The sequence below is a fragment of the Magnolia sinica genome, chromosome 4, assembly GCF_029962835.1.
Source record: "Magnolia sinica isolate HGM2019 chromosome 4, MsV1, whole genome shotgun sequence".
Classification (NCBI taxonomy): domain Eukaryota; kingdom Viridiplantae; phylum Streptophyta; class Magnoliopsida; order Magnoliales; family Magnoliaceae; genus Magnolia; species Magnolia sinica.
This window is the reverse complement of record NC_080576.1, coordinates 89,383,688-89,527,866: the sequence shown is the minus strand read 5'-3', so window position 1 is coordinate 89,527,866 and position 144,179 is coordinate 89,383,688. Positions and strand designations below refer to the sequence as shown.

General features: G+C 39.4%; 2 protein-coding genes across 11 annotated transcripts; both read left to right on the top strand.

Moving 5' to 3' along the window:
* The first annotated feature begins 11,431 nt into the window (after positions 1-11,431).
* LOC131244208 (uncharacterized) lies at positions 11,432-12,375 on the top strand. Its single transcript, XM_058243852.1, has 2 exons — positions 11,432-11,658; positions 11,781-12,375. The coding sequence occupies exons 1-2, from the start codon at positions 11,432-11,434 to the stop codon at positions 12,373-12,375; spliced, it is 822 nt and encodes a 273-aa protein (XP_058099835.1).
* A 10,857-nt stretch (positions 12,376-23,232) lies between these two features.
* On the top strand, positions 23,233-142,321 carry LOC131243355 (E3 SUMO-protein ligase SIZ1-like). 10 transcript variants are annotated; one of them, XM_058242656.1, is made up of 18 exons: positions 23,233-23,497; positions 24,753-24,833; positions 28,320-28,362; positions 36,096-36,174; positions 59,159-59,321; positions 78,950-79,083; positions 80,710-80,778; positions 96,296-96,383; positions 108,453-108,528; positions 125,049-125,122; positions 125,373-125,480; positions 131,406-131,567; positions 138,984-139,088; positions 139,173-139,253; positions 139,356-140,532; positions 140,658-140,711; positions 141,309-141,773; positions 141,890-142,321. In XM_058242656.1, exons 1-17 carry the CDS (start codon positions 23,474-23,476, stop codon positions 141,467-141,469), a joined length of 2,679 nt encoding a protein of 892 aa, XP_058098639.1. In that variant the 5' UTR covers positions 23,233-23,473; the 3' UTR covers positions 141,470-141,773; positions 141,890-142,321. The 10 variants fall into 10 exon arrangements, with proteins under 10 accessions (XP_058098639.1, XP_058098640.1, XP_058098642.1 ...); XM_058242657.1 differs by having other exon boundaries at positions 141,887-142,321; XM_058242660.1 differs by lacking the exon at positions 23,233-23,497 and adding an exon at positions 29,269-29,329.
* The last annotated feature ends 1,858 nt before the right edge of the window (positions 142,322-144,179 follow it).

Here is a 144,179-nt window from a genome sequence, read left to right as displayed (position 1 = left end):
ACGGGTTGTCACGCCCCAAACTCAGAAACCGGGGTCACAAAATTTTCGATCGCCGAATCCGGCGCCGAAGCCTCCGTAAAACCCTACTCTCGGCTCCCAGCGCCCATTCCCCAGGTTCCGATCATAGGATGCTACGAGGAGGATTTTCAACACCAGTTTGATTCATAATAAGCATAACTAAAGGCATAACCCACAAACAACAACTAAAAACTCTATCACATTTCCACTATGATAAAAAACTTTACAAGTACAATGAGCATAAAAGGGAATACAATGATGATGAACAAAAACTCCAAAATGATCTGCTAAGAGCTCCTACCTCAGTGCTGCTGCGAGCCAACGCCACCTGCACGCAACGGTCGTGCATAAGCTTATGAAAAACTTAGAGGGTGGTGTAAGTGTGTGCGTAAGGTAATAATACAATTATGCAATATCAGAGCAATGTGGAATATGCTGATGAATCCATAAATGTTATTAGCCGTACCAAGGCTATGCGATGCGAGGCATGGATGATGTCGGCCATACCCAGGCCATGCGGTGCGAAATGCAACTCAAGTATGCGAATTCTCTTCTAAGTCCACATATCAATACAGCTCAACTCTGGAATATCATCGGGGTCTAGTACACTTTAAGCCAGATTGCCGCCTCATCGCGCGCAATAAGGTGAGTGGAAAAGACTTCACTATCCGCCTGCCAATATCAGGCTCGGCTCGTCAATAGCGGACCCATTCCTCGAGCTGGTCAAACTCGGCCTAGCTTTGCCCCCTCCTCTCGGGCGGGTAAGGCCGCACCCCCTTCCAACCGACCACGACACAGTGGAAAGCGCGACCGTCTAGTAATTGGCACTCGGCGCTCATGCACCCACTTGGTCTAGACGTTGGAACAACCTCTTGGTACCATAAGGGTTTAGGGACTTTCACCCAGGGATATTTATAGCACCCCATGTAGAAAAAAAATTTCGGTATCTAATTCTGCCAACCACGATACGCCTGTGGAGGCTATGGCCCTGATGTCGCTAGGGCGTACAGTAGCATATCACACAATGCGAATGCATGAATCACACTATCCAGTCATGCAGCAATCCTGGGCGTATCGTGCGCTCATGTAGGGCAATACCGCCCATTCGGGAGCCCTAAATAATCTGCCAGAAGGCATATGCTATGATCAGTCACTTCTCATATCAAGCATACATATGATGCGTATGATCATGAATCATGGAACTAAACATGTTATATGGTGATGGATTCTGTTCATAACGAAGATGGGCCTAGACGGCCTACAAGTATGGCCTAACAGTGGGCCCTACGGAGAATTATAATGCGGGCATTTAACCAACATTATTCTTACAATGTGGACGTTAAACCAACATTGCTCCCAAGGCACGGCCGCCAAAAACATCATCATGGTGGAATCTTAATCAGATGTGTCGAATCAATTTAGGCCGAGTCGCATGGGCCGAGTCCAATGGGCCGAATCAAATGGGCCCGGTCGCATGGGCCGAGTCAAGATGGGCCGATCAAATGGGCTTCATGTATATCCAATAGGCTGCACCGATGGGCCTTATGTATCTGAACTCGGCCGCACTGATGGGCCTCAGGTATAACAATCGGGCCCACCCTTTTGTGTTTTGTGGTCCGACCTATTCATGAGTTGACATAGAGATAGATGAAATAAAAACAAATATCAGACTAATTGGAAACTACCGTGGCCCTTAGGATTTTGAATGGTGGATGTCACGGTTCACTATTTAAATGGTGGGGTCCACTTGAACTCTAGATCTGACCCATTCTTTTACTCATTCCATAAAATGATATCTCACATGGTTGAACGGTTTATATACAACAAATGCATCATGTGGACCCCACTGTCCAAACAGTGAACGGTGTAGATAAAGCACATACATTACTGGGGCCCACACCACTGAGATGGATCACATACATCTGGAGTGGGTCCCACCGTTAGAACAGTGTGAAGGTGTACGTACATCACGTGGAACCCGCAGAACATGCTACCGTTCATGAGAAAGGGCAGCCGCATACCTGCGGTAAGCATTGCTGCCTATTTAAGGAAATCGAAGGTGGGTTCCATGTAGGGCCCACCACACCATTTTCTATTACATAATATAATATTATTATATTGCATACTACATGCCGCTGTTGCTGCCTTTAAGGAAGAGTAGAGGTGGGTCTCACGTAGGACCAACCCTTATATATATATATATATATAGATATATATATATATATATATATATATATATATATATATCAGGTACGCTGCTGCTAATGCAGCTTTATGCATTTAAAATGGAGAGGTGGGTCCCACGTAGGGCCCACCAGCATATATATATATATTAAAAGTAGAGGTGGGTCCCACGTAGGCCCATCAGTACATATATATATATATATATATATATATATATATATATATATATAGAGGTGGACCTTACCGTCCCACGTAGGGCCCATGCCAGGTGGCGTCAAAACGGGACACCGGTCGTTCACCTTGAGGCCCTACCGTGCACACACACACATATATATACGCGCGATCGGCCCAAGTCATGCAAGTTAACCACCAGCTATATATATCCCCTCCACCTCTCTCTCCCTTAATCGGTACCACCAGCCGCGGCCGCCTCGACCTCTCTCTCCCTCGTTCCCCTCAGATTGAGCCTTACAGGTAAGGCCTCTGTTTTTGGTATTTTTTTCTTCTTCTTCTTCTTTTTTTTTTTGAAAAAGATAACGTCCAGGCCATGGACGGCCTGGACGAGTGTATACTTCATCAACCGGCTGCTGAGGCTTACCCAAGCCTGATCCATGTTCTAGATACCCAATCCCAGGCCTGTTCCACTAGATAAGCATCTAGGTACAAGCCCCTCAATATGAATGATAAATTGAAATCAAATTTTAGATTTAGTGCACACACGTGTTTGCAATGACAATACACATGGTGTGCAATAATGCCCACTCCAAGGGATGTTCCATTAACATCAACAAGTATGACTGCATGTTTTCTCATAACCATCAATTTGATGGAATTTGCAATCATGAAGAATGTATATATATAAATTTTTAATTTTACAAAAACATCATAAATCGGACCCTCATCCGTTGGTACACACCTCACTTGGTTAGTACTTATTCGGTTATTTGATGATCCACAATCCACTCGACAACGAACTGACACTGGGACTACCACATGTACAGAGCATCTGCATATCAAGATAACGCCATTGGATCAAATGACACTACCTTCTTTCTCTCTCTCTGTTTTTTTTTTTTAAATGCTCATGTGGAATCTATTTGGGTGACCATAGTTCCCAAGGGTGATGAGATGTGCTACAAAAGCAGTTCTCATCGACTTGTGATCTGGAAGAATTAAAAAAATGTGAAGAAGTGCCCATTTAATGGGTGGACAATTTGGGTCATACCCTAGCCCCACACAACCTTTGGCATTTGGGTTGGTGCTTGAGGTATGACGTGGCCCCACCGTCCAGGGCCGTGGACGGTGTGGAATAAAACTGATTCAAGGGTTACTTCATCATTATGTTTCTACAATACATCATGGTGTGGCCAATATGATTCACTAGATTAAGCTAAGGGTTGTTATTGCTTTTTTTTTTAATATATTTTTTCTTCTTCATTTATAAATAGTAATTTTTGTGCTCTCATATTTATTTCGTAGCTTTTGATTAACCGAATTTATGTTTACTTTGAACTTGTAGTTGGGGAAATGGAGTCACAACCTAATGCAGGTGTAGAGAGTCATAATGGACACTAGACAAATCATAATGAACACCAGACAAATTCGTGGCCCCAAGGACCCACCGTACCAGGGAATCATATATATATATATATATATATATATATATATATATATATATATATATATATATATATATATATATATATATATATATATATATATATATAAAGTAACCATAATGTATCACAAACTAAGGCATCATAACATATATTTATTATAAAAGAATTTGAGTATAGTATCAATCCCAAGACCCCAGTGTTGAAAGGAGGTATCTTTCACTGGGTCTGCCACTTTAGCTAGGGTCTGGGCCCCAGGTTGAAAGGAAGTATCTTTCACTCAGCCTACCACGTGGGCTAGGGAGTACACCCCACTACCAGTTTACACTTCCCTGTCAGCCACCTCAAAGTGGGCCCCCTATGGACGGTTGGGATGGCATATAAACATCATGGTATGTCCCACATGGATGGGGTCTACCGGTGATGGCATGGATGATATACACTCATTATAGGTGGGCCATGATCACAGAAAGAGAGAGAGAGAGAGAGAGAGAGAGAGAGACATTGACAATATCGGAGGGGCCCCGCCACTATGGGCCCCTCTTGAACATAAGCATACATCAAGGTGGGTCCCACATATGTGGACCATTAAAATAAATAAATAAAATAAAAAGATAAAAGACAAACATCCTTAGCTTTGATTCCAACAGAGGAGATGAGGTTTGGATGGTTGAGATGGGAGATGAAAGGGTAGGAAAGGTGAGCCACATTTGTTACTTGGGAGAGCTTGGAAAGGCTTGGACGTATGGAATTCTTGGGTTGCTTGGAAAGTGTGTTTGAGAATGGGAGAAAAAGGGTTGTAAAGGGAGAGAGATGGGTGATGGATGTGGTGGTGATGGATGTGTAAGAGACTTTTTGACTTTTGTGGTAAATTGTGTAAGAGAAGTATGGGTGTGTAAGAACCTTTTTGACTTTGGGGGTTGCTTGAGGAAGGGTAAGAGGTGATGTGTACTTGACATAATGGGATTGATTGATTTATTGATTGAGGTGACATCTCGTAGAAATTCTCTCGGAATTCGCACGCGCGGTGTTTTTCTCGCACCGAACGTTGGCTCGCATCTCCTGGCCAGAGTATCGGATCGGCGTGCGAGACGCGGCATCGAAACCGCGGCGACGACGCGGTAGTAAGGGTACAAGTCTCATTTTGAGTCGATTCAGGTTGACGGCATGTAACACATGGTCGTGCGCAAATACCGATTAAGGGTCGAAGGTTGCCGAAATTCGACCGGAAAGACCGCAGAAGTCTACGGAACGGTACGGTCTAGGATACGGGGCTTATACGGGTCCCCCTCATTTGTAATGAGGGCATATACAATATTAGAGTCATCCATGTATCTTGCTGGTAACCTGCGATCACATGGTGAGTTTCTTCTCACAGGTGGCTGCTCCACCTTCTCTTATTCCTCTGTCTGCGCATATGTCTCTGCCTAAGTATCATATGTGTCAATCTGGACGTCTACAATTAACCTTTCTGGTTCCTCTTACTCCTTTTGATCATTCTTATGAAATAGGGAGCTTTCATCAAATCTAACGTCACGTCTAGTGATAACCTTGCGTGTGACCTTGTCGAATAACATGTAACCTTTCACACCAATACCATAGCCAACAAAGATGTACTTTTTGACTATTTAGTCTAAGTTATCTCTCAACTAACAGTACATGAAAGTAAGCCTCACGACCAAATATACACAAATTTGAGTAATCCATCTTATGACCACTCCATACTTCCTCTGCGATTTTACATTTGATTTTCGTAGAAGGATACCGGTTCACCAAATAATAAGCCGTGTTAATGGCCTCTGTTCATAGGTCTTTGCCCAATATAGCATTACTTAACATGCATCGGGCCCTCTCTAAGAGAGTTCGATTCACTCGCTCAGTCACACCGTTTTGTTTGGGTGTGTGGCACACTGTGTTGTGCCTAATGATCCATTCATCCTTGCAATATTCATTAAACTTAATGGAAGTAAATTTTCCACCATTGTCGGTCCTTAAAACTTTTATTTTTCACCCTAACTGTTTTTTCATCATTGCCTTCCATTGTTTGAATATGGTGAAAATTTCGGATTTACGTTTCATAAAGTAAACTCAAACTTTCCAGGAGTAGTCATTAATAAATGATACAAACCAGGACGACCCCCCAACAGAATCCTCTGGCGATGTCCCCCATACGTCAAAGTGCACACAATCAAGCACTTCCTTACATATATGTTTTCCAGATTTAAAAAATAATCTAAATTGTTTATCATATATACAATGCTCGCATATATCTAAATCAGAATTCTTAAAAACTAGAATCAAACAATGATCAGATAGTACCTTCATACTCCCGCTCACTCATGTGGCCCAAACGAGCATGTCACATACGTACAGACGTAGAATCTACAACAACCGCTGTCGTTCCACCTGCGAAGTGCTCTTGATCAACCTTCAAAAGTTTCAGTGCTTTTGCACTCTCATAACCACAAGTGCCCCTTTTGAAACTTTAAGGACATCATTAAGACTAGTGAACTTGCACCCTATAACCTCGAGTGCACTGAGAGAAAGCAGACTCTTCTTCATATCAAGAACGTGTCTGACATCAGTCAAGGTACGCTCCATCCCATCAAACATCTTGATGCTTACCGTACCAATAGCCACAACATTACAGGCATTGTCATTGCCCATAAAGATCTGTCCACAATCATATTCTTTGTAACTGGCGAACCAACTCTGATGAGGAGTCATGTGATATGACACTCCTGTGTCAAGGATCCGCTCATCTTTATGATTATCGTGCAAGTGTTCGATCATGGACATAGATAGAACATCTCCACTTGTCTCTTCATCAGATATGACAACATTGGCCTCTTTGAAAGAAGATTTTGAGTTTTCTTTCTTTGCTTTAAGATTTGTATAATCCTTCTTCATGTGTCGAATCATCCTACAGTTATAGCACTTCAATTTCCTTTGCCCTTGCCCTTGGATTTGGATATAGGTCTTGAAGATCTTGTACCTCGATCAGTATTTCTACCTCTTGTAAACAGTATATCAGAAGATGTCCATACGCCACTGTTTATCTTTCTCATGGCCTTCCCTTGAAAGGCTGAGATAACAGTTCATGTATTGGGAAGCTAGGTGGGGTCCACCATAATGTCTGTGACTAATCCACCCAGTCCATCCATTGTGTAAACTCATTTTAAGACATGACAAAAAATGAGCCACATTCAAGATTCAAGTGGGCCATAGGGAAAACTGGGAAAAGAAATGCCTACCTTTGAAACCTTCCTAGGCTTCACCTTGATGTTTATATGCCATCCAAACTGTTTATAAGGTCATTATCATTGAGATTAATTGAAAACGCAAAAAACCAAGCTTGATACAAAACTTTTGTGCCCGTACATATATTTCAATGGTATTCATTTAATCCCCATGGTTTCCTCCCATGTAGCCTACTTTACTCCGGCTCATTTTTCGTCTCGTGTCCTGAATTGAACTCACGGAGCAGATGAACATAGTAAATTTCTCACAAACATCACTGTGGGCCCGCATAACCTCCCTGCCTTGAAACTTTTTAGGAAAGCCTTTTGCAGGAATTGTGCTGGGAGCGGATTATGTGAGACCCCATATCCACCAAGGTGGGTGGGACCCTGACTGTGGGGCCCACTGTGATGATGTATATGACTACATCCAAGCCGTACATCCGTATTGAAAGCTCCTATTATGCCATGATCCAAAAAACAAGCAGTTTCAAATCCCAGATGGATAATAGTACAGGAAACAGTGGTGATTGACCATTAAAAACTTTTTTGTGGGCCACGAAAGCTTTGGATCAAGATGATATTTGTGTGGTCTTTGAGTTAGATGGAAGATAAACACTTGGGTGGAATCTATGAATTTTTTAATGATGGAAATTCAATCACAGCTGTTTCCATGGTGTGGTCCACCTAAGATTTGATTCAGCTTCATTTGTGCGATCATGCCTGAAATGAGCTTTCAAAATGGTTGGACGGTGTGGATTTAAGTCACATGCATCACTGTGAGCCCCAGAGTCAGGGTCCCACCCACCTCGGTGGATCCAGGTCTCGCCAAATCTGCTCCCGAAAACTACGTTCGTCTGTTCCGGTTTTTGGCGAGTGATACTTCCAGTAACCCGGTAGCTATTGGTCAGTGCTACGTGGGCCCCATTATGATGTGTGTTATATCCATGCCATCCATCCATTTTTACATATAATTTTAGGCTTCAACCCAAAGCTGAGGTAGATCTAAATCTCATATGGACCACACCACATAAAACAGTAGTGATTGAATGTCCACCGTTAAAAACCTCCCAGGCCCACTGTAATGTTTATTTGACATCAAACCTGTTGATTAGGTCATACAAACAGGGATGAAGGGAAAAAAAATATCAGCTTGATCCAATACTGTTGTAGCCCTCAAGAAGTTTTTAATGGTGGCCGTTTAATCAACACTATTTCCTATAATATGGTTTACTTGAGATTTCGATCTACCTCATTTATTTATCTCATGCTATAAAATTATATGAAAAAATGGATGAACGGCGTGGATGAAACATACACATCGTGGTGAGGCCCACAGAGCACCGACCAGCAACCACCTGCTACTGATAACGTCAGTAGCCAAACCAGGTCCTCGGGAGCCGATTAGATGAGTCGCCGGCTCAAGACTGTGCGGCCCTTAGGCCCACCTTGACGTATGTATTATGTATCCACGTTGTCCATCCATTTTTGGAGATTATTTTAGTGCTTTATCCCAAAAATCGAAATAGGATTGCGTACTGTGTTACTCAGTAGGCTTTTATCTTACTGAGTAAACTCAGCTGGGCCTACTATGAATGTATGTGGGTTATCCAGGCTGTCCATCCGTTTTTCGAGATAATTTTAGTCGTTGAGTATAAAATAAAAGTATTTCCAAAGCTCAAGTGGACCACACTATAAGAAACAATGAGAATAATGACTTCCACCGTTGAAACCTTGCTAAGGCCCACAGTGATTTTTATTTGTCATCCAACCTGTTCAGAGATGGATGAAGGTAAAAAAAACAAATATCAGCTTGATCCAAAACTTCTGTGAAGAGGTTTTCAACAGTAGAATTTCAATTAACACTATTTCCCATGGTGGTCCACTAGAGATTTGGATATATCTAATTTTTGGGATAAAGCTATAGAATTATCTGTTAAAATGGATGGACCGAGTAGATAAAAAATGCAAATCAAGGTAGACCCACAGAGTTTACTCAGCATGCTTAGCGCACTGAGTTACTCAGTAGCAATCCGCTACCCCAAAAATCAAGCAGAGCCAATTATTAGGTGGACCATACCATAGGAAACAGTGTAATTGACTTCCTTACCATTAAAAACTTCTTATGGTGTACCTTAAATATTTTATAGTTTTTATTCGCCATTCAATATGTTGATAAGGTCATGTAAGATTGGATGAAGGGAAAAAACAAATATCAGCTTGATCCAAAACTTTTGTGGCCCATTAATGATCAGTCACCGCTGTTTCTTATGTTATGGTCCCTTGAATGTCCTAAAATGATTTGACAAAATAGAAGAACTGTTTGGATACAAAATACGTATGTCAAGGTGGGCCTCATTGGTAAGGGTCACACCGTTGGTGAGTGAGGGTTTCACCTAATCTGCTCCGTGGTTCCGGGTTGCAGCCGACTGGGATTCCTCCAGCATCACCTTCTTGTTAAACTTTCAAAAGTTGTGGGTCCAATCATAATGTATGTGATACACCAACTTTGTTCATCCATTTAGGTCCAAATATGAGACGGATCCAAGTCTCAGGTGGACCACACCATAGGAAATGGTAGGGATTGAATGCCTACCCTTGATAACTTATAGGGGCCAAACATTTTGGATGACAAAAAGGAATTGTTAGGTCTAAGTTACCTAATTAACAGATTGGATGGCATAAAAAGAATTACTATGGGCCCTAGCATTTTTTATGGTAAGATTTTATTATCATTATAAACTCTGTGTGGAGTCCACATGAGATTTGCATCTTTTTCATTTATAGGTCCATGCCCTGAAATTATAATCCATGAAGGATGGACGATGTGGATTAAACAAACGTGTTGTGGGGAAATCCAACTCGACGAGTCAAGCCGGCTATAGACCTCAGAGCTTGGAAGGGAGACCTCGGGAATGTATGAAGGATAAGTAGGGCCGAGTCGTCTCTCGGCACATCTCGGCTCCAAGACGCTATCTTCGTTTAAAAACTCGACAAAAATCTCAATCTACGTACTAGTCTTGGTCCGAGGCTTGGAACTGAGGCCATCTTAGTCCGAGGTCCAGAGCCGAAGCAAAGGGGATTCGACCAATCCCGACTAATAACACTCGGCCTCGGGCCGGGTAAGGCTGAGGTTGAGGCCGATGTGGATATTCCGAGTGTCGAACCAGGAAACTACCCAATGCGGACGTGACCGAATATCTCACCCGCGGATACGCTCTCTTAAAACACGATACGCTATGTAATCCATGGATTACAAACGATATCTCCACGATCGCAATATCCCACAAATCGAGCGAATCGTGCCGAGATTAACAGACGCAGATCATCCAACCCACAGGTATAAATACTAGGAGACCCCATTGCTATAGGTACGCAATATCTCGCACCCTCTCTTTACATTCAACTTAGACCCAGATTCCCTGTCCTAACTTAGGCATCGGAGGGTCCCCCGGCTTAGCCAGGGTCTCCTTTATTCACCCTTTCGTGCAGGGCTAAGGTCCGTCGAAGGTTCACCGCATTGAGTGGAGGGTGGTCCAAATTTTGACATCAACATTTTTTTACGCCATCTGTGGAAAACACAAAAAAAACTAGTAGGTTTTACCGAAAATGGCGAGAGGAAAGAAAAAGGCGATAGTGGTGGAGCTTGAACTTAGCGGGCAACACCAATCTTCTTCGCTACTGCACACCGAGTTGGCTCCGATAAGACCGTCCCAACAGGCTCGGAACCGATGAGGAAAAGACAAGGCATTACAAAACGAATTCCAAATACTGAAAGACGAGATTAGCAGAATGAAGGCGCGGTAAAACCAGCAACCACTGTTGAACCTGGTGGAAGCCACTCCAGCGCCCGAAGAGCGACCGCAGCCAATCGGTTCTCAGACCAAAGGTTCCCAAGCACAGTCCGCACGTGCTCCCGACCCTGCGCACAACACAGTGCCTCAGGAGCGATCCACCCGAATTTCAGGACCCGCTCAGGACGCCGAGCAGTCTTACGTGTCTGTCACTTCGGCTCTGGCCCCTACTAACCTCCGCTATTAGCTGGAGAGAAGTAGGGGGGGCAGAACATCCGAAGTGGCGGATGCCCTCCAAGAGACAGTGGCTGAGAATCAAAACCCTCTGGAAGCACAGTTCAAGGAACTCCAAGACCAGTTTAAGGCATTCCAGAAGAAACGGCAATCTATGTCCGTCCCAACTGCAGTTCAGACAATGATGGAAGAGATCGAGCCTCCCTTCACCTTAGAAATCATGGACAAGGTGATGCTGTTGAGGTTCAGGATGTCTCCTGTCATCCAATTCTCCGGATCCGGAGACCCCTTGGAACATATCGAGTCATACTGTTCGTAGATGCAGATCCAGTCGGCCACGGATGCCATGATGTGCCGAGCATTTTCAATAATTCTCCCCGGGTCAGCTCGGAATTGGTACCGACAACTTAAACCAAAGTCGATCAGCTCCTTCTCAGAGCTCAGCAGAATGTTCCTTACCCAGATCGTCTCTAGTAAGAAGAGTCAGAAGCCGACTATGCATCTGTTCACCCTCAAGCAAGGGAACAAAGAGCCGCTGAAGGATTACATTGCCTGCTTCAATGTGGCGACATTGTTAGTGGAAGATTATGATGTCAAAATGACACTCTCAACTATGTTCAGCGGACTCAAATAAGGAAAGTCACTTTCTCAATCGGGAAAAATCCACCAACTACCTTGACTAAGCTCATCAGCAGGGCTCAGAAGTACACCAATGCGGAGGAATTCTTCAACTCCCACAAGAACATTCAAGCAACCGAAACATCGTCAAAGGAAAAAAGACCAAGGAACGAAGAGCCTCAATCATCCAATAAAAAACCTGATGACCGAGCCCCTCGTGATCGTCAGCCGAGCCGAAGGCCCGAGGACGAATTCTATTCTTACACTCTTCTCAACACTTCTACGGAGCAGATTATGTTAGATATTAGAGGCCAGAGACTCCTGAATTGGCCTATCTGCATGAAGACCGACATGGAGAACCAAGACAAGCGCAAGTACTGCAGATTCCATCGTGACCACGGCCACAACACTAGCAACTGTGTTGATCTCAAGGATGAGATCGAGACCCTTATCCACAAGGGTCGTTTGCGCCGGTACACCAAGGAGGAGAGGTTGGCTCAGAAAGAAGAACGGCCGAGCGAAACAGTGGAAGAGCCTGCGGAAATTCGAACTATTTATGGTGGCTCATCTAATGGAGGCGACTCGAACAAGGCTCATAAAGCCCACTCAAGCAATATGTCAATTTGGCCGAAAGATCGAAAAAAGAGCTTCTTGTCAACCCCTGCCGCTTGACTTTCATAAAGGATGACGCACGCAGAATCCAGCATCCATACGATGATGCCCTCATAGTGGTTATGACTATAGCTAACCGCAAAGTCTTCCGCATCCTGGTTGACACAGGGAACTCAGCCGACATCATTTACTCTGAGGCACTTGAGAGAATGGGTATCGATAGGTCGCACCTCAGACCCGTGAAGACTCCTCTATACGGCTTTACTGGGGATAAGGTAATCTTCGAGGGAGCCATCTCCCTCCCAATAACAGCAGGAGAAGGATAGCACCAGGTCACGCTTCTAGTGGACTTTTTGGTCATCAATATGCCATCAGTGCATAATGTCATTCTGGGCCGACCTTCCCTTAATGTAATGAGGGTCGTTGTGTCCACGTACCACCCGATGATGAAGTTCCCCACCGAAGGTGGGGTCGGATACCTCCAAGGAGACCAACGTGAAGCTCGGAGATGTTATGTAATAGCTGTAAGAAAAGGATCAATGAAACAAGCCATCACCATCAACGTCCTCAACATCACGGAAGATCCCCCCGAGGACTTAGAGATCGTCCCGCTCGAGGAAGCCGACCCGAGCAAAACTGTTCAACTCGGGACATCATTGAATTCCGAGCAGAGATCTCAGATGTTAACTTTCCTATGACAGCACAGAGACGTATTCACGTGGTCACACGAAGATATGCTGGGAATCTCTCCTGACGTTATGGTCCACAGGCTGAATGTGGATCCGGATCATAAACCAGTGAAGTAAAAAAAGAAGAGTGTTCGATGCTGAGAGGTATGCAGCCATAGCCGATGAAGTTTCTAAACTCCTCAGTGTCGGTTTCATTGAAGAAGTCCATTATCCAGATTGGATCACTAATGTGGTCCTAGTGAAGAAAGCAAGCGGGAAATGGCGAGTCTGTATCAACTACTCGGACCTGAACAAGGCATGTCCAAAGGATAATTTCCTATTACCTCAAATCGATCAACTGGTCAACAGTACGGCTGGTCACGAATACCTCTCCTTCCTGGATGCTTATTCTAGGTACAATCAGATCCCGATGCATCCCTCAGACAGGTAGAAGACTACTTTTATCACTGACAAATGGCTCTATTGTTACCGGGCCATGCCTTTTGGCCTGAAAAACGCTGGGGTAACATACCAGAGATTGGTGAATCAAATGTTTGCCAAGCAAATCGGACAAACAATGGAAGTTTATATTGATGACATGCTCGTCAAGAGTGTCAAAGCATCTGACCACCTCGCAGACCTTGGAGTAACGTTTTCGATCCTTCGGGAGTATCGCATGAAACTGAACCCTGTCAAATGCATCTTTGGAGTGGGCTATGGTAAGTTCCTTGGGTTTCAAGTCAGCTAAAGAGGTATCGAGGCGAATCCGGAGAAGATAAAAGCACTACTCGACATGAGCTCCCCGCGAACAACGAAGGAAATCCAATGCCTAACTGGCCGAGTAACAGCGCTCGGCCGATTTATCTCCAGAGTTACCGATAGGTGTCTCCCCTTCTTCCAGCAGTTAAAAGGTCACAAGAAGGCTAAGTGGACCTTTGAATGCAAGTAGGCATTCTAGGAGCTGAAGCAATACCTGGGTTCGCCTCCCTTATTGTCGAAACGAAAAGGGTGAGCCCCTACTCTTATACTTGGCAGTCTCGGCTTCGGGCATCAGCTCTATCCTCATCAGGGAGGTAAGAAATAAACAGTATCCCATTTACTACACGAGCAAAGCAATGGTGCCCACCGAGACCAGATACCCGAGCATTGAAAAGTTGGCGCTCAGCTTGATTTTTTCGACACGGAGGCTTCATCTGTACTTCCAAGCACACACCACCGACATCATTGGACCTCTGCCTACAGGGAAAGGACAGGTGAAGTTTGTTATTTTCGTAGTTGACTACTTTACTAAATGGGCCGAGGATGAGACCGTAGCCAAGATCACCGAACAGAAAGTGCTTGACTTCGTCTGAAAGAATATCATTTGTCAATTCAGAATCCCACGCACCATCGCTTCTGACAACGGCAAGCAGTTCGACAATTATAAATTCAAAGGCATGTGCAGGGGGCTCAGCATCTCGAACGCTTATTCCTCGCCTCGGCATCCGCAGTCTAACGGATAGGTGGAGGCCGTGAACAAAGTCACCAAGCACCATCTTAAGACAAAGTCAGAAAAAGCAAGATGTAACTGGCTAGAAGTGTGAGACCGCGATCCTCCCGATCGAATTTCGATGACCCGCGATCTATTATCGGTGTTTACATCCGATCCTGAGTCGTGTCCCGTATATCAGAGTCGGCTCGACCCGAGACTTAAACCCTTGCGACTGCGCAGTCGCCGCGGTTCCGACGCCTCATCTCGCACGCCGATATAATACCCGGACCAAGAGATGTGGGTCCGCGTTCAGTTCGAGAAAAACATCGTGCGTTGCGAATACCAATGGAATCTCTACAACACATCACATTAATCCATCAATCAATGTCAAGTACACAACCTTACCTAGCCCATCCCTCTCCCATTCCCCAAGTCAACTCTCTCTTACACAACCCATACCCATCCCATTCACTTCTTACCACAAGTCAACAAGCACCATGCCCTCTCATCCTATCACTCCATCTCACCACTCCTCTCTCTCTCTCTCTCATTTTCTCACTCCATTCCATGCTACCAAAGAGAGGAATCGTCCAAGCTAGCTCCATGAGAGAGCATTGTGTGGCCCACTTTCTATCTCCAAATCCCACCATCCTAAGTCCATCTCAACCGTTAAAATTGTTTATTTGGAGCTTTAGCATGCATTGGCGGAAGAAGGAAGAAGGAAGAAGAGATCTTGAAGTGGGTGTTTTTTTAGGGTTTGATTTGTGTGATTTTGATGGTTAGAAGGGCTTACTTGTGGTGGGACCCATCTTGATGTGTGCATTATATAGAGGGGCCATAGTGGCAGGGTCCCTCCGCTACCCAATCTCCCTTTCTCTCCTTCTCTCCTCTCTCTCTTTTAATATGTGTGGCCCACCCTCATGCACCCCACCATGAAGTATGTATTATATCCATGCCATCCTTATGTTGGGCCCACCTTGGACCGTCCAGCAGCAAGCCCGCTGGCCTATCCCAGGTGAAGGAAAAACACAAATAACAGCTTAATCCAAGTCTTACGGCCCACTGCGATGTTTCTATACATCAAAACATATCCAATATTAGGCTTGTTAGACCCGTCACGAGCCCTGGAACCCAGCCGACGAACTGGATCCTCTTGATGTGGACCCCACCTATGAAAATCTTTAGATAATATATATATATACAAAACAGCAGACGTTGTTGCTGTCAGTGTCCGCTGCTTGGTTAGCGCAGGGTCAGTGGGCCCCACCATGATGTGAGTTGAACATCAACACCGTGCATTTGATGGGTCTCCTTTAATTAGTGGGTCACCCCAAAAATCAATTGTACAATGAACTCAGGTAGCCCACACTACAAGGAGTAGCTGGGTATTATCGTTTACCATTGAAACCCTTTTTGCATCCCAAAGATTTTGGATAAATATGAGATTTATTTTTCTTCTTAATTCAGGTCTCTGTGACCTTATGAACATATTGAACGAAAAATAAGCGTTATGGTGGGCCCCACGTGGGACCCACCTTTGTGGAAACGGACTAGCTAGTGTACCTTACACTAGCTATATAGCTCCTGTACTGGCACAGCAAGTTCTGTGGGTTTGACCAAGCTGTCTGTCCTTCTTGTTTGGGACGTGTGGACCCCACACATGATATATGTGTCTTATATAACCCGTCCGCTCATTTGGACGTGTGGAGCCCGCTGATGTATGTGTTTCAACTCCACCGTCCAGATGGAACGGTGGCCCACCATGATATGCGACCCCACCGTGATATATGTGTTTCATCAACGTCATCCATCTGTTTTATATCAACGCCGTCCATATGTTTTATATCCACGTTGTCCATCTTACATAAGGCCCATATAATGCGGCCAATTTAATGTATGTAGGCCCATTAGTGCGGCCCGTTGATGCGGCCCACTTAGCGTATATGAGGCCCATATGATGAGGCTCGACTTGATGAACACGAGGCCCATTATGATGTGTATTAGGCCCTTATCGTGCGGCCCATTGTGGCGTGTATTAGGCCCATGACGCGTGGCCCATTTAATGTATTTGAGACCTAGATACGTGGCCCATTTGATGCATACGAGACCCATGTATAGGGCCCACATGTTATATATTTGAGGCCCATGAGCAGGGCCCACTTGTTATGTATATGAGGTCCATTGGTGCAGCTCATTGATGAGGCCAGCTTGTTGTATTTGAGGCTCATGGGTTGCGGCCCATCATGATGCGTATTAGGCCCATGTGATGTGGCCCACCGTGACGTGTATTAAGACCATGTGATGCGGCCCATAGTGATGTGTATATAGCCCTTGTATGAGGCCCATTATGATATATATTAGGTCTTTGTGTGAGGCCATGGGCCCACTTTATGTTTGGCTCTATGTGGGCCACTGCTTGGGAGTAATGTTGGTTAAATGTCCATATTGATGGGCAATGATGGTTACATGTCCACATTGTGACCTTCCCTTAGGCCCCTTATTAGGTCGATGTTGATTATCGAGGCCGATTGTTGATACTGATTATGAGTATATGACAGTATAACATTATGATATATGCACATACGCATCATCTGCATGTTGTTATGAGATGTGGTTTACCATTGCATATGTCATTTGGCAGGTTGTTATGAGACTCCCTGATAGGCGGAGGTTATCTCACATGAGATAAGGTATGCGCAGAATTGATGTATGACTGGATTGTATGACTCATGCATCTTGCATTATGTGTTATGATTACTATACGCCCTAGCGTTATCAGGGTCGTAGCCTCCACAAGCATATCGTGGATGGCCAAATGGGATACTGAAAAATATGTTAGTAGCATCGAGTTGTCATAGATGACCCTGGGTGAAAATTTCTAAACCCTCTAAGTACCAGAGGACGCCCCAACATCGAGACCAAGTGGATATATATGAGCGCATGAGGGCCGTATATCAGTAGGTTGCGTCTTCCACTGTGTTGTGGTCGGTTGGCATGGGGTGTGACGTTACCCGCCTGAGTGAGGGGGTAATATCTAGGTTGAGTTTGACCAGCTTGAGGAATGTATCCACTATCAACGAGTCGGGCCCAATATTAGCAGGCGGATAGTGAGGTCTCTTTCACTCACCCAGTTGTACGCTCGGATAGGGGCGGCAAGCTGACGTAGAGTGTAATAGACCCCAGTGATGATCCTAGAGGTGTACGGTACTGATATGTGGACTTATTGAGCATGAGTTGTATGTTCACTCATTCATTCACTATCTACTTGAGCTGGTAGTACGTAACTATTTATTACGTGTACCTTCGTAATGGCCAGGATTTCGGTTGGTTCACGCGACTAACCTAAGATCAGGAGTTTACCACATTAAGTCTGACTATCCAAATTTAGGTATGAGACTGGTTAGGATAGAAGTCTCTTGTGGTGAACCTTGTAGCCCGCCATATTACGTATTATCATCCCGACTTCACACTCCAGCTTGGTCATTTCATTCGCATCGCATATTGCATTATATCCGTGACTTATGACATTTTTGGGTTGTTATATTTCTGCATTTTATGGCCTATATGGACTTAACAGGATTTACATATTGCATTGTATCATCGGCATCCGCAGTATTTAATATTTGGCTCTCTATGATTTCGCATTTGTATAGCCAATCCACATTGCGTATTCTAATATTGAATGATTTATAGACTTACCTGTATGTTTTCGCTTACTCTGATATCGAATGATTCATGATCTTGCCAATATTTTCGATATTGTATGATTATGGTATTGTATTTGTATGCTTGACACTTATCTTGTACACACACTTTCACCACCTTCTAAGCTTTTTATAAGCTTATGCACGATAGATGCGTGCAAGTGACGTTAGGTTGCAGCAACGTTAAGTATGGAGCGCACAGCGGTCTTTTAGAGTTTTAATTTTCGATATATGTATTTCCTTTTCAGCATTGTGTTCAACTGTTCATATTAGTGGATATGTGATGATGATGTTGCCTTTGTGATTTGGGTATACTTGTGGTTATGCTTCTTACGAGATAAATGTATGTGGAAAAATTCTCATTGTAGGATCCCAGGATCGGAATTTAATTTATGGGCGTTGGGAGCCGAGAATGGGGCATTACAGAGGCTGTTGGCACCAAATTCGGTAATCAAAATTTTTGTGAGCTCGATTTCCAGGTTTGGGGCGTGACAAGAAGAGCTCCCATTTGTCCTTTGGGCCTATAGGACTACAGCCCAACCGTCTACTGGGAAGACCCCTTTTTTGCTATTTTATGGCTCGGAGGCGATGGTCTCAGTTGAGATCGGCCTCCCAACGGCTAGAGTTAGAAACTACCGGGAGGATTAGAACATAAAGTAGATTACATCAAGCCTCGACTTGCTCGAGGAAGCCAGAGATATTACCCGACTCCGAGTCACTGCTAGGCATCATTAAGTAGCACGATTCTACAACTCAAGGGTCAAGACAAGGCGGTTTCGACTAGGGGACTTGGTCCTCCATCGCGTATTCCAAAAAACAGCTGAGCCGAGGGCCGGGACGCTCAGGCCCAACTGGGAAGGGCCTTACCATGTGGTCAGATCAACCTAATTAGGCTCCTATCACTTGGAATACCTCGAGGGACAACAACTCTCCCCCCTAGAATGCCGAGGATTTGAAGATCTACTATCCATGAGAAACCACTGGCCATCGAAGGTCCTTAATAAAGGTATTGCTTGAAGCTATTAGCCTCTTAAGGACCCTAATAAAAGTTCTTCCATTTCTACATTATCTACTTGTGCAATCTACAAACAGAAAAAGTTACCTCTCACAAGCAGAAGTTAACTTAACGGACCGATCCCTTCAAGAAGGGGTCGAGACGTTAAACCCACGAAAATCTATATAGGGATCCCCTCACATGCAGGGGAAAAGTCCAAAGACGACCCGATTCCCTGCAAAAGGAGTCGGCTCGTCACTCAACGACTAATCTACGAAAACGACTAAGCATGCCATTCGGGGGAGGGTTGGCCCCTGAAGGGGTCGGTCCTTAAACATTAACATCTAAGAACGACAATCAACACATGCGAACAAGCCATTGGCCAGTAATCATCATTGCAAGTGACCGTTCCAGAAGCCGATACGGCTCGACATTGACACCAAGGGACACGTGGAAGAGTGCAATACGTCTAAACCCGTTATTCGAGGTCAGAATCTTCTCAGCATTTAATGTCATTAAAGACGCAGGCGCCTCCTCGCTCCTCTGACACACGTGGCGCCGTTTCCTTCGTCCCGCTGTCTGTAAATCGTAACCGTCACCATGTGCCCTTTACCAAGGGGACAAAAACTGAAGGAATGCGGCTGTTGCGCTGCATACGGGATCGGAGATGTGCGAATTGCATTAATTGCGCCCCAATTATACCAATCGACATTATGAGCAAAGATATGAAGGCGTCATCTCATTTCCCTAGGCATTTACTCTTTAAGTCCGAGCTCAGACTAAAAGAGTAGGGGGCTTCTATTGTGGGGAAATCCAGCTCGACGAGTCAAGCCAGCCACGGACCTCAGAGCTCGGAGGGGAGACCTCGGGAATGTATGAAGGATAAGCAGGGCCGAGTCCTCTCTCGACACATCTCGGCTCCGAGCCGCTATCCTCGTTTAAAAACTCGACAAAAAGGTCAATCTACGTACTAGTCTTGGTCCAAGGCTTAGAATCGAGGCCATCTTAGTCCGAGGTCTAGAGTCGAAGCAAAGGGGATTCGACCAGTCCCGACTGATAACACTTGGCCTCGGGTCGGGTAAGGCCGAGGCTAAGGCCAGATGTGGATATTCCGAGTGTCGAACCAAGAAACTACCCAACGCGGATGTGACTGAATATCTCGCTCGCGGATACGCTCTCTTAAGACACGATACGCTACACAATCCATGGATTACAAACGATATCTCCATGATCGCAATATCCCATTGATTGAGCGAATCGTGCCGAGATTAATGGACACAAATCATCCAACCCACATGTATAAATACCAGGGGACCCCATTGCTATAGGTATGCAATGTCTCGCACCCTCTCTCTACATTCAACTTAGACCCAGATTCCCTAGCTTAACTTAGGCATCGGAGGGTCCTTCGACTTAGTCAGGGTCTCCTTTGCTCACCCTTTTGTGCAGGGGCAGGGTCTGTCGAAGGTTCACCGCATTGAGTGGAGGGGGGTTTAGATTTTGACATCAACAAAACGCATCATTGTTGGGGCTCATGGTGTAGTTGACAATTAGAGTGAATTCGACCACTTATGCAAGAAACAAAATGTGAAAGGGGGATAATAGATGGAATTCTATGACCACTGTTAGTGAAACTCAAAATAAGTGGTTTTTTTTATCATTTTTAAAAACCTTAAGCGGGTTATAGGAAAAAAGTTTAAAAACAACCTTTTTTTTATTTTTAGAATTCAACTAAAATATAGGTGTCTGTATTACATTGTCTCTTTAATTTGTTTAATTGTTTGATACTTTGTCGATTGTAACGAATCATACCTTTAAATATTAATAAAATTGACATCGTTTAGCCTTTTTTATTTATCCATTTTATTTGTACTCACTTGAGAAATATCAAGTCAAATTATCATTTAAAGAATAAGTTATTGAGTCCTTGAAAGGTCTAACCTCTATCATTTCATAAATCCCTTGATTGTTGATCATAACTAGTGGTTGAGAGGATAGCTGGATCATTGTGTCTAGTATCTAATCAGTATAACTCAACGTAGGGGGCACAATAGCTCAATCAAATAGTTGGTCCGGAATTCAGCCACGTGGTACGTATGTGTGATTTGCGGGTGTATTGGAACAGATTGGGTCTGATTCAAACCAAAGCCACCGATCTTTGGTGTCGAGATATAGCGGTGCTTGATCGGATGTACAACCAACCATCTATTCAACTAACCGTCGAGTGCTGTATTAACAGATTCATGGAGATTGGGGGATATTCATATAATAAATTATTTTTTGCATTGAAAACTAAGGACTTTTGAATGTGCAACAATTAAACGATTGAGCTAAAATAAGTCGAAGATGAACATAGAAAAACAAAACTTTACCACTAAAGCGGGATTACCAACATAGCTAAGAACAGCGGAGTGCTTCATTGAGCAACACACTGATGAGCAAAGACCGAGACATGTCGAGATTACAACCTCCTATTAACTCAGTGTATGAACGTAGGTGGATGATTCCTAAAGCCAAAGTCTTTCTCTAAATCCGGCATGCAGGCGTAAATGGAAGAGAATTACATCTATTGGCTATTACTAAGTTGGTCCGAGCTAATCCTAGAGACTAAGGGTTCTACGGTTGCTGAGCGGTGGATAAAGCTACGTTAAATGCTCGGAGGACTGGATAAGCAATGTTATGCTAGATTGATTGTTGTTTATATTGGGTCTGGTTGATTGATCGTGGATTATTCTCCTCGCGCTCTTTTTTACTATTTATAGACTTTTTAATAAAGTCGTGAGAATAACCATTGCCTACTTGGCGATCTTGTATATTGTCAACTGCAAAGTAACGATTATCTTTACTTGATCATGCTTGTCCTTTTGGCGAATGCTTTCTTACCTCTTTGATAGCCTTCCGCATATTCTTTAATGTTGACACAACCTTAAAGGTTACAAGCTCTTATATCCAAATCATGTGCACGCACACCCCTTCAAAAATTTACGCATTGATGATTAGTCTTCTATATATTTAGCACATACCATGAATATATCATACTTACCACATGGCTACATCTATGTACAAATTGAATCGAATATATTATGCCCATGCATCATACATATATGCATAATATGAATATAGGTCTTCGATCACACATATGGCCTTGTTTATGAATATAGGTCTTCGATCACACATATGGCCTTGTGTTTGATGGAACTGACACAACACTTCGTAGCCCACATTTGCCATCCAACTTGTTGATTAGGTCACATTGGCCTGAATGAAGGGAAAACACAAGTATCAGCTTGATCCAAAACTTTTATAGCCCCGTCAAGCTTTTAATGGTGAGCGTTCAATCTCCTTTATCCTGTGCACTTGGTTTACCTAAAATTAGGCTCATGCCCTAAAATGAACCGGAAAAATGGACAGACCTGAATAAAAAAACATACATTATAGTTTGGCTCACGGGGCTTTTCCAAGTAACATACAATACCGCTGTCATTGCTGTGTGCTACCAGTGCGCAACCTGAATCCCCGATTACTTGGAAATGAATTGGGTCGTGACACAACACCACCCAGATAGGTGTGGTGGGGCTGTGGATTCCACCGTAATGTGTGTGTTTTATCCGAGCCGTCCATCCATTTCACCAACTCATTTTAAGGCATGAGCCTAGAAGTGAAGCAGATCAAAAGATTAAGTGGACCACACCACAACAACAGTGGTGGTTGAATACGCACCATTAAAAACTTCTTGAGGCCCACAAAAGTTTTGGATGAAGTTTATGTTTGTGTTTCCCTTCATCCAGGTCTATGTGATCTGATCAACAGGTTAGATTGGATGGGAAAAAAACATTAAGGTGGGCCCTAGAAATGTTTCAACTGTGGGTGTCATAGTTCTCACTGTTTCCTCTGGTGTGGATCACATTATCTTTTGATCTACTTAATTTTTGGGTTTACAGACTAAAATGATATTGCAAAACGGATGGACGGATTCGATATAAAATATATACATCAGAGTGGTCCCACATCGCCACACTACTGCGGAGGTTGGTATGGGCAACACCATCTGATCTACTCCGCGTCCCACTGAGAGAGAATTAAAAAGGAAAATAAGACGCGGAAGAAATTCCTCTTCCTGCGTCTTCCTAGATACGAATCCGATTCATTCATTCGTCTTCTTGGGTTTGATTTCGAAATCTCAAATGACCTGAAACAAAACAGCATCCAATGAGATGATGATTACAGCGAGCTGCTGCTCCTGCTGCTTCGATGGTGGACCCCATTTGGACAGTTGTTTGTGTAGATTGCTTGCTGCTACCAGTTAATTGTAATTGCAGACATGGATTTGGCGTCGAGTTGCAAGGTAACATTTCTTCTACATTCGAGCAAACGGTCATGAGATGACTGTATACAGTTGTGCAAAGTGTGAAATGAAGTAGCAAATAATTTAGGTTTGAGAGCGGGGAAGCGCTTGTTTCAAAATGCTGGTAAGTATAAGGGGTCGTTTGGCACCTTGGATTGGAGGGGATTGGAGAGGATCAGAGGGGGTTTCAAATCCCCATGGTTGTTTGGCAGCATAAAGCAACTGGGGATTGCCAATCCAGGGGGTTTCCAATCCCCTCTTTGAGGGGGTTTGTAATCCAAGGTGAGAGCTTGGATTACACCTAAAATCATTTGAATAGTTGCATGTATAAATGTATGTCATTGTACACTATCATTCTACTGGGCACATGGCCCACTAACGATGATCAGCACCGTCCAAACATTGTTCATGTAGATCAACACCGTCCAAATATTGTCCAGCACCGTCCAAACATTGTCCATATCAATCAACGATTAAAAATCGTTGGTTAGTCACTCAAACATAATCTTGTGCTTGCGGTCTATCTGAGACTTGGAATTTCATCACTTTTAGGCAAAACATATATTTTAGCGGGCTTATCACAACCATAGTGTCAAAAATTATATATCTCACTAATTGAGGATATTAAAGTTGATTTAGTAATTAAATTCAAACCCCCGTGATTATACCATGTATAGGTATTTTTGAATTAAAGTTGATTCACACTCAAGGGTACCAAACACACCGAGAGGATTGCCAATCCAGGGGGTTTCCAATCTTGGGGGTTGCGAATCCAGGGGGTTCCAAATCCACGCTCCCAAACAGGCCCTAAGCAACAATAGGGTGTGGGTCAGTCTGAAATGTGATCTGAAACAGGAGCGCACCTCAGTAAAATTTTCATGCAACTAAAATTGGGCGATGTTTTAGATACATAGAGCAACAAAAACAGGAATTCTTGAGTAGAGAAATTTTTTTGTTAGAAGTGAAAGTTTCATCGGAATCGAAGCCCTTAATTTAAATAAATCCTTTCGCCCCCAGAATCGCTTAAACTTGTCTCTTAATATTTGGAACCCACTTGTTCTTGAAGAAATTTTTCTACAGGTGAGGTCACTACATTGATTGCAATATTTCTCAGTTCCTTCATTAACAATTATTTCTCAGTTCCTTCCCTTTTGAGGGAGATTGATGGCATCCAATGTGCTTGTGTTTACTAAAGTATGCAAGTTGTAGATCTTTGGGTTTATATATTATAACGATTTGCTTGCTTCTGTCTCAGAACAAGTTGGCATTTTTCCGAATAAGAGAGCTGAAGGACGTCCTCACGCAGCTTGGTCTAGCTAAGCGAGGGAAAAAGCAGGTTTGTTGTCAAAAGTAATGTTGCATGCTGTGTTTAGGGATCTGTTGCCATTATTTTGAAGCATTTATTATGATGTCTCGCCTCTTCCATTCATGATATTGGATGCTAGTTGATTGACTCACTTGCAAAACTGTTAGGAGTAAACCCATAATTATGGTTTGCTGCTGCTTAATGATTCTGCCTGGGAGGTCACTTTATGCTTATGATGGTTTGCACATAGGCACGGCTAGGTAGGTAGCTGGTGGGATATTTTCTTCTTTTGGGTCATAGAAATATGCCAGCTTCCTATGCTTGTAGCCCACCGTGGAGTTCATTGCTCCTTTGGTGCTACCTATTCTCATCAGTCATTTTGTTAACATTGTGCTTGTAGAAGACTGATATAATGGTGATAGTTTATTGAAATTGCAAACTTGCAATATGTATAATATGTATTCTTTCTCCTTCTCCTTGTCTTGCTCTCTTCTCCCACAAGCTTGTGTGCAAATGGGCACGTGTGTGTGCGTGTGCATGCATGTGCTTAAACTCTTGAGTGGGTGTGCATGTGAGAATTTTTTATTTTTATTTTTTTTAATGTACAATTTCAAGGTTTAAGATATTGTTTAATGTATCGTATCACCATATGTACTTATCGCTATATATTCACGATATTATAGGATAGGATCTGAGATTGTTGATCTTGGTACAATATTTAGTTTCATTAAGATCATTGGGGGAGGAATTTGTCGATAAGTAAAGATATGCATTTCTATCAGTTTGTAGTGATGATTGAAGCCTATTTGCCTAATGTTTTGAGGTGGTTTTGGGGTCGCGGGCAAATCTTTCTAAAATCAAGGTTTTGGGGCTAGTAATGATTTTCGCATTCATTGTGGGCTATAGATCAGTGAGCTTGCTGATCAAAGGATACCTGAGTTGCGAATCGCTCTAGTACATGGTAAGGGAGTGGGTATGTGGCTTGCTAGTTCCTCCAATATGTGTTATGCTATGGTTAGGACTAGGTGGGTTACCCAATACATACATTAGGTATATGCAATATAGTTTTATTTATGAATTAGTATTGTGATTTGTATATGAAATAATGATCATCATTATCATGTAGGCCTGATCACATTTAATTGGGTTGGCTGCATGAATCTCGTTTCGCCCTTCCACTTGATTCAAGGGTTGTATCTTTATCTTCGATTAAATGATAGGTTGTGAAATCTTTTCTTACTATCTCTACCTATGTCTTTTTGGGCCTTCCCCATGCCCTTTTAGAGCCTTCAAGTTAAATGAAGTCACTTCTAACTGGTGCAATTCTTGTCTCTATTACTCATGGCCAAACCATCTAAGTCTATATAGGCATGCATGCGCGCATTTTTATTTATTTTAAGAATGACAAAATTTATTAAAGCCCCTGCAGGGAAAGCCTTAGGCAGGGAAAGAATACGAAGAAGGAAAATAAAAAATACAATCCTTAAGAGCTTCCAAGGAGGAAGCCCACTCAAGAACAAACAATTTGACTCTCAAAACCGCACTCTCAATTGGAGTGCACTTGTTACGTAAGTACCGATTGTTATGCTCTCCCCAAACCACCTAAAGTCTCACCATAACAACTAGCTGCCAAAGCGATATCCCCTCCTTCCCAATCCTTTCTCCATGGCAAGCTAAGAGGAAGTCTTCTATATAGTTCGACAACACCATGCTGTACCAAAAAGGGACACGGCTGAAACCCAAACAGGTCGGGCAAATGGACAATGAATAAAGAGGTGGTCCACCGACTTCAGATCTCCCATGCACATCAAACAAACGTTGGGATGATCACAGACCGCTTCTGCAGATTATCAATTGTGAGGATCCTCTTCTTGTCGACCAACCAAATGAGAGTCGCTACCCTAGGAGGCATGCCGTATCTCTAAGAACAATAAGGATTGATCTTCAACCTTGTCTATAACTTCCAAATATGACCATAGAAAAGAGTGAACTGAAAATTGACTGGATTTGTGACTCATGTAATTTCATCCGGCCTCCCAACAATAGGATGGTGGTCTTTGAGGATGCTCAATAACCGCAACAAGTCATGCACTTCCTCTTCCCGAAGATCCCTTATGCAAAGTGGAGCCCAAACCACTTGACTCCCACACATTGAATAGCACTGTGCAACTGTAATATCGTTCAACAAGATAGGCGCTAATCTGGGGAACTCCACCATAAGAGGCCTATCTCCACTGTAGGCGTCCCCCCAAAACTAAATGCGCATCCCCTCTCCCAAGACAAAAGACCCCTTCCCTAAATTTGGGGAGACCCCCCCCCCCAAAAAAAAATAAAAATAAAAATAAAATAAAAAATAAAAAATAAAATAATAATACTTGCTAGCTAGCTACAGCCTCCCTCCAAAGCCTTCTGTCCTCAATCCCAAACCTCCACCGCCATTTCCCAATTAAGGCCTGATTCACAGCTTCCAAATGTTTTGATTTCGGCACCCCCATCCTCCAAAGGCTAACATAACGGACTTCATCCCACCTCAGAAGATGAAATTTCTGCTTTGCCTCTGCCCCTCGCCACAAAAAGTCCTGCTGAAGTTTCTCCAACCTCTCCAAAACAAGTTTTGGGCATTTAGATAGAGACATGAAATAAATGGGCAAGTCTAAGAGGGCTGCCTTTATGAGTGTGAGGCGACCTCCCAATGAGAGATTCTGAGTTTCGCAAGTTGCTAGTTTCCTCTACACTCTTTTAATGACTGTCCCAAAGATGTTTGGCTGGTTTCTTAATGCATAGAGGAAGCCCGAGATAGGTAGAAGGAAAGGTACCAACATCACACCCAAATATAGAGGCCAATCTTGCAACCTCCTGAAAAGGAATATTTCCAACCACTCACTTTTCACAAAATTAATCTTCAAACCCGAGACTGCCTCAAAGCACCACACTATTTTCCTCGTTTTCCACATGCACGCATTTGTGTCTATGTATATATATCTATGTATGTAATATGCATGTATATATGAGTTCTATTGCCCAACCTGTTGTTTGATAAGTTATCGTCCAACCAACAGATAAGTTCCAAATGTGTGTGCAAAATCCAACTTGTCCAATAGGATGGCCCTGCCACGAGGATCACCTTCCACAAAAATGAGCCTGATGGCCCTGATCCAATTATCAGGAGAGCCACACCATTCAAAACAATGGATAGTCACTGATTAACAGCAGTATACAGGTTCTTACCTGAGTAGTGAATCACCTTGTCCAGGTAGTTGTTGCATGGTCTGTTGGTCCTCATTTTGTTGTCTGTTTGTCCTGTCTTCAGACTTGTATCTTATAGTCATTCACTTTAGCAGTTGTGTAATCTGTGGTGTTTGTACTTGTTGCTTAACTTGTTACGCAGAAATATCATTATCTGGAACAGAATGCTGCCTTTCCCTTCCTTTTCACTTTGGATGATGTCATCACCTTCTGGGCTATCTTACTTGTGCTTACTCTGAAACTTATTTTGGTTTCTTCTATGCCATACAGGACCTTGTGGACAGAATTTTAACTTTGTTCTCTGATGAACAAGGTGACGATTTGACCCCCTCTTCCATGCCAACTTTGAAAAAGAGAAAAACTAATTTGGTTTTTAATGCTTTATAATTTCGTTGTGCCATTTTTTAGGAGGCAGAGTTCTCATGTGCAGAAACATGGATGTTTCGTGTTGTGTACGGAATCCATACGAATTGGGCACTGGGTTTGGTTATTGGGGCCAATGATACAATAGGACCTGCTGAGGGTACCTATGGCCATCCAATGGGATAACTTGTCAGCCTTTGATGGCAGCATGCAAATAGACAATTACAGGTAAAATCAAGCAACACTATTCAATAGATGAAAGAGCGCAGAGATTGGATGGCAAGGGTCTCCAAACTAGGAGATTTTGGGAGTATGCTCCATCCAATTGTGTAATGTATAAGATCGATAGCCACGATAGCCGAACCATGGATCCCATTTTATGGATGCTATGCACAAATTGCACATTTCTGATTCTGTACGACAGAGAGCTTGGCTTCATCACTTGGTATATGCATTCATTCTATTTACATATCTTGTGGAAGATGTTGTTGTGCTCGTAGTATTGATTGAGTCACTCTCTGATATGGCGTCTACATGGTAAATACTATCATATTTCCATTGTGTTGAGTTCTTAAAATTTCAAAAAAGAACTCGATTACGTTCTCTGAGAAAGGGATTTGATGTATATACCCATCCTCACTGAGTTGTTTACACTAATTCTTTGGAATTGAAGCAGTACACTTTGGTACCTTTTCTTTTGAAAATGGTGTGGGTGTGAGCAAATTGATCAGGATGGGTGCATTTATCTTCCAAAATGGAAAGCATGGCTGTAAATAGTGACTCTGTTTGGGAAATTCAAATGATTTCAGACAAGTTTCTTTGCCTACTTTTTAATCTGAGAAACTTGTGCTTACAGGGTTCTTCACTATCAGCTGATTTGGGCTGTTTTTATCAAGTGACACATAATTTGGATGAAAGTGAATAATTTATGGTGATTATTCTATTTTGATCTTTCCCCAAGTATCTAAGACAATGCCATGATCGTGATCTTGATGATATTTCTCAATGTTGTCAAAATTTATTATCATATCGTAAATCTCTTGAGGTGTTAAATTGTAAGATTATATTTAAATTATTAAAAATATTGAAAAAGTCTAAAAGATCTATAATGTGAGATATTGATTAATCATTCATTTCCTCTCTTCATTCATCTTAGACATAAAATGTGGCATGAATACTGGTATACCGTTGATATGCATTTCTAATTTAAGTTAGAAATGCATACGTACGTACGTATGTATGTATGTTCAATCAAGTGTACATCAAGCGTACTTGCGAAAAAACAAAACAAACTAGTTCATAAACAACAGTTAAAGATTTTCTTTGTCATAAGCATCATTCATGTTATCATTGTAGGTGTTGATATCTTCCTTGACATAAAAGTTTCCCTCTTCTTCCTCAGATTCAGATTAAGATGAAACAGATTCTGCATCCTCCTATTTATTCTTCTCTTTCCTTCTTATCGTGAGTTTTCTTAGTCCTATGAAAAATGTTAGAATGGTTGGTTATTTATTATTTAATGGTTAGACTAATATTAGCAATTCGGTACCATATTCGAGTAGCCATCCCCAATTAGTTGGTATAAGGCTTAGATGATGATGATAATTAACTAACCAGTTTCTGACATACTGATGCAGAACAATTAACCACTTGCTCTAAAAGTTCGAATTGTTAGAGTATGGCGAATTAATCCCTTTATCCCATAGCCCAGGCCCCATATCTCATGGGTTAGGACCTCGGCCGAACCCCTTTCGTGGGCCCCAAATCACATGGGCTGCCCACCCCGAGTGTGTCCCCGCATCCCACAGGCTACTCCACTCGAGCCCGGTGTGAAATGCACATTACTCACCCCCAGTAAAGAGTCTTGAACACGAGACGTCCCCCGTGGACCCCAAATCGCATGGGTCACCCACCCCGAGTGTGCCCCTTCATCCAACAGGCGACCCTACTCGAGCCCAGTGTGAAAATGCCCCTGTATTAATCACTCCCGGTGAGGAGTCTCGAACACGAGACCTCCCGCTCTGATACCAATTTGATGCAGGACAATTAACCACTTGCTCTAAAAGCTCGAACTGTTAGAGTATGGCGAATTAATCCCTTTATCCCATAGCCCAGGCCCCCATATCTCATGGGTTAGGACCTCGGCCGAACCCCCCTCGTGGGCCCCAAATCACATGGGCCGCTCACCCCGAGTGTGTCCCCGCATCCCACGGGCTACTCCACTTGAGCCCAGTGTGAAATGCACATTACTCACCCCTGGTAAGGAGTCTCGAACACGAGACCTCCCCCGTGGACCCCAAATCGCATGGGTCACCCATCCCGAGTGTGCCCCTGCATCCAACAGGCTACCCCACTCGAGCCCAGTGTGAAAATGCCCCTGCATTACATACCTTTTCGTCGATCACTAGATTCGACACCTGCTTTATTTTCTTTTCTATAAAATATTCTGCCACATAAGTCCACATGGTATCCTTGAAACCGTAGGGTTTTTCTTTTGGTCAAGTCATTTCTCTACCCTTTTGCAGGAGGAAGTTGGACATTATCTTTGATCTAGATGAGGGCATTCAATCACTTTTCAAGTCTGTTCCTCTTTGAATGCACGTACATCTACAACAAGCTTTATCTGATTTCATACACTAATACAAAAGTCATTTGAAAATGAATTTGAAGATATGATTAGTCTCCAACTTTGAAGGATTTACTTGCTCAAATGTTCTCTAATTGTGCTCACAAATGTTAGCATTACAAGTGAGTATCAAAATATACATACCTGAATTTTACAATTCAAGACTACTATCTCCAACGGACTCCCATCATAGACCTCAGAAATAATGCAATGTGGAATGATATAAAAAATGCAAGTATATAACATAACATTTAATTGCCACTTGCTGCAACTCGGTTATTGAGTCAATGAGATCTCGACTCTCGAATCGCAAAGAAATGGTCATGAGTGCGCACACAAGAAATTTGAGTAGACGGAGAAATACTTTATTGATATCAAATTTCTTCTTTCAATGCTTAAGAAAACTCACACTTAGAAAAACTTAGAATGAATACTTCCTACACCACCCTTCCTTTTTATATAGACTCTAAGGCCCCGTTTGTTAAATCTGAAGTCTAAAGACCGAATCTGAAATCTGAAGCTTGAATCTGAAATCTAAAGCCTGAATCTGAAATCTGAAGTAAAAAAACTTGTTTGATAATTATGGCTGAAGTCTAAAAATTAAGTAATGAATATGAAACAAACTGTTTGTTAACAGACATCTTAAATGTCTGAAATATGTTAATTTGACACATTTGCCCGTATCTCTCGTTTGGAAATGTTTTACATTATAAAGAAATTATTTTTTATTAAATGAAAATAAAATCATTATATTTAATTCAAATAAACTAAAATACTTAATAAAAAACTAAAATATCATCATAAGGCCCTCAATTCCTCTTAGCGGGAAGATTGTCACTATGTGTTGTATAGAATTGAACACCAATAGCAACAAAACCTTCAAATAAGGCCCACCTTATATTTATATGCTATCCAAACCGTTTATAAGGTCATTCCTAATTGGATGAAGTGAAAACATATCCAAAACTTCCCCGGCCTATTTAAGTTTATTTTCCATCCAATATGTTCATAAGGTCACAAATACCTGTATGAAGAGGAAAAAATAATCATATTGATCCAAAACTTCTGTGACCCCAAAAAGGGTTTCAATGGTAGATGTTCAATCCCCTGGTGCTTTTTTCAGCTTTTTTTTTTTTCGCTTCAAGCTTTAATACGAGCTCGCCAAATGGATGGATGGTTTGGATATAACACATACCTCATGATGGGACCCATAGAACTTGCTGACGTCAATATAACAGCTATATAGCTAGTGTGAGGTACACCAACCAATCCGCATCCTACTTGGACGTGGATTAGCTACTGACAGGTTGAATAGCGAGATTCGCTACCGAAGTGACGTCATCAAGTTCCATGGGCCCACTATGATGTATGTGGGCCCACTATGATGTATGTGCTTTATCTACACCGTCCATCCATTTGGAGATTTAATTTTAGGGCATGAGTTAAAGAATGAGGCAGATCCAAACATGTAGTTGACCCCACCACAAAAAACAGTGGCGCGATTGATGCCTACCGTTGAAACCTTCCTAAGGCTCACCGTGATTTTTATTTGAAATCCAACTTGTTCACAAGTTAACACAGACATGAAAGAAGGGAAAAAACAAATATCAGCTTGATCAAAAACTTTTGTGGCCTATTTAAGTTTTTAATGGTGGGCGTTGCTCTCCCCACTATTTTCTGTGGTGAGTTTGACTGGAGCTTTGGATTTGACTCATTCTTTGGGTCTTTACCTAAAATTATATTTCCAAATGGATGGACAATGTGGATACAAAACATACATCATGATGGGGCCCACATAACTTGGTGATGTAACTTTAGTAGCAAGGCTCGCTACTCAACTTGTTAGTATCCAATCCGCATCCGTGGAAACAGATTGGCTACTCCCCTGCCACCAGGCAATGGTTGATGGTCGGTGCTATGTGGGCCCCACCATGATGTATGTGTTTCATCCATGCCGTCCATCTATGTTTCTAGATCATTTTATGGTATGAGACCAAAAATGAGGTATATCCCAATCTTAAGTGGACCACATTACAGGAAAACAGTGTTGAATGGACGTCGACCATTAAAAACTTTTTGGGGGCCATAAAAGTTTTAGATCAAGCTGATCTTTGTTTTTTCCATTCATCTAGGTCTATATGACCTAATCAACAGATTGGATGTCAAATAAGTAGTACATTGGGCCTTAAGAGAATTTTAATGGTGGATATCCAATCATTATTGTTTTCCTGTGGTATGGTCCACCTGAGATATATATTCCTCTCATTTTTGGTATCAAGCCCTAAAATGATCTTTAAAAATGGATGAATGGAATGGATGAAACACATACATCATGGTGGGGCATAAAGAAGTTTCACAGGTTAAAAGTTATTTTGCATTGCGCAAACAATTTAAAGAGAAAAAATTGCCGCAGTAACTTGAAAAGGGGTAATTTTGGAAGCAAAAATTTTTGTTTAATGAAAAATTCACTGAGCGCATTCCGCATTCACCATTAAGCTAGACTCCTATCTCGAAAAGAATTCAGTGAAAAACCACTTAGCGCTTTCCTTCTTCCTCGTTAATGACACATTAACAAACACCACTAAACACAGAACATTTTCTCAATTCCGCGTTAAGTGCAAAAATTCAGCGTTAACAAACAGGCCCTAAGTGAATCCTTAATAAGAATCCTCCAACTAAGCGATTAATTTCAAATCAAACATAGTTGACTTCAAATCAATCTAATCTGCCTAAGATGGTAAAAGTCTAATAATAGTAAAAATAAATGTAGAGAATCCTAAATACATGTTTGAATCAGCTCAATATCTTTAATCACGTCAATTACATCTCGTATCCTCATTCACATCTCCCTAATATCTTCGACCATATCTTTAAATAACTCCCTTATCTCCTGAAAATAGTAAATTATAAATATTTGATTTAGGCCCCTAAATCTATAAATATTCAATCCAAAAATCAGCACTTGTTGGGCCCCGCAGTGAGCTGTGGGCCTATGCCATTGTTGGGCCCTATAGTGGGCCTAGGTGGGCCGTTGGCCTGCATCCATTTTCTCCTGATTTGAAAGAACTCGTCTTTGAGATGGAAATCAATCTCAACCTTGGAGTTGCACTACCTCTACAACGAATCTTTTTCGTCTTTGGTGGAAGCTGGTGGTGCAAGTGCAACCCTCCGCATTGGCTCGACAATACCTTTGTTGGATTTCATTGTAGATGATCTCTCTTTCACTTACGCATTTGTGGGTGCCAACTTGTTCGTTGTAACTCTAAAGTTATTTAATTTGAATATAATTGCATTAGTTTAGTCAGACAATGCATAGCTTAGGACCCTATACAAAGGAAACTTCTTTTTTGAGATATTATTATTTATAAGTGTGTATTATGGTCTTTTTTAACAATCCCTGAAGTTTCATTGAAAAATTCAACCATTTTGCTAATGTTTCCCCATGTTTCCTAAAAAGTGCGATAAATTACCCAATACAAGCTATATATCCCGTGCGATAACCAATACATATTTGTATCCCAAGAATCCGATTCGTAACACAGTACCGATATTTTGAACACTGTTTGTTATATTATATTGTCCATTACTTTCTCTAGCTCATTTTAGGGCGTGAGACCAAATATGGGACAATATCGCAACTCAAGTGGACCTCATGACATGAATCAGTGGGGATTGAACACTCACATTTAAAAATTCATGGGCCACCCAGAGGTTTTGGATGAAGCTAATATTTTTGTTTTCCCTTCATCCAAGTTTGACCAACCCTATGACCGAGTTGGATGGAAAATAAACATCATGGTGGGCCCCTTGAAGGATTCAACAATGGGCTTCATGGGCCCACTGCATCCTTTCGTGTGGTCCACCTAAGCTTTGGATCAATGTCATTTTTTGGCTTATGCCATAAAATTTGCTGCCGAAATGGATGGACCCGGATAAAAATTACCTGACAGTGGGATCCACAGATCTTTTGTTGCTTATAACCTTTGCAACCGTTTTGCAGCAAATACCTTCAATTGTAAATCCTTCCCTTGAAATACCCTTGATTTGGAATCGCGGCCTTTGACTATGTTTTCAAAACCAAGGGGAAGAGCAATTTGGATTACACTTGATTCCATAACTCCACAAATCCACACTGCCAACTGCACTGTGAACTGCAAATAAACTCCATTATTCCTGAATCCACTCTGCTAAATGCGCTGTTAGGTGATTTCGAGCACTCTTGATTTTTATTGAATCAAAGTTTGGATTTGGGGAGAAATCTCGACCCAAATTTTAGCATGGATTGCAATGGAAATCCATATCTATGCATGATTCTCATGCATTGGCATGGATTTGTGGCAATTTTTTTTTAAAAACATTTTAACTGCAAAAATGGGGGAAATTGGTGAAATCCTTTTTTTTTTTTCATTTTTATATTGAAAAATGTATTTTTATGGTTTATAAATGTGGAAATTTTGTATATTAACGAGTGTTGGGCAGTCTATTGATTGGCTACAAATGTCATATATTTATTTTAGATTAATTTTTTCGACGACACATGGTTAGGCCGCTTATAAAATGGAAAATTATTATGTATAGTTTTTTTTTTTTTTTTTTTTTGCAATATTTTGATTCCTATAGGAGTAAGCATGTGTCTTTTAACATCTCCTGAAGTTTCACTGAAAAATTCCATCATTTCCCAACGTTTCCCCAACGTTTCCTTCATACTACGAAAATTTGGTGATAAAAGCGGCGATTCTGGTACATGTTTCCATATCCCTGGTCATTGATATGTGTAACGATACCAATACTCTGGACATTGTTTCTGGGAATGTGCTTTATTGTCTTTGTTTGTTTCAAGTGACATTGTTTCTGTAACTTCTATGATTTCTTTGAATGTAGTATACGCCAGCCTCAGTAACTTCTGGCATCAGTTGCATGGTAAATGGAAAATATTTCTACGTTGTTTTTGTGTAGCAGAATTTGTTCAAATCCTTCAATTAGCATGAATTAGGAACTGTTTGACTTTCACGCCAGTACTACATCTGTTTCATATGCATTTTTGTATTTCCTGGCAGGTTCTAGGTCACATGGTTGGGCAAAAAAAAGCTCTATTGGGAAGGAAGGAGTAGCACAACTAATCGATGATACTTACAGGTGATTGTCAACTCTATCTCTATCGTAAATATGATTCTAGCAGTCAGGGAAGCATCACATGAATCTTGTACTTAACAGTTGTAGGCTGGAAGAACCCTCATTACCTTCGTTTTCTGAATATATTCAAGCATGTTCAACAACTTTTTCCATTTTCTTTTCTTTTTAATGTGACTGAAATTTATTAAAAGAGGACAAAGAGAACGGGCAAAGGAGTATGAGGGAGGGGTTTTTAAGGATAACTTATGACACTCATGTAAATAGAATGAGTGGCTTTATGCGTGTGCGTGCTTATATATATCCACATCTGGCCAACCTAATGGTGGCCTGTTTATTTATTATTATTATTATTATTATTATTATTTTGGGGGCTTGGTGATCTTCATGATGGTGACAACTTTTCGGATGGGTTTGATATCAGACACACACGACACTTCACTAACTGTGTTCTAGTTGGACGATTAGTTTATTGTCCAACTTGTTGCATGTGAGACAACCTCTTGATCAGTCATCAGGTTTCTAGAATCCTCTGAGGTCTTGTAGAATCTTCTGGTATATGACGCTAGAGGCCTTAAATGGCAAATATTTAGTCTGTCTCTGTTATTTTACATTGTAGAGTGGGTATCTAAGTAAAGACAGTGGCATGTTTTGCTTTTTCCTCATCAAGGTGTCACGGTCCAAGTGCTTTTCTCAAGTATAGACCATGCCGCACTTGATTCACAACCTCTTTGTGAATGAGTAAGCCAACTAACCAAGTGCTAGCCAAGCTAATTGAAGAGGAGAGAGCAAAGGAGAGTCTTGAAGGCAAGAGAACTTGTATGGAGTACAAGAGAACTTACAAGTTTCTCGGATGCAACCCTCGTTATATAGGCACGTGACCCTTCTATAATCCCTCCATGAATGTCTAGGATGATGCCATATGGTGATCATCCAATGGCTAGGAATGCAGTGGGAACTTTTCTAGTTTCCTCTAAGCTACTCTCGGTACGAGTAGTGTTTGGAGTATCGGTATTGTTACATGTATCTCTGGCTGGTGATATTGAAACATGTATTGATATCGCTGATCTTATTGCTAATACCCCGAAATTTATCACTGATTGAGGGAAACATGAGGAAATGGTGGAATTTATCAATAAAACTGTAGGAGAGGAGATGCTAAAATATTCATATTTGCATATTTAGTAATCAAATAATTGCAAAAAATACGCATACATAATAATTTTCTCTTTAATGGGGGTCTAGAAGCAATAAGCATGTAACACTAACTCAAGAAAACATTAGAGAAACTTGGGGAAAATGGTGGAATGGAAGTTTTCAATGATACTTCAAGAGATGCTAAAAGACGCATATTTGCATATTTAAGAATCAAATAATGGCGAAAAAGATGAATATTTGCATATTTAGGAATCAAATAATAAGTTTCCCTTTAATGGGGGTGTAAAAGGATGTATCGTTGACTTGGGGAAACACGGGGAAAATAGTGGATCCGTCCATGCATGCGCATACATACATACAAACACACATGCATGATCCATCCATCCATCCATGCATGCATGCATGCATACACGCACACATCCATCCATCCAATCAACCGACCAACCAACCATTCATCCATCCATGCATACATACATGCATCTATCCATGATCTATCCATGCATGTATACATATACACATATACAAATAGGCATTTCATCATACAACCATGCGCCCATGAAAAAAAATTTAAAATGGAAAATTTTCATACAATCATGCACCCATAAAACAATCTGGAATGGAAAATTTTTAATAAACAATTTTTTTGGCAATATCGATACACTGGCGACACATTGGCGATATTATCGAAATATCGCCGGCACATCGGCGATATTATCGAAATATCGCTGACACATTGGCAATATAGTGATACCTGGAATTTACATGGTAAAAAATATTGGCGATACATTGGCAATGTCGATACATTGGTGATACAAGCGACACTTGGAATTTACACAATTGAATATATTGGCGATACTTTGGTGACACTTAGCGAGATATCGTTGATACTTAGAATTTCTGATAATACTAGTGTTATCAGTATTGTCGAGGTGGAAATACTTATAATACTGGGGATACTTCGAACAATGGGCCTGCAAGAAGGCACTAGAAAACTCTAGAATGTTTTATAGATTTTGATGCATGAATGGATGATCTAACCTAATATGATGCGTTGAAACTAGATAGCGGATTAACTAGAGCAATCAAAAGACAAAATAAGGCTAAATTACCACAAGTTAACGAAACTCAGATTTGTAACATGTTAAGGTTCAAAACACCTAACAGTCCCGCAATTTGATTCTTATAAAGTATCAAGTAATTAGGATCGTGTAGAAGATAGGACTCCCACTTAGTATAGGTATTAAATTTGAACATTCACGTAATCACTTGAGTTCTAGGGTTTTGCATGTTTATGGCTGTTTTAAGGGTTAGGGAATGTAGGGAATAAGTTTAGAGTATTTAGCAAACTAGGAATTTAGAGTTTCAATATAGGGATTTGAGTGTTTAGAATTTTGGGGATAGGGATTTGAGGGTTTAAGGTTGATTTGTTTGGAAAAGTTGGGGAAATTAGGTTTAGGATTATAGGATTTTGGGGGAATTCAGATTAAGGTTCAGATTTGGGGATTAGGGTTTGGAAAGATTGGGGATTTTGGGATTTAGGAATCATAGAGTTAAGGTTTGGGGTTTTGTAAAGGGTATGAAAGGGAAGAGAGAATTCGAAGATTTGAAGCAAGGGGGCCACTGATTGGGGTTGTTCGTACGGACATTGTTCCCGCGGTATTGTTCACGGATAGAGCTTGGGTTCAGTTGGGCATAGGTTAGGTCTAGGTTGGTTTAGACTAGAGCTGGGTAGAATCCGACCCGATCGGATCCGAACTGAAGGCTAGGATCGGGTCGGATCGAGTAGGCCCACTCAGATCCGACCGTACATCGAGTCGAGTTTGGATCAGTGGCCAATCCGAATCGATCCGATCCGATCCGCACAATGTTCACTCAACACTGTTTCCTGTAATGTTGTCCACTTGAGATTGGGATATACCTCATTTTTGGTTTAATACCATAAAATGATCTAGAAAAAATAGATGGACGACATGGATGAAATAAATACATCATGGTGGGGTCCACAGAGCATCGACCACCAGCCATTGGCTGGTGGTAGGGGGAGTAGCCAATCAATCCGTCCTCTTAACTCGTGGCTCAAGGTGCATCGAGCACCGAGCTCTGACAAGAAAAGAAAGAAGATAAAGGAAGCGGATGATGGATTCCCAGTGAAAGCCTTTCGCAGGAACTACCTGCGACGGGAAGTTAGGTGGGATCCACTGTGATGTTTATGGGAAATCCACCACGTCCATCAGTTTTGCAATATCATTTTAGATGATGGGCCCAAAAATGATCTAAATTCAAGACTCAAGTAAGCCGTACATCAGGTAAACGTGTGTAGGTAAATTCCTACCGTTGAAACCTTCCTGGGTTCCACTGTTGTTTATATACCATCCATACCATTCATAAAGTAATTCCTACTTGGATAAACTGAAAACATAAAAATTATCCTGATTCAGATCTTCTGTATCCCCACGCCTGTTTCAACGGTGGACATTCAATCCTCTATTGTGTGACCCATATGAGATTTGGATTTCCGTCAGTTATGGGTCCATGTCCTAACATGATCTTGCAAAACAGATGGACGTGTTGGATTTCCCATAAACATCATAGTGGGCCTCACCTAACTTCTCGTCGCCAGAAGTGCCTGCAAAAGCCTTCCGTAGGAAATCTGCGTCCAAAGGAAGCAGATTGGCAGGTGTACCACGCACCAGGCCAGCTGGTGTATTGACGTCAACATGTTCTGTGGGTCCCATCATGAGGTATGTGTTATATCCAAACCGTCCATCCATTTGGCGGGCTTGTCTTAAGGCTTGAGCTGAAAAATAAGACAGATCTAAAGATCAAGTGGACCACACTACAAAAAGCAGTGGGGGGTTGAACGTCTACCATTGAAACTCTTTTAGGGGTCACAAAAGTTTCGAACCAATATGAAATTTGTTTTTCCTCTTCATCCATGTAGTTGTGACCTTATTAACAGATTGGATGGAAAATAAACGTTATGGTGGGCCCTACGAATTTTTTAACGGTGAAAATCGTATTTTTTTATATTTCTTTTTAAATTTTCAAAAAAATAAAAAAAATAAAATAGAAGATTCGATCCGAACCGCACCCAACCCGATCCGACTTGGTTTCCCTAACCAAGTCGGACTCGATTCAAGTCAGGCCAACAATGCAACGGATCGGATTGAGTCAGAGGACCCGAACTCGGTCCCGGATCGGATCGAGTTTGGTTCAGTGCAATGAAAATTTCGGACCGAGTCGAGTTGGACCCAATCCGGTCCGACTCGACTCGATGCCCACCTCTATTTTAGACACAAAAAAAAGGAAGAAAGAGAAAAAAGGATGAAGAAGGAAATGAGAAGAGAAGTAGTATCTTGAGAGAGAGAACAAGAGGATAACTAGCGGAATCACTCCCCAAAAGGCTTCACACCATCAATCCCATCGCATGATGAATTGCTAAATCACATAGCAAAGGAGAGGAAACTCTTTTCATTCATGGTTCATAATAATCCAACCCTAAAGGGGGTCTAAACCTTTTATAGTATCAGAAAGAGACTTTTACGAAAAACGTCTCTTAGGAAAGAATTCTCATAAAAAAGCCCTTATCTCAAGTAAAACATAAAATAATTTAAAAATAATAAAATAAATGACAAACTACTTAAAACAAATAAATCTAGACTATCTTAAACTATTCATGGCCAATGGGGTGGTCCACGATCCAGATGGGTCACGATTAAGAATGGTCCAAAGGTCCATCGTGTGCGATCGATGCACCCATGCAATCTAACGGTCCAAATAATTCATAATAATCCAACCCTAAAGGGGGTCTAAACCTTTTAGTCTCAAAAAGAGATTTTTACAAAAAAACGTCTCTCAGGAAAGAATTCTCATAAAAAAACCCTTATCTCAAGTAAAACATAAAATAATCGAAAAATTATAGAATAAATGACAAAAACTACTCAAAACAAATAAATCTAAACTGTCCTAAACTATTCGTGGCCAATGGGGTGGTCCGCGATCAAGATGGGTCACGATCAAGAATGGTCCAAAGGTCATCGCGCACTATCCAACAGGCCGAACGATGCGCCCATGCAATCTAACAGTCCAAACGCTCCAAACAACCCACGCGCATCTACCCATGGACCCCATGTGAGGATCGTCTAGTCATAAGTACTTGGATGTCCTCATCAATTCCCCTCGGCTGAGGAGATATCGCATTTGGCAAAATAAAGCGACGGTGATGCTTGAGGATATTTGGGTCTTGTCGTTGAAGCTGTCTTCGTAATCCATATGCTGTCTGAATCTGGCCTGCCCTTCCACTTGACGAGGTATTCTTGATAACCTCCATGTCGTGTGGAAACCACTTGCTCATCTCAGATATCCTCTATCGTTTCTCTCTTGGTAGGTGTGTATGAAAAAAGAGGTAGATGCTGTGAAGAATAGACGGGTATAGGCCAAGGGTCATGGGACAGGTTGGGAGGGCTATCATCGGGATCAAGGTGATGGTCTGAATAAAGGCTAATAGGTGTAGGTACCGGACCCTCAAAAGATAAAAGATCTTCCGCTTTGAATATATATCTAAAACCCATGATGGGTGGAATATTCACAATGGTGTAGGACGGTTGAAGCTAACCTAGGATGCAAGATGTGAGATCAATTATGCATTAATTTCAGCATTCAACATTTAGAACCAGATATATCCACATAATAGATTCAGAAAATTTAGATTTGTAACACAAAGGTACTAGGCTATCACACACGCGATGCATGAAAATATAAAATATTATGAGAGGTCCACTTGGAAGTAGGGACTTCCAATCTAGCATGGGTAGTGCAACAATCACTTGAAAAGACAATGACGCCAATAAAATCAGGTTTGGGAAAGGGATTTATAGAAAAAATCAGATTTTCGTTAGGGTTTTGGGATTTAGGGATTGAGATTTGGGTTTTTTTTTTTTGGGAATTAGGGATCTAGGGATTATATAGGGTTTGGGAGGAGAATCAAGGAGGGAAAAGTACCACAAGGGGACCACACGTGGCAGCCCGTACAGGTGCACTTGCATGCGTGCGGGTCCACACGTGGATGGGTAGGGGAAAAGAGAAGAGAGGTGAATTGGGTTGGATTTTGATGGGTTTAGAAGAGTTGTAAGGAATGAAAAGAAGAAAAAAAGAGAAGGGGAGTACTTTGTTGGAGAAGAGAAAGAGGAAGAAAGCACCTTGGAGGAATCCACCACCAAGCAAGCCTCTACCCTTTCACAATTCAATTGGAAGGGAGGGTTCCTCACAAAACCTAAAAATAAAGAGGAAAATACCCTTTCAACACAAGGACCTTTTTTTTTTCCTTTTCTTTTCTCAAGCTCCCATTAGGGTTGGACCTCCATCCCCCCTTTGCTTTTATATTAGAACTCCAAAAAAATTACAATGCCACTCACTTAAGTGACATGGCTCATCATCCAAAAAAAGCAAACTAAAACACTTACTATCAATCTTAACAGGCAAATAAATCCTAAAAATAATAAAAAACATAAATGAAACAAGATTAGGGTCTAAGGGGCCCAGATCTAATAGTTCTGGTGGCATGATGGCTTGATCGATAAGATCCAACGGTTGGATCGACACGAAATAAAAATTCCATGACTAAAACTGTCTACTAAGTAGCTCATATGTTCAAAATGGCCTGGCGGGCCCTATTTGGAACTTGTCTCCCATCCACAGAGAGCTGCGCTGATGTGGGTGGTCACCTCCATCTCTGGTACACTCAAGTAGGTCCTCTGATGTCCCCATAACACAACATATGCATTATGTCCTAATTTACTCAGTATCTTATAAGGTCATGCACTATGGGCTTGTAGTTTTCTTGATGGCCCTTTGCGGAAACCGTTTGGGCCTCATACGAATCATCACATAGTCACATATCTGAAACTCTTTGAACCTATGATGAGAGTCAACAAATATCTTGTGCGTTACATTGTTCATGCTAATCCGTTTTCTAATTTCAACCTGTGAATCATGGATATGACATGAAATGGATTTGCGAACTCTGACGGCCTATGGGATACTGACATAAGAATTGACTCTATTATACCATCCTTAGCCTCTCTATCAAATTCTTTCATATTTATGAGAGACTTAGGTTTCGACTCTTCGCTACTCTCACCCCTCTTCGTGATTTTCTCATTTTCTATGGTGACTGTGGGAGGGGGATCCAAGACACACCTAACAAATGCAGGGGGTGCGGTCTCAATAGGCTCAGCCTCTTCATCGCTAGTACCGGTGACATTGGGCGGATAAACTTCTTCTTCGTACTCGCCCTAATTAGCCGCATCTTTACCCAACTCGCCAATGACGAGGGCCTTATTTCGCTCTTTTGTAGGACATTGATGTGCAAAATGCTCATATCCTCAGCAGTTGTAACATTGCGTGGACTCATCGGCCCGCGCACTAGTACCAACCAACTGTTTTTCCTTTTTGTCTTTGTAGGTGGGTCTCGAACTAGTAGGACCCTTGGGTTGAGTTCCAACGTTTGGGTCTGGCTCCTTGCGGAGTGGGCTCGATGTTATAATCTCTTGGATCAACCTGCCTCACGAATGGCGGTTTTAGATACCGCTCCAACTCTTGCACCACCTAATAGGCGTGCTCTAGAGTGCTTACATCGTGATGAATGAGCTAATGTTGGATCTCTGGGCGGCATTCTAAAAACGGGACAGTGTGACTAGTGGGTCCTCTTGAACATTACATCGTATCATGTATTCATCAACGCGGGCGATGTAATTAGTTACAGACATGGATCCTTGCCTAAGGGATTGTCATTGATCTAGGAGCCTCTGTTGATAGGAAAGGGGAAGATATTTCTCTCTTAATATCTCTTTCATCTCAACCCAAAGAGAGGCTGGATCCTCTCCGGATCTTTCCACCTTTCTCTCCACATTCATCTAAAACAGTTTAGCTTGGCCCACCAGCTTCATCTTGGCAAACCTCACATGACGAGCATCAGATATGTCATACCACTCAAAGTAGTGGTCCATGTCTGCCATCCAGTCGAAGAATGCCTTGTGGTCCAGCAACCATCAAAACTAAGGGCCTTAACTTTAACACTCTTCATGACATGCGCATCTGGGTCATGGTGGTCATGACGCTCATGATGTGGTTGCGCGTGCATGTCACCACGACCAACACCTTGGCAACGCCTACGTCCACGACCTTCAACTTGACCCCAGGCTTGAGAGTGGACATCTTCCCCAGTATTGGGGTTCACTTGAAGGGAGGCTTCTAGTTGATTGACGCACGCGTTGGTCGCGGTCAATTGAGTAGCGGTGGTTCTATTGTGAGCCTCAATGGCCATTAGATGGTTATTGATAGCGTTAAGGGTCTCATCCATCTGTTCTAGGTTCATGGTAGTAGGGTGAAGACCAAAACCACGCCCAGATCGCATAGGCATGCCTTGAAAACCAAAGGTGAAGACTCGACTAGACCCTAGATGAGCCTAAACAACTCTAGATGACTCTATATGACTCTATATGCACTGGATGCGCTAACAACCGTAAATGTAATGAATATGATAACCTATGCTAAACCTATGGGCTCCGATACAAACATCAGATTTGGGGATTAAGGTTTGGAAAGATGGAGGATTTTGGTACTTGGGAATCTTAGGGTTAAGGTTTGGGGTTTATGTTTAGGGGTTTTGTAAAGGGGATCAAAGGGAAGAGGGAAGTCAAAGATTTGAAGCAAGGGGGCCACGGATTGGGGCTGTCCGTACGGACATTGTTCACGCGGTCTTGTTTCCGTGGTACGGTTCATGGCTAGAGCTTGGGTTTAGTAGGGTGTAGGTTAGGTCTAGGTTGGTTTAGAATCATAAGAAAAAAAGAAGAAAGAGAAGAAGAAGATAAATAAACAGAGATGAGAGAGAGAGAGAGAGAGAGAGAGAGAGAGAGAGAGAGAGAGAGAGAGAGGATAATTAGGGGAATTGCTCCCCAAAATGGCTTCACACCAACGATCCTATCGCATGATGAAATGCTAAATCACATAGCAAAGGAGAGGAAACTCTTTTCATTCATGGTTCATAATAATCCAACCCTAAAGGGGGTCCAAACCAGTGTTCGAAATATCGGTATCGCACAATGTATCGCACCCTTGAGATACAGATACGTATCGGTTATCGCATGGGATATATCGTTTGTATCGCATAGTTTATCGCACTTTTTGGGAAACATGGGGAAACATTGGGAAAATGGTTGAATTTTTTAATGAAACTTTGGGGATTGTTAAAAAACCCCTTAATACACACTTTTAAATCATTACATCTCAAAAAAAATATACACATAATAAGTTTCCTTTGTATAGGGTCCTAAGTTATGCAATGTTTAACTGAACTAATGCAACTATATTTAAATTGGATGCATGATATTTATAAATATATCGTAGTCATGTATTAAAACACAACCAATTTATTGAAAAGATAAAGAATAACTGAAGAAGTAAATTTTGAGAAATATACTTATGATTAATGGGGACATGAAGTGACATCACTAAGTTCTGAAGGGCCCACCATGATGTATATGTGTTGTATCCACACCGTCCATCCATTTGAAGATATCATTTTAGGCTATGAGAAAAAGAATGAGTCAGATCCAAAGCTCGAGTGGACCCCACCACAGAAAACAGTAGAGAGAGTGACACCCACCATTAAAAATTTCTAGGGGCCACAAAAGTCTTTGATCAAGCTGAAAGTTGTTTTTTCCCTTTTTTCATGTTTGTCTTAACTTATAAATAGGTTGGATCTCAGATAAACATCACAGTGGACCCATGATCAGGGTTTCAACGGTGGGCGTCCCTCTCTCCACTGTTTTCTATGGTGGGATCCACTCCAAATTTGGATCTGACCCATTCTTTATCTCATGCTGCAAAATGATTTGGCCAAAGGGATGGACGGTGTAGATGCAACACATACATCATGGTGGGCCCCACAGAACTTGGTGACGTTACTTTAGTAGCCGGTCTGGCTACGCGTCCTGAGAATCCAAGGACGCGGATTTCCTGCGCAAGCCATTTACAGGAAGTTCCGGCACTGAAAACTTAAGTGGGGCCCAACGTGATGTTTGTGAGTAATCCACTCCGTTCATCCATTTTTTGAGATCATTTTAGAACAAAGAGCCAAAAATGAACAGGATCCAATTTTCAAATGGGCTGAAAACGTAAGGATTGAACATCCACAGTAGAAATATTCGTGTGCCCATAAAAGTTTTGAATCAGGTTAATATTTGTGATTTCAGTTCATCTCAGCTCCGTGGGCCCCACCGTAATGTATTTGTTTCATCCATTCCGTTCATCCATTTTTACGGATCATTTTAGTGCTTGATACAAAAAATTATAGGGATATGATCTCATGTGGACCACACCACAGGAAAACAATAATGATTGGATATCCACCATTAAAATCCTCCTAAGGCCCACTGTACTGTTTATTTGACATCCAATCTGTTGATTGGGTCATAAAGACCCAGATGAAGGGAAAAAATAAATATCTGGTTGGATGACAAACAAACATCACTGTGGGCCTTAAAAAGGTTTCAACGGTAGAAACTAACAGTTCCACTATTTCCTGTGGTATGGTCCACTTGAGTTGTGGATATGGTTCAATTTTGGACTGAACACCTAAAATGATCAGTAAAAATGGATGGACGGCATGGATAAACTACATGCAATCACGGTGGCCCAATAGAGTTTCTCGGGACGAGCGTACCATGTCGCCTGTCATTTACGGAAACGGATTGGCTACTCCACCAGCCAATGGCTGATGGTCAGTGCTCTGTGGGCCCACCATGATGTATGTGTTTCATCCATTCTGTCCATCTATTTTTATATATCATTTTATGATATTAAACAAAAAATTAGATATATTCCAATATCAACTGGGCGACATTACAGTTAACAGTGTGGAATGAACGTTGACCATTAAAAACTTTTTGGGGTCCATAAAAGTATTGGATCTAGCTGATATTTGTTTTTTCCCTTCATCTGGGTCTTTATGACCTAATCAACAGATTTGATGTCAAATAAACAGTACAGTGGGCCTTAGGAACATTTAAATGATGGATATCCAATCACTATTGTTTTCCTTTGGTGTGGTCCACTTGAGATTTATATCTCTCTAGTTTTTGGGATAAAGCCATAAAATAATCCTTAAAAATGTATGAACGGAATGGATGAAATACATACATTATTGTGGGGCCCACAGAGCACCGACCATCATCCGCGGGCTGGTGTCAGGGGAGTATCCAATCTGTTTCCATAATTGACGGCCCCAATGCCACGTGACCAACTTACGTGGGTCCCACTAAGACGTATTTTTTGTATCCACACCGTCTATACATTTGAAGAGATCATTTTATGGCATGAGCCAAAAAATGGGTCAGATCCAGAGCTCGAGTGGACCCCACCATAGAAAACAGTGGAAAGACCGACTCCTTTAAGGTGGGCCCTTAAAATTCTTAAATTTAGATATCAACCCCTTAAATTAGAAAGGAAACCGGATGGACGGCGTGGATAGACTACATACGTTAAAGGTTGGCCCAACTGAGTTTACTGAGTACGATAAGAGCGCACTCCGTAACCCACTGCATGATCGAAACCCCTTTTCACCCCATGCCGCGCCCTTCTTCTTTGTTTTCCCTCTCCTTCACGCACGCAGAGATTCCGACGATCGCGGTGGCGACGATTCTCGTTCCGGAGGAAGGGGTTCCTCAATATGGCCCGATTTTTCGCCGAAATCTCTGAGAAATCTCCACAGATATATTGTAATGGACCACCTCCGATCACCAATCTTCGCTGGTACTTTCCGATTTCTCTCTCTTTTTTTAAAATCTAATTCAAAATTTTTTTGTTCTCCACCTATGCGCATGGCGATATCGCACGATATATCGTGCGATATTTGAATTTTTGCATTTTTGGTATCTTCCAGGCGTTATCGCCCGGGTATCGTCTCGTTGGGGGCCGATAACGATAATATCGGCTGATAGTATCGATATTTCGAACACTAGTTCAAACCTTTTATAGCATCAGAAGAGACTTTTACAAAAAAACATCTCTCAGGGAAGAATTCTCATAAAAAAGCCCTTATCTCAAATAAAACATAAAATAATCCAAAAATAATAAAATAAATGACAACAACTACTCAAAACAAATAAATCTAAACTATCCTAAACTATTCGTGGCCAATGGGATGGTCCACGATCAAGATGGGTCACAATCAAGAATGGTCCAAAGGTCCATCGTGCGTGATCCAACGGGCCGATTGATGCGCCCATGCAAACCAATAGTTCAAACACTCCAAACAATTCATAATAATCCAACCCTAAAGGGGGGCAAACCTTTTATAGTCTTAGAAAGAGACTTTTATAAAAAACATCTCTTAGGAAAGAATTCGTATAAAAAAAACCCTTATCTCAAGTAAAACATAAAATAATAAAATAATAAAATAAATGGCAAAAACTACTCAAACAAATAAATCATGATCAAGAATGGTCCAAAGGTCTATCGTGCGCGATGCAACATGCCGATCGATGTGATCATGCAATCCAATGGTCCAAACGCTCCAATTAAGCAACCCACGCACATCTACCCAGTGTAAAGTCTTCAACGATTGCTAGGAATGCGACTTGGACCCCGTGGCCCCCGTGTGATGATCGTCTATCCATAAGTACTCAGATGTCCTCATCGATTCCCCTTAGCTGAGGAGATATCGCCTGTCGCAAAATAAAGCGATGGTGATGGTCGAGGAGATCTGGGTCTCATTGTTAAGGCTTTGTCTCCGTGATCCATATGCTGTCTGAACCAGGCCTGCCCTTCCTCTTGACGAGGTAGTCTTGATAACCTCCATTTCGTAACTTTTGTTATTGCCTCACTCGTTGTTATGTATCTTTTTTGGTGAGTTTAATGACATAATAATCTTCTTAAAAAAAGAAGAGAGAAGACCTTTGATCAACACTTGCTCTGGCAGTGACCCCATCCACCCCCATAATACATTGCAGTATTGGACACATCTTTGTCATGAAGATTGGTCCTTGCAAACTTAGGTCCCTAGGACCACCTTGCCAAGCCACATTTTACCACTATGGTAATACATATTCACGTCAACACCTCCTTCCAAATTGCCACCCTCTTCGATTGTGCTTAGGATCTAGCCTCGAGGTTTCTTCATCGCAATTAGATGATTGCCATTGGTTTTTGGAGCCTCTCTGCAACTCTGTCTAGAAAGAAACATGGTTTGGTTGCACCGTTCACATGGGATGAAAAATGAAGATCGTAGAAGTTTTTTGTTTTTGTTTTTTTTTTGTTTTTTGTTTTGTTTGTGTTCTAGCATCCCTATCACCAGCATTGGAGTCAACTTAGCAACCTTTTGTGATCCGTGAACCATGACCTTAGCTAATGCACCTCTGCTTGTCAATTCATTGACCTAGCATACTCTAGAATATCTCTTCAGCAATCACACAAAGCTTGACTGATCGTAACCTTTGATGATAAGTGGATTGAAATTGACGAATTGATGGAATGATTGGCCTGGAGAGACTGTGCTTTGATAATGATATAACGTAGTAGTAGTTGATACCAGTGTTTTAAATATCGACGATATTGGCCGATATATCCCACGATATATCTTGTCTCCCACTTGTGCGATACAAAACGCAGAAGTAGTGGGACATATCCCACATGTTTGATCTGGTGAGCTTTTTTTTTTTTTTTTCATATTTTCGTTCTTTTTTTTTTTTCCCTGTAAATTATGTTAAATCAGTGTGAAATTGTTACAAATCAATGATTTTTCATGAAAATCATGTTTTTCATGAAAAATCATGGATTGGGAGCTTCGATTTTGAGATTTGGAGGAAAATGACCAAGTTGTGGAAAATTGAAAAAAATAAAAAATTTTCCAATTTCTCGCAAATCAGTAGCAATCTGTATGTCCAAACATAAAATCAAACATGTACGTAACCTGATCTAGTGATTCTTCTTTTGCTTTTTAATGTATTGCTTGTGTTTCCACATGTCTACTTACATTTATGAATTATATGAGTAAATTTTGATTATATTTGCATCAATTTAGTTAGACAACGCATAGATTAGGACCCCATACAAAGAAAACCTATTACGTGCACTTGTTTTTTTTTTTTTTGTAATGTTTTGATTTGTAAGTGTGGTGTATTGATGTCTTTTTTAACAATCCCTGAAATTTCATTGAAAAATTCCAAAATTTCCAATGTTTCCCCTTGTTTCCAACAACAATGATACATTATACGATACAACTGATATATCCCATGCGTTAACCGATACGTATCTGTATCTCAAGGGTGCGATATGTAACACGATACCGATATTTCGAACACTGGTTGATACCAATGTTGTCATAATCGTTATCGTATCATAAATCATACAAGGGTCTGAATCGTATCGTAAATTGTAAGGTTTTTTTTTTCTTCATATTTTCATAAAACATGTCATAACAAAATATAAAAATTGTTTATAAATAAAATTAAAATAAAAAACCACATCAATCATCCATTTTGTCATGAATATGCAAAAAACAAAAAAATGTATCATGTATATATCATCATGTCATAATCAAGTTCAAACAATAATCCCTTTTCTCATACCATGTACATGTAAGTTTTCTATATAATTCAAAAAAATAACATTTTCCCCATCTCCATTTACTCGTATAATGCACCATTCACTTGTTTCTATAATTCAAAAAGCAAATAAAAAGTCCAAACAAAATCTATTCTTCCTCGGCTGCGCCCTCATCATCATCCTCATTACCAATGAGGTCAATATTATCAACATCAGCTTCACCTTCAAAATTTGATATCAAAATAAACTCATCTTCCTCCTCTACTTCTACCACTTTCACTTCTGCTTTTCCCATTGCCTTGCTTCGAAGAACAAGTTTTTTAAGACTTACAAAATAGTGGTTGTAAAATTCATTATAATAGAAGCTATTAAATTATTAATTAATAATTATAAGACTACACTACAGGATTAAACAATAAGAATACGAGTCATACCACGCCGCCCATCCGGTTTTGATGTGGATTTGCCTACACCTTGCACATCCTCCAAGCCTTCATCAAAGCATTCATGTTTGTCCATCCAGGTGTTATCTATAGGAAGTGCGAGATCCTCTTTCTACGTGATCTATTCATCATCAGATTCCATATCTGATAAACATATAGGATTAAGCCCTTGGTCCTCTCTCTTTGCATGATAGACTTCGAGTTGGAGATTATATTTTACAAAGATGAGCGCATTCAATCTTTGTTGCTCAACTCTATTCCTCTTCTTTGAATGTATTCGCAAGTCCATGAATGTAACAGTATAAGGCTAGTGGTCACTAGTGAATTCATAAGTTGATTAATTAATTCAATAATGTCTCATCTACTCAAAAGTGCCCCAATTGCCCTCACAACTAGTTGCACTACATGTCAAAGTCAACATACGAATAGCCAAGCTTTTGCAATTTTGGACACTTGTCTCCATAACTCTCCCACCATAGACCTAAAACACAACCATATATAATTTATATAAGTAATAGCCACACAAACAAACTCAAAGAAGCAAAATTATTGTCAGTAAAATTACCTGGTTGCTTTATTGTTCAGGTTAAATTTTCTGCCTCTCTTCCAAATAAACCATAGTTCTTTTTGATCTTGTCAATTTGCTCATCAATGATGACCCTTTGCCTTGAATCAGGGACCATTCTTTCAACACAGTCATATAGGCCGGTTTTAATTTTTAAATCCAGCTGAAAATTGTTATCATATTGAAATCTTGGATTTAAGAAATAAGCTGCCGCATGCAAGGGCCTATCCAATTGAAGATTCCACTGTTGGTATATTATTTCCCATATAGCCGAATATCATTTCTTCGCATCTCCCATGTTTTTTGCTATGGCCTCTTTCGCCCGATCCATCGCTTCATAAATATATCGCATGGCCGGCCTTTCATCTGAATCAACTAGCTGTAGCACCTTGACAAATGGGAGAGTGGTCTTTAGGCAAAACTTAATAGATGACAACAAATCTACATCGGCCAAAACTATGTCTTGAACATGCTTTCCCTTTGTGGTCTTGGAGAAGCTGATACCTTCCCATTCTTTGGAGGTAAACATCGACCTCAGGCCAATTCTATTCTCATGAATGCTTTTTAAAGGTAACACGTAGTAAACTGTGTTACGACCGGTTGAGTCAACTCCCCTTTTGCGTGCTTCCTCATCAAATTCAATACCCAACAATGTTTGTAAATATAGACCGTTATGGCACTTGCTTTTGCCACGGTCTCTGAATGAACTTGCAGCTTTCCAATGTTTGCAAGCATTAGGTCTATGCAATGGGTCACACATGGAGACCAAAACAATGTCTTCCTCTTCTCCATTAACAATTGTCCCGCCTTCACATAGGCGGATGCACTATCTATAAATACTTGCACAACATTCTCTTCACCCACTTCATCAATCACCGACTCAAGTAACCCTAACAAATTGTCCGCATTTTTTGAAATATCAGACGTATCAACAGATCTTAAAAATACCGTACCACTTGGACTATTAACCAAAAAATTTGTAATCGACGATTCACTCCATTGGTCCACCCATCCGACATCATTGTGCATCCGGTCTTCCCTTATTCCTTCTTATACGCATCAATAGATTTCTCTATTGACTCAACCTCCTTCTTCAATAATTCATTCCTCACTTCACGATACGACGAAAGCTTCAATCTTGGCCCAAATGCAGGAATCGCTTCCATCATTGGTGTGAAGAACGGGCTCTTAATGCAGTAACCACTTCCATCGTTGTTTTTTTTTTTTTTTTTTGTCAACTCTTTCCCATAAAATCATCCATTGTTCTCTTTCTGTTTCCACCACTCATTTCATCGACATCATCAATTGTAAGAACCTTTCCAACATCATATGCCATCTTTTCTTATTGCTTCTTCTCGCTAACATTATCATCTAATAACTTCTTGAATTTTTTTGCTACCTCATCACCTACTTGAGGACATGCCGCAACATTTTTCTTTGTTCGGGCTAGGTGATGTTTCATTCGAAACACACCTCTCCAATATGCCTTCCCAAAAAAATTGCATCTTAGGTGGAGATTATTGTTCTCATCCATCTTTGAACAATACTTCCACATAAGATCATTGTCCTTCGTCTTCGATGTCTTTCCCATCTTCAATGCTCAAAACGAACCAACATGGCAAGTTGGCAACACACAAGTGAGAAGTCAAGCCTATATACATATTAAGAAAAAAAAACTATTTAGGCAGCCCTACACAAACATTAAGATTACAAATTGATTAAAAATGTGAGAAAACTAGTTTACATTTAAAATAAATAAGAAAACTCTTGAAAATAAAAAACTATTTAGGCCCACATAAACTCAAAATCTCACTCTCTCTCCAAAGAAAGAAAAGAAGTGATATTATAATGTATGTGGGGGCATAAATTGCTTTTAAACAAAAAAAGCCCTAAAAAAGAATTACGAAAAACCGTGAAAAAAGAAAAAATCGAAATATTTTATTTTTTGAAAAACCCATATTTTTACCAATATATGAAAGAAATAAAATAGAAGGTAATAACTGAATATTTTACATGTATTCTTACCTATTTCAACGTAGAAATTGAATGCAATAAGCGGCGTTCAATTCCGTTGAGCGACGAAAGAGATATCTTGATTTCTTTCTCTAGGTTTCCTATGGCCTGCAGGCTCCAAAAGTCCCCAAAATCTCTCTAAAGTTGCAAAATATATGTTTTTTTTTAATTTTAAAAAAATTTATTTTATATATATATATATATATATATATATATATATATATATATATATATATATATATATATATATATAAGGTTAACTAAGGGACCTACACAGATTTTTTTGACCGGGCACTACTGGTTTCGAATTGTACGATTCGATATGAATCGTAATCGTACGATTCAGATAGGAATCGTACGATTCATCTGGAATTGCAATTCGTATGTATGATTCATATTGTACGACTATACAATACGAATCATATCGCAAATCGTGTGATAATGACAACATTGGTTGATACTACTATTTAATTCAATCTATATTGAATGTCCCCTTGGAAGTTAGAATTATACTAAAAGCTTTTGAATAAACTTAACTATACTATTCAGCAACTGAACTTAAGAGACTTCTACGGTTCAATGAATAGTTTCATCGATATGACTCTTGTAAAAGGGGTTTATGAAATACAACCAGTATAGTCTATTTCAATTCGTCTTCATCAATCCCTCTTGAAGATTCCAAATTATTGGATACAAAACTGAAACTAATAACAAATTCCTCAAGTCCTTTGTAATGGTTCCCTCCATTTGATCAATAGTGAGAGCCAATACCTCCACGTGCCTCTATTGTTCATCCTAGAGCGTCAACGAAGAACTTCCTATTGATGCATCAATTGATCCTTGAATGACAGAGACATGGCTAGGGAAGTTAGGGGATGGTCACTTGGCGAACCAGAACAAATGCACCCATCCCTGCTCATCAACCTCTAGCTGCCGGGCTCTTCTCGGCCTTGACGGATGCATGGAACTGGAACTCCTAACAATCTCGACTGCTGTTTTTAACTTCACTCGCTAGAGACCAAGAACCTTAGATCTATTGGTTTTAAGTTTTGCTTCTATGTAGGATGGTATTCCCTTGTCCTGGGTTGATTTTGTAGTACTTTTTCACTAGACACTTGAGTCAATCATTCCTTTCTCTGCTGATCATTCACCTCTTTGGAAACAATTGTTTGTTCTTCTCCTACCTTTCCATGGAAACCAATAGGATTCTTCCTCCATCCCTTTTCTGGTGGAACCGTTTCACCATCTTATCAACTTCATCTTTTTAATAAAGCTTCATGAAGGCAAAATTTTGCGATCTCCCAATATGCCATTTGGTATATCAACATCTGTCACCTTCACATCTTTCCCAAACATCATCAATAACCAGTTGGGATCCAACCCACTGTTAAGGTTCATCGCTTACAGGGAATTTTTTTTTGGCAGATTATACTTGCATTCTAGAAGCCTTTCTAGATTTCTCTATCTTTAATTAATGTCCTTCTTCTTTATCACCATCAATCTTCTTTGCAGAATCAAGCATTTATATTGTCGTCTTTTTTCATTGATGATTTGGAAAACATATTTCAATCTCTTCTACATTTCTGAAATCCTTTATCATGCTTCTTTCCTCTCATTAACTTTCCAAATTTCCTCCCGCTTTACTTGTAAGGGACTATTTGGGATCTAGAAAAATAGAAGTAAAGAAAGTTACTTTTTTCTTGGAAACTTTTTTCCCCTCTTTCCCCTTTTAAATGTTTGGGAGTTATTTTCTTGGAATCTACGTTTACCAATGAATGATGAACCATGCAAACTGTTCGTAAATGACCATTTGTATCGGATGGCCAGGATGGTACTAATCCACCATTCCCCTTGCCAAGTGGGCCCCGCCATGTAAGCTTTAGGAAGGGATGGTTTATATTTGTTATATTAGAAAAGGTTTGATCATTGATCTGGACTGTCCGAAAGTGAGACTAGCCTTTGATGGCCCATCCTTATAAAAAAATTACTTAAATGGAATGGTCCTAACCATTTGACTAATGGCCTGAAGAATAGGCATATTGATTATACTATAAAAGCACAAACAATTGATCTGGACCATCCATCACTTGTTGTTCACTTTTGATGGCCATCTCTCTCAAAAGTTACTTTGATCCGATGATCCTAATCATTTGATCAATGGCTTGGAGAATTGACAATCCATCTTGCTTATGCTAAATGTGCAGTCATTAATCAGGACTGTCCATCTTGTGACGCCCATCTGTGACAGCACATCACTTCAAAAATCACTTTGATTGAATGAGGCTAGCCATATGATCAAATTCATTGGAGAATTGACAACTCATATTGATTATACTAGAAAAGGTTTGATTATTGGTCTGGATCATGCATCATATGCAGCTTATCTTTAATGGTCTGTCCCTTTAAGAAACCACTTCGATCAGATTTTCCTAACCAGTTATTCAAAGGTTTAGAGAATCGATGATTCATATTTATCATACCAGAAAGGTCTAGAGCATTGATCTAGATTGTTAATCATGTGCAGTCTACATTTGATGGCCCTTTATAAAATCACTTTGATTGAATGATCCTAACATCTGATTATTTGGAGAACGGATGGTCCATATTGATTATACTAGATAAGGTTTAATCATTGATGTGGCCCATCCATAACGAGGATCCACCTTCGATGGTCCAATCCTCTCAAAAATCACGTTGACCAGATTATCTTAACCATACGATCAATGGCTTGGAGAATGGACAATTCATATTGATTATGCTAGAAAAGGTCTGACCCTCGATTTGGACCATCTATTCGATGTGGTCACCTTTGATGGCCCATCCCTCTCAAAAATCATTTTGATTGGATGATCATGACTATACGATCAATGGCTTAGAGAATAGATGGTTCATATTGATTAATATAAAGAGTACCATCATTGTTCTAGATCGCCCATCATGTGCAACACACCTTTGATGGCCCATCCCTTTCAGAAATCACTTTGATGGATTGATCCTTACCATTTGATCAATGCCTAGGTGAACGGATGGTCCATATTAATTGCATTAGAGGGGGAGAGGAAAAAGATGTAGATGAAAGTTTTCTTAGAAAGTAAAAAATCAGCGAGAGAGGGGGGAGGTGAGAAAATTTTGGAGGGGATTATCAATGAACCTGTTTGATTTATGGGAAGGAAGGAAACATTTTCCCATGATAGAATGAAAATGGGTTTCTCATTAGTCAAAACCACAGTTGCCGCCCTCTATCTTCAATCCCCTCACAGGTGCCACCCTCTATCTTCAATCCCCTCACATTTGCCACACGAGCCACTATCTTTGCTTGCAACCCATGTTTGCCAGCCACGTCTTACATTTTTTTTTTTTTTTTTGCAATATCAATAGTATCAACCAACAATATCGAGGTGGATTGACACAAAACAGCCCAGAAATCACAAGATTCCCTGGCAATGCATGATGTTTCACATTATATTCATCGTATTTGTGAAATATCGATACAATGCGATATATTGAAAATATTGCCATTACATTTTTCCTTGTCTCGACAATAACAGTTGATAGTATTGTTTGTACATTCTAACCGACACCCCCTTATGTACTTTTGGAAAAGAAATCCTAGAAAACCCTTTAAAATAGCATTTTCTCTCAAATCATTTGCTTCTAATCCATTCAGATGCTATTTCTACCAATGCTCTTCAATTTGTTTGATAAACAAGTGGGTATGGGTGTGGAAATCGAGAACAGAGGTGTTTGGGCTGGAATTGCAACAGTGAGCATTTTCGATTGTAGTCAAATTTTTTTTTTTTTTTTTTGTAAATCTGTTGGAATTAGTACAATAAAGATGAAATCCATGATTTTGCATGTTTTGCATGCTCAGTTATGGATTTCAACTTTTGATTTGCAAGTTTGGGGAAAATTGGAGAAAATCCAAAATTTCCTCAATTTTACCCATTTAACTTGCAATTAGTGTGGAAAAATTATATTAGAGTGGTTGGAGGCTGATCTACGATTGACGGAAGTTTTTGGAATTTTGATAAAGAAAGATTTTTAATTAAAGATATTAAAAAATAAAAAAATGTTATTATTATTTTTTAAATTCCAGATTGATCATCAGTTATTTAGCCTTAATATTCAAGAATTTTCTTGTGTTTTCATACATTTCTCCTTAGATTCGTAAGTGATATGAATTGATTTGAATATAGTTGCATCACTTCTGCAGACAACGCATAGTTTAGGATCCTATATGAAGGAAACTTATTATGTGCATTTATTTTTTGTGATCTTTTGATTTCTAAGTGTGTAATGATGTCTTTTTTTAACATCCCTTGAAGTTTCATTAAAAAATTTGAGCAATTTCCCTGTGTTTCCAAAAAACAGAAATACATATTCCCATGTGATACTTGATATGTTTTTGTATCCCACGGGTGCGATACATCCATCGAATACCGAAACTAAAAACGTTAGTGCCACTTGCCCCACCACCATCTTTGCCTATGCTCCACATGTGCAAAGCATCTCACATGTGACAATGTGCCATCTTCCATCTTTCAATCTCTCCATGTGGCAAGTGTCATTGTTAGCCTTATGTTCCCCATGTGTGCTGCATGTGCGACCATCCGGCTTCAAGTGCCCCACATTTGCCACATATGCCATTGTTCATCTTCAAGCGTCCTACATGTGCTATGTGTCAATCTAGCTCATTAGTAAGGCAGTAACTACAAGGAAAAATTTCCGAAGAAAATTTGTTTTGCCAAACAACAAATTTGAAAACAGCCCGCAAAATTTCAGGAAAATCTTGTTGAAAAACAAGCAGGGAAACAATGGTTCCTTCCCATAGTTTCCTAGAAATAGGGTTTCCTGAGAAACGCTATTTCCTTTCCCATGCTTTCCTCAAATCCATAATAATTTTCTTTGATTTTACTTTCCACCCCAAAATGAACTGACAAACGGGAAAAGTGTAATTTTCTTGGAAAAAAATTCCTTCCAAATATTTTCCAAGCTCTCAAACAAGCCCTCAGGAAACCTGACTTTCATCACCATTTATATCAAATTATATGAATATTGATGATTTTTTTACTCTTCCTTTCAACAATCGTTCCTCGTTTTTTATTCTTTTCTCAAAGTTTAATTTTGCAGTTTTCATCTTCAAGTGCGTGCGACATTTATTATCCTTTGCCTTTAGTGAACTGCTACTTCTCAATGTTCCTAGCAGAAAATTGCAGGCTCAAGGAGCTACTGATTTAGCATCGACGGGTCAGAATGGCTCAGGTTTGAGTGGTGCCAAGCCCAAAGAAGAAGTTGATGATTCTTTTGAATTGGATATGAAGATTTGCTGCCCATGTGGAAGTTCTTTGCATACCGATACAATGATTAAGGTAATGACATGAATCTTCTCTGGGTTTTTCATGGGTACTTAGTTTAATGTTTCATCATATGCTTATTGATTCACTAACCATCAAGAGCTTGATGTATCATGAAAGAACTTATAAACACGATGTTTTCCCCTATAAATCACGTTGGAAGATTTTATTTTATTTTTCATTCATAAAAGAACGGTTTTTACCTTATGAATGTTTTAGTTTCTCTTAACCTGGCTTGCAAACTTATCTATTGTTGCACTCTAACAGGTAAATTACTTTACTGTGGATTGATGACCCAACCCATGCATCTTGCATGGTTTACTTTCAGGGCTGTCTCAGCAAGGTTATAGCCATGCATAAAGAAACTTGAGCCAGCCCATCTTTGTCAAGCCTGAAACTAGGATGTAGTATGGTGCTTAAGAAACCGTGGTTCCATGCATAGGTTATTATGGACCCACTTATGCAATTAAGACTGAAAGGGTTATAAACGTGTTAGCAGGCTTTAGTTTAAAAGAGTCTTCAAGCAATATGTGAGATGGATTTTGAGGATGATGCCATTATGTGGAACGAACCTTCCTGATCATTATGTGTATCAGGTAGAGAAAGAACCATTTTACCAAAAAAGAAGTATAAGGAGCGTAAAGAGTTTCGTACATGAATTGTGGGTTGGTTTTAACAAGTCAACAGTATAAGCTGGTCTTACAAGTATCATGATATGGTTTTATGTCCACAAAGGGTGATTCAATTATATGATAGACTATGCATTTAAAAATAATGAGTTAGAGGTTATTCTTTGGTCAGTTGTTGAATCACATCCGTCCTCCTAAAGCTGTGGATTCCATTGTTTGGAACCCGGAAAAAAAAAATTGTGGCTTTTGCTTGGATCCTGGCCAGAGTTCATACTCTTACTATTGACAACTTGCAAAGACGAGGCATGCTTCTGCCTGCCTGCTTTGTATGAAGAATGCAAAATCTATCGATCATGTATTTATTCACTGCCCATTCGCTTCTAATATTTGGTTGGCCACTTTTGACTGGTTTGAATACTTCTTGGGTTATGCCTTCTTCAGTCATTAGCCTCCTCTTCACTTGGCATGGTGGTAGGGGAGGTGCTGCCGCGAGATCTTGCTGGCGCCTTTTCATCCTTGCAATCTTTTGGGCAGGGTGTCCTGTATCCGTTACAATATAGCCGTATTGGCCGATACGTATCGGTAACGGCAGTGGCCGTTACGCGATACGGGGCTGTAACGGGTCTCCCCCCGATTCTGTAGCCGTAACGGCTGTTATTGGCCCGTAACGGTCAGGGCGGAACGGTAAAAAAACGGCCATTTAAAAAAAAAAAAAAGCTTTTTAAGGTCTGTTTTTTCACTTTTTTAAAAACTTCTTTCTTCCAAACTCTTCTTAAATTATTTTATTGCTATTTTCAACCACTCTTAGCTTGATATTACAGATAAAAACAACTTATATTAAGGATTTTCTTGATTCGAAGCTCCGTGGGCCATTTTCCAGAAAATTTTCAAAAATAGGTATTTATATTTTTTATTCAATGTTTTGTCGTTTGAATTGTAGAATATGATCTGTTAATCATAATAGAAGATATTAATGTCCATTATACAGATTGTTGTTGTCATTTTATATTTTTTTATAAATTTTTTTTATTTACGCACTATTTTTGGCCTTTTTTTTTTTTAAAATTCGAAAAATCATTTTTTATTGAATGTTTTGCTGTTTTAATGGTAGAATATGATGTGTTAATCATAGTGGAACATGTTAATATCCATTTTACAGATTGTTGTTGTCATTTTATATTTTTTTATAATTTTTTTCTATTTACGCACTATTTTCGGCTTTTTTTTTTTAAATTCAAATATATTACACATGTAAGATATTTTCATATTACATTCATTTTAATATATCTATCATTGATAGTAGATAGTTAGAAAATTAAATATATGAGTTTTGCAATCAAATCCAGGTTGTCTGGTTCATAAATTCATCAGACAATCCGATACAACTTCTCACCAAAGAGTGGACCGTTACACCACCATAAACATGTTCCAATTTATAAATGAATGCATATTTGGAATGCTTAGAATATTCTGGATTTAATTCATATTTTTTCATATTTTTTTGGCAAAAAAATAAAATTGCACCATTACGGGCTGTTATACCCCCGTTTCACCGTTACACCCCCGTATTCGTATCGGTATCAGAGAGCACCATTATGCCAACCAATACCGATACAGGATAACGCCATCTAGAGGGAGTGTAACTTGTGCACGTTTTAGGACTCATTCTTCTCTGAATCGAGTCTTATCTCAGATGTTGCAAGACGTCAATGAGTGGGCTTCTAGCATCTCGCCCTTAGATCTGCATGTTCTTAGTCCTTGGTGCTTTTGTTGGGGCTTGGCCCCTATCTCGAGTTGTATAGTCCCTTAGGGTTTTCTGTTTTCCTTGCTTTCTTTCTTTTGTTTTCTTTGTTTTGTTTTTGTTTTTTTTTTGTTTTTTTTTTGTTTTTTTTTTTTTTCCCCTTTTGGCTTATATTAATATTTGCAATCTTAAACAAAAAAGGTTGCAGCCAAAATTTAACATCGTCTGCCAACCCGTGCAGCCTTCCTTTATCTGGGCTTGGGACTGGCATGGAGAGCGCAAAACTCCCACTTGATTTAGTTGTTGAATAGTATTAGGAAACTGGTGTGTTAGGAGAACATAATTAGTTTTGGAAATACTAATAGCAAAATAGTAGTTGAAGAGGAGGTTTTAGGCTTCTATGCAACTTTTATCACATGAATTTTGGGTTGGTTGGAGTAGGCAGCTTATGTGGGTTCTACAGGTTTTGTGTGATAGACTGAATCCCATAATAGGCTTAGCGATGTCTAGTGCATAATAGGCTATGAACAGGACTTCAGAAAAATTTGGGAAGTTCTATATAAGTTCAAGTTAATGGTAGTCTTTCAAATATGGGTTTCTAAATTAGAATGTTTCTTGATTATCTATTAAGCATTCTTTTGGAGTTTTATGTGATCTTTCACTCCAACTGAAAGAAATTTTATAGGATAGCTAGAAGACCTGCCGTGCTTTATGGGACAAAATGTTGGGCAGTTAAGGAACAACATGTTCATAGGATGAGTGTAGCTGAAATTAGGCTGTTGATATGGATGAGCGGCAAGATGAGGAAAGATCGAATTGTAACTGAATGCATTCGAGGGAAACTGGGAATAGCACCAATAGGTACTAAGATGAGGGAAAGTAGACTTAGATAGTTTGGTCATGTGCAACGGAGACCAAGAATTGAGCTCAGTTAGGAGTGAGTTGGTACATGTTGAAGGCTCTAAAAGGGGGAGGGAATAAGAAGAGATTGATGAACTATGGTCTAACTCGGTTATGGCCCTTGATACAATCGAATGGCAGAACATGATTCATGTAGCCTAGCCCAATTAGTTGGGACAAAGCTCAGATGATGATAATGATTACTTTTGGGAAAAAGAAAATAGGAAAGAAGTGGTTGAGCGGGAGTCTTTAGGTGTATTGAAGGTCTTTCATCTTAATTTATTTTATTATTATTATTATTTTTTTCCATCTTTAGATGTAAAAAATAAAAAGGCATTCTATAAGCATTTGCAAGACATTGCCAGTGAATTTCTTTTATTCTGAATTGTTTACACCATTAACTTTAGGTAGAATACTTTAGGTAGAATTACACTTTTCTTGCACTCTGCATTAAAACAGATGAAACACAAAAAATAAAAATAAAAAATGCATTGTTTGGAGCTTAGTGGTAGACACTGGTAACCTTCTAACCAAGTGCTGCTCTCACTTCAGGTCACGTTTCCTGCTCCTGCTTTCTAGCCATTTTTCACTTGCTAAGGATTTGTGACTGACACTTAAAATTGCTCCGCACATTAGGCTGTTGCCTTTTCCTTTCATGTTTCATGCATGTATATCTCTGAAAGAAAAAAACTATACTTTATAGGTGGGTTTATATATGGATTCTCTCTACTTGTACTTTTCCATCTATAGCTCCATTTATCAAGCTTATTCATTGAATCGTGATGTACCACTAGAATGTCTATTCTGTTGAGCTATTGGATCTATTGAGTTTTAACATTCTTTCTTCAGTTAGTCTCCCTGATCATGATAGATCTTATCTCTAAACAAATCCTAAGTCAGTATCCTCTCCTATCTCACAACTATCATGAGTAGGAGAGCTCTAGACTCAAGATTCCAATGGAGCTGTTTAAGCTGGATCATGTTCATATTAACAAGTGAGAATTATCTGGGAAAAGTGGAAGATGAATAAAGGTGTTAGGAATAGGAGAAACTATGAACCAAAGCTAGCCTTTTCTGAATAACAATGATTACTTCTCCCCAATGTTTTAAATAGCGAAAAGCGCGTAGCATAGTGTTCACCCCTCTGAAGTGTGAGGCATAAGCTACATAGCGTGTAGCATAAGCTACACGCTACTTCTAGATTTTTAACCAAGCTCATGATATTCACCAAATTAGACTGATTAATAATAAGTTTAACAAAATTTCATGATATATGATGCAACCAAACACAACCTAAAGTAATAGGAAAGAGTAATCATTAAGTATAGGGGTAAAGAAAGAGTAACAAAACTGATTTATACTATTACTAATGTCATTTTTACTGAAAGCATTGAAAAGATTGACTAATTCTGGTTGAAAAAAATGTAACAATCATTGAAAACATTAATTGATTTTAATGTTGTAGTGAAAATAACTTGCATTGTAAGCTACGTAGCATGTAGCGTAGTCCATGTAGTGCGTAGCGAATGGAAATTATCATGTAGCCTAGGCTACTCGTGACTTGAGCTATTTTCATGAGCTACATAGCGTTAAGGCTAAGCTATGCTACGTAGCGTAAGACACACACTACATAGCGTTAAGGCTAAGCAACACGCTATGTAGCGTAGCTACGCGCTGCTCGTGATGTGGATGCTTTATGATGTGGGAAGCGCTCCATTTGTTTAAACCATCGTTGACTCCTATGAGGAAATAATTTTGAGGTATAACTTTAGTTTAGGTGTCACAACATGAAGAAGGCATGAGAGAGTTGCTAAGTTAAGAATGTTCTATAAACTATGATACTACGCCCAAGGCGAGTAGCAGAAAACGGGCGAGGTCGGGCAAAGGTGGTGACCAATGATAGTGTTTTCATGAAACGTGAGGGGCTTGGGGTGCATGGTAAAGATGACGCGGACATCACGTCACGTACACCCTTATGTATGTATCAGAGGAGGCGGGCCGCACCACTTTCCTTGTGGCTAGGTGAGTACCTGTGATCGTGTTGAAGACCCCATGTACATGTGCAAGCATCTGAAAGACCCCACACTGGGAAGATGCGCATGGGCTGCTTTATGGAGCAATCCAGACCGTTGGATCAGAGGGACACGACGATCGGGCCATTGGATTGCATGGATGACATGATCGGGCCCTTGATTGTTGATTGTCCACATCAGTTTTAGACTTTATCATATTTTAGGATTTAGTTTTTGATTATTTTATATTTGGACACATTATGAGTGTTTTAGTTGATTTTATTTAGACTAGGGCTATTTTCGTTAAAGCTCACACGACGGGGATTTTTGTAATTTTTGAAACTTCTTGGATTTATAAAAAGAGGAGGGTGTGTGACCTCTCCCTCATTGAATTTCGTGAAAAAAAAAGAGAAAAACTGTTGCTTTCTTCTCCCATCTTCATGCGATTTGAAGATACTTCCATGCGATTTGGAAGGAAGATTGGTGCGAGGCTAACCTTCATCAACGGAGGTGTGAGGTCTCCCTCTATCCCTACATCGTCTTCCTTTTTCTTCCCCATCCAAGTATTCTCTTCAGGTTCTTAATTCTCCCATCCCAAATCTTCGTTTTCTCCAAAACCCAACTTTCCCATACTTATCCATAAACCAAACCCTAACCGCCCTAAACCCATCCTCCCACGCCACACGTGTGAATCCCATCTGCTCCTTTTGGCTTCCCACTGTCATTATATCAAACCCCACTCTTCCATCCCCGAAACCCTAACCCTAAACCTAAAATCCCTAACTTTCCCCAAATTACCCAAACCGTAATTTTTACCCTAGGTTATATTAGGTTTCCTATTTTGAAATAAACTATATCCTATACTAATTGGATGTCCGTACATCTATTAGATCCTAGTTTCGTTTTATTTAATGATCTTATGTTACGATGTTCCTAGCGTAGGCCAGGATTACGCATGATTTTCTTTTGATTTTCATGATATTTGTGACGTTTGTGTTTTTTATTTTTTGTTAAATATCTTGATTCGGTTATCTGATCTCACATGTTACTTAATTCATGCATCGGTCCTGCATTAAAAGAGGGCACAGATTAGGAAAGTGTGCAAGAAAGCTAAAGCCAAATTCATTGCATTGCAAGAATCCAAGCTTCAGTCCCTTTCCTTAGGTCCGGTGGATTCCATCCGGGGCATTAAAAATAAAGAGTGTCTCCGTTAATGTTGTGGGTTCTGCGAGGGGTATGACCTATGTTTTGAATATCGTTATCGCATAATGTATCGCACCCAGTGTTCGAGTTTTCGGTATCGCTACAAGTTTCGCTGGCCGGAGATAAAGATATAATATCGTTATCGTCGATAACCTGAAATGCAGGGAAAAAGGGGTAAACATGGAGAAAATGGTGGAATTTTTCAATGAAACTTCATGACATGCCTAAATACACATATTTACATATTTAGGAATGAGAAAAATGCAAAAAAATGCATTAAATAAGAAGTTTCCATTTAATGGGGGCCAAAAGGCATGCGTTGTCGTAAGAAATCACTCAAATAGTAACCAAAATGAGTTTATATAATACAAATGCAAGCTTATAACAATTAAGACATGCAAAAGTAAATGAATTTAAAAAAAAACACATTTCTGGCCACATTTCATCCCCACATAGAATGACGAGGTGGCTTGTAATCATCGTTCGGATCTCGTGGCAGTTGAGAGTAGTACTGTTGCCCAACATGTTGGGCTCACCATGAATGTGCGTGGGTTATCCACGCCTTACATCCGTTTTTTTAGCTCATTTTAATGGTTGTTACGAAATTTGAAGCAGGTCCAAAGCTCAAGTGGACCACACCACATGAAATAATGGTAATAATGATTTCCACAGTTGAAACCTTGGTAGGGCCTACAGTGATGTTTATTTGTCATCCAACCCGTTCATAAGATCACAAAGACATGGATGAAGGAAAAACACAAATAACAGATTGATCCAAAATTTCTTTGGTCTCATGAAATTTTAGACGGTATAATTTCAATTCACATTGTTTCCCGTGGTGAGGTCCACTTGGGATTTGGATATACTTAGTTTTTGGGCTAAAGCCGTCAAATTATTTGTTAAAATGGATGGACGGAGTGGATAAAATATGTAAATCACGGTGGACCCCACATAATTTACTCAATACGCGACACATATGTATCCACCCGAGTCCGTAGGGACGCGGATTAGCTACGACGGGTTGAGTAGCAGCGAGACTTGCCACTGAAGTGACGTTGAGCGGTTATGTGGCCCCACCATGGTTTATGTTTTGTATCCACACCGTCCAACCATTTGAAGATATCATTTTAGTGTATGAGACAAAGAATGAGTCAGATCCAAATCTCTAATTAACCACACCATGTGAAAACAATAATGATTGGATAACAACCGTTAAAATCCTCCTAGCCCACTGTACTATTTATTTGATATCCAATCTGTATGATTAGGTCATACAGACCTCGATGAGGGGAAAAATCAAATATTAGCTTGATCCAATACTTCTATAGGCCTCAAAAAGTTTTTAATGGTCTACGTTCGTTCAACACTGTTTCTTGTAATGTGGTCCACTTGAGATTGGGATATACCTCATTTTTGTTCTAATACTCTAAAATGGTCTCGAAAAATAGATGGATGGTGAGGATACAACACAAACACATACATCATGGGGGGGCCTACGGAACGTTATGGTGGGCCCAACGAATTGTTTAACGGTGAAAATCATTATCTCCGCCGCTATTTGTGGTGTGGTCCAGATGATCTTTGGATATGATTCATTTTCTGGATAATGCTCTACAATAATCTCAAAAAATAGATGAACGGTGTAGATATAATAAATACATCACTGTGGGGCCCATGTAACTTTAATCTCCTTTGAACCGTTCGTACTACTCGGAGCTCGAGGACTTTCAATGCTCGTCTACGCACGACACGTACCTACAACAGCTATATCGCTACTGTGTGGTACACCAGCCAATCCACTTCCCTTTTCTGGTAAACCTGCAACAACAATGGTGATTTCGATGATTTTTCTGTTAAACTCTCAAAAATCTCTTCCCAAATTCGGATTTTTTTCAAATCCCAAATCAAATCCCCGTGAGCCTAGGTAGAAATCTAGTTTCCTTTCAAAGTTATTCTATTAGAAGGAAAAAGGGGGTTTTGGGTTTTTCGTTCTTGTGAAAGATCCGGCGCTGTTGATCGCGATTGGCCAACCAAATCCAGCCAAAGGCCACTCCTTGAGGTAGATCTTGAGTAAAAAGGTAAGAGAGCTTCTTCTTCTTCTTCTTTTTCGTCTTTTTTCTATATTTTTTTTTTCTGAATAAGAGGGTCGTCGCCTAATGTCGCCGAAAACACGGCGTTTGTTTTGCCTATTTTATCGAAATCTACAGGTTAGTTGGCTGATTTGGCTAGTGATTCGAAAATCTCGCCGATAATATCGAAAATATCGGCGACAACCAGAAGAGAAAGGAAATATTGGGTTTTCGGTATCGCAGGTCTGGCGACACCGATAATATCGACGATATTATCAATTTCTCGCCGATAACTCAAACACTGATCGCACCCTTGGGATACGGATACATATCGGTTATCGTATGTGATATATCAGTTGTATTGCGTAATGTATCATTGTTGTTGGGAAACATGGGAACATTGAGAAATTGGTCGAATTTTTCAATGAAACTTCAAGGATTGTTGAAGAAGACATCAATACACACTTAGAAATCAAAACATGACAAAAAAAGTGCACATAATAGGGGTTTCCTTTGTATGGGGTCCTAATATATAATGCGCCTTCCAACTGAACTGATTCAAGTATATTTAAAGTCTATTCATATAATTTATAAACGTAAGAAGACATGTATGGAAACAGAAGCAGTACATTCAAAAGCAAAAGAAGAATCACTAGATCAGGTTACATATATGTTTAATTTTGTGTTTGGATACAAAGATAGCAACTGATTTACGAGAAATTGAGAAATTCTGTTTTTGTTAATTTTTCAAAACTTGACCCATCTCCCCCAAATCTCGAAATCGAAGTTCCAAATCCATGATTTTTCATGAAAACATGAAGAATCATAGATTTGTAACCATTTGACACTGGTTTAACGTGATTTACAACAAAAACATGGATCGAAAATTGAAAATGCTCATCGGATCAAATAGGTGGGATATATCGGCACTTACTTGTGCCTTTCGTATCACACAGGTCGGATACACGATATATTGTGGGATATATCGGCTGATATCATCGATATTTAAAACACTGGATGTGATCAAAAGTATAACTACCTTTTCTGATTGGGTTAACAGACACCCACTGGTGGATCTACCACTAGGAGGGGCTAGATGGTTTTAGGGATTTAGGGTTTTGAGAACTAGGTTTGGATGGATTATGGGTTGTAGAAAGAAGAAGAATGAAGGTTTAAAAGAAAAAAAGAAAGATGAAGAGGAAGTAAAGAAGAAGATGAGAGAAGATACCTCGTTGAGAAGAGAGAAAAGTAGAAAAGATAACCAAGTAATCACTTGTGGTTTCGCACCATCAATTCAATCACATGATAAATATTTTTTGCTCATTCTCCAAGCAAAAGGAGAGGAATCTCTTTCATTGATAACATACATAATGGCTAGGGCGGGGATGTCCAACCCTTTATAGTTTCTGAAAAGACCATTTATAGAAAGACGCTCTCACATCAGATTCTCAACATAAAGACGGTTAAGGAATTAAAAGTTGTTCCTAACTCCCTAATCTCAACACAAATACGAGCCATACCAAAAATAACAAAACATGTAAATAAACTAAATAACTAAACTATTTCGTGGCCCATGGGGTCCATGATCAAGATGTCTGATGATGATGATCCAACCGTTGGAATGGTCCACAGTCGAAATCCAACGGTCTGATCACCATGTCCACTCGATCCAATGGTTTGATGTGTCTATCAAGCTCCTATATGCAGCCAACGTGCATCTTCCTAGCGGGGTTGTTAAAGACGCACGAACATGCACGTGGGGTCTTCAACGTGGCTAGGAATGTGAATTGGGCCAAGTGGGCCTCCTGTAATGTTCGTCTAGCCACAGGGAGATTAGCTCAACCCTCTTCTGGTATGGTGCTCAGATGTCCTCATCAATTCCCCTTGGCTGAGGAGATTTCACCTCTGGCGAAATAAAGCTGCGTGACACTTGGGGAGATCTGGGTCACGTCGTTAAAGCTCTGCCTCTATAATCCATGTACTGTCTGATTTTGGCTTGCCCTTCCACTTAACAAGGTACTCCTACTAACCTCCATGTCATGTGAAAACCACTCACTCATCCTAGATATCCTTTATCTTTTCTCTCTTGGTAGGTGTGCATGGCAAAAGAGATAGATGTTGGGAAGAATAGTCGGGTATAGGCCAAGGGTCGTATGATAGGTCGGGAGGGATATCATCAGGATCAAGGTGATTGTCTGAATAAAGGCCAGTAGGTGCAGATGTTGGACCCTTAAAAGAGACAAGATCTTTCACATTAAATGTAGATTTAATACCCATGTTAGGTGAAAGATCTACAACATACGCATCGTGTCCCAAATTATTCATTATGTTATAAGGTTCTACACTACGGGCTTGTAGTTTCTTAACGGTCCCTTGTGGAAACTGTTCAGGCCTTATATGAACCGTCATATAGTTATTTTAATTGAAACTTTTTGAACATGTGATGAGAGTCGGCAAATATCTTGTATGTTTCATTGCTCATGCTAATCCGTTTTCTAATTTCAACATGCGAATCATGGATATGATGTGTAAATGCGTCTGCAGACTCTGACGACATATGTGAGACCACGGGAATAAGATCTATGGGCTTCCTAGGCTCATCTACTTGCCTTTCTAGATTCGCTTCCTCTGCAGGACTCATTGAATCGTGAGGAAGGTTTGGTAGAGTCAACCCAGGGATAAGATCTAGGGCATGTTGAATGTTCTGCATGGCTGTAAGCTCATCCGGTATATCTACTAACCTTGGGTGTGTCCTCACTTGCCACGTGGACATACACCGTCAAATCTTCTTTGGTCTCCCTTTCAGACTGTTTGGCATTTATTATAGGGAGAGACTTGAGCTGAAATTTCCTCACATTTTCAGGATCACATTTCTTGATGTCCTTCTTTTTCGGGGTGCTTTTGGGCGGGAGATGATTTAACTTATCTTCTTACCCTCATGCACAAATTAACACGTATTCAGGTGATCGAATAGTGTCATATCATGATCATACAACTAAGGTTTGCCCAAAATAATGTGGCCTACATCCATAAGCAAAACACCACACCACAACGTGTTCGTATAGGAACTAAACTGGATGTGAATGGGATAATGTTGAGAAACTAGAATCGAAGATGCATCAACCTTTGAGACTCGATAGCGTTGAGGGTGAGGAACAACTATCAAACCTAGCGATCTATAGTGCTAGCAGAGGCCACATTGGTGCAACTGCCACTATCAATGATCACTTTGTAGTTTTGGTCACCACACTTGGCATAAGTGTGGAAAATTGAATTACTGCACCAATCATCACCTTTTATAGTCTGGCCTAAGGCGCTCCTAAAGACTGCAAGTGGCACGGTCTCAACTTTTTCGTCTTCTTTATTATTAACACCAATTTCGGGCTGATATTCTTCTTCTTCGCAATCACCTTGATTAGCCATATCTTTATCCAACTTGCCAATGACGATGGCCTTATTTCCCTCTTTTGTAGGGCATTGATGTGCGAAATGCTCGTATCCTCGACAATTGTAACACCATGCTTCCTCACCTCCCTTTGAATTGGTACTAGCTAGACCTTTATCCTTGACATTCCTAATTTTGGATTGAGTGCCAACAAGGGCTTTGTATTGACCCCTAATACTAGGATTGGCTCCTTGGGAAGTGGTCTTGACATTGGAGTCACGAAGGTCGAATCCCATGGTGAACTACGGTTTCAGATACTGCTCAAGGTCTTGCCCCACTTGACAGGCATGCTATAGGGTGCTGACATCAGATGAGCTCACGCTGAAGCTCGGATCGGAAGCCCCTCCTGAAACAAGAAAGTGTCATTAGCGGGTCCTCGACGTTACATCGCTTCATGTATTCATTGAACTTAACGATGTAATTTGTCATGTGCATTGATCCCAAGCGAAGGGATTACCATTGATCTAGGAACCTCTAGCGGTATGAGAGGGGGAGATACTTTTCTCTCAAAATCTCTTTCATCTTAGCCCATAATGTTAGCAGGCCATCTACAGACCTCTCCATCTTCCGCTCAACATTTCTCCAGACTAATTTGGCTTGGCCCACCAACTTTATCTTAGCAATTCTCACTCAACATCTATCAGACATGTCATACCACTCAAAATAGTGATCCATGTCCGCTGACCAATCGAGAAGGGCTTTGGGGTCAAAGCGACCATCAGAGCTCAGGGCCTCAACCTTCACACGCTCATCGGGATCATGGTGGTCTTGATACTCCCCACAAGGTGGTTGGGTGCGCACTTCACCATGGCCAATACCTCGGCCATGATTTCTCTCACATTCTCCAACTTGGCCTCCTCCAACTTTGACTTCGCGCTTGAGACTGGCCATTTTCTCCATTGTCGGGCTTTGCTTGGAGGGAAGTTTCCAACTGGGTCATGCGAGTATGGGTCTCATTTCTGAGCTTTGCCAGTTGGTTACTAGTAGTTCTATTGTGGGCCTCAATGGTCGCGAGACGGTTATTGATGGCATTGATAGCTTTAGCAAGCTGTTTCGAATTCATTGTGGGATGCAAACCAAGACCACGCTTAAAATGAGTGGGCATAAATCAGGAACCTAAAAACTAATGACTCTAGATGCGATGTTATGAGAATGAGAAAATTGTTAATCCTAGACACGACAATATGAAAACCACTCTAAATGCAACATGACAGTCCTATGGTAGACCTTGCTATGATACTAAAATTTGATGCAAGATGGAATGATCTAACCTAATATGATGCCATGGAATTAAAAGACAAATTAACTAGAGCAATAGAATGACAAAATAAAGCTAATTTACCATAAATTGAGAAATTTCAGATTCATGACATGTCCAAATTCAAGTCCATGACAGTTCCGCAATGCGAATCTCATAAATTACTGATTAACCGGGACCTATGGGAGATAGAACTCCCATCCTAGCATAGGAAATGATCTAATTCTAAAGGGAATATCTTGGTTTGTTAAAGGGCTTAAGAACTAGGGATTTGGGGATTTTGGAAAAATTAGGGTTTTGTGAAATATGGGGATTTTGGGGAAATTATGATTAGGGTTTTAGGGATTTAGGGTTTTGAGAACTAGGTTCGGATGGATTATGGGTTATAGAAAGAAGAAGAATGAAGGTTTAAAAGAAGAAGACGGAGAAGAAAAAAAAAAGAAGAGATGAAGGAAGAAAAGAAGTAAATGAGAGAAGATACCTTGTTGAGAAGAGAGAAAAGTAGAATAGATAACTAGTGAATCACTCCCCGTGGTTTCGCACCATCAATCCAATCACAGGATGATTTTTTTTTTTTTTTTGGCTCAATCTCAAAGAAAAAGGAAAATCTCTTTCATTCATAATATGCTTAATGCCTAGGGTGGGGCCATCTAACCCTTTATAGTCTCAGAAAAGACCATTTACAAAATGACACTCTCAGATAAGATTCTCAACATAAAGACGCTTAAAGAATTAGAAGTTGTTCCTAACTCCCTAATCTCAACACAAATATGAGCCATGCAAAAAATAACGAAACATGTAAACAAACTAAACAACTAAACTATTTCGTAGCCCATGGGGGTCCACAATCAAGATGTCTGATGATGATGATCCAACCGTTAGAATGGTGCACGGTCGAAATCCAACGGTCCGATCACCATGTCTACTTGATTCAACGGTTGGTCCGTTGTGTCCATTAAGATCCTATATGCAACCCACGTGCATCTTGTCTGTGTGTGGTCCTCAAAGATGCACAAACATGCATGTGAGGTCTTCAACGTGGTTAGAAATGTGAATTGGGCCAAGTGGGCCCCATGTAATGGTCGTCTAACCATAAGGAGATTGGCTCATCCCTTCTCGTCTGGTATGATGCTCGGATGTCCTCATCACCCAAAAGGATGTGAGTGGGTATGGGAAGACCTAGGGACCTATGGTTTACCAGAGGATGTGGTCCTCGTGATAGAGTTTAATGGCAAAACAGGACTCGTCTACCTGACCCCAATTAGTTGGATGACGAGGATGTATCATTGAATAAATATAACATTAGAGACACCACAATTAATTCCTTGGTTTTGTTTGATGGTATCCAATGGCAAAGAACATTTTAATTTTTCTTTAAGAAGTCACGAAATATATTGATAAAAGGGAAGGAAATACAAAGCAAAGAAGAATAGAGAGATCGCCACGAGCGCAACCTCAACTAGACTCCTAGAAATAGAAAATCACAGTCCTTTAGACCCCCGATAAAGACGGCCCATTCAATCATTAACCGCTTAGCCTTACTGGCTACAACCGCCTCCGAGTTTGAAATATCCCTGAAACATCTATCGTTTCTCTCTTCCTAAACCGACCACCATATCGCAAAAACATTTTAATTGATAGTGTTTCTAACATTTTAGCAGGTGCGTTGTTACCCTAATGGTCGAATAAACTCCCAATTTGTTTCATGCTTTTTGCAACTAATCATCAGAACTATTTAGGGGTTATTTTATTGGTGCTTGATGATCTTATACGCCACATAGTTTCTTCCTTTAGTGGACTGGTCTTTGTTGGTTCATATTTGGACACCTTGGATGGTCTACACAGATTGGATGCTAAGTTGGACATAGGTTTTGCCAAACAAGGGCCATATTGGTTTTGGCCAAAGGCAATGACATGAAGAAATAAAAGTTAAAATTAGTAAGATAGTGGTTGTTAGGAGTGACATAATTGGAATCATGAGGATGGTAGGGAGTGGTCATCCAAACCTCATAAGTAGAGACTTTTTTTTTTTTTCCTTTTTTCAATTTTAAGAGCAATGTTTACTGTATCGATAATATTGTCCGATATTATCGGTATTGCACATGGGCGATATGAAACCTGCCTGGAATGTATTAATTCCCTGACATCAGTCATTGTATCGCAATGTATCGTCAAAGTATCGCAATGAATCGTAGGTATCGCAATGTATTGTGAGATATCGACAATCTTTCCTTTGAAAAATCCTTTGTATCGACGATATCTGCCGATATAGATAGATATCGTCGACACCAAACAGGGATCGCATGGACTTCCTCCAAAAACCCTTTCTAACTCTTTCCGCCCCCCCCCCCCCCCCCCCCCCCCCACTTTTTCCTCCAATCTTCTCTCTTCTAAACAGATTGTAGGTTGTTTTTGGTCCATCCTCTACAATCCTTTGGTAGGAAAAACTAGATTTCAAAGCGGGATCCAGATTTTTCTAGATATGGGGCCGATTCTCAATCGGTGAGTGTTTTTGCATTTCGGTCCTTTTTTTTTTTTTTTTTTTTTTTTTTTTGTAAATTATACAAAATCAATTTGAAAAGGTTGGAAATTCTTCATTCTTCATGTTTTGCATGAAAAATCAACGATTGGAACATTTGATTTTGAAATATTGGGGAAAATTCAAAATTTCTCCAAAATCTCCCAAAATGGTTGCAATCTTACACTCCAAACATGAAATCAAACATGAGGCCTAATCTACTGATTCATGAAGTTTTTATGATTTTTCATAATTTTTTTAATTAAAAATAATAAAATATAAATTTTTTTTTTTTCCAAAATTTCACTTCTAGTAGTGGTTCATTGAATCCAATTTCACAGTATTTAGGAGTGTTTGATGAAATCACCATCACTTATACTCTAAGTTTGAAATTTGAGGGTAGGTGTCTGATTTAGGGGAAATTGGGGAACATTCAAAATTTCCCTAAATTCTCCCAGATTAGTTTGCAATCGTACACTCCAAACATGAAATCAAACATATATGATGCTTGATTTACTGATTCATGTATTTTTTATTATTGATTTTTTAGAAAGAAAAGTTATTTTTGATTAAAAAATAACTTTTTTGTCAAAATTTCTTTTGTATCAGTGGTTAATTGATTGTATTTTCTTTTGTCTCAAGTATATTTCTAAATTTCTACCTCTTCTTTTGGTTTTGAATGTATTGGTTGTGTTTCCATAAATGTCTTCTTATGTTTGTAATTGTTATATATTTACTTTGAATATAGTTGCATCAGTTTAGTGAGACATTTCGTGGCTCAGGACCCTATACCAGTGTTCAAAATATCGGTATCGTTTTACGCATCACATCCTTGAGATACAGATACATATCGGTTATCACATAGGATATATCGTTTGTGTCGGGTAATTTGTTGCACTTTTTGGGAAACATGGCGAAGCTTTGGGAAAATGGTTAAACTTTTCAATGAAACTTCAGGTATTGTTAAAAAAGACCTTAATACACATTTTTAAATTATAACCTTTCGAAAAAAAAGTGCACATAATAGGTTTCCTTTGTATAGGGTCTTAAGCTATGTACTGTTTGACTGAACTAATGTAACGAAATTGAAATTGAATGCATAACATTTAGAGTGTTTATGATGATTGTTTCATCAAACACTCCTAAATACTTCAAAATTATTCTCAATTGAGAGCTGGTTGAAGGAAAATTTCGAGAAAAAATAATATTTTAATAATTTTTAATTTAAAAATGATTTTTATTTTCCAAAAATTGACAAGGACTTAACAAATCAGTAGATCAGCCCTCATATATGCTTGATTTCATTTTTGGAGTACACATTGCAAGCAATTTGGGAGAAATTTGGGAAATTTTGAATTTCCCCAAATTTCCCTAAATTGGACCACCTACACTCAAATTTCGAAATTAGAGTGTATGTGATGATCATTTCATCAAATACTCTTACATACCTCGAAATTAGTCTCAATTGATAGCTGGTTAAAGGAAAATTTCGAAAAAAAAAAACATGGAAAACATGAAGAACCAATGGATATCGAGATCAAAGCTTCGGCTCCGTGATTTTTCATGCAAAACATGAAGAACCAATGGATTTATAACCAATTAACACTGATTTGACATAATTTCAAAAAAAAAAAAGAAAAAAAGAAATTGGAAATTGAAAATGCTCACTGAATCGAACATGTGGGATATATCGGCACTACCTATGTGTTTCGTATCACACAGTTGGGATACAAGATATATCGTAGGATATATCGGCCTATATCGTCGATATTTAAGACATTGCTATAGACTAGTGTTCGAAATATCGGTATCGTGTTACATATCGCATCCTTGGGATACGGATATGTATCGGTTATCGCATGGAATGATAACGGTTGTATTGCGTAATGTATTGCTATTGTTGGAAACGTTGAGAAATTGGTCAAATTTTTCTATGAAACTTCAGTGCTTGTTAAAAAAGACATCAATACACACTTATAAATCAAAGCATTACAAAAAACAAGTGCACATAATAAGTTTTCTTTGTATGGGGTCCTAATCTATGCACTATGTAACTGAATTGATGGAAGTATATTCAAAGTCTAGTTCATATAATTTATAAATGTAAGAAGACCTGTGGAAAGACAAGAAATTGATTCAAAATCAAAGGAAGAATCACTAGATCAGGTTACATTTATGCTTGATTTTATCTTTGGACACAAAGATTGCAACCAATTTGCGAGAAATTGGGAAATTTAGATTTTTTCTTTTCAATTTTCTACAAATTGGCCCATCTCCTCCAAATCTCGAAATCAAATCTCCCAATCTATGATTTTTCATGCGAAACATGAAAAATCATGGATTTGTAACAATTTGATACTGATTTAACATGATTTACAGAAAAAATGGATCGAAATTGAAAATGCTCACCAAATCGAACATGTGGGAAATATCCCACTTGGGCGTTTCTTATTGCACATTTGGGATACAAGATATTTCGTGGGATATATTGGCTGATATTGTCGATGCTTAAAACACTAGTACAACCAAGGATCCAAGCTTAGTCATGCACTTCGGCAAATGTGACCTTTCCACTTAAGCAAGCGCACATCCCTTATTGACCAAACTATCCTCAAATATCTTTCGTAGGTGGTTTGCATGCTTAGCTAGAGCAACCAACACAATCTAAGCATGTGTCTGGCTTCACATTCCTCTTATTAGAGATGCTTCTTGGGCTCCTTGAATTGTTTTTAATTGTCCATTTCTAGCTCCCCACCTAACATCATTTCCAAATTTGTGCAGATAAACACTACTTTGTTTTTGTTTTCTAGTATTTCCAGCTTCCCAACCATTTTTATGACGTCCATGCTTGCCATCCAATCACCTTCGTCCAAATCTCCTCCTATGGCTTCTTTCAAAATCTCTAGTCCACCTAACTATCAAGGTCGATGCACTGCTCTAGGGTTTAAACCCTGGAATCTCTACCCACCTGTGGCCTGCACACTACTTCCCACCTCACCAAGCATAATTTTGTGGTCCTCACCTCCGTTTCTAAGAAGGTAGCTCTTAACATGTTCCAACTTCTCTGCATTTGGTTTTGGTTCTTGTAATAAAGATATTTGGTAGGTGGATTGCCAGTTTATAACTGTAATATCACCCATGAAGATACACTTGCTGTTTAAAATCTCCATTGCTTTCTTTCTTAACTCTTACCTTTGTGCCATCAAACCCATAGTGTTTCCTTGGGCTCACAGTTGAAACCGGAAGATCAAGGGATAGAAAATGCTCCTGTTTACAACATGCCTTCTAATCATATACTGTAATAGTCGTCTTCTACTTTGTCTGTACAAGTCAACTCGTAACAAGGTTCACATTACAGTATTACCTAAACTCACCTCATAGCATCTTAAAATAAAATAAATAGTTACATCATTGGTTTATTTTGTCACAATTATAAAGTTGATTTCTATGCTAGATTACCTAGAATATGGTTGTATTAGGCTTCAAATGTTTCTAATCTTTTTGAGATCTGCATGATATTGTTATTTTTACTTCTCTCTCTCTCTCTCTCTCTCTCTCTCTCTCTCTCTCTCTCTCTCTCAAGCTAACTTCTCCCTTCTCTGGACATTTTCATGCTTCCTCTTTTCAGAAACATGGGTTTTACAGGGATTTATGAACATTCTGCCATATTTTTTTCGCTTTAGTAGCTTAACGTGGTTATTTTATTTATTTAATTATTTTTTCTTCTGTGAAGTTTTAGTGGTATTAGAGACTGATACTATCTTTAAATTTTGTTTGTAAAGAGCTTTATTTTCTTGTTTCTGTTACTATTGACACTTAACTAATAACTATTTACCTGCTCATCATTGGTGGAATTTGCTGTTCGTAGTGTGAAGATCCGCGATGCCAAGTTTGGCAACACATAGATTGCGTTATTATTCCCGAGAAACCTACAGAAGGTGTTCCACCAGAACTTCCAATTCAGTTCTATTGTGAAATCTGTCGACTGAAACGGGCAGATCCGTATGTTCCTTCCCCTTCCATATGGTATTTTAACCTTTGCTTTTCAGTGTACAAATGAGCTGGAAACGTTTTTGCACCTTCATGACCACTTTGGCATGTCTCACATGCACAGATTATGTGTATAAGGGAACACTCTTGTAGATTATATGTATAAGGGAACACTCTTGTGGTACCAGGCTATTGTTGGGCTCATATGATCTTTGTTTCACATCCAATCCATACAAAAGGTGCACCCTGCCATGGTGGCTAGATGCTTTGAAATTCTGGCCGATCATTGGGTGGGCACACCATAGGAAACAATGAAACAAAAAACCTTCAAATTCAAGCCACATGATGATTGAATTGGCCAAATTTTTGGGTTATTTCGTTATCATGGTGAGGCATACTTCTGGACAGGTTGGATGAGCTCCTTATGATTTTCTATTGGTATCAACATGTTGGTTATGATATCCATATCTGGATCAATGTCACTGTCAACTCCTAAAATTATCCAAGGCATTGATGATCTTTTCTTAGTCTACCTTTGTTTATTTGATTGTATGCAAACAAAAAGTACATTATCTAGTTCCTATCATATGTAACACGCTTGCACTTTTGCCATGATCATGTCCTATATTATAAAGAGTATGTCCATATTAAAGCACATGTTCATGATGCCTAGTGGGAGTGGTCTGTTTTGTCCTCGTCTGTTTCCTTCTTTCTTTCTTTTTTTTTTTTTTTTGGCATATAAGCTAAGATTCTTTTTCTCTCTCCAGTTATTTTCTTTTCACTAATGAATTTTTTGCCTTCCTACCTTTTGTGCTATATATATTTTTCTTCTTGTAAACATTTTCTATTCTATAAAGTTTTTTTTTTTTTTTTTTTTCCCTTACTATTTCCTTTTGCCCTTGAAGTTCTTTTTTATTTGTTTGGAGGAGTTTTTGGTCCTTAAAGTCCATACCATGGTTGAGGAAGTTGTCATATTCTTCCATTTTCTTGTCACAGTTTGACTATTACTTTTACAGATAGGGGTAACAAACATGGTTAAAAGACTTTGCGACTCAGACCGACTCGTTAAGTTTTGCGCCGAGTTAGGACTTGCCCAAGTCAGGGGTGAATTGGCCCTACTAGTCTTGAGTCAAGGGTGAATCGTCTAGGTGACTCATGGTATTGAACTGGATTAGGTCCGACTGAGTCCGAGTCAACTTGGATGAGTCACATGGGACTTGCATGGTAACAAATGGATCCTTATGTATACATGGTTTTAGGGGTTCTGTAGGTGTTGGTAAAACAGAATTGTTGCTGAAAATTGGAATTTAATTTATTTACTATTCACTCTCAAAACTATTTACCTTATGCAACTATACTTCTCTATCAAATTATTTTGTGCAATATATTTTCTTAGCAAAAGGATGAAAGGAAAATGTAATGATTATGCCGAATACTGCGAAGGTTCCCATGCATGCAGTTCTCTTCAATCTCTCCTATATGTGTGCTCAAACTTGATACATTCATTCACATCGCCAGCCATATCTTAGATCATTTTGGCAAAATGTTTTAGTGGGATCACCAAAAAAGAGAGAAAAAAAATTCTAGTGGGAGTGTGAAAGTTTCATTGATAATGATAATTACTTCTACAATTTTCAGTTTTTCGGTGACAGTGACGGATCTATTACTTCCTGTGAAGATGACTGCTTCGAATCTTCCAACAGATGGGTAAGTATTTTTTTTAATTTTTTTTTTCAAGTAAATATTCTGGAAGTTGTAGTCATTTTTATTTTTGGTTCGAGTGATGAGGTGATTATTTTACTGAAAAATGAGAACAGGTTCAAGTTCTTCTCTTCCCCTAATCTCCTCTTCTTCTAAATTCTATTTCTAGCCCTCCAATCTTCTTTTTCTCTTTCTATGCCTAGTATTCTTTTATTGCTATTGACCTTGAAAATCTAAGAATTGATCCCAACCCTCTCTCAGATTTTCCAGCCGTTCCTATTTCAGAAATCATTTGATTTCCTGGACTAGAGAAGCTGCATTGATTGTTGGATTGAAACCATGCAAGATCGGGAGGTCCCATCCCTCGCCGGATCCAATCCACGCATGATTTGAATATGGTACCGTAGGATTTTGATGATGGTCTGCAACCATTGCATGTTTCCTTTGTTATTATCTTTACTATGATGTGGGAATGTTGAATATTTCAATTGATTTGCTTAGTTTATTTCGCTGGATAATTTCTATGCTCACATATGCATTCTAGTTTAGACCGTTCTGCATCAAAAGTAGTAGCAAGCAAATATGGATTACATGATGGCGGATGGTGGGTGAAATCATCATCACTTTATCGGGCATTAGAGATTTGGAAGGGAGTCACACATATGATGAACAAGTTCAAGCTTGGAGTCTAATTCTCATAAGGAGTAAGGATATGTGGTTAAGGGAGCACCTACTTGTAATAGTTTTTCCGTCACCAGCTAGGATAGTAGATGATGACTTGAAGCTTACCATTGACAGATGCATTTCCTTACTAGGTGATTCAGTGGTATGGGCTCCACCATCTAGAAGAAACTTAATGGTTGCGGAAGTAGAGTATGCTTAGTTATTGGAATGGCTCCAAGGTCTCAGATGGCGTTCAGGTGAAAAGGATTTCATGGTATGGCTGCAAGAGAAATTAGGGGAGGTTTACAGTCTGTTCCTTCTAGGAGATGCTAACTGAATCAGATCCAAGTGCAGTCGGTAAAGGTTTATCGTTTGTTTGGTCTTGTGGTGCCACCACGGTGCCCTCCTCGAAAGTGTCAGCCTTTATATGGTTAGTAGGAAAAAGGCCTCTTACCATAGACAATCTTTGGAAGAGGTCGGTAATTATTCCTAACTGTTGCATGATGTGCCCAAGGAGGGCGGAAACTGTGGATCATTTATTTATTCACTACTTTTTTTTTTTTTTTTAAAATAAAATTTCTTTTAAGGGCATTCACTATTCTTTCATTTTGAAGGTGTGGGAATTTTATTTTATTTTTTTTCCGTTCACTAAGGGTGATGTTGAGATCTGTTGTCGACCTCTTACTTGGATGGCTTGGTGGTGGTTAAGGGAGAAAGGAGGCCAAATGGCGAAGGCTAGTGATGAAGGCAATCGAATGGGCTACTTGGAGGGAGAGGAATCATCAGTGCTTCCAAAACAAGTGCGAGTTTGAGGCGAATGTACATAAAAGGGCTAAAATGGATGTAATAGGGTGGATTTCCTATTCAAATGACTTTGATCCAAATGATGGATGGTTCTTAGCAGGGTTATAAATATTTTGTGCATGGAGCTTTTATGCTCAGTTTTAATAAATTAATCGTCGTCTTTGAAAAAAATAAAATCCACCTCATCATCATCTAAGCCTTATACGAATTAATTGGGGTTGGCTACATGAATCCTTTTTTGCCTTTCCTCTCTATCATGGGCCATAACTTTAGTTAGACCTTAGGTCATTAAGTCTTACCTCCACTCACATCCTTTTAGACCTTCCCCTTGCCCTTTTAGAGCCTTGAACTCATACCAACTCACACCTAACCAGCGCAATTCTCAGTCTCCATTGCACATGACCAAACCATCTAAGCCTATTTTCCCTCATCTTAGTACCTATCGGCATTCATTTCTAATTCTATCCCTCCTTGTCTTGCCACTCAGCCATCTCAACATCCTCATTTTAGCTATACTCATCCTATGAACATGTTGTTCCTTAACTGAGCAACATTATGTTCCATCATCCTATGAACATGTTGTTCCTTAACTGAGCAACATTATGTTCCATCATCCTATGAACATGTTGTTCCTTAACTGAGCATGGCTGGTCTTATAGCCATCCTATAAAATTTCACTTTTAGTTGTGCACAACAATTACATAAAACTCCATAGGCGCATCTCCATTTCTTCCACCCCGCTTGAATCCTATGGGCAATATCCTTCTTAATCTCTCCACTCTCATGAATTATTGACCCAAGATATCGAGAGCAGTCATTTTGGGAAACTTTTTGGTCAGCAATCTTAACTACTTCCTTGTTTCCCCTCCCGTTGTTACCAAAAGTGCACTTCATATACTCTATTTTAGTTCAACTAATTTTAAATCCTTTAGATTCTGAAGCATCCTTCCATAAATCTAGCCTTGTGTTTATACCCTCCATCTTGTCAATCAAAACTACCCTCCCTCATCCTGTCAATTAGGACGGTGTCATTTGCAAACAAAATACACCATGGGAATACAATAATAGCAGGATTTATGTGGATTGCAATTTTGGTCTATGATTTCCATCATATATGTGTACGATGCGATTCAACTCATGATCCATATGATTTTTTCAAACTTGGTTGTTATGCTACGAAATCTCAGAGTTCCTACATGCAACAGTGTTCAAATTATCTCTGATATTATCGAAATATCTCTGAAATTATCTTTATCTCCAGCTCAGCGATACCGATAACGCTGGTAGCAATACTGATAATGGTGGTAGTATCAGAAATTCCAGGTATTAGCAATGTATTGCTAATGTAATCGCCAATATTTTCAACTATGGAAATTCTTGGTGTTGCTAGCATTGCTAATGTATCAATATCGCCAATGTATCGCCCATATTTTCGACTATGAAAATTCTAGGTAACGCTTGTATCATAAGTGTATTGATGATATTTCAGTAGTAAATTTTTTTTTTCAAATTTTTTTTCATGGGCACATGGTTGTATGTAGTATTCAATTTGTCATTGATAATATCTCAATATTATCGATATCGCAACATGCGCGATATTGAGACAACAATCTTTCATTTCCTTTCCAATTGTTGATGATTTCTTGGTGAAATATCATGTGTTGTTGATATTTTGCAATATCGATGGATGTTTGGATGGTTAAATAGGCCGGATGGGATGGTTGGAATGATTTCTTACAACAACAACACATGCTTTTAAGGCCCCATTGAATGCAAACTTGTTATATATGCATTCTTTTTGCAATTTTTTATTTGTAATATGCAAATATGTCCATTTTAACATCTTCTGAAGTTTGGCTGAAAATTCCACCGTTTTCCCCATGTTTCCCCGCATTTTTGGTTATCGGCGATATCGATATTGTTTTCGTATCCCCGGCCAGCGAAATTCGCGATATCGATACTTCGAACACTACCCGCAAGCAGTGTTCGAAATATCGGTATCGCACAATGTATCGCACCCTTGGGATACAGATACGTATCGGTTATCGCACGGGATATATCGTTTGTATCGCATAGTTTATCGCACTTTTTTGGGAAACATGGGGAAACATTAGCAAAATGGTTGAATTTTTTTATGAAACTTTGGGGATTATTTAAAAAGACCTTAATGCACACTTTTAAATCATAAAATATCAAAAAAGAAGTGCACATAATAAATTTCCTTTGTATAAGGTACTAAGTTATATTTTATCTGATTAAACTAAGGTAAATATATTTAAATATGATGCATACCATTTATAAATGTATAAAGATTTGTATGAAAATGAGTCACATCTAAACATCAATTGAAATTCATTTTAACATGTCATTTTAGGGCATGGGCCGAAAAATAAGGCAGATCTAAATCTGAGGTGGACCACAACACAAAAAATAGTGTTCATTGAATGATTACCATTGAACTATTTTGGGCCTATAATTTTTTTGGATAAAGCTAATATTTATGTTTTCCCATCCAGGTTTGTCAAACCTCATGGATAGATTGGATGGCAAATAAACATTACGGTGGGCCCTAAAAAGCTTCAATGGTGGACATCATTGCCACCACATTTTCTTGTAGTATGGTACACTTGATCTTTCATCTATCTCCTTTTTGGGCTCATGCCTTAAAATTACTTATGAAAATGGATAGAGGGTGTGGATTGGCTGGTGTACCATACACAGTATGGGCATGTGTCGTGCCAAGATGGGATGCGGATTTCCTACTAAATCCTTTCGCAGAAGTGGGGCACACCGTGATGTTTGTGAGAAATCTACTCCATCCATTAGTCTTGTGAGATTATTTTAAGACTTGAGGCAAAAATTGAGTAGGATCCAAGACTCAAGTGGGCCGCAATAAAGAAAAAGGTGGGTAGGGAAATTCCTACCGTTGAAACCTTCCTGGGTCGACAGTGATGTTTACATTCCATCCATACCGTTCATTACGTCATCACTACTGGGATGAATTGAATACCCAAATATTAGATTGATTCAAAACCTGTGGCCCCACGAATATTTCAATTGTGGACCTTCAATCCTTATGTTTTCGGCCTACTTTAGTCTTGGATCCGGCTCATTTTTGGCACTATTTCTTAAAATGTGTTCAAAAAATGGATGGACGAAGTGGATTTCTCACAAACATCACGGTGGACCCTGCCTAAGTTTTCAGCGCATGAACTTCATGCGAAGCCCAACGTCCACGAAATCAGATTGTGTACTGAGTCACTCTGCACTTTTATTGTACCGAGTAAACTCAGTTGGACCCACTGTGAATGTATGTGGCTTATCCACACCATCCATCCACTTTTACTGCTAATTTTAGGGGTTTATACCAAAATTGATGTAAATCCAAAGCTCAAGTGGACCATTACACAGGAAACAGTGTGCAATAATGATTTCCACCGTTGAAACCTTCCTAGGGTCCAAAGTAATTTTTATTTGTCATCCAACCTGTTCATAAGATGACAAAGACATGGATGAAGAGAAACCACAAACATCAGCTTGATCCAAAACTTCTTTGGCCTCCAAAAAATTTTCAATGGTAGAGGTTCAATCAAAATGTTTCCTGTGGTGTGGTCCAGTTGAGATTTTAATTTGCTTCATTTTTGGGAACAAGCCATAAAATTATCTTTTAACATGGATTAGTGGAGTGGATAAAATAAAAAAATAACAGTGGACCCCACACAGTTTACTCAGTACGCTAGGGGTACTGAGTTACTCAGTACGCAATCCGCTTCCGTAGTCCGCGTTGTACAAACAGTTCAAAGGAGATCAGAGTTACATGGCCCCACCAATAATGTATTTATTATATCCACACTGTTCATCCATTTGGAGAGATCATTTGAGATCACAAACCTAAAAATGAGTGACATCCAAACCTCAATTGGACCACACCACAAATAGCAGTGAGGACAATGATTCTCACCGTTATAACATTCGTAGGGTCCACCATAATGTTTGTTTTCCATCCAATCTGTTCATGAGGTCACAAAGACCTTGATGAATAGGAAAAACAAATATCATACGATCCAAAACTTTTGCGACCCCAAAAGGGTTTCAATGGTGGACGTTCAACATCCCGCAGCTTTTTTCCAATGTGGTCCACTTGATATTTGGATCTGTCTTATTTTTCGGATAAAGCCTTACGAGGAGCTCGCCAAATGGACGAACGGTTTGGATATAATATATACCTCATGATGGGACCCACATAACTTGGTGACGTCAACACGTCAGTGACATGCGATGCACCAGCCTGTCCGCTTCTTTTGCATAAGGGCTCAGGGCCCTTTTTTTTCTAAGCAGAGAGGGTTTTGGACGCCGGAACCCTAAAATCTCTCCCAAATGCCGATTATTTCGACGATTTCGGCGGATTTTGCGGCCAAATCTCTCCAAATCAGAGGCTTCGATTCAAATGGCCCACCAAACACAGCTTCCGATCAGGCGATCTTCTTTACAGGTGCCGAAATTTACCGTTGAAAGTTTTTCTTTTTTCTTTTCTTTTTTTTTTTTTTCATTTTTTTCGGATAATGATGCTCTCCCAGGTGTGATATCGACGATAATATCGGCCGATATCTGAAGTTTTGGATTTTCGGTATCTTCCGGGGGTTATCGGAGGAGTTTCGTCTCGCTAGGGCCCGATACCGATAATATCGGCTGATAGTATCGATATTTCGAACACTGCCTGCAAGTAATGTAAAAAATGATTATGCTCAAACTAATCAACGTGAAATAATATGTGAACTAAAATAAGCTGACACTAAAAAGTATAGTCATACGACGCCTATCTTAAATTCCATAAAGTCACCTAGTGATTATATTGGCTAATAGTAATTTTGAGTGATAGCGTGTACATATTCAATTTGATCCTAAAAGTTCATATAATATTCGTCAAAACAAACACGTTTGCAATGAAATTACGCTATGATATAGATCAATGAAAATGATGATAACATTTTTTCATCTAAAAATGTTAACAATTTAAATAAATAAATAAATAAAAAAACATGCATGAAGTTTAAATTGATTATCTCCTTTGCTGGTTGGATGTTATGTTTCTTACAGAAACACTTGGGAGTGGATCTGGGTGGAGGGTCTGTTAGGTATTGAAACATTCAAGCAATGGCAGTAGAAATAAGTTGAAAATAGCAAATTTCGGAAAATATTAAGTAGCTCAACTTAGTTACATAATATTGTATTTTGAGATGATAGGCAAGAAAATTAAGATATTTAAATAACTACATTGTAATAAAACCAAATAGTCATACTAGCTCACGTTTATTAATGAAATTAAATACCTAAAGCATGTAACATGTTATATATAGAAGGAATTCCTGCATAGATAATAATCAATATGGGTTCTCGGGGCCGATTGGCATTCTAGACTCCAATGTTGCTGAGGCAGTGGCTCTGCTTGAAATCTACTGTTGAGTTTAATTTCTGCCCAGTCATTATTGAAGTTTCAAGTTGACTTCATGAATGCTATTTCTTGATCCTTGGCACCTTGGAAAATTGTTGACTTCATGGAGGAGGCCCTTGGTATGTGTTTCCAGTGAGACATTTCTTTTTCCTTTATCCCGAGAAAGGCTAATGAGGAGGCAAATCAGCTAGCTAAGCGGGGAGCAGTGCGCGATGGTCTTTATCAAGAAATTTAATTTTTAGTAATGATTCAAGGTGTTCAAATCACTCTTTTTAGAGTGTTTTTTTTTTTTTTGGGCCAATTATGTGGTCTAGAACACTCACATGCTACAAGTTTGTCAGAGATGGAATGTGCTCTCTTCACATAAGAGAAATGCTATCATGACTTGCTCACGTCACAATTAGTGTTTGAGTTGTTGGTATCGCCATAAGTTTCGCTAGCCGAGGATATGAAAACAATATCGTTATCGTCGATAATATTGTCAATAATAGGAAATGTGGGGCCAACATGGGGAAAATTGTGGAATTTTTCAGTGTAACTTCAGAAGATGCCTAAATACACATATTTACATACTTAGGAATAAAAAAAAATTGCAAAAAGAATGCATACATAATAAGTTTCCATTTAAAGGGGTCTTAAAACCATGTGCTATTGTAAGAAATCAGTCCAATATTAACCAAAATGATTTTATATAACACAAATGCAGGTACCATACAATAACGCCTAAAGATGTGATAGTAAATGAACCATCCAATCCCTCTAACCATTCAATCCATCCATCCAATCACCCATCCAACCATCTAATCCATCCATCCAATCACCCATCCAACCATCTAATCCATCCATTCACCCAACCATCCATCCAACCATCACATCTATCCAACCAACCATCACATCCATCCATCCATCCACCCAACCATCACATTCATCCATCCACCCAACCATCGATTCACCCAACCATCGCATCCATCCATCCATTCATCCACTCAACCATCCATCAATCCATCCAGTCCATCCACCCAACCATCCATCCAACCATCACATCCATCCATTCATCCATCCAACCATCACATCCATCCATCCATCCATCCACCCTACCATCCAATCCATCCATCCATCCACCCAACTATCACATCCATCCATCCAATCCATCCTTCTTCTTCCCATCTATCATCCATCCAACCATCCAATCCATTCGTCTGACCATCATGTCACATCCATCCAACCATCCACCCAATCACCTAACCATTTAATCCATCCGTCCAACCATCCATCCATCCATCCAACCAACCATCTATCTGGCCATCACATCCATCCAACTATCCAACCATCACATCCATCCCTCCCTCCCACCCATCCAACCATGCATCCATCCCATCCGTCTATCCAACCATCCATCCTTCCAACCATACGAACATGAAACATCATACATTTTAAATTATTTTTTTACATTCAACATTTTTCTTTAATTTTCAAAATTATTTAAAAATTTAGAAAACTAAAAATCATTATTTAATCTCTTCTTCTTATTTATTTATTTTAATGTAAATGGACCCCAATTAGGTCAGCCCATCTTCATCAATCGTCGTCATTTAAAAAGTGGGGCCACAATGAGTCCCATTTAAAGAAAAGAAAATGGATTAAATATTTTTCTTAACATTTCAAAGATTTTTCTTTTATTATCAATAAATAAATAAATAAATAAATTCGAAAAATCAGCCCATCCTCATGATTATATAAAAAATGGGGCCCCAGTTTGTTATTTTTGGGAAGAAATTGGGGAAAAAATCGGATTTCCCCCATATTCTCCATATCGGACCAAATAGATCCTTAAATCTCTTGATTTTGCACTTGTAATCCATGTTTATGCATGATTCTCATTCATAAAAATGGATTTCAAGAGAAATCTATGCTTAAATTCAAGAAAAAAGGGTTCTGTTGGGGATTTTTCGTTTTCCTCGAGATTTCAGCACACAAGGGCCTTGAGATTTCTCCATGAAATCTTTCTTATTATCCACAAAACCAGGTTTATTGGTGGCGAAATCCACTCCCCTTCACATATATACAAAAAAAGAAGAAGAAAAGGATTCCCCTTGCTTTTTCTAATTTTTGAAGGATTTATTTTTTTATTTTTCACTCATTTACACACTTGGTATCTCTCTCTATATAGCTATGTATGATATTTCAGTGACATCTCCCTGTTTTATCAAGAAATTGGAGGTTGTAGGTGGGAGTATGTGGCTGATCGATATCAAATTTCGCTGACACTAGGGAATGATTCAAAATACTATAGTTTCAGTATTGCAAGTGCATCGACAATGACAATATGGCGATAATATCAATATTGTCGTCAACAATGCAAACACTAGTCATAATGAATTTTGACTCTCTTTTACCACCATAAGCACATCGAGTATGGTGGTTGGGGCCATTGATCTGATGGCAATCGCATGGTTGTGTCATAGCCCAAAATGCGGCAATCATTGTATCCTAACTATCTTTGTAGCATTGTTCGGAGTATCCTTGATATTATCAAAATATCCCCAATATTATATGTATCTCCAGCTCGTTGATATTGATAACACTGGTAGCAATACTGATTACACTGGTAGCATCAGAAATTCCAGGTATCGGTGATGTATCACTAAGTATTGCCAATGTATCGATATCGCCAATTCATTGCCAATATTTTTGACCATGTAAATTCCAGGTGTTGCTTTTATCACCAGTGCATTGATATCGCCAATGTATGATGCAGGACATGGAAAGTTAAATATGATATGTAAGATTTCAGGCTTAAGATCACCTTAGTTCAGAAACAATTGCACAAATTCCATATCCCACATGAAAGTCCAAACATTCAATTAAGGGGAATCTATGCGGGTCCAAGCCTACACATGATAGGGCTGAATCAATAAAAATTATGAACCAAACGATACTTAAAGATAAGAAATAATCATCCACACATGCATAGTAATTAGTCCATAATCCAAGGGATTCAGAAATTCCAATTCGGGGAATCCTAGGGTAAGAAGAGGGGCATAAAATTGGAGATTTGATAATTTAGGGTTAGGTTTAGGGATTTTGGGTGAAAGTGGAGTGAAAGAGAGGAGAGAGACGAACCAGAGAAGTACCGCACGCGTGGACAACAATAATGGCCCAGATGCACGTGCGTGTGATCCCGGCTGCATGTGTGTGGGGCCCACTATTCAGAAAAATGCCACCTTGGCCCTGGTCGACCAGGGATGGACTCCAAAATCCCCAAATCTCAGCTCGATCCGATGTACGGTTTGTGCGTGGTGCTCCGCCGAAGTTTCAGCCCTCCTGTAGGGCCAAATTCTGAAATTCTGCAGTGGGGAGGAGAATTGCTGCAATAAATGATTGATTCGAAGTGTAGATGATGGGGTGAGATGAGAAGAAGAAATGGTAGAAGATGGGTAGTAAAGATGGCGATGGATGGGGGCGAATCAGAATAGATGTGGCTTTGCACTACGGTAGTTAACTCTTTGATGAAGGGAGGACTTCACACCCAATTAGGCTTCACAACTCAGAGAGTAGGAAAACGTAGATTTTTTATTAATCTTCAATGAATCAAAAGAACTACAAGGGGTGCCTATTTATAGGAAAAACTTATACCCCAAAACTCGCGCAATGTGCGCAACCTATTACTTGGCGATGAAGTAAACTAAAATAAAAACCAAATAAAGAAATCTAAAGTGTTTATGATGTTCTAAATAATAACAATAAGCAAAACCTAAAATATGAAATCAATCCGACTAGTGGGCTACGATCATGAGATCCCATGGTGGGTTTTTCTTGATTGTCAGGTTCACTCTTTTGAATCAAAACTTCGTCTCCTAACTAGGAGGCCCTCATTGGACGTTGTCATCGATCTAGATCGATAGTGGAGTCCTCATTCTTCTGACGTACGTGCGTAGGGGGCGGCGTGCGCGGTGATGTCCCCATCAATTCTCCCCAATTGCGAAGATTTCGCCACTTGCGAAGTAAAACTCCTGAACCGCTCCAGGATGCCAGAATCAAGTCTCTGAAGCTTCTCAGTGAGCCATGTGCTGTTTGAAGCTGGGTGTGACTTCCATTTAATCAGGTATTTCTAAAACCCGCCGTCCGACGTTGAAACTATCTGATGGTCCAGGATATCCTTTATTTTCTCTTTGGGTGTGTGAAGGTTAGATATGGGAGGCAGATGTTGAGAAGAAATGTCAGGAAGAGTAGGTATGAGAGGTAGAGACTGGGAAAATGGGTCAGGACGGGTAGGTATGGGAGGTAGAGGCTGAGAAAATGGGTCGGAACGGGTAGGTATGGGACGTAGAGGCTGGGAAAATGGGTTGGAATGGGTAGGTATGGGACGTAGAGGCTGAGAAGAAAGGTAAGGAAGAGTAGGTATGGGAGGTAAATGCTGAGAAAATGGGTCGGGAAGGGGCCATGGTTTAAGAGATAAATATGAGGAATCAGGATGGGTGGGTGAAGGGCCGGACAAAGTATCAGTGGTGTCCTAAAAAGTAATTAGATTCTCCACATTGAATGTGAAACTAATTCCCATGGAAGGTGGAAGATCTACCTCATACACATTGAGACCGTTTTGTTTTATAATTTTGAAGGGTCCAGCGCTGCGCGCGTGTAACTTACGAACGGCCCCCGGTGGGTATCGTTTAGGCTAGATGCGAACCATCACAGTCCCCAATATTGAATTCTTTGAAACGTTCATGTTGATTTGCACAAAATTTGTAATGTTCATTACTAGTAGTGATCTTCTGCTAGATTTCTTGATGCCATGAATGAATGTGATGCGTAAAAGACTCTGCAGGCTCTGACGGCCTATGGGACAGTAACATAGGGACAAGATCAATAGGTTTCTTAGGTTTATAACCAGTAATGACTTCATAAGGACTGAGACCTGTGGACCTATCGATAGAACTATTAAACGCAAACTCGGCTGTAGTTATTACAGTGTTCCATGTTCTGGTGTGCTTTATATCCTTCTTAGGGAGAGACTCGTCCTGTAGACTATTAGGAAAGACATCACGAAACTCATCCACTAGCAGAATGGCCTCAGTGGGTAACTCTACACTAGCCTCTAGCGTACTCTCTCTAGCCACAAGGCCGCACATGTTGTACTCCTCAAAATAATAGTCTTGATGTCCCTCATGGGGTGGGTGCACGCCCATAACTGATTACTTGGTCAATTTCATTCATTAGTCTATCCTCCTGGCCACCTGCCTGAGATTGGCTATCTTCCCTAATGATGGGGTTTGTCCTAAGGGATGCCTCTATTTGGTCAAGGCGTTGATCTATGCTTTGTTCTAAGCGCTTACTCCAAGACTCGATCTGCTGGGATAGCCTGTTTAGTGACTCTAGCAGTTGTTCCATATTTAGTGTAGGGTGCAAACCAAAATTCAGCAATATAGTTGTCAAAATATAAGATTTTTTTTTTTTTAATTTTAATTTTTTAAAAACAACCAAGTTTCTAAAAACGAAAAAGGAAAGTTTCTGAAAACAAATTAGGAAAGTTTCTAAAAAAACAACCTAGTTTCTAAAAACGAAAAAAGGAAAGTTTCTAAAAAACAAATTAGGAAAGTTTCTAAAAAAAACAAATTAGGAAAGTTTCTAAAAAAACAACCTAGTTTCTCAAAATGAAACAGGAAAGTTGCTAAAAATAGAAAGTAAGCTAGTTTCTAAAAAAGAAAAAGGAAAGTGAACTAGTTTCTAAAAAAGAAAAAGGAAAGGAAATTAGTTTCCAAAAACAGATTAAGAAAGTTTCTGAAAAAATAGTTTCTAATTACAGAAAAGGAAAGTTTCTAAACCTAGAAATAAAAAGCTAAGTTAATTTCTAAAATAATTCAAATAAGGGGATAACAGAAAATTTCAGCAGCTTATGTTAGGGTTTATGGACCTCTAAACAACCATATATGATGAGAATTGATGCGTAATGGACATAAACAACCAAACCCTAAACATGTAATGAATTCCCCTACAAGAACCATAGGCTCTGATACCAAATTTGATGCAAGACATGGAAAATTAAATATGATATGCAAGATTTCAGGCTTAAAATCACCTTAGTTCAGAAACAATTACACAAATTCCATATCCCACATGAAAGTCCAAACATTCAATTAAGGGGAATCTATGCGGGTCCAGGCCTACACATGATAGGGCTGGATCCATAAAAATTATGAGCCAAACGATACTCAAAGATAAGAAATAATCATCCACACATGCATAGTAATTAGTCCATAATCCAAGGGATTCAAAAATTCCAATTCGGGGAACCCTAGGGTAAGAAAAGGGGCATAAAATTGGAGATTTGAGTAATTTAGGGTTAGGTTTAGGGATTTTGGGTGAAAGCGAAGTGAAAGAGAGGAGAGAGATGAACCAGATAAGTACCGCATGCGTGGACAATAATAATGGCCCAGATGCACGTGCGTGTGATCCCGGCTGCACGTGTGTGGGGCCCACTATTCAGAAAAAGGCCACCTTGGCCCTGGTCGACCAGGGATGGACTCCAAAACCTCCAAATCTCAGCTCAATCCGATGTACGGTTTGTGCGTGGTGCTCCGCCGAAGTTTCAGCCCTCCTGTAGGGCTAAATTCTGAAATTCTGCTGTAGGGAGGAGAATTGCTGCAATAGATGATTGATTCGAAGTGTACATGATGGGGTGAGATGAGAAGAAGGGATGGTAGAAGATGGGTAGTAGAGATGGTGATGGATGCGGGCGAGTTGGGATAGTTGTGGCTTTGCACCACGGTAGTTAACCCTTCGATGAAGGGAGGACTCCACATCCAATTAGGCTTCACAACTTAGAGAGTAGGAAAACACAGAATTTTTATTAATCTTCAATGCATCAAAAGAATTAAAAGGGGTGCCTATTTATAGGAAAACCTTATACCCCAAAACTCGCGCTATGTGTGCAACCTATTACTTGGCGATGAAGTAAACTAAAATAAAAACCAAACAAAGAAATTTAAAGCGTTCATGATGTTCTAAATAATAACAATAAGCAAAACCTAAAATATAAAATCAATCCGACTAGTGGGCTACGATCATGAGATCCCATGGTGGGCTTTTCTTGATTTTTGGGCCCACTCTTTTGAATCAAAACTCCGTATTCTAACTAGGAGGCCCTCCTTGGACGTTGTCATCGATTCAAATCGACGGTGGGGTCCTCATTCTTCTAGCCTACGTGCGTAGGGGGTTGCGTGCGTGCGCGTGTGCGCGGTGATGTCCCCATCAATGTATCACTAATATTTTCGACTATATAAATTCCAAGTGTGGCTTGTATCGCTAGTGTATTGGCGATATTTTGATAATATCGTCAACGTATCGATATCGCCAAAAATTTGTTTATTAAAAAAGTTTTCATTTTAAATATTTTTATGGACGCGTGGTTGTATGTAGTGTTCAAATTGTTAACGATGATATTGATAATATCACAATATTATCATTATCGCAACACAGGCGATGGTTTCTCGGTGAAATATCGTGTGTAGTCAATATTCTGAAATATCAATGGATGTTGAATGGATAGATGGGATGGTTGGACTGATTTCTGACAACAGCGTCACAACGCATACTTTGAGGCACCCATTAGATGGAAACTTATTATATATGCATTCTTTTTGCAATTTTTTTTTTTTTAAATTCCTAAATATGCAAATATGTATATTTTAGTCTCCTGAAGTTTCATTGAAAAATTCCATCGTTTTCGCCATGTTTCCCTGCATTTCCGGTTATCAGTGATATTATCGACGATATCAACATTGTTTCCGTATCCTCAGCTAATGAAACTTGTAGCAATACTGATACTTTGAACACTGCTTTGTAGTGATACTTTTTTGCAAGTTATATGTTGGCCATTTGCCCATGTTATTAACGTCCATTTGCAGGAAGCCTTGATGGTTATAATCATTTAATCCCAGGATTTTCAGTCCATGACCCATCTATGCGGTCGACACTGTACATCGTGGTTTGTGCAGTGGAGATAGAGAGGATTTCTATCAACGGTACACTGTGACTTATGCAAGTCACTATCACATTTCCCTTTATATACGGTTTCATTCTAATTCTTTACAGCATTGAGTGTTATCTTATATTGCTTTTACATCTTGCTCCAACATTATCTCGCACAGAACTAGCCATGAAGAACATGTCCTATTTGAATAAGAAGCGAGAAATTTTCTCAAGATTCTTTATGTACATGAAAGTTCTGACTTCTTTTTATCTTCTTGTTATTATTATCACTTGGTTTATAACTTTGGGATTGATTTCCAATTATGTTAAAATAGGGGAAGGGTTTGATGTCATACACTGCTTATAATTGGCACAGGCTGGTGTTGACAGTTGTTACAATTCATTTGGTTGACAAGCTCTATACACCTAAAGAGATCCCTTGGTTAATTAGTTGGGGAAAATGTCTTTGTTGGGTTACAGTTGGAGTTTGCAGTATCACCAAATATCTAGTGTTGGACATTTTGATGCTGTATGCAAACCTCAATATGACCCTGATGCAGTTATTGGCATCATTGTTCAGATGTTCTCCATATCATTGTTTCCTTTATGATGATTTTTTCTTTCAATATTTTCCAGCACAAACCCAGTACAGAATGTGGAAGAAACTTTTCAATTGACAAGAGCTGACAGAGATTTGTTACAGAAGACAGATCATGATCTACAGGTTGATTGCCTTCTTAGAGCTTTGATTTCAATGTTTATTGAGCATTTCGAGTCAGTTGTTAATGAGTTCCAATAGGATTGGTGTTATTATTTGTTTTATTAAAAGTTTTTTAATGGTATATTCAAACTTCTGAAGTTCTGTATGCTTGTGTATGGTAATTGGATGGAAATGCAGCCTTGTTGTTGTTGTTGTTGTTTATATATCATTATCATTATGAAAGGTGGGAATGTAGCCTTATAGACTGCTGGTTTGATCAACTGCTGTTTCAGTTACCACATTATATGAGCCCCAAATGTCTCTTGGTCTATGACTTCTTTTCTTCATATTTACCCCAAATGCCTTGGCTTTGGGTTTTTTTTTCTCTGTGTCTTTATTCTATTTAGGAAACATTCATCTAAAACATTAAAAACAAAATCTATATAATACCCCCTGTATTTAAAATTTTGATTGCTTTTTATGCTTTACTATTTGAAACTAGGATTCCGCGCCTCCTTTTTCACCAGAAAGTCGTGTCAATATTCTCGTCTTTAACAGGGATGGTTTTAGTGAACGCAGGGAATGCTGACTTGTTATGCCCTCATATGTTGTAAGGAACCTAGCGAGCACATCAAAATCCAACTTTTCAGAAGCCCTTTCTGAAATGTGAGTGGTGCCCGATGCATATTAGGTGCATATAATCTTTTCTAATCTTTAGTTGTTCAATATGAATGTTTGCTCAAGTTTCTACCACTTGTTGAGAAAGAATAGAATAGGAAGAAGAAAAGAAGATTAGGAAGGGAACCACAGAAGATTAGGAAGGGAAGGAAGGGAAGGGAAACTCCACTTGTTGAACTAGTGCGCGCTTAGATCCTTGAGGTAGTGAAATACCATCGGTTACTAAGGAATTTGCTTGCATCCATCGTGCATTTAGTGTGGACACAATGAGTTTAATTATATCTGATCGGTCTGCACTTATTTCTTCCTTGGTGGTGGGGATGGAGGATGAGGTCATGGCAATTGGTTTGGTGACAGAGAAGTCGAGAAAGAGAAACGGGTATGATACTCCACATGACTACAAGTGCACATGTTCAAACCAATGATTTCCATATTGTTATTGCGTAATTTATGACACCCTTGGGATACAAATACATATCGGTTATTGAATGGGATATATTTGTTGTATTGCGTGATGTATCACTGTCATTGGGAAGCATTGTGAAATTGGTCGAATTATTCAATGAAACTTCAAGGATTGTTAAAAATGACATCCATGCACACTTAGAAATCAAAACATCACCAAAAAAAAAAAAAAAAAAAAAAACTAAGTGCACATAATAAGTTTCCTTGTATGAGCTCCTAATCTATGCATTGTCTAACTAAATTGATGCAAGTATATACAAAGTATATTGATATAATTTATAAATGTAAAAATACATGAATGGAAACACAAGCAATACATTTAAAATCAAAGTAGAAAACTCGAAATATACATGTAAATAATGTGTGTGGTTGTGGCTCAAAATCATAATCTCCATCTTGTCGGGGTTGGGCATAGTATTGCTGCTCCATAAACAATACCATGCTTAGTTCATGGTAGAATGATACTAGTGAAGATACTCTCTAACTTAAGCTAGTAGTCATCATCTCCGATTTGAGAAAATTTGGGAAATTTTTTAATTTCCCCCAATTTTCCACAAATCGGCCCATCTATCGCAAATCCCAAATTTAGAGAGTATGTTGATGATTTCATCAAACACTTCTGAATACTCTGAAATGGGGGCCAATTGACCACTGGTCGAAGTGGAATATCGAAAAAATCTATGTTTTTAACATTGTAAATTAATTTTAATTAAAAAATATTTTTTTCCTGAAAATTTCCCAAATTACTAAGAATCTTTAGATTAGATACATACATGTTTGATTCAATGTTTTAAATATCGTTATCGCGTAATGTATCGCACCCTTGGGACACGGATGCATATCGGTTATCGCATGGGATATATCGGTTGTATCGTGTAATGTATCGCCGTTGTTGGGGAACATGGGAACATTGCGAAATTGGTCGGATTTTTCAAGGAAACTTCTAGGATTGTTGAAAAAGACATCAATACACACTTAGAAATTAAAACATTACAAAAAAAAGTACACTTAATAGGGGTTTCCTTTGTATGGGGTCCTAATACATGCATTGTCCAATTGAACTGTTGCAATTATATTTAAAGTCTATTCATATAATTTATAAAAGTAAGAAGACATGTATGGAAACACAAGCAATACATTCAAAAGCAAAAGAAGAATCACTAGATCAGGTTACATGTTTGATTTTGTGTTTGGATACAATGATTGCAACTAATTTGCGAGAAATTGAGAAATTTTGATTTTTTACAATTTCCCTCAAACCTCGAAATCTAAGCTCTAAATCAATGATTTTTCATGGAAAACATGAATCATAGATTTGTAACCATTTGAGATCGATTTAAAATGATTTACAGCCCAAAAAAAAGAAGATTGAAATTGCTCATCGGATTGAATAGGTGGGATATATCGGCACTACCTATGCATTTCGTATCGCACAAGTGGGATACAAGTTATATCGTAGAATATATCGGCCTATATCGTTGATATTTAAAACACTTGTTTGATTTTGTGTTTGGACATAAAGATTGTAATCAATTTGCGAGAAATTGTGACATTTCATTTTTATTCTAATTTTTTGCAACTTGGCCCATCTTCCCCAAATCCTAAAATCAAAGCTTCAAACCCATGATTTTCATGCAAAACATGAAGAATCATGGATTTTTAACCTTTTGACACTAATTTGACATGATTTACACACACACACACACACACACACACACACACACACAAAAGGATAAAAAAATAATAAAAAATGCTCACTAGATTGAATAGGTGGGATATAACAACACTACCTATGTGTTTTGTATCGCACGGGTGGGATACAAGATATATCATGGGATATATAAGCCGATATTGTCGATACTGAAAGCATTGATACATATATATTTCACCGAGTTGGTTTTCCATATTCATGCTAGGACATCTACTTTCATACTGTTTATTGTCCTCAATTTGGAGCAAAATATCAATCATGCCCAGTTTGCAACATATACTGTCTAGATGTCGACAACAAGCATTAAAAAACAGCAAGTCAATCTTCAGATTTCTAATATAGCATGTAAACATCCTTGACCCCACCATATCACGGATAGAGTGACAATCAACCTCAATATGCTTGGTATGCTCGTAATTGACTGGGTCAGAGAAGGTGTGAATGGCATCCAGATTGTTACAATGAAGGGTCATTGGAGAAGAGACAAGAAGGCCCAAGTCAGTTAAATAGTCTTCAACCAAAGAAGTTCGTAGATGACATGAGCCATTTCCTAATACTCGCATCAACACTTGATTGCCTCTTGCTTTTCTAGGTAATGAGATTCCCACTAACAGAAGTTCAATAAAATGAAGTGGACCAATGATTAGAGAGTGACATGTCCTAATCTACATCCGTATAGGCATCAATTTGAAGGCGGTCATGTTTGAAATAGATAATTCCCCGCCCAGGGGAACCTGTCATAAACTTCCAGATACGATGGACTGTATCTAAGTGAAATGTGCGTGGAGCATGCATAAACTGGATCATCACGCTGATTGCATAAGTAATATTAAAAAAATATTAAGACGCGTGAATGTAGGGGCATTTTCACACCAGGCTCGAGTCAGGTCGCCTATGGGATACAAGGGCACACTCGGGGTGTGCGGGGCCCACAGGGGAGGTCTCGTGTTTGAGACTCCTCACCGGGTGTGATTAATGCGCATTTCCCATCGGGCTCGAGTGGGGTAGCCTATGGGATGCGGGGACACACTCGGGGTGGGCGGCCTGTGTGAGGCGGTACCCATGTGATTTGGGGCCCGCGAGGGGGGTTCAGCCGAGGTCCTAACCCATGAGATGTGGGGCCTGGGCTATGAGATAAAGGGATTAATTCGCCATGCTCTAACAGTTCGAGCTTTTAGAGCAAGTGGTTAATTGTCCTGCATCACGCGTGATGCTTAAATATATTGGCTTACCCATAATTGCTAGTACAATCCGGCATCGAGCAGAAGCTAACCACTATTAAGCTGTAGGTGATGATTTTGTTTAATTGGAGTATCCAGTGGCCAAGCACCTAAAAGGCAACTGTCCTGAAGAAAATTAAGGGTATACTAACTCTTGAGTGATGACATTAACTGGATCATCATGCATGCTGACTGCATAAGCAATGTCAAAACACGATGGTCTAATAGATGAGTTTACCCATAATTTCTGATACAGTCCCTCATCTGGGAGAAGCTATCCACTATCAAGATGTGGGTGATGATTATGTACAATGGTAGTATCCACCGGTTGAACAACCCGAAGGCAAATGTCCCCTAGAAAATTAAGGGTATACTAACTCTTGAGTGATAACAATACCTCATTGTGATCTTGCAATTTCAATGTTGAAGAAATAGTGGAGAGGTCGAAGATCCTTAATTTCAAATTTCTTATTGAGAAGCAATTTCAAGGACTACTTGTACCAATATCATCCCTCGTAACAATAATTATCATTAACATAGACAAGGACAGTAGTAAGGCTCATAATACGCTTAAAAAAGAAACTATGATCGACATTACTTCAAGAGAACCGAAACTTTATAGAGCATTGTTAAAGCACTCAAACCAAGCCTAGGGAGATTGCTTTAGAGCATAGATAACCTTACGGAGCTTACAAATAGACCCTTTACCAACAACTTGGAGAAAACCTGGGGGAGCTATATACACCTCTTCATGAAGATAACTATAGACAAAGGCATTTTTAACATCTGATTGATGAAGAGGCCAATAGAAGTTGGTAGCCAAGGAGAAAAGACATTCACAAAATTGATTTTGGCAACAAGAGCAGAAGTCTCATGGGAATCAAACCTTGGGTCTAAGTGATGCCTTTCGTCACAAGATGGACTTTGTAATATTCCACTTCTCCATTTGGCTTATGCTTTATTGTGAAGACTCAATCACATCCAACCACCTTTTCTTGAGGCAGCTACACTTCATTTCATATCTGATTTCTCTCAAGGCATACATCTCCAGATAGAGGGAAAATAGGAGGAAAGAGAGTGACAGGAAATAAAATTGGCCATAGGATAAGTAGTGGACGACTTCTTCCCTTTGTGTAAGGCAATAGGAAGGCATACCTGGGTTAGGAACATCATATTGGAGTGTGTCACTAAGCGGAAGTAACTTATCATTCTTCTTTTGTCAAACATATATCTTCACGCTTCTCGGCTATTGTGAGGGCATGGAACTAGATGATGAAGAGGTAGGAGGATCAACATCAGAGGAAGAGAAGACTCAAGAAGGGGAAGGGTTAAACAATCAGATGAGGACTCCCCCTAAGATGGAGAAACAAGAGACTTCCCGTGAGGCAAATAAAATAGAGTATCTTCAAAGAATATGCATACATATTGACAAACTGCCCACCAAAAATTCTAGGAGAGCAAAACTTGTATCCCTTTTTGTTATTTGAGTAACTTAAGCAGATAGATCTCCCATTATTGTCATCTAACTTGTCTCAATGAATGCTGGGAACATGAACAAAACATCAAGAACCAAATGCTCCAGGAGGAATAACAAAAAGAGGTTGGTCAGGTTGTAAAACTTGAATTGGGGCCTTTTCTCTTAATATCCTAGTGGGTGTCCTATTGATCAAGTACGCATCACCTAAAATGGCATTAGCCCAAAGGCCTTTCTGAAAATTCATTTTTAGAATAAGAGCACGAGGTACTTCTAGGAGATGTCCATTCTTTCTCCCAGCCACCCCATTTTGTTGTGGGGTATAGGGACAACATGCTCTGAGATTTGACATCATTTTTCACGAAGTATGTTTGAGAGGCAGATGAGGTGTACTCCCCACCATTATCAAGAAGCAAGATTTTGATTTCGGCCTTAAACTGATTAGCAATCATCTTATGAAAAATCTGAAAGATGAAGCACTTCATCTTTGGATTTCATGAGATAGGCCTAAGTAATTTGAGTGCAGTCATTTATGGATGATGCATAATATCTATAACCAAATGAGATTAATTAGAGAATGGCCATAATGTATGAGCTCAAAAGAAGCATAACATTATTTATTGCTACTACCTGAGTAGGGTGACCTACAATGTTTGGCAACTTGACATGTTTCACATAACAACACACTTGCACTCTTAAACTTGAACAAAATTAGGAAAGAGTAATCTCAAATTGCTTGTTGAAATATGTCCAAGGCAAAGATACAAATACATAATCTGATCTTATTCGACTTATCTATACATGAAGTCCGAAAGGCCGATCCAACATCATTCGATGGTTGAAGGAGACAAAATCCACACTGCACTTATGGTGATTCCCAATCTTATGTATAGTCACCAAATCTTGAAAGACACAATGGGAAGAAGTCACACTATAGTTAAGGGACCTAATAAGACATCTGAAAGAGAGTAAATTAGTATATAGTTTTGGAACAGACTTGTAGAAGATGTAGATACTAACTGGGCTGATGCAAATATAGCTGACTATTGGGAGTTAGTATGATGGGAGGAGGCCCCTTCTAGAGTAGCTAAACAATGATGAAGATAGTCGATTTCTTTTGCTGGAGACTTATTAGAGCCACTTGGAGATATCAGACTATGAGACTCAACACATATACCTTCAAAATTTTGTAGCAGTGGTATGTGCCTTGGTTGGCAACCAACTAGGTCCTTGTCAAACAACCACTTTCTCTAAAAGCTCGAGCCATCAAAGGATGGCGTATCAATGTATATCAAGGGAGCTCAACAGTCACTCCCTTGCACATGTAGGGTGGATGACGCAGGACAACCCTAATTATGATGCATGCTCATGGATACAATTAAACAGCGGAAATAAAAGGAATAAATGATCTAAAATTCTAACAGTAATCATCATAACTGAGAAAATCATAAAGGAAACATGCAATGGAGCGGGCCATCACTACAACCACGGGTTATGGAATTCAATTACTACTTGGGTTGGATCCGGCGAGGGATGAGACCTCCCGATCTTGCATAGTCACACCCAATCGATCAATGAAGATCACTAGTCCGAAGAACTAAGAAGTTTCTCGGATTAGGGTTTTGAGAATTTGGGGATTTAGGGTTTAGATCGGTTCTCAAGATTTTGATCGAAGAAGGATTAGCCAAAACTGGAAAATAGAAGGAAGAAAATTATTACCTTGAAGAAGTTGGAGGGGCACAAGAAGAAATTAGAAGAAGAAGATCAAGGGGAGAGAAGCACCATGAGAGAGAAGAGAGGAAGGAGGCAACCAAAGGATTTGCTTTTCATTAATCAATAGTTGAAATTCGTGTTTAGGGCTTTACCCCACTTAAATAAGCAAATAAAGACATAAAATTACTAAAATACCCCTAGGATAAGCAAATAAAGATATAAGATTACTAAAAGACCCCTAACTAAGTCAAAAAACGCGCAAATAACATAAGTATGGGAAAGTTTGGGCGCTCGGTCTTATTTCTCCAATCTTCCTTCACATGTGTCTTCCCTAAGTGGGGTCTTCTATATGTCCAATCACATGTGAAAGGTCTTTAGCTCCTCAATATTCGCCTATCCACAAGGACGGCACTTGTGGTTGGCGCTTTCTTCGTTGGTACACCTTGAATGCACCTGTGTCCGCATCAGTGGAACTCCATACGAGAATGTACTGGGCAAGGGTGGAGGAATACTCAGCTCACACCATAAATGGCCTCCTGTGGGAGAATATATTCTGGTGGCATATTTGCTACTCTTAGGATTTGAACACTTAACCATCCGCTTTGATACCATTTCAAAAAACCACTTTCTCTAAAAACTCAAGCCATTAGAGGATGGCGTATCAATGTATATCAAGGGAGCTCAACACTCTAGCATGTTTCTTTTTATGACGGGTTTTCCATAATGAATGCAATACAGTCTATCCTTCTCATCACTATATAGATTTTCCATAGCTATGATTGAAGCAATTATGGCATCTCAAGGACCACGTCCAACATGATCACGACCCACACAATATGCACCAAATCCAAATCTTCCACTCAGATCGACTGGCCTTGACCACCATGTTCACCATTGTATGAGCTCGCTAGAGCATATTGCTCCAAAATACTAGATGTAGTATCCAACATTACCTTTCATCGTTTTGCTTCTATTTGAAGATGTGTGTAGACGGTCCTAACGGAAGGGACTTTCAATTGGGAATCTAATTATGAATAGTTCCATACTCATGGTCATGGTTGAGCCCCACAAGAAGATCAAAGATTTGTTGCTTCGTAGTGTCAACTTAATGCTCATGTGTGCAGGAAGATCGTACTGTCCTATGGTGACCCAACTCCTGCCACACACTTAGAAGAGTAGTGTAATAATCTCCCAAGGACCTCTCCCCCTGACAAAAATTGGCAATTTTGTCACTATTTCACAATATATGAAGGTTTCATTGATTTCATGCTTCATGGAGTGAAGTAACAAAGACATTATAATCATATTGTCAGTCTCTTAATCAACATCAGTAGAATCATGTTCAAGAGGCCCCTTAATCGTCCCAGCTAAAGAACCTAACTGCTTCCCTCCACCAATAAGCATACAAATTAATTTGAACCATGCCAAATTTGCCTCATAAAGTTGAGTGTGGTATTTGCCAACCTAGATTATCACCCACTCTCAAGTGCATTAATTCCCCTCAGAGCCATTGAGGAACTTGAAACATTGCTGAGTTTGGAGATATATCCTTCATGATGCCGAAATTATACATCAACCACTCTAACAAGATTGACACCACCCTGCATAGCACACCAAGCTTCTTAAACCTTCTCACACATGAGATATGCACAACCCATCACATGCTCATACCATTGGACTTAGGACTAAACATGAAAAGTCAGCAAAACATATATGTATATATGTATATATACACACACACACACACACATATACATATATATATATATATATATATATATATATACACACATATACATATATATATATACACACACACACACACACACACACACACACACACATATACATATACATATATATATGGAAGTACACTTAGCAAAGAACATCAGGATGCCTTTAAATCTTGACGAAATCAGACAATTCTTGTTTATGGAGTTTGCAATTTGTCAACTACGATAAACCAAGGTGGAAAAACTTTTCAAAAGTTCCCTAGAAAAACAACACAAAAACAAGACTGAATTTTTTTTTTTTTCTCTATTTCTGTAGAAGCATCACTTGAAACTCACCAAAAATTCTTGGAAAAAATCATCAATATTCCTCTAAAATCATCCTCTACTAGACCCCTCCAACATAACTTCCAATCAGCATAGGAGAAGGAGAAGAGGGGGAAGAAGTAAGGGAGAGAGAGAAGTTAGGGTAACACGTGTTATGTTAGTTAGAGTGACTAGCACTCTTTTATCAAAAAAGAAAAAAGGGAGTATGGTACCCCGTATGACTACAAGTATACACGTGCACACGCATGTATCACTGGATTGGGTTGTCTGCTTACATCATTGAGTTTTCTACTTCCATCGTTGTTCATCAAACCATCAGGCATGGTGGTGCCAAGGTATTTGTAAGGCCGGTTAGAAAGCCATGCTAGCCATTTAGTTACCGGCCGGCTAAGAAACATGTGCAAGGGGCTTCACGCTTTCATACCACTTTTCAAGAAAGTTGATTAGCTAACAACTTCTAGCAGCCTCGGTTCCAATCAAAGATCTCTGTAACAAAAGGCAGTAACAATTGTAATTTTTTCTTGCCAAAAAAAATCAAAAAAATATGAGAAAAATCCCAAATTTTTAGATGTTTCCAAATACGAATTCTTTTTTTTTTTTTTTTTTAAAGGCGAAATGGTCCACTCTTTGATGGGGATGCTATCTTGGCTTGTCTGATGATTTTGTGAACCTAATAGGTTTAGGTAGTCCATTTTATGGCACTCGTTTCACTAGTGCATATCAAAGCATTCAACATCATTCTCCCAATAATTTTAAGAAAAAAAAATGAAATTAAATTCAGATAAATATTGTTGCCAATTTAAGGGACAACTCGAATGTCCCAAATCGGTCCAAAATTTATGCAATATATGGACTTATCCCATCGATGCAGATCCATAAGCATTCGACATCATTCTTGAAATTAAATTTGGAAGAATAGTGTCGTCATTTTGGTGGTCGATTTGGAGGACCACTAGAATGCCTCCAAATCGGCCCCATATTCGTGCAATATATGAAATTCATCCTACTAATGTTTATTCCTAAACATTTGACATATCTTCCTAAAGAAGTTATATATATATATATATATATATATATATATATATATATATATATATATATATATATATATATATATATATATATATATATATATATATATATATATATATATTCGAGTAAGTAGGTTCACCAAATTGGGGTCACTTGAATGTCCCCAAATTGGTTCGAAATTTGTGCAATCTATAGCAGTCATCCCACTAATACTATGGGCCCTAAATTACGCTTATTTCATCATCTGGCCATTGGATAGGTGGACATTTATTGGATGGTGAAGAATAAAAATGTCCACTGGTCAATTTCATCAAACAAGTGTCCGCAAATCAATGGTTAAGATCATTAAAAAATTTTGATATTGGGATTGTGACTTGGCAATAGCAGGTCCCACGTGTTAAACGGTTTGATTTGATTTAACATATGGCACGTGTACAATTTTTGAAATGGGGGGGGGGGGGGGGGGGTTGGTTGCAAAAATGAAGTAGAAGAATTTCCCAGGAATTTTTCTTTTCCTTTCTCTAATCTCTATAGAAGTAAACCCCCTTTTTTTAATTTATTATACATAACGGCCCAGGGCTGTTACACTAGTTTGTTATGGACTGTTTCAGGCCCACAACAGCCGTTACAGTCCCCCGCTCTCTTTTTTTTTTGAATGGGCCATTACAACCCCGTAACTCGTATTGGCCAGAACTGTTTTTACGTAAGCGTTTTTGAATACCTTGTTTGGTGCACTCTTTCTTCACCTAGTCTGTCTAGTCTTTTTGAACCTCCGCCTTTCGGAAATGTTCCCTTTTTATGATAAAATGGGTGCTTTAAATTGGATCCAAAATTAGCTATAGCTGCACACAGGTGCACAAAAAGAACCAAATTAAACAGTGGAGAATGCAGATAGATGCCAGTCAATGTTGATGTGAACATTGTTCTTATACTTTCTTGTCCATATTGCATTCAGAATAACTTCTTTTTGCTAACATCAACATCGTTTTGTGCAACATAATCATGCATAGGTCCTTTCCCCAGTGCTGCCAGTTCTTTCTAGCTTCATCACTCTCCTTGAATGGGGCCCAATCATCATGATAGTAATGCAGGCTCTCAACTCACAAAAGCTTTATTTTGTTATACATTTTATTCTACTATCATCATTCGCCTCTAACACCGTGAGGCTTTGGTGAAACTGCTACATCCGAGTACAAGCCATTACATCATTTTATTTATTTTTTTTTTTTTTTTTTTTTTTTTTTTTTTTTTCTGTTGCTCTTGCTAAACATTGCTCGTCCAGAAGACACCAGTGTGATATTGATTGCTGCAATAATTGCATGGAGGTTTTTTTTTTTTTTTTTTTCTTTTTCTTTTTTAGTAGTTATTTTGTTTGGGTTTTACAGGACAGCAGTTCACCCATGTTTTCACTATGTTTCATCTTCACTATTCCTCAAATGATGTGGTATTTTCTAATGCTTGCCAGAAAAATCCACCAATAATACCCAATGACACCCACCACTACACTAAAAAACACCTGACAATCCACCCCAATACCCACCAAAACTGCCTAAAACTTCCCGACACCACCACAACATCAAGATACCCAAAAAGTGAAGAAAGAGAATACGATGCTTAAGCTTTAATTTTCTTGGTCTTCTTACTCAAAAGTTGTGGTGATCTGGTCAAGATATTTAGTATAAACATGGGTGATCATTTGAGCTCGATTTCCTCATCTTTTTATATGGGCATGTAATAATGCAGGCTTGGTGTATTCTTCTCAATGATAAGGTCTCTTTTAGGATGCAGTGGCCACAGCATACAGATTTACAGGTTAATGGTATGGCAGTCTTCCAGTCATATATGCATTGATCCAAAATTTTGCAGTAATCTGGATGATAGGATTGTTCAAGGAATCATTCACTTGAACTTCTTTAGCTTCATGGCATGATGCAGTTTCTTTTGTATCCATAGTCTGGGAGTGAACTTGCAAGTGATGCAACTCTGCAAATTTGGTATAAATCTTCTCTCTCTCTCTCTCTCTCTCTCTCTCTCGGTTGAAAGGCAATGATAAGGATAAATCTTATCTTAACAAACTTTCTACCAAGATGTGACTCCTACTTCCAGCTCGCCTTTCAAACTCCCACTTCCGCTTCCTAGGCTTTACAAACTGGCTAATAATTTTGATGATAATCATGATGATTCGCATATCTTGCACCTGAACCCCCTCCCTCTTCTCCTCACTCTGTGCAACTAAGGTACAAACTCTGAAAGAAGAGGAACAGTTGCAACTAGCTAAGCTTTACAGTGTTGTGACAATACCTTGTTTCTGAGCATGGCTGTTTAATTATTACTTTCTATGTGTATGTGGTTGTTTAAAATGTTTTTTAGTAGAATAATACACTGCAATATGTTTTTTTTTTTTTTCCTTCTAATAAATAAATATATATATACTTGTAGTGGGAGTTTTTGTATTCATTCAAAGCTTAGAATCTTAGGTTGTAAAATGTAAGCTCTGATGTACTTTGAAGCAGTGTTTTAAATAGCTATGCTATGTAGCGTGTAGCTTGCGCTACGTAACGTAGCTTAGCCTTAATGCTACGTATCTCATGAAAATAGCTTAAGTCATGCGTAGCCTATGCTACATGATAATTTGTCTACACTACATAAGAGTATGTTACACGCTACGTAGCTCACATTAAAATTTATTTTTCACACAACATTAAAATCATTTAATGTTTTCAATGATTTGTTATATTTTTTTATTTTCAACAAAAATTAGTTAATCTTTTCAATGCTTTTAGTAAAATAACATAAGTAACAATATTAAATCAGTAATCCTATATATATATATAGATAGATAGAAATAGTTTCGCTGCTCTTTCTGTACCTTTAGACTTAACTATTGCCCTTTCCTATTATTATAGGGTGCATTAGCTTGCACCAAATATCATGAAATTGGTACAACTAATCACAACCTTTATTAAAAATATAGAAGTAGCATGTTGCTTACACTACACGCTATGTAGGCCTCATGCTTCAGAGGAGTGAAAGCTATACTACATGCTATTCACTATTTAAAACACTGCTTTGAAGGTCTTTAAGTAGGATAATATACTATACTAACATTTCTTCTAAATTAATTAGTATATTATGTCTCATTACAAGAGTTTCTGTTGGTGAATTCTAATCTTAGAATGGCTTTTGCTGCAGTTAACTTTTGTGCTTTTAACCTTTTATGTTTTGTTTGTGGTGCATATCATGTGAGAGTGAGATTTCACTGGTTTCATTTTATGTAGTAAAGGCATGGTTGTGCTGTGAATCTTTTCTATGCTTACATCTGCCAGTAGCATTATTGATCAATTCATGTTGCCATGCTTGTTTTAGATTGCAGAGAGGAATTTTGCATAACAAACTTCATTCATTGAATGCTATCAGCTTTAAAGATCGTATCATTATCCCTGATTGTTGTTGTTTCGCTTTTTGGATTATTAGAGTTGTCATATATGAATATATATTATATATATTGTGGAAAGGTAACACAACTTTTATTTAAAAATGCCAGAAGGCAAAAGACTTGCAATAACCAGTGTTCAAAATATTGGTTTCGTGTTACGTATCACACCTTTGGGATAAAATACATCGGTTATCGCATGGGATATATCGATTGTATCGCGTAATGTATCGTTGTTGTTGGAAACATGGGGAAATTAGTCGATTTTTTCAATGAAACTTCAATGATTGTTAAAAAAGACATCAACATACACTTATAAATCAAAACATTACAAAAAATAAGTGCATATAATAGGTTTTCTTTGTTTGGGGTCCTAATCTATGCGTTGTCTAACTGAATTAATGCAAGTATATTCAAAGTCTATTCATATAATTTATAAATGTAAGAAGACGTGTGGAAACACAAGCAATACATTTAAAAGCAAAAGAAGAATCACTAGATTAGGTTACATACATGTTTGATTTTATGTTTGGACACAAGAATTGCAACCAATTTGTTGGAAAGTGGGAAATTTTGATTTTTTTTCAATTTTCCTCAACTCAGCTCATCTCCTCCAAATCTCGAAATTGAAGCTCCCAATCCATGTTTTTTCATGAAAAACCATGGATTTTTAACAATTTGACATTGATTTAATATGATTTACAGAAAAAAAAAAAAAAAAAAAAAAACGGATCGAAAGTCGAAAATGCTCACCGGATCGAACATGTGAGATATATCGCACTACTTGCGAGTTTCGTATCGCACGGGTGGGATACAAGATATATCGTGGGATATATCGGCCAATATCATCGATATTTAAAACACTGGCAGCAACAACCTAGCCTCTAATAACACTCACTATCATTGGAGGAAAAAATACAATCAGCTCACTCCAACACGAAATATCTCAACCCCCACCACACACACACACACACACACACACAAAGCTTCAACAAGACTTTCAATAGAGCCTAACATCACTAGGAATCCATCCCAAATTGATCGAGCCACCTCATAGTGAATGAACAAGTGGTTCACTGATTCCATGTCCCTTATGCACATAACGCAACAATTGGGAATCACCATTGCCTGCTTTTGCAAATTATCAATAGTCAACACTATTTCTTCTTGCCAGCCACGCGAGGACCACCACCTTGGTAGGGGTCTTGTAGGACCATACAAGGGAGGTAGAAGCAACCCTACTCGGGCCAAACTAGATGATAACTCCTTGTAAAAGGACTTGACTGAGAAGCACCCTAATTTGGATTTAGACCACACGATGGAATTCTACACGCCAGGTCGAAGTCTACCATGATGGAGATGCAAGAAAAGTTGACTGAATTCTTTCACTTCCTTGTCCATCAAGTTCCTTTGACAAGGAGGAGACAACACACACCATCACCCTGGAAGCATTGAAGCATCGATCAATAGTAATGTTCCAATCCGAGGCAAGGCTTGCCAAACCCAGGAACTCCTTCTAAAGAGGATGATCCCCAATCCCTGTTTCAGCCCATAAATGAATCATCTGCCCATATGCGCAGACAAAACGAACCAACTCCTTGAAGCTAGCTACTTTTCACGCTACCGCCTTCCATAACACAAAAGCCATCACTCACCTTCTCCATATTTGCACACAATTACCTCCCTCCATAACCTCCCCCCAACCAAAAGAAAAGAAAAGAAAAAAAGGTCTACATGGGCATTTACCAAGCAAGGCAAGGTTCATTTGGTCCAGCTTCCTGACACCCACTCCCTCGAACCTTGTCCCAAAGATGTTTAGATGGCTTGCTAATACACAAAGGAAGCCTGAGATAAGAAGGCGAAAGAGAGCCAATACGACATCTGAAGACTGCCGCTATTCTTTCCACCTCATAATTCATACCAACACCAAGCATCTCAGGCTTCATAATGTTAACTTTTAGCTTAGATATCACCTCGAACACCTCATTATTTTCTTTAGATTGTCCACCATCACCTCAACCGAATCACAAAAGAGAAGTGTTGATGAGGACATCATAGCACCATTCAGGGTCTACCAAAGGAGGAGATCATCACCAGTTTCCCTCTAGATGGATGATGGGGACATCATGCGCACGCCCCCACCCTATGCACATATTTAAGGAGGAGGAGGGCCCCACTTTCGATCTGGATCGATGGCGACATTTTTGGAGGGCCTCACAGTTAGGGGCCGTGCTATAGAGCATTGGAGTGGACTCAATCATCATATAAATTCTACCATCGGATCTCATGATCATGGTCCACTACACTACCTTAGATGATCTTGGATTTTGAGTTTTGACTATTCTCATTATTAGAAACATCATGAACAGCTTTGATTACGTAGATTAGTTATTATTTTATTTACTTCAGCTTTAAGTATTAGTGTGTGCACATGGCGCAAGGGTAAAATTGTCTTTTGGGGTTTAAGGTTTTCTTATAAATAAGCAACCCCACGTAGGTATTTTCAATGAAGTTTATGAATAAAAATTCTGCGTTTTTCTTCTTCTCTCTCTTTGGGTTGGAATCAAATTGGGTGTGAAACCCTCCCTTTCTCGAAAGGCTAACTACCGTGTTGCGAAGCCACAACCATCCCAAATCATCCCCATTTCTTTACACCCCACATCCTCATCTTTTACATCCCTCCCATCTTTAGCTCCACCCTTTCTCGTATCCAAGTTCTCTTGTATAACAGATTTTCAGATTCTGACCCGTCAGAGGGGCTGAAACTTCGGCGGAGCACCACGCACAAATCGTGCATCAGATCGACACGAAATTTGGCATGGAGGTAGTCCTACCCTGGCTGATCCTAGCCTAGGAGTAACTTTCCGACTTCGTGGGCCCCACACACGTGCGAACGAGTGGTCACGCATGTGCGCCCAGGGCCAGCTGCTGTCCACGCACGTGGCTCATCTCGGGTTCTATCTTTCCTCTATCTTTTCTCATCTTGAGCCTTAAATCTAGGTCCTTAACCCTAAAGAATCTCAAATCCCAATTATCCCCAATTTTACAAACCCTAGATTTTCCCCCGAATTGAAACATGGTGAATCTCTTGAATTGGGGAACAATTCTTTGCAAGAATGGATGAATCTTACGCTCCTTTGGGCTTGTTTGGTTTATAATTTTATTTGATCCAGCCCTAAACTTGTGTAGGCTTGGACCCCCATAGATTTTCCTTTTTGAATATTTGATCGTATGTAGAATGTGGAATTTTGTGATTGTTTAAAATTGGTATAATCTAAAGCTTGAACTCTTGTATGTCATATTTAGTTTCATGTCCTGCATCAAATTTGGTATCAGAGCTTAGGTTTTTATAGGGGAATGCATTGCATGTTTAGGGTTCAGTTTATTTATGTCTGTTATGCATCAAGTCTTCTCATATAGGATTGTTTAGGACCCATAATTCACAATATGGGCTGCTAAATTTTCTATTGTCAGAAAATCCACAAATTTCACAGCTGAATTTTCTGTTGACAAATTATTTGGGCAGTTATATTGCTAGAATTTTAGTACTGTTGTGTAATTTCCTTCCTATAGAGTCCTATAGGATCATTTAGTCCCATTTCGACGCATATAGTTGCATTAGAGGGTCTTTGAGTTAAGTGAGTGGTTTTATGCCCACATGTACTGGTCGTGGTTTTGGTTTGCACCCTGCACTAAGCATGGAGCAATCGCAAGAGTCCATGAACAACATAACCTGGCAATTTGAGTCTTTAGGTAGGCACTTGGAACAACATATTGACCAACGCTTGGATCAGATTAATGTGCGCGTTACCCAACTAGAGACCTCCGCCCGGGCAAACCCCGCCATTGGGGAAGATGCCCAATCTTAGGCAGGTGGTCAGGAGGATAGACAAGGGAATGGGGGTGGCTAAGGAAATAGTCATGGACGCACACCCATGCACCCACCCCGCGAGGGGCTTCATGATCATTATGAGCGAGATGCACAACTCCTCAAGGGAGCTAGAGTAGAGGCCCTTACGTTTAATGGTCACTTGGACCCTAAAGTTTTTTTAGATTGGTTGGCGGACATGGACTACTATTTTGAGTGATACATGTCAGATGCTCGTCGAGTCCGATTTGCCAAGATGAAGCTCGTAGGTCAAGCAAAGAGGTGGGCTACTGTGGAGCGAAAGAAAGAAAGGTCGAGGGAGCCCCCAATAGTCCATTGGGGAGAAATGAAAGAGATTCTAAAGGAGAAGTACCTCCCTTTCTCTTATCACTTGAGGTTGGTTGAAGATTGGCAGTCTCTTCGACAAGGTTCCATGAGTGTGGCTGAATAAATTGAGAAGTTCGAAGAGTACTTGACCCGGTATGAAGTTGAAGAGGATCCCGTACTCTTGCTCAATTTAAGATGGGCCTCCGTTCTGACATTAGGAGAGAGTTGCTCGCCAAGGACAGACACTCTTGAACGGATATATCAAGTAGTGTTGGAGGTCGAGCAATACCTCAAAGCATCTGTGGGAAGGCGGTTTGAGTCTCATGATTCTGGCGTTAAGGCCAACCCTTCTGGGGCTAAGCCTAGCACTGGATATCAATACAAGCCTTCCAGTAGTGCTCAGTCTAGGCCCAAGGATGATAAGGGTAAAGGAGTTGTCGGGTTTAGCTCGCGCAAAAGCGATGCGACTAGGTGTTTTAGATGTCAGGGTTTTGGTCACTTTGCCCACTAGTGTGGCATGAAAGAGGGCACCGAGGTGTTCCTTATTGATGGGCAAGTAGAAGTAGTGCCCTCAGAAAGTGACGGTGAGGAAGAAGAACATGAGCCAACATAGTGATGAGGAAGAGGAGTGCAAGAGTCTGCGACCCTTGCAGTTATGCGTTGCGCCTTTGCCCAAGCAAAGAATACCGACGATTGGCGCTGCAACACGATCTTCTATATCTACGCAAAATGTGGGGTTAAGAGTTGTAAGATGATCGTGGATAGTGGTAGTTGTGCCAATGTGGCATCAATTGGCACTGTGAGCCGTTTGGGCTTGAAGCTTGAAACCCATCCCCTACCCTATAGAGTGTCTTGGGTTGATGAGACTTCCATTCTAGTCTCGTACCGTTCTCTTGTTCCTATTCAGTTTGGATCATATAAAGACACTCTGGTGTGATGTTGTTCACATGGATGTTGGCAACATCATTTTGGGTAGGCTCTGGCTCTATGACAGGGATGTCACCATATTCGGTAGTTTGAATGTATGTACATTTTGGTTTGAGGGCAACAAAGTCAAGCTAAATCCTCTTCCACCCAAGAACACGACTGGAAAGGAGTCCACCACAAAGAGTGGTGTAAGCGGCTCAAAGGAATTGAAGGAATCGAAGTCCAAGTCTAAGCCTCTCCATATTCTAAATGCCAAAGACTAAGAAGGATGACACATGGAGGATGTGTGTTGATAGTAGGTTCATCAATAAAATCACAATCAAGTATCGGTTTCTCATACCGCGTCTTGATAACATGTTGGATATGATGGCCAATGCTACTATCTTCTCGAAAATTGACCTCAAAAGTGGTTATCACCAAATCCGTGTACACCCTGGCGACGAGTGGAAGACGGCCTTCAAGACGAAGGATGGGCTATATGGGTGGCTAATCATGCCTTTTGGGTTGACTAATGCCCCAAGTACCTTCATGCGTGTGATGACCCAAGTGTTGAGGCCCTTTATGGAGAAGTTTCTGGTCGTCTACTTTGATGATATCCTGATTTATAGCATGACTAAGGAACAACACATCAACCATTTGAGGCAAGTTTGTGGGATCCAGCCGAAAAATTGTACGCCAACCTAAAGAAGTGTGCGTTTATGTCTAGCAGTGTTGTCTTCTTAGGTTTTGTTGTGTCAGCGGATCCTGAGAAGGTTAAAGTTATTATTAGTTGGCCTGAACCCCGCAGTATTCACGAGGTGCACAACTTTCACAGCTTGGCCACCTTCTACAGGCGGTTCATTAGAGGCTTCAGTTCCATTATAGCTCCTATTACGGATTGCATTAAAAAAAAAAAGAGAGTTTCAATGGACGAAGGCAGCCTCGAAGGCCTTCAACGAGATAAAAGGCTAAGATGACCGAGGCTCTAATCACGCAACTTCCGGATTTTTCGAAAGTTTTTGAGGTCGTGTGCGACGTGTCAGGAGTTGGTATAGGAGGAGTACTTAGTCAAGAAGGGCACCCTGTCGCCTTCTTTAGTGAGAAACTGAATGAAGCAAAACAAAAATACTCCTCCTATGACAGAATTCTATGTGGTAGTGCAATTGTTGCACCACTAACGTCATTATCTATTGCCGCAAGAATTCATCTTGTTCTCATATCACGAGGCCTTGAAATACCTGAACTCAGAAGAAATTAAACCCTAAGCATGCCAAGTAAGTCCAGTTCCTTCAAGAGTATACTTTTGTGCTTAAGCACAAGGCCGGTATAGAGAATAAGCCTGCCAACGCGTTGAGTCGTCGAGTCGCGTTACTCAATTCCATGAGTGTTGAAGTCACAGGGTTCAAGCGTGTCAGAGAGGATTATTCTGAGTGCCCAGATTTTAGTCCGTCAGGAGCTAGCAGTGAGTATTTAATATTGGACGGATATTTGTTTAGGAGTGACCGTTTGTGCATACCTTGCACCTCCCTCCGCGATTTTCTTGTCTGGGAGTTACATTCAGGAGGGTTCGCGGGTCATTTTGATCGAGACAAGACCATTGCCCTAGTGGAGGATAGATTCTATTGACCAAGCCTCAAGCGAGACGTGGCCAAAATTATAGGGCAATGTCATACTTGTCAATTGGCAAAGCAGAAAAAACAGAATACCGGGCTATACACACCTTTGTCAGTTCCATTTGCCCCTTGGCAGGACATCAGTATGGACTTCGTGCTTAGGCTCCCCAAGACTATTCGGAAACATGATTCCATATTTGTTGTCGTGGACCGTTTTTCTAAAATGGCCCACTTCATCACTTGTTCGAAGACCTCCGACGTATCTCACGTTGCCAAGTTGTTCTTTAGTGAGGTTGTCAAGCTTCATGGGTTACCCAAAACCATAGTGTTTGACTGTGATGTGCGATTCATGAGTTATTTTTGGAAGACACTATGGCATATGATGAGTACTAGGCTCCAATTTTCTTCTGCCTACCATTCTTAGACCGATGGTCAGACTGAGGTGGTCAATAGGAGCCTAAGAAATTTGCTCAGGTGTTTAGTAGAGGAACATACCAGGACGTGGGACACTGCACTACCTACCGCTGAGTTTGCATACAATAGTTCTATCAATAGATCCACAGGTTTAAGTCCTTTTGAAGTCGTTACTGGTTATAAACCTAGAAAGCCTAGTGATCTTGTCCCTATGCCCCTGTCCCATAGGCCATTAGAGTCTACAAAGTCCTTTGCATATCACATTCATTCATTGTATCAAGAAATCAGGCGAAAGATCAATGCTAGTAATGAACATTACAAAATTTCTGCAGACCAAAATAAACGATTCAAGGAATTCGATGTAGGAGACTGTGATGGTCCGCATCAAGCCAAAGTGGTACCCTCAGGGAGCCGTTCGAAAATTACACGCACATAGAGCTGGACTATTCAAAATTATAAAACGAAACGGTCCCAATGCGTACGTGGTAGATCTTTCACCTTCCATGAGAATTAGTTCAACATTCAATGTGGAGGGTCTAGTTGCATTTCAGGGGACCACTGATACATTGTCCAACCTTACACCTAACCATCCTGATTCCCCAGAACTTTCCCTTGATCCATGGCCCCTTCCCGACCCATCTTCCCAGCCTCTACCTCCCATACCTACCCTTCCCACACCAAGAGAGGAGATAGAGGATATTTTAGACTATCAGATAGTATCGATATTGGACGACGACTTTTAAAAGTTCTTTGTCAAGTGTAAGTCACGCCCAACTTTAGACAGTATGTGGCTCACTGAAGAGGAGCTTCAGAGACTTGATCCAAACATCTTGGAGCGGTTCAAGAGTTTTGTTTCGCCAGTGGTGAAACCTTTGCAGCCGGGGAGAGTTGATGGGGACATCATGCGCACACCCCCCACCCTATGCACATATTCAAGGAGGAGGAGGGCTCCACTTTCGATTTGGATCGACGACAACATTTTTGGAGGGCCTCACAGTTAGGGGCTGTGCTATGGGGCATTAGAGTGGACCTGATCATCATATAGATTCTACCATCGGATCTCATGATCGTAGCCCACTACCTTAGATGATCTAGGATTTTGAGTTTTGACTATTCTCATTATTAGAAACATCATGAATGGCTTTGATTATGTAGATTAGTTATTATTTTATTTACTTCAGCTTTTAAGTATTAGCGTGCGCACACGGCACAAGGGTAAAATTGTCTTATGGGGTTTAGGGTTTTCTTATAAATAAGCAATCCCATGTAGGTATTTTCAATAAAGTTTATGAATAAAAATTCTGCGTTTTTCTTCTTCTCTATTTCTTTGGGTTGAAGAATCGAATTGAGTGCGAAACCCTCCCTTTCTCGAATGGCTAACTAACGTGGTGTGAAGCCACAACCATCCCGAATCATCACCACTTCTTTACACCCCACATCTATCATCTTCTACATCCCTCCCATCTTCAGATCCACCCTTTCTCGTATCCAAGTTCTCTTCTACAACAGATTTTCAGATTCTGGCCCGTTAGAGGGGCTGAAACTTCAGCGGATCACCATGCACAAACCGTGCATCGGATCGACACGAAATTTAGCATGGAGGCAATCCCACCCTGGCCGATCCTAGCCTAGGCGTCGTTTTCCGACTTTGTGGGCCCCATACGCGTGTGGACGAGTGGTCATGCACGTGCGCCCAAGGCCAGCTGCTGTCAACACATGTGGCTCATCTCAGGTTCTATCTTTCCTCTATTTTCCTCCTCTTTAGTCTTAAATCCAGGTCCTTAATCCTAAAAAATCCCAAATCCCAATTATCCCCAATTTTGCAAACCCTAGATTTTCCCCTGAATTGAAACATGGTGAATCTCTTGAATTGGGGAACAATTCTTTGAATATTTGATCGTATGTAGGATGCAGAATTCTGTGATTGTTTAAAATTGGTATAATCTAAAGCTTGAACTCTTGTATGTCATATTTAATTTCATGTCCTGCATTAATGGATGACCACTACGTGGGCCCGAGTGGGCCGAGTAGACCATTTTAAAGACCCCACATGCATTTGATGCATCTTCGAAGACCCTGCACTTGGAAGATGCATGTATCACAGCATAATGGTTTACGAACAATAATAGAAGGGGGAAAAAAAAGAGTTTGTCTTAATAAAGATGGATGTCCTAAGCGACAATGCCATTTAGACAATCTCTTTATTTAAAGACAAAGCATTCATAGTACTAGCAAGCTACAAGAGTATCATCAAGGAAGTACATCCCACCACATTCACTAATCCACCAATTGTTTGATTCGTCTGGAGATCTTGAAAGACTCAATAAGAAGGAAAGAACGTTAACAATTTAATGACATGGTGAGGGAACTAACTGGCAACCAGTGTTCAAAGTAATGATACCGCTACAAATTTTGTTGGTCGGGGATACAGAAACAATATCGTTATTGTCATTAATATCGTCAATAACCGGAAATGCAGAGAAACATGGTGAAAATGGTGGGATTTTTCAATGAAACTTCAAGATATGTTAAAATATGCATTCACGTATTTAAGAATAAAAAATTGCAAAAGGAATGCATACATATTAAGTTTCCATTAATGGGGACCTAAAAGCATGTTTTGTTGTCAGAAATCCATCTAATAGTAACACGACAATCACTTAAATCTCATTAAACCAATTAACAAGTGAACAATCATACATAATGCATTCATACATTATATATTCATGCATAAATAAGAATATAAACACTATTACACATGCATGATGATCCACCCATCCATCCAACCATTCCATCCAACATCCAATCCATCCATCCCATCTATCAATCCAACCATCCATCCAACCATCTAACCATCCCATCCAACCATCCAAACATCAATCCACCCCATCTAATCATCCAAACATCAATCCATCCATCCATTCATCCCATCCAAAACCATGTTAAAACTCCAATCAACAAACATAACACATTTATGGATGGTCAACAACAATGAATCCGACCAACTATGTGTTGAATTTTCTCAGAAAAATCTCGTTAACTGGGAGAAATTTCAGAAAATCTTGAAGTGGGACCTTTCCAAAACCAAATTTTGGGGCTCGAAACTCACCTTAAACAAGTCCAAAAAAATCCACAAAAAGCACCATAAATCTTCTAAAAACAAAATCTTTCAAACCATACCCTTCATAGGCTATAGGTCTGTACACTTAGTACATATGTTAACATTAGTTGTGCATACCTTGACATAAGTTGTATGAACGCTGACGCCAGCAGTGTGTGATAGCCATGAACAGAACCACAATCAAAATCCGAGCTCTAAGACCAAGTAGAAGAAGATTGGAGAAGAATAAGGAGGAAAATAGAAGAAGAATAGAAAGAGAATAAGAAAGAAGAAGAAATGGCTAGGGCTATTGTACCTAGCCCAACTCCCTTCTCTATGTGTGTACATACATACATACATACATTACATACATTACATTCATTACATACATACATACATACATATAGTGTGTGTGTGTGTGTGTGGGAATAAGGTACTATGAGGTCGACCTCGTGGTAAGCTTCCCATGAGGTCAAGCTCCATGGGGTCCACGATGATGTGTGATGGACATCCATACCATCAATCAGATGCACCCTTCCATGGTGGGCCATAGGCTTAAAATTAGGCTAACACTACAGACAATAGTGGAGAATGGATGCTCACCCATTAAAACCTTCCTGATTGTATATAGGGCCCAGTGAGATGTGGTTTAGACATCCAGCCGATCCATTGTGTTCCAATTGGATGAGGGGTCACACCATATTTCAGTCCATTCCAAAGCTTAGGTGGGCCCCATCAAGCGCTTTTAGATGTTTTTAACATGATTTTCCATGGTTTCAAATGGTGTAGCCCACCCGAGATTAGGATACAGTAGATTTTTTGCACATCCCGTAACCTAGAGGAGACTTACCAAATACACTGTGCATGTCCATCACACATCATGGTGGGGCATGGGAAGTTCTCATAAGCTCGACCTCAGCGTACCTTTGCTATATATCAGGGGTGTCTATGGTTCTTCTTATTCTTGTTCTTGAGTCCAATCTGATTGTTTCTGTTCCTTTTAAACCTAATGATGTTAAAGATAAGGTTGTTTTAATTTACAATTGACTAAACCATACTTAAAGGTGTATAAAAGGAATGTCCGTACTTCAGTTCTTCCTCATGTCACCACGAAGTATGCTCCTTATCAACGAGTACTAATAGTGTTCTTACTATATTTACCTGTTACTGTCAAAAAAGCTAAAAGATGTTCTTCTCATTCCATTGAACATTTTGTTTCCTATCATTCTGTATCTCCAATTCACAAGTCTTTTGTTTTTACCCTTGAGTGTTCTTTTTTTACTATTCCTAAAAATCTTAAAGAAGCTCTTAATTCTTCTCTATGACAACAAGCTATGGAAAAGGAGATGGTTGCCTTTGAGAGGAATCATACATGGGAGATGACTAATTTACTGGTTGAGAAGAATCCAGTAAGTTATCGTTGGATGTATGCTCCCAAGTACAACCCTGATTGTAGTAGCTTGATATAAAGCTTGTCTTGTAGCTAAAGAATTTACACAGACATATGGTGAAGATTAGTCTAAGACTTTTTCTCCTGTTGCAAAGATAAATTTGGAACAGATAATAATTTCTCATGCTGCTAGTTTGAATTAGCCATTGCATCAATTAGAGGTTAAGAATGCCTTCTTGAATGGTGATTTGACTGAGGAGGTTTATACGTTCCCTCCTGGTTTTGCTAGAAATGATGAGGAAAGAAATGTATATTGTCTTAAGAATGCTATATATGGTTTGAGTATGTTCATCGATCTTGGTTTGAGAAGTTTAGTAAGGCTCTAATTCATATTGGATTTACTCGCATCACTCTGGCCATTTTGTGTTTGTTAAGCGACATGTACATGGTATCATCATTGTAAGTATGTAAATGGATGATATCATTATTACAGGTGATGATGCTAGTACAATTTCTAAGTTGAAACTCTATATGAAGAAGCCTTTTAATATCAAAGATTTGGGACCGGTAAAATACATTTTAGGAATTGAATTCTCTCGTTTTAAGGGCTTTATGTTGTCTCAACAACAATATGCTCTAGATTTATTGACTTCAACTAGTAATCTTGTTTTTAAACTTATTGTTTCATCATTAGTGGTTAATAAAAAGTTTCAATCTGATGATGGGGAACTTCGATACTCTCATGTACCAGCATTTGGTTTTGCTCGCCCAAATCTATCTCATGCAGTGAGTTTGATTAGCCAATTCATACATGCTCCTCTATCCAGTCACCTTAAAGCAGTTTGTCGCATCTTACACTACATTAACTCTTCTCTAAGATGAGGCATCTTATTTAATTATCACCATAATTTTGATATGACGGGTATTCCGATGCAGATTGGGAAAGTTGCCGGATGATTAGTGCTCTATGAGAGGATGCCGTACTTTTTTTAAAGGCAATCTCTTTAGTCGTTACCTGGAAGACTAAAAATAGACAATTTTGCATGATCTAGTTTTAAGGCTCTGTATCATGCTATGGCAAATACTGCGTGTGAAATTTTTAAGTTAAAAGGTTTTGTTGCTGAATTGGGATTTCCAATGAAGACTCTCATATCAATGTACTGTAACACTAACAATCAAGCCGCAATTCATATAGCTTTTAATCTTATTTTCATGAATACGCAAAACACATTGAAGCTGATTGTAACTTTATTTGTGAAAAGGTTGTTGCTGGCATTATTTCTACTACTTTTATTCTGTATACTGCTCCACTTACATAACTTTGTTAAGACTCTTACCGTTGAAGTTGGACGTCGTATTCTTAACAAGCTGGGCATGATTGATATCTATACCTCAGCTTGAGGGCGAGTGTAGGTATAGCCCCTTTCTCTGGAACGTGGCCTTCTCTCTTTGGACCATGGGCCCTCTCTCATTCTCCTCTCATTTCTCTTATTATTTTTCTTTCTTTTGATTTTCCTCTTTTGCCCTTATTTTCAAGTGTATTTTACATAATTTGGGACGTCACTTAATAAAAATAAGAAGGGGGCTAGAGATCCAGCCTACGTTGAGGTTTTTTCTCTCCCAAAGCCTTTTATCTCTCTAACATGTTTATTTTGGAAAGTGAAAAAGTTGTTTCCTTTACCTTTTACTCCTGCCCCATTTGGGAGTTTTGTTGATGGTGAAAACAAAAGGGGATTTCTTAGTCCAACTTTTGGTGATGCTTACAATGTAGAATTGATGGCCATTAAAATGTGTATCCCTTTCCTCAAAATGATTTATGCCGCCCGTCAGACTAGAAATGTTATTGCATGGGCACCCGGAAGGTGCACAGCCTTTTAGAAGTGACTTTCACGATAAATGTTATTCTAAAATATCTCCCCTTTGAGAGTTATTTTTAGCATATTCTGAGGGAGGCGAACTCCGTTGCCATAATCCTAGCAAGGGAGGGGCTATCTTGGAATAAGTTATTTATTGGGCCATTGTATCCAAGGTTTAAAACTGCAGTTTTGGAGTGTGACTCGTTGGGTTCATAAACTGGCACAGCATGCCAAAACTGATATGTATTGTCCCATTTCAAATGTGTCACATGGATGGTGCACTAAAAGATTTAAAAATTCAGGATTTTTTTTTTAATGAAATTCAGAAAAAAAAAAAAAAAAAGAAAAGAAAAGAAAAATCCGATGGTTAATATTACTTTTTCCGGTTATGCTGCATATGCAGTTGGGTTAGCACTTTGGAAAATTGTTGCAACTAGGCTCTATGTTCGGTTATAAAGTCACCACCATGGCACCACCATTTGATGCCCTCATGAGAGAGGTAGCTCATGGGAGGTAACTTCGTAAGGAAGTTTTCTCTCTCATCCCTAAAACTTTGTGGACATGCATCCTAAATAGGCTATATGTTCGGTTATAAAGTCACCACTATAGCACCATCATTTGATGCCCTCATGAGAGAGGTAGCTCATGGGAGGTAACTTCCTAAGGAAGTTCTCTCTCATCCCTAAAACTTTGTGGACATGCATCCCATTTAGGGTGGAAAGCGAAAAAGTGATGAGAAAGATGGAGGCATGTCCCATTTGGGGGTGGACTCAAACAATTATTGTGTACTTCGAAAGAAATTTTTTTGAGAGGGATGGGAAAGCACAGGTGAGGCCAGCAAATAATTGACCCAAAGCAGGACAAATTGGTGCCACTATGGTTGGTGATGGGCCGTCAAATAGTACAATTTGGTTTCTCTAACCTTCAATGCCTAGGGCATCTATGAATAGTTTACATGTTCCACTGTTCTTTCATAACGTAGATTTCATTAGAATAACACCCCAAAAAACAGACAGGAAAAATTGAAAAACTTCAAAGAAAAGTTTTTCAACTCTCAAACAGGTATGAGGTGTTCTCTCCAACATTTTTTTTCCTGGACAAAAAAGAAAAAAAAAGAAGCTATGTTTCAAGCAATTGCTTTCGAAATTCCCAACCTGCGTTAAATGACTTGTCTACTGTAAAAATGCATTTAATGAGCATAAAGTAAGAAAGCACAAAAGAGTCCTTTAGTAAATAGTGCAAGGTTGACTCGTAGGATTCGTTCTAATTTAGTTAGATGATTTGCGTATCCGTTTTTCTTCTTTAACTTCAACGGTGTATTTCTAGAAGCTCCGTAAGCACGTCAATGGAATCTCATCTTCATAAAATTGAGTACAGTGATTTTCTGGTGTGAACTCACATTTCTGAATCTTTTCTTTTTATGTTGTTACAGGTATGCCAATCAGAGTTACTAATAGGCCTGGGTCTCAATTATTAGGAATTAATGGCCGTGATGATGGTCCTGCAGTAAGTTGGTTTTTTCTCTGTATACAACATTTCTTTCTTTTTCCTCAATGCCAACATCTTTGTTAGGGACCCTTCCTGCACTTTACAGAATCACAATTTTTGAAAGTTTATTGTGGTTTGATTACTTTCCATTCATATTTCTTTGATCCATACGTGAAGAACGTAGTAGATATACTTCTCAGAGATCATTAATTAGTTCCATATGCAAAGGTATCTCTAATTTTGTGATTTTATTTTATATTATGTTCAGATCACGACATGCTGCAGGGAGGGAGTCAATAAGATCTCTTTATCAGGATGTGATGCTCGCATTTTCTGCATGGGGGTCAGAATTGTAAGACGGAAGACAGTGCTAGAGGTATTCCTTTTCTTTGCCAGGTTGGCAAGTGTGTTGATTAAAATGAAGAAACTTAATACATGTGTTCAAATGTTGCAATTACCTGACAACATCGCACTATGTATGCCTCATATAATGCTTTATGTTTGTCAATGTTTTACAATGGATCAAACAAAATTCAAGTATACATGTTTCTCTAGACATCAATTACCATAACACATGCATCGCATTCGATCGGGTGGCTCTCCACAATAAGATATTAATCATTGACTACCTCCAAAATGAAGAAAAAAATAATAATCACTAATGGCTTCCATTTTTGCTTTAGGAATGCAAAGTATTTGGACCACCTATTAATGCATAGTTAATTTGCTCTCAAATTCCCAAATTGCAAAGAGAAGCAATGCAGGTGTTTGAAATGTCACAATCACCTGACTATGTCATAGTAAATTCCTAAATAACTATCATGACTCTTTATTTATTATGTTGCTCTATTTTTTCAATATTATACAATGCATCAAATAAAATTCCAAAACTTTTGTTTTCTCTACACTTAAAACTTCCAAAATAAATGCATTACATTCAGTTGAGTGGCTTGCTAGTATAAGATATTGTCCATTGACCACCTTCTCTTACTCAATGTTCGTAGTATCAGTATCGTTAGATGTATCGTTGGCTGGGGATACGGAAACATGTATCGATATCTCGCCAATATTATCGCTAATACTCAGAAATGCATCGGTGACCGAGGGAACATGAGGAAATGGTGGAATTTCTTAATGAAACTTTAGGAGATGCTAAAATATACATATTTGCATATTTAGGAATCAAATAATTACATGGAGACGCATGCATAATAAGTCTCTCTTTAATTGGGAGGGGGGTCTCTAAAAGCATGTAATGCTTAAATCAGAAATGTGGGGAAAATGGTAAAAAAAATAAATTCAATGAGTTTTTTTAGAGAACAAAAATTCATTAAGAAACCCGTAAAAGGGGAAAAGAATACAAACCCACGTACCACTAAGAAGATCCAAAAAGGATTTCGGCCAAATCGGCCTTTATATACAAAACCCAACTCAACACAAGCCCTTTAATATACCTAACGGCCTCCCATGCTTTCATTTTGAAAGCATCTACCATTTCTAGCACCCCATATGACCTAAAAAACAGCGTTAAGAATCAACCTCCACTTAAATTTACCAACTTTCCCCACACCTACCTCATGCCAGGCCTGCAAGAGATCTTCAACAAATTTTAGCATAACCCTGTCAACATGAAGCAAACCCAAAAATTGAGACCAAACTTTAGAAACAATAGGACAATGAACAAACGGATGATCGATCGATTCTGCATTCTCCATTCAAATCAAGCAAATATTGGGAAAAATAAGAGCTCTCCTTTTGAATGCTATCACTATAAGAACCCCCTTGTGGCCCACCAGCCAAACAAACACAGCAAACCTAGGGGGGCTCCGTAGAACCAATAGTGGAAAGGATGAGGCGGAGAAGCAATGCCAAGAGAATCGTGTATGCTCCTCACAAGAGAGTGAATGGAGAACTTTTCAAAAGAATGACCCTTCCAAATCATCGTATCCACACTAGACAGGGAAGGAAAAATGCACTTGAGGAATCTAATAGTGAACTCCCCAAAATCTTCATCCACCATATTCCTCCGGCAAGGAGGGCTCCACACCACCGAGCCATTGATCACAAAAAAGAAATCCGCCACGGATATGTAGCAATTAGGAGCAAGCTGTGCCACCTTGGGGAAGAGATCTTGCAAGGCACAATCTCCACACCAGATATCCACCCAAAAACAAATGCGATGGCCATCACCCAACAAGAAAGCAATCCTTTAAAAAAAAATAAAAAATCAGCTTATACACCAACCACTTTAACGGATGAAACTTTCTACTGTTTGAGGCTCCTTACAAAAGAAATCTCTTTTAAGCTTATCAAGCCTAATAAACACCTCTTGAGGACATTTGAACAAAGACTAAAAATGCATAAGCATATTAGAGAAGGTTGTCTTGATAAGAGCCAACGAACCTCCCAAAGAGGATGCCCGCACTTCCAAGAAGCAAGCTTTCTCTTGATCCTTTCAATCACCCTATCCCAAAGGTGCTTAGCCTATTTCCCAATGCATAGGGGAAGCCCTAGATATGTTGAAGGAAAGGACCTGGGTTTACATCCAAAGATGTTCACAAGACAGCAAAGCTCTTCATTGGTCTAGATGATCGTAGGACTTGGGTTTCTTTGTCAACTTCTTTCGAACCCATGTTGGTCTAGATGATCGTAGGACCTGCTTCTGTACAAACTCTATTTTTATCTAAATCACCCTTAGGGGCTGTTTGATTTTTCATTTACATTTGTAAATGGTGGTAAATACACATTTATTATTTACAAATCGAATTCATCCCAGCTGCCCCTATGACGCCCTACGAGACGTAGTGTTTTAAGTATCGACAATACAAGCCGATATATCCCACGATATATCTTGTATCCCACCTATGCGATACGAAACACTCAAGTAGTGGGATATATCCCACATGTTCGATCTGACGAGCATTTTCGATTTTCAATCATTTTTTCCTGTAAATCATGTTAAATCAATATCAAATTGTTACAAATCCATGATTTTTCATGTTTTGCATGAAAAATCATGGATTGGGAGCTTCGATATCGAGATTTGGAGGAGATGAGCTGAGTTACAGAAAATTGAAAAAAAAATCAAAATTTCCCAATTTCTCACAAATTGGTTGCAATCTTTGTGTCCAAATATAAAATCAAACATGTATGTGACCTGATCTAGTGATTCTTCTTTTGCTTTTGAATGTATTGCTTGTGTTTCCACACGTCTTCCTACATTTATAAATTATATGAACTAGACTTGGAATTTACTTGCACCAATTTAGTTAGAGAGCGCATAGATTAGGACCCCATCAAGGTGTCCCATATCGGTATCGGTTCGTGTAACGGTGCCCTCCGAAACCGATACGGATACGGGGGCGTAACGGCGCAATTTTTTTTTTTGCCAAAAAAATATGAAAAAATATGGATTAAATTCGGAATATTCTAAGCATTCCAAATATGCATTCATTTATAAATTGGAACATGTTTATGGTGGTATAACGGTCCACTCTTTGGTGAGAAGTTGTATCGGACTGTCTGATTAATTTTTTAACCAGGAAACTTGAATTTGACTACAAAATTCATATATTTAATTTTTTTAAATATGTAATTTATATACTTAACAACTTGATATCATTTCTCCCAATAGTTCTTTAAAAAAATGAAATTAAATTCAGGTAGATGGCATTGCCATTTTGGGGCTGACTTGGAGGACCAATCTATTCTCCAAATCAGCCTCAAATTCATGCTATTTATTGTCATTATCCCACTTATAAATTGGTGGACATTTATTGGATATTGAATCATAAAAAAAATAAAAATAAAATCAAAAGGTCCTATTTTAAAAAATAAAAGTTCACAAATTAACAATTAAAACTATTCAAATAATTTGATTTTGGCATTGTGAGTTAGCAATTGCCGTCCATAATTTAATTGCCAAATTTTAAGTTAATATATGTCTCGTGTACAATTTTTTAAGGCTTGAATTAGGAGGGACTCAGGTTGTAAAGTGCAGCACACGTGTCAAAGTTTTTTGGGCCCCACCCGTGATGAATGTGTTATATCCACACCGTCCATCCATTTTGCCAAATAATTTTAGGGCATGAGCCCAAAAATGAGGCACATCTAAAGCTCAGGTGGATTGCATCATAAGAAACAACAATAATTAAACGTTCACCGTTAAAAATTTATTGGGGGCTAGAAAAGTTTTAGATCAAGCTGACATGTGTGTTTTCCCTTCATCCACGTCAATGTGACCCAATTAACAGGTTAGATTGAAAATAAACATTACAGTGGACTTTAAGAAAATTTTAATGGTGAGCATTCTATAACCACTATTTCCTATGGTGTGGTCCACCTGAGATTTGGATATTACTAATTTTTTGGATCCTGACCTAAAATGACGTGGCAAAATGGATGGACGATATGGATAAAATATATACATTATAGTGGGGCCCACTCGGGTCTGATCAGATTGGATGGAAAATAAATGTTACCGTGCGCCCCACGAATTATTTAACCATGAAAATCATTATCTCTGCTGCTATTTTTGGTGTGGTCCAGATGATCTCTGGATATAATTCATTTTTTGAGTGGTGCTCTAAAATGATCTCTGAAAATAGATGAACGGTGTAGTTGTAATAAATACATCACTGTGGAGCCCATATAACTTTGATCTCCTTTGAACCGTTCGTACAACTCGGAGCTCGAGGAGTGTCAGTGCTCATCTTTGCGTGACACGTACCTACAACAGCTAGTTGCTGCAAATTTTAAAAAAAAAATGGAGAGAGAGGGAAACGAAAAGAAAAAAAAGAGCGAAAGAAGAGAGAAAAGAAATAAAGAGGTAAAGGGGGAAAGAAGAGATTGAGAGAGATTGAGAGAGAGAGGAAGAAGAAGAAGAACAGGAAGAAGCCGCAGCAGGGCGTAGCCGCAACCGCAGCTGCTTGAGAAGAAGACGAAGAAGAAGAAGAAGAAGAAGAAGAAAGAGAAGAAGAAGAAGAAAAGAAAGGAAAAAAAGGTAAGGTTTTTTTTTTTCTTTTTTTTTTCCAGGGCCCGTAACAGCCGTTACGGGTCCGTAACGGCCCTGTAACAGCCGTTACGGTCACTGAATTCCGTAACGGCCGTTTTAACCCCATATCGCGTAACGGGTCCCACCGTTACCGTTACGTATCGGTCATTACGGCCGATACGTAACCGATTTGGGATACCATGTACCCCATACAAAGAAAACCTATTATTTGCATTTGTTTTTTGTAATGTTTTGATTTATGAGTGTGTATTGATGTCTTTTTTAACAATCACTAAAGTTTCATTAAAAATTTGACCAATTTCCCAATGTTTCCCCATGTTTTCAACAACAGCGATACATTACGCGATACAACTGATATATCCCATGCAATAACCGATATGTATCCATATTCCAATGGTGCGATAGATACCACGATACCGATATTTCGAACACTGATGAGACGTTGACAGCTACAGCTTTTGACACTAGTAGCGAAGAGGAGAAACTAAAATCTATGGGGGCCACCATGGTGCATGTGTCTGATCCGTGTTGTCCATCTATTTTACCAGCTCATTTTAGAGCATGAGCCCAAAAATGAGAATGATCCAAAGCGCAAGTGGACCACACCACTTGAAACTAGGGGAATTTATCACCTACCATTGATAGATTCTTGGGGGCCACATAAGTTTTCAATGAAGCTGATATTTGTGTTTTCCCTTCATCCAATTTTGGCTGACTTTATGAACAGGTTGGATAACTGCTACACATCATTGTGGGCCCTAGAAAGGTTTCAACTTTCAACGGTGGATGTCATTATCCACACTGTTTCCTGTCGTGTAGTCCACTTGAGCTTATAATCTCCCACATTTTTGGGAACATGCACTAAAATGATCTGGCAAGACGAATGAACGGCATGGATCAGACTCACATCATGGTGGGAGGGACCCACATATTGCTGTTGCTCGATCCTTTTCCAATTTTGAAAAATGACGATTGTGAAAATTGAGGCCCGGATTACTCAGCTACTTCCTACCCTCTCAAACAGCGGTGGAAGTTATCATTATTTATTTACCACATCTTCCCAATATTTACATGAAAACAAACATCCCATTAAGTTGTTAAATGAATCTTTATTATGGATTATAGGTCATTAAATTTCTTTGTTCAATCGATCCTTACTATTGGCTGCTGGCATTATAGCTTCAGATTTTGGTTTGCTTGTGCTGAACCTGTGCCTGAAATGGCAAGTGAATTTTTTACTTTCATCTTGTCAGAAAATATCTTTTAACCGTTTCATTCAACACCCAGGTTCTTAACTTGGTTCCGAAGGTATCGGATGGTGAACGTTTTGAAGAAGCTCTTGCTCGTGTTTGTCGTTGCCTTGGTCGTGGCGCTGCTGCTGAAAATGCAGATAGTGACAGTGATTTGGAAGTCGTGGCAGATTCAGTTACTGTGAATCTCCGCTGCCCTGTAAGTAATCTTTCTTTACATATTCATATCAATGTACATTAATTAACTGAGTCAAGATGTCAGTTAAATTTCTTGTCTGTCAATCTTTTGTTATCTAGTGACAATAAAATTATAATTTCAGTAAATTACTTTGTTTTTTCTGTGAGGTAGTCTGATTGGGTTGAGGACACGAGTCCCTAAAGTTTCTTCTTTACTTGATGAAACCTAAGATTCAGGAACCTTCCACCCAATGGTTTGAGATAGTGATTTTAGTAACCTACTCGCACTGGACTGTAACTGAGCCATATTCCCGAGACTGATATGAGTCATCTGAAATGCAGTGAGTCAGGGACCAATTTGTATTGGGCAATATTTTATACCATGGCCCAGGTTCCATTCCCGCTTTGAACTCATATGCTTGCTGCCATTTTGAAACAGATGTTTCCCCACTCCTACACCCAAATTTGGTACCACCAATGTTCGAAATATCGGTATCGCATTACATATCGCACTCTTGGGATACAGATACGTATCAGTTATCACACGGGATATATCATTTGTATCAGGTAATTTATTGCACTTTTTGGGAAACATGGGAAAATTTTGGGAAAATGGTTGAATTTTTTAATGAAACTTTAGGGATTGTTAAAAAAGACCTTAATTCACGCTTTTAAATCATAGCATCTCAAAAAAGAAGTGCACATAATAGGTTTCTTTTGTATAGGGTCCTAATCTATGCGCTATCTGATTGAACTAATACAACTATATTCAAATTGAATGCATAACATTTAGAGTATATGTGATGATCATTTCATCAAACACTCCCAAATATTTTGAAATTAGTCTCGAGCGACAGCTGGTTGAAGAGAAATTTTGAAAAACATATATTTTAATATTTTTAATTAAGTATGATATTTATTTTTTGAAAATTGACAAGGACTTGACAAAGGCCCTCATACATGCTTGATTTCATGTTTGAAGTGCAACATTGCAAGCAATTTTGGGGAAATTTAGGAATTTTCAAAAATTTCCCAATTTTTCCCAAATCGGACCACCTACACTCAAATTTTGAAATTAGAGTGTATGTGATGATCATTTCATCAAATACTCGTAAATACTTCGAAATTAGTCTCAATTGGCAGCTAGTTGAAGGAAATTTTCGAAAAAAAAAGAAGCATTGAGAACATGAAGAACCAATGGATTTGTAACCATTTGACACTGATTTAACATAATTTCTACAACAACAACAAAAAGGATTAAAAAAATGAAAATGCTCACCCAGTGTTTGAAATATTGGTATCGTGTTACGTATCGCACCCTTGGGATACAGATACGTATCGGTTATCACATGGGATATATCAGTTGTATCGCATAATGTATCGTTGTTGTTGGAAACATGGGGAAACATTGGAAATTGTGGAATTTTTCAATGAAATTTCAGTGATTGTTAAAAAAGACATCAATACACACTTACAAATCAAAACATTACAAAAAAAACAAGTGCGCATAATAGGTTTTCTTTGTATGGGGTCCTAATCTATGCGTTGTCTAACTGAATTGATGCAAGTATATTCAAAGTTTATAATAAATGTAAGAAGACGTGTGGAAACACAAGCAATACATTAAAAAGCAAAAGAAGAATCACTATATTAGGTTACGTACATGTTTGTATGTTTGGACATACAGACTGCAACTGATTTGCGAGAAATTGGTAATTTTTTTTATTTTTTTCAATTTTCCACAACTCGGTCATTTTCCTCCAAATCTCAAAATCGAAGCTCCCAATCCATGATTTTTCATGAAAAATATGGAAATCATTGATTTGTAACAATTTCACACTGATTTAACATAATTTACAGGAAAAAAAAAATGAATGGAAATATGAAAAAATGCTCACCGGATCAAACATGTGGGATACATCCCACTACTTCTGTGTTTCGTATCGCACAGGTGGGGTACAAGATATATCGTGGGATATATCAGCCGATATCGTCGATATTTAAAACACTGTGCTCACCAGATCGAACATGTGGGATATATCGGCACTAACTGTGTTTCGTATCGCACAAGTGGGATACAACATACAAGATATATCAGCCAATATCGTCGATATTTAAAACATTGGGTACCACAATAATTCATTGTGCAACTAAGGATGCAAGATGAAAGTTAAAGAGCTGTAAAAAAAAAAACGTAGAATTTAGGAGATTATTAAGTCATGAAGAATCAATTTATCATATTTGTTTGCTTCATTTCTTTTTCAACAAGGAAATTACATCAATCAAATTGACAAAACTCAATTCTTTGTGGAGAAACAGACTTCCAATAAATAACTTGGATTGTGGAACCCTTTTATTGTTTATCATGTTTGTTTTGTCTTTGTGATCCACCGCATGTAAGTTGATGGAAGGCTGTCTATAATTGGCAGTATTTCGGAAAAAAACATGGGTTTGCCTTCTTCATTAAAAAATAACACAACAACAAATGGGAGGCCACCACTAGTTGATAGAGATTATCAATGGATCCTGCCTCCATGTGCATCAAGTATAAGATACTTGGATCCATTATAGGTCAACCCTACTTCTCGCACGTTGATATAAAATAAATGCCTAAACTTGGTTGGCCTCTAGGTCGCCTCCAGTGTGACAAATATCGCTTAGATTTTGAAAATCTTGCAATATTTTCAGGAGAAATAAACTGAATGTTAGTATTGCGATAATATCATGAGATTTTCAAAATGTTGACGGTTTTGATGTTTTTGTGAAATTATCCCAATATTTTTTTAAGAGCAAAAAATAATTTTATTAAAAAGCTGCCAAACAGGCAGCAAAAAAAATACACTGCAAAATCACCTCAGATTACAACCACAATGAAACAAAGTTTCAACCCATATTGTAACCTAGAAGACCTGCCACATTACAGCCCAAGCATGTATGACATTTCGTCAATGTTTTCATCTTTAATCTCTTTCACCCATTCAATAATATCCATTTTTGATTGCCACACGACTTGCTCCCACAAACCTTGTTCGTTGAGGAAGCAGCGACCTTACGTTCACGCCAAATTTTCCACAAAACTGCTAGCAAGACAAGCCTCCATAATGATCGCCTCTCCTTGGAAGGATGCAACAATGCCATGCTCATAGTAAAGTATCAATTGATTGTGGCATTACCCACTCGACCCCAAAAGATGTAAAGAAGGAAATCCAAACTTGTTGAATGAAGGAACCACGAATGAAAAAATAATCAACCGATTCTGCATCGCTTTTGCATAATAAACAAATATTCAGGAGGATCATTGACCTTTTCTGAAGAGTGTCAATTAAGATATGCTTTTGACTAACCAAGCAAGCAAAGGATGCTACCTCCGATGGTGCCCAAGATGATCAAAAAGCATAAAAGGCTTCCCAGTTCCTAATCCCCTCTGAACCCATAGTCATTTTGTAAAAGACTTGACTGAGAATATTTTGGAAGGTGAAGCATTCCGAACCATTGAATCTTAGGTTACCATAGAAGGATGAATATTGTGCAACCATGTAAGTAACAGTGCCAAGTTTGTTGCCTCATCATCTGATAAAGCTTTTCTACACAGAGGACACCACACACCATTCTCGCCTACATAGGAGAAGCACGAAGATACTAACATATTCTTCATAGGGTTAATCTTGCCAAGGAAGGAAATTCTAGCTCCAAAGGTCTTTCTCCACACCAGGGATCCTCCCTAAAGTGTATGCAGTACCCATCTCGAAGGGAGAATGATATGCCAAGCTTGAAGTTGGAGCTACTGAATTGATGGCCCGCCATATACCAGATGCCTGATAATGTGAAGACCTCTTAACTTCCCACCCACCCTCTTGTACCCCATATTTGGATGCAACGACTTTTCTCCACAACCTTCCTTCATATCCAAATCTCCACTATCATTTACCCAGTAATGCTACATTCATAAATTCCAAAATTCTTATGCATACACCTCCATCAGATAACAACTCGCAACCTTCCTCCCACTTAACCAAATGAAATTTTTGCTTTTCTTCAATCCCTTTCCATAAGAAACGCTTTAGCTTTTCTAACTTGTCCAAAATTGTCTTTGGATATTTATGTAAAAATATTGGAAATTTCAATTGATTCATTCTATACTTATACGTTAAATTTTAAAAAATATTTATTAATTTATAACAAATATTTTGTACATGTAATATTTTATAATAAATATTTTTAAAATTGTTTTAGAGAGATTTTTCCTATTTTTAAAATTATTTTAGAAGATTTTCCTGTTAAAAACATCAATTTTTAAAAATCTCCCTAGAAATTCCAGAGCTGAGAAATTCTCAACAAGGAAATTTGTCATTATGGTTGTCCTTCATATTGCATCAGATTAGGCTTTTCCATAACATGTCCAAATATCTAGAGGTTGGCCAAGATGGTATGTCTCAGGCTTTTCAATAACATGTCCAGATATCTAAAGGTTGTCCAAGATGGTATGTCTCTTTTTAATATGTAAGTTGGGCGTACCCAAGACCTCATTGTTGAACCCAGGAACTATCGGCACAACCCAGTATGTGTTGCTTAAAAGCAAAGCAAAGTCTAATTTGCGCAATGGGTTTGACCCTTGTGAGACCTAACTGGGTATTAGAAAAGAGTTGGACTATTTTATCGAAGAATCAAGGAATCTTTCCTGCAGCTTTTGAGAACTCGAGAAGTTTTTTTTTTTTTTCAATCCCTCGAGCCTCTGGCAGGTCATTCTTTGACTTTTTATAAACGTGTTCAAAATGAAATGGCCGTAATAAAGACACTTAGCTGTCTATTTTGATCACAACTGTCACACCACTGCTAGTGCATACAGGAGATGAATGACGAAAATGTCAATTAGAAACCCCAGTATCTGCCTATTCTCATGTTAGTTTCCATGGTAATTTCTGTGGAAATTCACATTAAGGCAAGTTGAATACTACGTGAGCCCGTTGTGGGCATACCAAGATGCATTTGGTCTTGGGTGGGCTACTTGTGTCTAAGAAAACTTGATGGTTAGAGGACAACTACAAATGGTCTATATTCAATATTCAAGTCAGGCTCATTTGACAAGTGAACCATCTTGGGTTGTTGTCCTGGGCATGTTCGTTGTGAGCCCCACCCAATGAATTGCTCAGATTTTCACAAATGCATGACACAAGGGACATGAATCTCCCCTTATCTTCCTTCGCACAAATCTCCTTAGCGTTTCTCCAGTTTGCACTGATCAAGTTTACATATTATTGATGCAATTCAGTTGTGGTTTGCATGACTCTGGATTTAGACCTAGTCACAATGTCAATTCAGTATTGTGGTTTCATGTGGGCCCCACAATTACCTGGCATAACCACAAGTTATGGTTCTATAGGTACCATGTGAGGGCATCTCATGTGTCTTAATATATGTATGAGAAGGTTTCAAGTCCAAAGAGCTGAACCATAGTAATCTCTGTGTGTCTCTTTATTTATATGAGAAGGTTTCAAGTTAAACTGGTTGGACCATAGGCTACCATCCACCTGGCGGATAACTTCCAACCTTTCATGTGCATGTGACATTCAACCCGTCCAAGAGGTTGGCCCCATCATGAGGATCACCTTGTACAAAAATCAGCATCACCCACCCATCAAGTGGGCCACATTTGTATTTTATTATTTATCAATGCCTAGAATTTTTTCTAGGGTATGGCCCACTTCATGAGTGTATAGGGCTGTGTTTTAGCACAAGGGGGTCCTCATGGTGGGCCAACCTAAGGTTGGATGTTGCAAGCACATGATTGGTTGGAGGTTGTTTGTTGGGTGGACCGTTAATTATGGTCCAGCTGGTTGGACTTGAGACCTCTCTCTCTCTTTCTGTATGTGAGTGCCCCAGCAAATAGCTTCCAATCTATCATGTTTGTGTGACATCGAACACTTCCAATAGGTTGTCCACACCATGAGGATCACCTTGTGCAAAATTCAGCCCCATCCACTCATTAGGTGTCAACACCATAGAAAACAATGTTTAGCCATTGATAAATAACAAAGAACAAGTGGAATCCACTTGTTGAGTGTACGTGGCTGATTTTTGCACAAGGTAATTCCAATGATTGGGTTAAACTTATTGGACGGGTTAGATTTCGCACACACATGAAAGGTTGGAAATTATTTGTTTTGTGTGCGTGTGTGCTAGCGTGCACGTGCATGCGTCCCCACCTTCATGTGGATGTTAGCAGCGGCCCCTATCCTTTTCAATGGCACATGGGGTGACCTACCATGGATTTGAACCGTTTATTCATTCATTCAACTACGAGAAAGTTGTGCGTGTGTGTGGTATGTGCATGTATGTGGGTTTTGCTAATGGCTCCACCTTCATGTGGACGTTAGCAACAGCCATTATCCTTTTCAATGGCACATGGGGTGACCTATCATCGATTTGAACCGTTCATTCATTCATTCAATTAGAAGAAAGGTGTGTGTGTGTGTGTGCACGTGTGCGCGCGCGCGTGTGTGTGGCGTGCGTGTGTAAAACCATGTGAAATCACACCTAAAACATCTAAAAGCACATGGTATGGCCCACCTGACTTATAAATGTCCTGAAAGTTGGTGTGACCCCTCACCCAGGTGGGACACAATGGATGGGTTGGTTGTCTGAACCACATTTCAGTGGGCCTTCTAAACAATCAGGAAGGTTTCAATGGGTGGGCATCCACTCTTAATTTGTGTGTACTATGAGTTTGACCTCATGGGACTTCCCCTGAGGTCGAGCTCTGTGGGCCCTACCATGATGTGTGTCAGTCATCAACACCGTGCATTTGGTGAGTTCCCTCTAAGGTGGAATTGTTAGTGGAATTTTAGTGATTCTCTACACCATCTCTTAAATGGTTAGGATTGCCTGATCACCATAAATTTTGGTTTATGAGTTATGACCCATTCATGGTTGTCCCTGATGAATGAATGGTTTTGATCATCATACACACATGACACATGCTATAGAAAGTACGAAAAGTTTCATTTACTCGTGCAAACTGGATCTCCTGTGGCCCTTGACAAAAAAAAAAAGACTGCTCATTTGAAGTCCTGCTTGAGAGAAGCAGAATAACTATCATGGTCCAGTTTGACAGAAAAAGGATGGCCCACTCAATCTGGCATCCAAATTCAGTTTCCAAACTCAGCTTTTCAATATGTAATGGCGTCTTAACATTTCCACTGGTAATATCGTCAGCCTTAATCGATTTCACTACTTTTGTTTCTAACATCTATTCCTCTTACTATGTATTTCACATTGCTCAACATGCACTTGATGCTAGCTATTGGTTAAGTGAGCATGGTTCTGTTCTAGTTTTACACAAGAATGGCATTCAACTGAGTGTGTTGATGAAGATATTGCTTGTGGCCTTGCATTCTATGTGGATGGTTTCAATGACCACCTGTACATGTTTGTGTGGCAGATGAGTGGGTCTAGAATGAAGGTTGCTGGTAGGTTCAAGCCATGTGTTCACATGGGATGTTTTGATCTTGAAACTTTTGTGGAACTTAATCAACGCTCTAGAAAAGTAAGGAGCATATATAATACATCAGTAATCTGCTTACATCTTTACCTTTTCCTTAATTGATATTAATAGTCCTGGTGGGTGCAGTGGCAATGTCCTATTTGCCTTAAGAATTACTCCTTGGAGAATGTTATTATTGATCCATATTTCAATCGCATCACCTCTTTGGTAATTCCTGTTCTCAACTTATTTCTTGAGCTTTGCTTGATGATCGACATTATCTCCGTCCTTGAGCATTAATCATTTTGGAATATCTTTCTGGCTGAGCAGATGAAAGATTGCAGAGAAGATGTAACTGAGATCGATGTGAAACCTGATGGTTCTTGGCGTGCAAAGAACGAATGCGAACATAGAGATCTTGTACAGTGGCACTTTCCAGATGGTTCTCTTTGTGTCACTAAAAATGGTGGAATGGGATCTGAACTGGAAATCTCCAAGCAGCAGATTAAGCAAGAATTTTCTTTGGAAGAACGTACATCTTTAAAAATAGGAATCAAGCGAAACCACAATGGAATTTGGGAAGTGAGAAAGCCCAAAGATATGCGGCCTACATCATCTAGAAACCATTTAACGGAAAGATCTGGAAGTAATTGCCCAAAAGTCATGCCCATGAGCAGCAGCGGCACAGGAAGTTATAGAGATGGCGATGATCCAAGTGTCAATCAGGAATTTGGGGGACATTTTGATTTCCCTACAAACAATTGCAATGAGCCTGATTCAACATCGCTCGATTTTGACCCAATGTGCAGTGCTGTGGACAGAATTTCTTCTGCCCCATTAACAGATGTAGACGTTATCGTCCTCAGTGATTCAGAAGACGACAACATACTTATGAAGTCCCCAGACACTGTCCATGATGTTGACCCAGTCAATGGTGATGAAATTCTTTTTTCACCCCCTCCCAGGGTTACAGAATCTTACCCAGAGGACAACCCTTGCCTCAGTGATTTTGGGATGCCTCTGTGGCCATCACCTGCATGTCCTGAGGTGGGTCCTGGTTTCCAGCTATTTGGTACTGTTACAGATGTCTCAGGTACATTTGTCGATGTGCAACCTACTCCTGTTCCCTGTCCTGCAACATTAAATGGCTGTGGATTGGCCACTGGCACTAATATGCAGGGTGCTTCACAAGTTGAGGATTCTTTAGTCGGAGGATCGAACACTGAAACAGATGTAGGCCTGGTTGATAATCCCTTAGCATTTGGTACTGATGATCCCTCTTTCCAAATTTTCCTTCCCACTCGACCGGTTGGGGTTTCAGTGCAAGCAGATGCGAGAGATGATGCTGAGACATCCAATGGCATCCGTTCAGCGGACTGGATTTCTCTTAGGCTCGGTGGTGGGAGCAGTCATGGTGATTCTGCAGACAAGCATGGTTCAAAGTCAAGAAAGCAGCATGCATCTTTTGAGGGAAGCATGGAGCCATTGGATAATAATAAGGATACTGGTGCGTGCCTTTGTTCAAGTTCATTATCTTTTGCTGCAATGATTGGAGGAACAAATCTTCTTCAGTGCCAACCACAAGAAAGATATTTGCTCTCTTCTTATGTTTTCTTTCGAATCCTCTTCCAGAAATCTTGGATTTGTTTCCTTCTTTGCAGCAAATTATCCAGTCAGCACCTTTATGTATGTGAAACATTAGTAACTTGTTTAATCAATTGCTCCAAGCACATTATAAATCACTAGTTGCATATGGACAATTGATGGTCCAGTCAATCAATTTGGACTGTCTATTTGGTTCAGCCCACACTTTATGGGCCACGGGGAAAAATCACACCAGTCAGATGATGTTATCCTTCATAAAGTTGGTCTTATCTTTCATAGCCATCCTTTCCGCAAGCCATGGATTTGGGTGGTTAGCTTTGCCTGACCGGGGTGATTCCTTGGAGCCATGAGGAATCAGGATGGGCCCCATCAAATGAAAGGTTCAAATTGTTCATTGGACCCTATTTTTCCATAACAAACTTGATCATCCATCTTATAGGCAATTGATTGAGCAGTTAGAAATTAGAATCAACTGATCTGTGTGAGATATTTGCACAGTGGCCAATCAAGTGTGCAAAGGACCAATTGACAGTTCAGATCAATTGTCCATATGCAAGTAGGAGCATTATATCATTTAGTATTTTGGGGGTGGTTGATCATCTTCTCTTCATTATTTGATTCTTTCTATAGGGTCTGAAAGGACTGAATTCTGATGCATTCTTTCTTTGTTGGATGCAGCTTCTTTGCTTCCCAGCATGAACAATGATGATGATGGTAGTAGACGGGACCAGGCAGCATGGAGAAGGCCAAGGTCTGGTGGTCCTTTCTCACATCCTCGCCAGCCACGGTCTGTACGGCCACGATTGCACCTTTCAATAGACATCAATGATTCTGAATAGGCAATGAGGTGCATCTTGTGGGATGTGGTTGCTCTTTATTTACTCGAACAAGATGAGAGGCTGTGCCACCACCAGTACATGCTATCCCAAGCTTGGAATCACAAAGGAATCTCTTGTTTCCTCCTCTTGATGATTTTCTGTCTTGCTGTTTCCATCTCCATCTCCGTGGCCTGGTGAAAGGGAGCTCAGTCATATGAAAGCCTGGTCTCTCTACAGAAAAGAAAATTGCCTGCTTAACCAGAATCTGCAGCTTGATAGGTGAAAAATGAAAGAACAAATAAGTAAATGTCCAGCAATTATGATGGTGAGCCCAAAGCATTATTAAAGCCTTATTAACTTAAAAGACGGACTTAGTTTCTGCCCTGCTTTTCGTTCAGTATTTGACACTTGAAATTTGGGTCTCTCTCTCTATCTCAGCAGGTTAAAATCTGGCATGCAATGCAGGTTGGTTGGGTTCTTGTCTCAAGTAAAGAAAAGAGAACATGTACAATAGAAAGAACCACAAGAAGTAAAAGGCCATCCCAAGGTAGGTAGGTGTAAGACTTTGGTAGGTGGGAAAGCCTTTTGTATCATGCTTCCTATGTAGAAAATAGGTAGCCTGTTAAAATTCCCTGTGCTTGAGAAATCACAATCAATCAATGAGAAGATCTTAACAGCTGCTTCCTGTTCATCAAGCTAATGACGGCCACAGAACTAGTCAGATGATTTTTAACTAGTTCAAAAACTCGAAAGCTCGGCTTGACTTGGCCCAGAGTCTAGCTGGACCAGGTGAAATCCAAGACGAGTCTTTACTTGATTGAACTTTATATTTAATGATTAAATTAATATTATTATAAATATTTTAAAAAGTCATATACAGAAAATATAAAATAATGGAAGAAGATCTCATCAGACAGCGCTTGGCTTATTGGTTTGAGATGTCACTCCCTCCGGTAGGTCGAGTGAAGTCGAGTCGACTGAATCACACAAAGTCAAGCCCAAGTCATGCTTACAACCGAGTTTCGAGTTGAGTCACCAAGTTTTAGAACTATGATTTTTAGTGATGTCTACTGCAACCCTTTTTTTCTCATTTGCTGGGGGTTGTATTTCTATCTGCAATCATTGGTTGAGTGCATTTCTCAGTCAGGGCTTCGACTCGCTATTCACTGCATACCCATATATATTAAAAGAAAAGAAGAAAAAAGTGGAAGTGCTCTTCCAGGACACATGGAGTTTTTGAGTGGCAGGTAAGGTATTCCGTAATGACCACCACCATTAACTTTGCAATACAGGCGGTAACGGCCATTATGATCTCTTTTTATTGGAAAAGAAAATGGAACCTGCAAAACTTGTATCTGCACCGCAAGCCTTACAAGAGGTCTAATGGGTGTAACGGCAGTTATGGGCCATTTTTTCCATGATAGCTGTTATGACTGCTGTTATCTGTTACAATCTCACAACCTGTAATGGTTACCACTGTTACCTTTACGTAGCAGACTTTATAACCCCATAATAGCCGTTACAGCACACCATGGTAGCAGGACATATCATGGAGTCCCACTGTCAGTGTCCTTTGTGATTAGCTACCCATAAATTTGCACGCAAGAATAGAGACATTGAATTGCATTTTCATTTTTCTTTTAAAAAAATTATTAGAAATTTTTATTTTGTCTTTGACAGCCTTGTTCGAGCACCATTCCTTGTTTCAAACCAAGGGTCCAACCCATCATTTCTATGCAATCTCAAAATCCCAGCTAAAAGAACTTAATCCATCATGTGGGCGCAGCTTTAATGTCCACTGTCTATCACATGGAGACCACCTTTGATGTGGACCATCCATCATGTAGGCCTCACCTTTGAAGTTGGTTGTCCATTATATCAGTCCACTTTGGATGTGGGCTGGGGGGCTGACCTTTAATGTGGACCATTCATTATGTGAGCTCACATTAATATGAGATCATCCATCATGTGGGCCCACCTTGATGTGGATAGTACATCGCATGGGGTCTCCTTTGATAAGGACCGTAAGAGAGAGCCTCCTTTGACATGGACCATGACAGAGAAAAGTAGAAAAGTAATAAGTCAAAAAGCTATATAAAATAATAATAATAATAAATTATTGAAATAAGTAGCTTTTAGCATTAATTTACTTTTATAATAATGCCTACCAAACTAACTTAAGTGTAAAAAAGTAACTTGGGCCCGTTTGGATAACACCAAATAAGTAAGTTTTTCTATTAACAGGAATAGATAAGTAACTTACTTGACACAAGTTTAGTTTATGATCAATTATAAGTAACCTTTTTACTTAAAGGTACTTAATCCCACAGTTGGTATCAGAGTCAACTGTGCAAAGGCATGGATGATCAGATTCATCCATTAGAAATTCTTATTCTAGATCAGATTTTTTCGAATTCCTAAATCAGACAAATTGGGATTTCAAATCCGATTAGGGATTTTCATCCTCTCTTTTGTATCGGGGGTTTCGAATTCAAATCCCCATATCCAGATGTCAATCAGAGATTTTGGATTCGAATCCCCAAATCAGGTAATTAGGGATTTTAGATTCCAAGCCCTAAATCCGGATTGTTAGGGGTTTCAAATTCCAATCCCCATATCCAGACGATAGAATTCGAGTCCCATCTACTGTTTTGCAGAAAGGGTGTGAAGGAAAGGAAGATCCTAGCTATATCGGTATTCTGGTATTCTTATCCAGCTCCTATCGCGTCAC

Excerpts from the sequence above, each read along its gene's own strand:
- LOC131244208 (XM_058243852.1), top strand. The coding sequence starts at position 11,432 with ATGATGTGCCGAGCATTTTCAATAATTCTCCCCGGGTCAGCTCGGAAT. Across the intron at positions 11,659-11,780 it reads TGCTTCAATGTGGCGACATT|GGCTCAGAAGTACACCAATG; the intron begins GTTAGTGGAAGA and ends GCTCATCAGCAG.
- LOC131243355 (XM_058242656.1), top strand. The coding sequence starts at position 23,474 with ATGGATTTGGCGTCGAGTTGCAAG. Across the intron at positions 28,363-36,095 it reads TTTGTTCTCTGATGAACAAG|GTTCTAGGTCACATGGTTGG; the intron begins GTGACGATTTGA and ends ATTTCCTGGCAG. Across the intron at positions 131,568-138,983 it reads CTGTGAATCTCCGCTGCCCT|ATGAGTGGGTCTAGAATGAA; the intron begins GTAAGTAATCTT and ends TTTGTGTGGCAG.